This window comes from Bombus vosnesenskii, unplaced genomic scaffold, assembly GCF_011952255.1.
Source record: "Bombus vosnesenskii isolate JDL3184/JDL3185 unplaced genomic scaffold, Bvos_JDL3184-5_v1.1 scf7180000013293, whole genome shotgun sequence".
Lineage (NCBI taxonomy): Eukaryota > Metazoa > Arthropoda > Insecta > Hymenoptera > Apidae > Bombus > Bombus vosnesenskii.
In genome coordinates, this window is record NW_022882944.1 from 46,827 (window position 1) to 168,390 (window position 121,564).

The window sequence follows — 121,564 nt, forward strand, 5'->3', positions numbered from 1 at the left end:
GAAGCGAAGCTCCTCGTGGCTTTTTGCGTCTTGAGAAAGTTCGTTTGGCGTGCTGCCTGGTTGACTCGTTCCGCTCCTAACTGCGTCTTGCTATTCCTTAGAACGGCAGAAACACGAAGACTCACGGAAGCTTTTGCAAATGAAGATATTTGATGGGAGATTGAAACTGGTCGTCGGAGTCACGAGACGTTTGGAATGAAAATGGATGAAACGAGACGTGGACACGTTGAAACTAACGTACAGGGCGCATAAACGTTGTATCTTCGTTCGTACAAGTCGAAGCTAGGAAAGATCTTACCTCGCGCGTTTTAACGTAACTTCTCTTTACCTATAGCGAGTATTACGCGTTACAAATTATCGTGCTACATCGTACTCGAGATTTTACTTCGATCGATTTTAAACGTAAATCGTCTATCTGGTCCTCTTTGACGATCCTACGACGTTGCACATCCGGCTCGCGAACGATTCGTAAGAAGTACGACGAGAGAAGACACTCTCACCCTTCTATCTCGTTCTTATGGAGCGCTGTCAGAAGTTTTGGGAGATCGAATATTCCGATATGCGTTTATTTTTAGATACACGCTGCGATTCATTACTGTATAGAAGCCTTACGTTACTTACAACCAGAACGAAGCAATAGATCGTTGCAATTGCAAAAAAGATACACCCGTATCGCGATCCGCTGATTTATAAAAACGCTTTAATATCGAATTCGTAACAGTACTGTTCTTGTATCTATAATCGTTTCATTTCTGCTGCAAGACTATCTTCGTTTCGATATAATATTTCCATGGAAGAAACTGCTCTCCGGATCTACGAACGCTTCAATTTCAATGATCACGACAAAGTAGCACAGCCATCCAACTTTTTGTATTCCAAGTTTCTCCCTTTTATTACCTACACGTCGTGTTACGGTGTATGCACTCGATTTCCCGAAATCTTTCCAACCGTCGGAAAATCCGGAACATCGGAACGAAGAAACATAAAAGCAATCGCGTAAAACAATCGATGAACTCCGGTATCGAGGAAGCGAACTAAAGCGCAAAAAGCGGTCGATCGAACGCGGAATCTCTTGTACGTACGCATCATGACCTAGCGGCAGGGTGGTGTCGCCCCCTCCCCCGACAGCGGAGGCAGTCGAATCGAAAGCGGAAGATCGCACTTTCACCGGAAAGTTTCGAGGTTTTTTATGCGCCGCCGTGTCCCGAAGTTTTCCGCCCCCGCGGCAAACTGTTGCTTAGATCGTTATCGCGTGTACGGCCGCGGCCGATAAGCCTCCCCTCCGCCCCTATCGACGGAGGTCGGAAGAATTAGAAACAATCTCGCCACCGGCGTGGGGTCGCGGCTTTATTCCCCTCCCATTCGCTCCCGCGACTTTTCAATTCGCCGGTTAATGAGCGCCGTTTAAAAAGGGTACCGCAGACACGCTTTAATCTGATTACCGATATAAAGAGACGGGCCTCCGTTTCGTCGAGATCGTCGCGAATGAAATATGAACTCGCTAATAAAACGGTGGATGCCCTTTCGAAGCGGAACGGACAGCCCCATAGCGAAACGTCGGCCGATGTAACGCGTAAAAAGGGGCGTAAATCGAGCTTCGGACTCGATTGGTTTCATCGGTTGAAACGGAATGAAAGGAGTAATAATTTTTGCGGTTCGTTAGATTTTTGATCGGACGTAGGTGGCATCCATTCGACGCTTCTGCCTCTGTCCAGGTGGTGGGAGATTATAAAAATAACCGACGGTAAAACTTTTCGGTCAGGTGTGAATTCTCGATGAGAGTATGCCGAATAGATTATAGACCGTAAACATGCTTGACTGTAAGCGTAGAATCACAGAGATGTCACGTGTTGACAAGAAATATGTCAAGTTTCTATGAACTGCCACTCGCTATGCTACATATTTCACGCTGGTACTCCGATATGCTAGGATCTCGATAAGAGAAGTACGCGAGAGTAAAGAAAATTATACGTGTTACTGCAATCGAGGCTACTGCTACAAGCAGTTTGTTAGTAGTTTCTTAGTTTCTTTCTATGTTTGCAAAATTATTTCTAATATGTAGGTAAACCTACGAGGAGTAGAACTATCCACAGCCGCTTGATCGATACCGATTCAAGAGCTGGAAACATCGTAGCTGGAATAGGACGAGCTTATTTACGACGCTACGTAACGTTCCATCGAATCGTTTTTACGGCAATTCCTAATGAAAACGTGGTACACTCGTAAGGGACGGAACTATAGAATAGCTCGCAGTCTCTCTGGCGATTCTAAGAAGCATGCATTTTCTACATATTCCAGGCATCGAGACTCGAGACGAGGCACCGAGAACAAAGTCTCTGTTGTAAAACCGTTGGTTGGACGTTACCCGCGACCAATGTTCCTAGAGTCAAAGCAGGACACCCTCTCGATCGTATCCTCCCTTATCAACCCGCAGGTGGTCGACGAGGAGGCCGTTAGCTTGGCCGGCTAATAACTCGAAAAACGTACCATTAAAGAGCCGCGGTGGAACACGCACTCGAGACGCGCCTCTCGGATGACTCGTCATCATCAACGACGTGCGTGTAAGTCGCGGTGCGCGCACACACGAGGAGAGCGGAACCGCGCGCAACGATATCGCACACAACGGTGTGCCACGAGAGAGAAAGAGCGAGAGCGAGAGAAAGAGTGAGAGAGAGTGCGAGAGAGAGGGAGAGGACGGGAGACAGAGATGGACATACAGATAGACGGCTGGCAACGGAGAGCACAGATCCCGTGTACGGCCGTCCACGTATCCATACAGACGTATCCATACACGCGGGGACGTGTCCATACAGAGAGAGAGAGAGAGAGAGAGAGAGAGAGAGAGAGAGACAGAGAGAATGAGAGAGTGAGAGAGAAAGTGAGAGCGAGAGAGAGAGAGAGAGAGAGAGGCGAACAGCAGTGGCGTGCACATACCCTCCTAAGCACAAGCCTAACACACCCGTGGAAGCCCCTTCGGCCGATGAGTGCCGACGTCCCTTTCCCCTCGCGCGCAACACTCCTGCCAGTCCCCCTTTACCCCAACACCCAGAGCTAAAGGTACTCTCTCTCGATTCTCCCTTCCCCCGAAAGCCCTGTGTGGATGCTCGTGTGCGGCCCCTTGCGCCCCTTTCGATCCCTCCTTTCCCTCGGAGAGTTACCCGTCCACCGGCCCCTTCGGTGTTCTGATGGTGACAGACCCTACCTTACCGCCTCCGCTGCCGCCGCCGCCACCGCCGCCGCCGTGGGCCGGGGAGGGTCGAGGCGAACTGGCGAGGGCGCTGGAACGGTGGAAAGGAAGAACCGAGACGGACAGTTGGCTGAATAGAGAGAACGCGACGGACAGATAGAAGGAGAAAGAGACAGGAGAGGTATAGGGGAGCGAACGAGCGGAAGAGAGACGGAGGCAGAGACCAGAAAGGAATACCAGGGGTGAAGGAGAGAGGGTTGACGCGTTCGAGGAGGACCGCTCTGGGGAGTGAGAGCGGTACGGGTCATAGCAGGGCGCGGCATTAGGGAGTGACAGAGACGGAACGAGGGAATGGGAATAGGGGCCGGGGTATGGCGGGGAGGGGGTGTGACAGAGAGCGAGAAAGGGAGAGAGAGTACCGGCGCGCGAAGGAGAAAGAGAAGGGAAGAGAGAGTGGGTTATGGGTGAAACGTGGAGTGAGGTTGGCGTGGTTGGGGTGAGGAGACGTGGGGGAGTCGAGAGGAACAGGGGAGCGGCGCGGAGGCGGTGAGGAGAGTAGTGGAAAGGGTGAGGTAGACGAAGAGAGGGGGTCGCCGCCGCGTCGCCAGTCGCCAGTTTGCCGTGAGCGCTCGTGATGTGAGGACGTTCTATGATTTCGTTCAGGAGCGTGGCGCTCTCTTAGCACTGGCACTAGCAACGGGGAAGAACGCGTTTGTTTTCACGCAACTCGCGTTCCCTCTTCGCGTGTAACAGACAGACGTCGGTCGAGTCCAGTGGAATCGACGATTTTACCAGCAAGAGACGACCGTAGATCGTTGTGCGCCACGGTGCCCGGCCGATATTCGACAGTCAAAAAACCCGCGGCGTGCGCGACCACGCGACGCGTACACGAGGAATACGAGCGTCCCTCGTGCAACAAGGAGCGCCACATTTTCCTTCTTATTTACCTTTGTGTGTCGAGGCCTGTATGTCCTTGTAGTTCGCGGGCATTCTGTTCGTCAGTGTGTAACGTTTCTCGAGACTGCAAGCTACTGATTACCGTGCTCACTCACCAAAGACGATCTCTCTTGGAACGTTTACGCGGCGTAGCCAGATACTACGTCTGTGCGTGTCAGTGTCTGCGTGATGCGCGAACATTTCCATCGACCAGCTGATCGCGATTCTGGCAGTGTTGCATCGGCTCAATGGACTTTATAGAGGCAGCTCGTCCGTGGAGTATCGCGTACGTGAGCGAAAGGTTAGATCGTCTGTGGACGAGGGAACAGTTTTCGCGCGGGTACACAGCCCTTTTTTTGCTCGCGCCCGTCAACGTCAACACCTGCGGTAACCGCGGGAATTTTATCGCGGCGGTTCGCGGCGTCGCTGCTGCGTGGTGTTGTGCGCCAGCTTAAAGTTCGCGGACCGAGCGCGGGAGAAGGACAGCGCGCGTTCTATGTACGTGTCTAACTAGAAGGTGACAGAGTACGAGTGTTGGACAGAGACAGAACTAAACTAAGAACTCTGAGAAAGTTGAAGCGATACGTGCCACCGTGACATACACGAAACATCTCGTCTTTACTCCTTTTTTCAATACCACCTATCTATACGTACGTGTATACGATTCGTGTTATTGTTTCGTGATTGAATCAAGTACAAGGACAGGTCGGAAGATCGAGCAAAGGAAGTACGATAAATAAAGAACATCGGCCGATCTTTTGTATCGCGAGATCGTCCGTGCTTTGGTTGTTTGGAGCGCAGTTTGTCAGTGAGGGTAAAGCCGATAGCACGAGCGAGACAAAGAGCACTCGAGGAATAGCGACGCGGCAAGAAAGAGACAGAGATACGGTTGTCGCTCCACGAGGAAGAAGAAAGACACGCGCGCTGGAATTGAATATGTCCGCCAAGCGAAAGGCCACTGCCATCATGCAGCATCACAAGGTGAGTCGATCGAGATTGCCACCGTATCACCACGTGATCGGACTTTTTTCGCGACAGGACTCCGTAAAGCGAGTCGTCGATGCGTCGATCTAGTAAAAACTCGTTCGAGTCAAAGTTTAACTCATGGGCTATAACAGCTCGAGGTTCAAGGTTGTCATTTTCTTTGCTACGAGTCGTACGTACCGTGTCGTCGTGTGTAACTGTGTTGCGCGAACACGACGTTTGTCGTTGTTGAATCGCGATACGATAATATCGTAAAGTCGTAAAGAGTATGAACGGAGGGGATGTTTGTCGCGTAAGCGGAGCAAGGATGGGAAGGAGGCGGGGGGAGGGATGGGGGGGCATCTGACGGTACTGGGTGTTCGGAAAATTGGAGTTTTCTGCCGCCAGGTTGCGTTCCTTCCTCGTGCAACTCATTATTCCGTTGCAGTCTAATTTTTTCCCTCCATGTTTTTTGGAGTTGCGAACGAGGCAGTCGGTGCGAGAGTGGGCGGATGAGAGGGTAAGGGGGGGGGGAAGATGTACCGCGCGCGAAAGTTTTAATTGAAAGAGTTACACGAATTTCGTCGGAGGGGACGCAAGCGCGGAAAAGTTGCGAGGCTAACACTTAACGCGTATTGACTCATTAACCGTTGCTTGCGTCGTTATTCCCAATTTTTGTTTTTCGAACTACTGGAACCCGTACGCGGACGCGTACGAGTACCGGCTTCAACATTTTCCTGTTTTTTTCGATGTACATTGGTACTTTTGTATCGACCTGGAATTTAGTGGCAATCTGAATTTCATTTTTAATCTCGTTGCATATTGTAACGGATACTATGTACGTGTTTTCGTTTGTTTTTCTTCATTCATATTGAAATAAGGTTACGGCTATCGTAAAGAGAAAAGTGCGAATACATCGAAACTTTTTATCGAGAATAGCGCATGATTAGACGACGCTCCCGTGCCGTTTTTTCATTCTTATATCATCGGGAAAAGATTAGAAATAATTTATACGAACTGTTCGAAGACATTAATCTTTTTTCGAATAATCTATTAATATGTCTAATAAAATATGAAAATTCACGAATCTCGTGTGAATAAATTGTCGTTGTTTTATTTTATTTCCTTTAGAAAAGGTGGAATCAAATTTTGGAGTCGCATAAAAGCTCCTATTCGTTATAACTTATATGTACATATTATTAATAATTTCGCATGAATCGAGTAATAAATTAACGCAATTTAAATAACTTTGTGTAATTAACCATTTGTACTCTGATTGCATTTTACATTTCACTTGGTATAACCAAGTTTAACTCATACAGCTGTACAGCGATACAATGAACAACTACGCAGGAGAGCTTTGACAACTTTTAATACAGCGTGAAATATTTTACTAACAATTCTTCGCACTTTCCAATAGTCGTTGTACATTTTTAACGATCGTCTTCTTTTACTTTAGCACTTTAATGTTCGGAGAGTACGCCATTTTCTTATAAAACGAATACGTTAAAATTAGATTTTGTTGTCGCGGTACTTCGATAATTCGTAGATTGGGAAAACATCGCAGAATTCCCGGATGTTCACTCGACGACACGCAAATCGCAGAAATAAACGATACTCAATGACGAACTTGTCGGATCGGACTTATCGCCGAGCTTTTTCTTCTCCTTGGTTAGATTAGACCTGTGTATCTTGCACGAAAGATAATCCGTGGATCGCGTTTCTAGGGAGCTCGGTGAAGCACGTGCTCGATTCAAGAATCTCCGTGACTAGGCGCATCGACGCGACGTGGAATTATGTACCTACTCCGTTTCCTTCACTCGCGCGTTATTTAAATTTTAATATACGCTACGTCGTTTTATTCCTTGTAAGCGATCATTTTTAGCTTCTTCCTTGATGTAGAATAATTTAAATAAATACACGGTAATTTCCTACTTAATGAATTTAGAAAATGGAACTTAACCCCTTGGGAAGTAATATATTTATTATAATACATTTAACGCAATAACATAGTAGGACAGGCATACGCATGTACATTTTCTTCTAAATAAGACGGTTTGTAGTATTTCTCACGCGTTCTCTACGGCGAACATTATAATTTGTGTTGCTTCAAAACGATAGGATCTTGTTGGTTATTTTATAGCATATACGTATTATGTACAGAAAATCGAGAAAATAGAACTCGAGAATATTTTGAACAATGTATTCGTTTATTAGCACACAAACGTGTTAAGAAACTAGGAGCCTTTAATGATTCAGTTATTTGCGAATAATATCTTCCTCTTTATATTCTTGATCCAATTAAGAGGTAACGATTCTAAGATGTTAAGTATATATTCCGTTCTTGTTATTCATCCAGAAATGTTGTCAAACGGTCTCGTTATCTATAAAAGGAAACGTAACGTAGTCACGAAACGAATCGAATTCAGTTTTAATTCATTGTTTGTACTTCGAACTCATTACCATTCATATTTCCTGTAATTTCATTAATATTTGAGGTGTTTTAAGTTACGGAGGCGTTAAAGGGGTGTCGATCGTAACCGAGCGTTATTTTATTATTATATTTGCATATTTTCGATTCGTTCCCTGGATATCTATTCTAATTATTCGTGCCCGGGGTAATTGACGCGGAAATGTAATTTTGAGGGTGGCGTGCAGATAGGGTGACCGAAACATCGTTAAAATCCGCGATTAATTGCATATGTTGCGGCGATGGGGTTCAGGGGAATGTTTTGGGAGAAACGAAAGAAACGAGAAAATATCGAACCCCTCAAAAAAATATTGTTCTAGGGCGAAAAATGTTTTTTCCGATACTTTCTTGCTTTTGCTATTTTACAGTCTGCAATCTATTCTCACCCTCGACTGCAGTTCTTTGTTCCATCGATCATTTCGCTACCACGAATTTCTTTTCCAAAACGTGATCCTTTCGCTGGGCTAAAGATTGCTCTATATTTCGTTTCTTTCACCTTTAGTCCCTGCTCGATCGTTTATCTCTTTAAAGCACTTTGTAAATTTTGTATTAATCATTTCCATAATACGCGGAGCCATAATTGCGTTTATTCAAGATCCATTTCTTCCGCGATTAAGGGATGATACTTCGAACATTTTTAAAATTATCGATTCGAAAGAGTCAGTTCCTTTTATCCGTACTGTTCAACCGTGAATGAAATAAAATTCGTGGAAAACGATCGCGAGCCAGGCCTGTGGATATATTCAACCCTGTGAACTCCATTAGCCGATCGATCGTCCGGTTGCATAAATTAATCCTGGCTATGCCGACCGTATTTAGCTCCAAAAACCATATACCATCCTGTTAGCCTACGCAACGGTGTAACAATGATCGATTCGAAAAATGTACTCGTTTTGCCTTTGAATCTTTCGCGCGGCTGCAGTGCCCTTTTGTCCACGTTGAAACGCTGAATTTCCAACAATTCGCCAGTCAGGAAATTTTACTGGATAATTCAGAACAAAATCGAACACCAGCGTTTGTCAATCGGAACAAATGTTTTGGTTTTGCGTTACAATTAGAATTAACAGCGTCGCTGGTTTATTCGGTGCCCGGGTCTATTTTTACGTTCTTTTTAACACGGATAAGAGATTATAGAGAGGTCCGACGCACTTCGTATTTAGTTGAATTTCAGAGTACGATTTATCGAAAACGTCTGGACGGGAAGTGGCGTTTCGTTCGAAAGTAAAATTACCGGAATAATTATCCTAACTTTATTCGTGTTTTATCGTGGATGAAATACAGAATAAACGAGTTATTTGTATTCTTAAGAATCGAGTAATTTATTTTATTTACACAAGTGAAGCAACTTTGAAACTGTTTTATGATTTATTTTGATAAAACGGTGCATTCGGTATTCAGAAATTGGAGAAAAAATAAATTCCAGCTATTGGTTGGTCGATCAATTATGAACAGTCGGTGTGTGAAGCGTCGAGATTATCTGCTTCACGTTCGAAATACAAATTTTATACGATATTGGCTGGTATTCACTGCATTCTTAGGTATTTTTTAACAAAGAGATCGTATATGATAGATTTGATATTTTTAATATTTAATTAAATTTAAGCGCTTTTAACGTGGTGTTAAGTGCGTGGTTTAAGCGCGATGGTTAACGCTTAAAAACTTTGTTCGACAGATCTGTTACATACTTGTTTTTATAAACTTTTTTTTTTTTTTTTTGATAAAATTCTATGAGTTTTGTATCCTCGAATTAAAAACGTAAAATGTCTAGAACTTTTATTTCACCGAACACGTAACTCGCCGCTACACGTATCTCTTGCAGCTTCTGTAGAAACTTACAAACAGGATATATCTACAGTTGTAAAAAGTTTGGTAAATCTATTTCCGCCTTCACGGAGACATAGCGGTTTCGATGTAAAGAAAACACGATGTATCGTTCCAAGTGAAAAACAATTACAGAATTTTTTACTTCGCGCGATACTCCAATTACGTTCATTCGCAGACGAAAGCAAAGTTCCCAATAATATCTCTTACCATTTGAAAATCCCGTACTTTGTCCGTTCAAACGTACAGGGATGCGATCGAACAACCCACAAAATGCTACAGTTACGTATTCCCAATACCGTGCAGTTTCATTTTCAAGGAAACTACGAACAAAGCGATCCGCTATCGGCTCTCTAATTCTTGCAATCTCGTCCATCGCGGCGATGCGTCCATTCCGACCGAAAGCAAAACAACGAACAGGACGAAGGGTAGAAAAAGGAAAAGAAAAATGGCAAAAGGAAGGACAAATGGTCCCGGTTGAAGAACGATCGCGGCTCACGCCGGTCGAACGCGATGCAACACATGATAAACGGGCGGAGAAGGCGCGTGAGTACAGCGGCGAGCGCGCGCACGACGAAGAGAGCAACAGTAAATACCGGTGGCCGGTTTGCTTGCCGGCGCGCTAGTTAGATCGATCCGATCAGAATCGAACCGCGAAAGTCAAGTTGGAGTTGAGGCAGGTTCGGGACGTCTGTGTCCTTCTCTCTCCCCTCTATGCATAGCCGCTCCTTCTCTTTCTCTTTTCCTCCGCTAGCACTCGCTCCTCGAGTTCCCCTCTTCTTGAACTAACGAGGCTGTCTCGCTTTGCCGCCTCTCTTTTCTTCTCTTTCTCGCTGTCGTTCACTGAATCGCTCGTCCTATTCGCGCCTGCGCTTCTTCGCTCTCTCTCCCTCACGGTCCAACAGGTTATATTTTTCCAGCTCTCTCCCTCGACCCGTCTTCCTTCGCCCGTCTTTTTCTGCCCCTTTCCTCCACCTCCTCCTACTCTCCTACTCTCGTGTACTCTTGTTTCTCTCTTTCGGCCGCGTACTCGCTGTGGCCAATCAATCTTCCCTCTCGACTCCCTTTCGTTCGTTGTCGCCTCCACGACGACCCGACCGAGCTTTCTTCCCGCTACGTTCGAAAGTTTTTCACGCTTGCGCCCGCCGGATACGCAACTCACCCCACCGCGTTCGTTCGACCACCCTTTCAGCTACGTCGATCGCGCTCAGAACCAGGTAATTAGGAAGCTACGCGGAGCATCGCGCTATTTCTCATCGTCACGATTCCACATCCAACGATTCGTCGCGTAGCGTCGAATAACTCTGACTTTTTCCATTTCGCGGTATTCCGCGCTTGGAAGGATCGAACTTTCGGCAGAAGGTTGTTATTTCTGAATGGAATTCGGCAACGGTTGTCGAATCATCGCCGATTTAGAAGAATTATCGTTATTGAAACTTCACGATCGTACGCAAACGATATCACGCTCGTCTCGAACAGAATTAAGATATTTGTTGCACAAGAAACGAATCGTTGGACGTAACTGCAGAAACAGCTTAAACAGCTTAAACAGCTTAAACAGCTTCTGTATATTTTATACATTTACATGTGTTTATATAATAAAAACAGCGATGTCGTTTTCTACACAACAACAGATTAGATTAGATAGGCTCGTTGCAGGCGATTTCGATCTTAATAATACAATACCAGCTTTTCCGGCATTTTTTCATCGTGTATCGCGCTTCTTGCGTTCCGGACGCAAACTCATTACGTCCGATTCACGTTGTCCGTTTCCACTGACGTCAGACGATTGTTCTCTAACAAAATACACCGGTATCGAACGATTTTTGCGAAATCGAATGATCCCAGGTAAATGACGTATGGCTCGAACTTCACTGCGAAAATATGCTATTCTACGTAGCGTTGAAATTTATTCTACTTCGTCGCGGCAATTGACAATAACGTAGAACGTGCCGATAGTATGAAAAATGCAACAAAGACGTCAAAGACCCGGAGAATTGTGTTTTTCCTTGAAACTATAACTATGTTATACCTCAATATATAGATTTTTATGAATAATTGGATCTTCCCCCTCCCCCTAAATACTCTGTTTTATACACTGTACAGAAATTCGCGTTTTGTGATAATGATTTAATTTAGAATTTGTCAAAGTATTCGTTATAATTCAACCGTGTTACGTACGTACATGATTTGCTATAATGCGCCTTTTAACATTTCGCACTGTTAATCCCACCATCTGTTCTTTTAAATAATATAGAAGCACGTGCACGTTTTTCATTTAACACGAATTGGATTAGTATGGTAGATTCGCGGCGCGTATTAACCGCACCGGTCTCGGTGTTACTTAAAAAAATTATTACCCTTTATGTTCCCGTCTGACCGTTATCCACGGATATGGAATTTTTAAAAAACCAGAGGAGGCAGCTGAAAAACCGGGCTTTCGAAAAATTATCAGGGATGAGGTATAGAAGCGAATGGGCTGCGCGCACGGCTTGTGAAAGTTTGCCGCCCAAACGTGTGCGTACGCGCGTATTAGAAAGATGCTGGCGTATCTAAATTAACGATATTTATATTCATAAAAGCGTAACATTTCCGGGGGACACACGATAGTAATCACGCGCGCTGACAGAAACGCGTCATTAGCGATTATCCTTTATTAATATTTGTTGTTACGAACGGGCAATATCTAGAATCGTAAAATGGCCTATGTGTTATGAATGGAAGACAGCGTCAGCGTCCACGGAATAACAGAGATTGCCTAGACCCTAGAGATTACGAAATAGTATTTGCAGACACGCGTATTTCCAGCGTAAATTCGTGCGTGATTGCAGCACGGCGACTATTTTCCTACGTTTGGCATTGCCAGCCGTGTAAAGCAATTTCAGTTGCAACGTAACGCTACTCTTAAAAACATAGTTGCTAGGATTCGCGAAAAGCTCGCGGAGGGGAAAATAATATTTTCGGACGTTGGAACGTAATAATTTATTCCCTCTGATGTTAAACGAGGCTGAACCTGGTGGATCTATATTGCCCGCAATTATATCACACTCAACGTAGATAAAATAGCAGAAATGTTATTCTTACGTAAAAGAATGCGCAAAGAAATATCGTTGACGTTCGCGTATAACGAAGCGGGTATAATATCTTTCGAGTTGTTGCTCCTCTGTCTTTGAATAGAACGGCAAAGCACAAAAAATGATGGAAGCGGGTGTGCGTTCCTTTTAAATTTTCCCGATTGATCGACGGTCGGGAATTCCCCGACACGTCGACGTTGTTGCCAGCGATGCGGTGGCGCATCAAAATTTCTTATCGACGTCGTCCGCGGTTCGTCGACGATAATACGGACGTATTTGTCACGGAGATGCGAATTGAAAAATATTTAGCGCATGACCGAGCCAGCGACCATGTGAATCAGCCAGTTAAACGCGAAGGAACGGGACGCAAGATGAACGCGTAATTCGATACCGACGTATTCGTCGCGAATACATTATACGATCATCGTTTTCCCTTGTATTTCGGCCAAGTAATGTGGCAAGAGTTAAGCCGGATTAGCCGGGAATGGACGACGCGTTTAAAAGGAAACAGCAAGAAACGTTTGTAACTGGGACGCTTTTAGCGTATTATTGCCGCCTGTTCGCGATGTAATATTTACTCTGTGTCCTTGCTGCTCGCCTACTTGGACGATGGATGCTATTTATTTGCGTCGTTATTCTTTGGTTAAAAAAAGACAAAAGAGACAGGAGACGATGTGTTCCTGCCATGTGATATAATCTATGCGATGTGAGAGTGAAAAATATGGAGTTAAATTTTTTTATACGTGGGTGATGTAGCATGCAGGCGTTAAAGGTTGCTCGGAATTCTATCGATTTACCGTGATAAGCGTCCGATTCTCTTTACAACAGCGTTTCTCGATCTTTCTCTAAACGCACGATCCTTTTTTGTAATAGTCGAGCGCAGTTAGCGGTGAACGTGACGGCTTCTTGATATTTTCGAATATTCGCCGCGATATCGGTTAAGGGTTGATACACGCGCACGATCCTACGTACGCTTTTGATCAGCAAACGGCAATTTTCCTACAGGCTTGTACACGTATGAGTACGCCATTCGGAGCCAAGAGTTAATAAAGAATTACTTGAAGTATTTAAAAAGGGGTAGAGCTTATAGAAAAGGTGGACGAGTGGAAAAGTATATGTAAAATTATATTTGAAAGGCCGCCTTCACGAGTGTCTCTTTAAAGAAAGGTAAACACTCGAGGGTAATCTTGAAGTTGTCTTCCTGAAAGAAAGCGACTCGAGGTTTTATTAAAATTGGATGTAAAGCAGCATTTTTAGTCGCATTCGGTTTATTTTTGTACTAGTGGAAACGTAAGTAGCAGAATTTAGTTACATGGTCGCGAAATTTGCGTAAATTTACAAAACAAATTTACCCGATCACACATAAAGTATGTATGTGCAAAATTGATGTTTAAGTAAGTTTAAAGTTCGCCAAGTTAATTTGAATATAAAATTTACTTAATTACATGGAACACAGAGTGTGAAACTTACTCGATTACACGAAGTGCGAAATTTACTTAATTAGGCACGATCTAAAGTTTAATATAATCCAAAATGTGCTTTGTCGCATCAACGTTGACGCGCCGTACAAGGTGTGACACCTACGAAAGGAATTATTCGTTCGTTTCGTTCTTTATTTAGCAACTTTAAATATTATAATGTTGCGCAAAAAATTGATCTTTCGCGTTGTCTTTGTAAGATCAACGTACATACGTGCGTGTATGTATGAAAACAATCGTTGACTTGTTTTATTCTGGCGCATCGAAGGCGAAGTATTCGAAATTCAGTTCTCTCAGACAGTCGCTGGCAATATAAATTCTTGAAATCCTGCAGACAGAACTCTTAAAGGCTGCTTTGCAACGCTTCCCGTGCAGAATCCTGGGGCGCTAATGAGGCGTGCGATTCTCTCTTTAAAGGATTAAATTACTGAACGTGGAAAGTCGCGGCAAAAGGCTGAAGGTTTGGCATAAGAGGTTTCGTTCTTTAACAACGATCTCAAGGGCTTAATGGAGCTTGTAAATGACGGAAAATCGATTTGCGAGCAAAACGTTATTTTTCAATATGTCCGCTTTTTCTGTTCTTCTTTCTTTTCCTTTTGCCCCCAGCTCTCGTGCTTTCTATCGAAACACACATTTAGCATTTTGTTTTTAATTTTAGTATTAAGATCGATAAGGTTGGTGGCATAAATAAGGAAAAGCAGTGGATAGAAAGACCTCAATTATCAACTTGTTTTATTTTAAAACGAAAGAACAAATTTTTCAATAAATATTTATATGAAATGAAATTGCACCATTATCGGAAAATCGAACGTAGTTCATCTAGGAAGTGGTCTACATTTTTATTCCGATTTCGTGAAACATATTTCGTTGTGGAAATAACGCCCTTAATCGTGCCGTTGATACATCGCCGCTTCAGTTAGTCGGGGAAGGTACTTCTACCATCGACTTCGAAGTCTCCAGTTTATCATTCACACGATCGTTCCCATTCGTTCAGCCAATTAACTCACCTACACACGTGCCAGCCTAACACGCAACTGTTGACGGGTGTTCTCCGCCTTGCGAGAATTTTCGAGTAGCCTGATATATCGAGTTCGAGCAATCGATCGTATTAATTCTTTTAACTTTCACTCGCTTTCCAAAAAGTTCGAATTCGACAGAATTTCACACCGAATTTGAACGACTAGGTTAATAAATATAATAAAGCGAAAAATATTTTGACGCGTTGCATTTTCCGATTGGACAGTCTTCGCAGGGTGAGTTCATCAGCGACGAAAGGGGGCGTTAGCGGGGAGTTGTTCGTCCCACGACAGCCTTGCAAAAGAGGAGAAGGAAAGAGTTTGAGAGCGAGGGGTGTCTCGCACCCCTCGTATTCCCAGCGAGGTAAGGGCCAGTATGGATTTCCCATAAGATCAGGTATGCTGGTGCCTGGAACCGACAATAAGGGTGTGTCAGTGTGCTCGTTCGCTATACGCGGTGAAAGGGAACAGGCGCGAAGGGGTGAAACGGGAAGAACCGAGGCATCCCTTCTCTTGGCCCGTTTCGAGCGACCCCTGCGCTCTTTTCTAGCCCCCGTTTCATCATGTCGCGTGGTACGTTCCAAATATATACACATATATTCGCTCGCATATTTGCTATCTTTCCTTATATTTCGTGGACCAAGGGTTTGAGATAATCGTTTGACAAACGCTGATAACAGAAAGGGGAAGATATTTTCTTGTTTCGTAGAGCGGTACTTTCAACTGATTGCTTAACTCGCGTAGCAAGGGGAAGAGGATAAACCCCGTGCAATAATATTACGGATACTTTTACGGTATCGTGTAAGTATGCCGAAAAGATTTGCGAACAATATTTGATTCTTATCGCGTCGTCTGGGAAAATTGAATTTTAGTAAATGTGGAGAAAAAAAAGCGGCCTCGTCGCACCTACTTTACGTAAATAATAAATTGGAAAACGCGTTCCTTTGACCAATAAAAATTTTCCCTTTGGTATTCACGGAGGGCCATCGATGGCGCACGCGGCACAAAACGTGTTAACCGATTTCCCAAAAGCAACGATGCAATCGATGGATGCTTTTGTTCCTATCCATGACGCGAGCACCCGAAGTGGAGTACATAGAGAGAGGAGGCTATTTCCACCCCTCCGATAGCAAGCGCTACCCCAAAAGCGAGAGCAGCCGATGTTCCAAAAGTATACTCTCCGGTAATGCACTCGGGGTGGAACCACGCCCTCTCATCCTTCTTTCGTGAGCGAACCACGAGCCACGTTGTTCACGTTCCAAGATCGCCTCTAGCCCTGGCTCCTTGGCAGAGTTGCTTTGCGGTTACCTTTATAGTCTGTCGGAGCCGCGGTAAAGATTCTGGGTTTACGTACCGTGAATTCCGCGCGTGAAGTATTAATAGGCGGACCGATCTTGGGGGCCGTCGTTGGGCTGTGGCTTTTCTAAAATCTCTTCTCGACTCGTTTTACCGTCGTACTTGCCTCTTAGGGATTAAATTTCCAATAGAATTTTCGAGAAAGGAGGAAATCTTTTTAGAAAAATCGATGCCGATTCCTTTAATAACCGTTTCTTTTTTCAACGAAACCTGCCTTTCATATAAATACAAAGTGAACTAGCAGGTAATATGCAGTTTGCTACAAGTGCGTGCACAACGTGTAAACGATGCTTATTTGCACGCGTTGACGTTTAGTCTTATTAGAGTCGTACGTTATAGTTGCACTCTTGAAAGACGAATTTATCATATTCGTACTAGAAGTCGCAAGTTCGTTTTTACTTCTAAATTGAACGCCTCTATAAATAATACTGTCATATATATTCATGTACAAATGATTCTATATTAAGGCTATTTCTCTCGCATTCTTCATTTCGTGAGCAATATCTCAACGGATTTTGATGAAAGCTGCGATGCATAAAGTAGACCCATCATCCTGCTTCTCGATAAAGCTACGTCCAGCGATTCACCTCCGAACGAATCCTTGGTGGGCCGGTAATATCAGCGGTCCGGCTCACGGCTCGAGGAAATGGAATTTCCTACGGAGGCAACGGTGGTGGTGGTCGTGCTCATCGTCGTTGGCCAGCCTGATGACGAGCTTATCGGCACCGTTCGTCAACCGGCACACACGCACGCACACCGCTTGCCAGCGTGCATTGGTGATCGTGTACGGCCGGTAGGCGTGTGTGATAGCGAAGTGATGTTTGTTGCTAGCTGTCGGCTGATTCAGGGAGCCATCCGTGTCAAGGTACACCACATCGACGTCCACATGCAACGTCCTGTGTTCTTTTTGCACCAGTCACGTGCACACGTACCGACAGAACGATCGACTCTGTAGCTTGCATGGCGCTCGCCTCGCGGTGTACAGGGTGGATTGGAAATCGGGCTACAATTAGGGGTGGAACGGAGAATGGTGGACGTTCGAGCCTGATGGAAAATTATCGAACTAGAGTGGTTTGAAAGGAGTGGAACTGATTATTGGTACATTAATGAGATACATCGAGAAGTTGGGATTTAAAAGTCGCGAGTATCTTTGATGCGCGAACATTCACATTCGGATTTTCGTATTTTGAAAATAAACTTCTTAAGCGAAATCGAATCACGTAGGAAGAGTTAGAAAAATACAGTATTGTCCGTTATTATCTTAAATTATAGCTATTGTAGGAAGGTGTACCATTAACTCGTTACACTTCAGACGTCCGATTGAAACGTGTACATAATTACTTGGATCGAGCGCTTGTTTGCTTTTATCTGCAAGCAGATGCAAGCGTTCGAGAGTGAATATTTTATAAAGACACGTAATAAAATTGTTTTACGAGTATCGTTGCTTTGTCATCGAGTATCATTCATGATTTCTCTGCTCTCGCGTAATCCAACGCTCGTTCAGATATCGTTCTACTCGCAAAGGAAGAAAAAAATGACAAATGGCGATTAAATTCCATTAATGTTCCCTCTTTTCGAAATACAAAATGATCGTTATAAAGAGAAGAACGACAGATTCGAACAAACGATACACACTTGCTCCTCTTGGTTTTATCACAAACCATTTTTTCTTCGACTTTACCCTGTTCCCTGTTATCCCGAACTGGAGAAACGGGACGAAAATTCTGCAAAGTGGCAAGTGTTTCAAACGGCGAATGAATTACTCGCGAGATAATTTCGCTCGTAAGAAACACTGCTATACCGTCTTTTTAACCGACGATTCTATTAGCTGGAACACGCGATTCATCGATAAATTACGCGAAACGCGCCGCCGGAAGGAAATTACGAAGCGATGGAGAGCGCCGCAGGACAGGCCGGTTTTCTGTGTTGTTACGAAAACGTATCGACACTTGGAATGCAGCCGATCGATATAATCACGCGGCTGGTGACATTGTGAAATAAGGCTCGACCTGACGCGTAATTTTAGTCGCGCACTCGAGCAGATAATTAAGGCAACCGCGAGCCGATGAGTTATGTCGTTTCTGGATCGCGCGATGGCTCAACCCGACCGATTAGATCTTTCTTTTCGACTTCTGACCTGGTTCCGATACTTTTCGTGTTTCGTTCCTTCGGTTATTGAAACCGCGCGAGCAAAAGTTCGGTGCGCAGAAGTCGTGGAATTATCGCACGTACAAATTAAAGTTACCAGTAGTAAGAGTTGCGAATTTAAGAAAAATTATGCCAGTAGTTTCTCGTTTCTTTTTTTGAAGAAGAATGGAAATGGCTGAGCTTTAGTTCTACTTTCATTCTTTATTCACGTTTCGGTCGGTGTATCGTACATTTTACGCTCTTAAATTCTAAATATAGCAACTATCGGTCTACGCAACTTTTACACGCCATTATCATAACGTCGATGCCATCATCGACCTTAGTCGCGTAGATTCTAAGCAATTTCGTGGTCGAAACAGCGAAACCCGTTATAGGCTACGCCTTCGAGGAGAAATTCAAGCGATAACCGAATTACCGTCGGTTCGAAGGTCACCTACTGAGAATCTACCTGACCTGCCTCGTACATAATTCAACCATCTGCCCTCTCTCAGGCTCGTGAAATACCTGTTCGCTGACGACACTGTTTGTAATCCATGGAGAGCCGAAACTGGCTAGCGACTGCTGTTCGAACGGTTAGCTTGTTACCTGAACGCTATAAACAGCGCTTAAAAGATACGTCGTTCGAATTTATGGAACAATGCTCGTCCCACCTTTTGTAGAGGTCCCCAGGAACGTCCCGGGACTTTTACGGGCGCGTACTAGGAACACCATTATGCCAGAGGATTATTTGTGGTGTTCTCTCCGCGTAGTTGTTAACGACGTTGTCGAGGAACAACTCTAAGCGCGATCTAGAGGCTTTGTCTTTAGTTTCGGGGATAAATGATAGAGAGGTAACGTTGTTCGTTGACCGACTGAAATATTTAGAGTTTTAGATCGATATTTTGTAAATTTATGAACTTAGAGAATTGTGGATTTTAAGAATGAAATATCCTTTACGGACTATACGGTCTTACGGATATAAATCTTTACAGCGTTAACGATCGAAGTTATAGAATTTTATTGTACCAAATAAGTATTGCTATACGCAATACCTTTATTGGTCTGAGGATGTGCTACAAAATATAATCCGCCTGTACGGATGTAAAACTCAACGATCTTTAAATTCATTAGTTTCAAACACGCGAAAAACTCGTCACAGGCGAACGCGAAGACAAAAGAACCGGCTGTATGCGCCGCAGTAAATTCGTTTTGACATTCGAGGGAAGGATTCCCGTTTTACTTCAATTACCGTGCAACCTGAGAGGCATCTCCGGTGATATCGTTCACCCGATCCTCTTCCTCCCTTCCACCCTGTCGTCCTTTCTCCGTAGCCATTTGTTCCTCGTCCCGTGTCGCTTGTCAGTCAAGCAGAGCGGCGCGAATCGGCCGAAGCATGAAAGTTTTACTCGCGATTACTCCTGCAGTCAATTACGGGCGAGCGGATTCGATTATCGTCGAGTAATCCCGAACCTAGGGTAAGCAACGTGTCGTTGTCTCTGTCGGGAAATGATTCCGGTCGAACAGCGTAGTAGCTAGGTACACCAACGACTTTCGACCGCTTAATCCGATTCTCCAACTTTCTTCTCTCTGTCCCTCTCCTTCCGTCGCCTCGCTAAAAATAAGATTGGACGATACACAAATGGAATTTCAGCGCGGAACGAGCGATCTTTCAAAGCTCGCGCTTACGTTCAATGTTGCAAGGGTTAATTCACAAATCGGACGTAATTGGGAAACGATGCGCCGATGATCTTCACGCTCGATGAACGAAGATACGCCGAGAAATCGTTAACAACCCGACAGGAATGTTAAACTTTGTTGTTTCGTACTTAATTCTTTGGGATCGCGGTTAGTTACGGTTATGTGAAATCGAGACGGGGAATACACAGGCTGCCTCTGCACAGCGATGCCTACCTTTGTTCGTTCCGTGGCCGAAAACCGAAAAGCTCGACGACAACGATCGTCTAAATCGAGGCCGGATACGACGCTCCGCCGGTAATTATACCGAGTCTGTGAATTTTCATTATACATGCGCATAGGTAGGCGACCGAGCCTCGAGGTTGCCCTCCCACCTTTCGTTCCACGGGACAGAGAGGATCCAGGAAATTACCGATGAAACGGCCTGTCGGACAGGCTGGGACTTAGAGGGCCATCACCTACGGAAACGTTATTTCTTCGTGTATAGAACGACAGCGGCCGATAGAAGGCCCCGTTTGTCGAGCTTTCAATTTCTTTGACGGCTCGAGCGACCGCGGTGACTACATTTCTTGGCCGAAGACGCGACGTTTCGTGGAAACGAGTCGATATTATATCGCGCTCTTTTAAGGTTCTTCTCTAAGATAGATGTTACGGCTTTGTTTTTCGATCAGGCGAATAGGTGGACGAGAACCGGCGTAGAATTTTCTTTATACTTATTCGTAGATCAATATTTCTGTAAGGCAAACTCTGGCCTGGCAGAATATATTGGAACTTAGGTTTCTATCTGTTTTACGACATACTAGTTTCGATTCACATTCTTCGAGGATTCTTCATTCTTCAAAACGCAAAAAGCTGTATGCAGTCCTCCTGAAAAGAAGAACCACGTAGCCTGGTCGAACAATTTTAAGACTGCAACAAACGTTGCCATCGCAGCGTCTGTGATTTCGTGTTTCGAGCGAAGATTCGGTTTTCCACGGTGGAATAAAAACATCGGGAAAAATTTATTGGACGCGTTCGCGATACGAGCCCTACAGCGGTTTGTAGAACGCCACCCGGTACCCAGACGCATATATGTGCATATATCGCATATATACGTGTGCACATACCTGTCCGATTTCCAACAAGAGAGGACACAAAGGGGGTCGACGATGGCGGGCTACATTGGGGGTTGCGGTGTCAATAATACATCGTGCTGTTCGTATGTAGGTGACTCTTGGTAGCGAGTACTCGAGCCGCGTTCGTGCACGAACAAAAATCGCGAATATCGTCTTTTATTCTCACGAAGGAAGACATCCTCGGAGATCGTATCTTTGAGTTTGAGTCTCGATTATGCTCGTAGAATTCGAACGATAGAAGATTTTATGGCCTGTAAGAAGATCTCGAGTAGGAAATATGTATCGAGAGCTAGAGAATTCGATGTTCTTGCAGTCCCTTTTCAAGCTGAATTCCATTCTAATTGAATTTAAATAATCTTGCAGTAATTCGTGCAGATACAAAATACATAAATTACAATACGCTATGTCGACTCGATGCGGCTCAAACACCGTCGTACGCATTTACAAAATTTTATCGGACCGCTGGAATCACTAACTTTACGCGTTTCCTCGTTCGATCAGATATCCAAAAAGCTCCTGCAAACTGTGCGATGTATCTTTATAAAGGAATAACGCCGCGGCTCGTAGTATCCGATGATTCGATGTAACGATATTTATGAAGAAATAAGAACGCAATAACGATCGCAAGATATTGTCTGTTGGCTCTGAGTACGTTACAGTTTCCCGGTCTTCTGGAGCCACAAATTTCCCAGTTTGACCGAGCATCGTGCAATTGGCGAGATCGTCCATACGCGTTCGCCATTCGACATTTACATTTTCCGACGGTTTCGCAAAATACCGTGGTTATTTACACGGCATCGACACGTTCGACGGTTGCAGGGTGCGGCGGTCGGAAGGTGGCGGCGTCAAGCGCGCAATTTCCACGGCGGAATTTCGAGCGTGGACAGCGGCGCAGCAAAATTATTATTTTATTCGCGGAACTTTACTCATTTCCTCGGTCGTAGCCATCGTTGTATCTCCCTCGTGGCTGCTCTCTGGTCGAGTTTACGGCTCTCCCGCCTCCAACCCCGGCGTGGCCGCTTCCCATACACGGTGACGCTCTCACACATACGTATTCGCACATATACGAGCACACGTGAACATTCGTATGCACGGAGAGACGTATACGTGTATGGAACGCGGAGAGAAGGTGGAAGCTCGTGCAGCCGCGCCTGCGGTACATATATTAGCACGTTCGACGCACACAACGCCGTGAAACAGCGTCGCACGCGCGCACACGCCACACTCGTACGTGATATATGTCTGGCTGTACGTGGCGGTTGAGTGGAGTTGTGGTGGACGGGTGGGTGGCCGTGTGGGCGGGCGGACGATAGTTTATTCAGCGGATTATTGACGGGTGGTGTGTTCGGGTCCTACATGCCGTACGGCACACTCAAAATAGCCCCCGGTTAACCCCTGACGCTGGCATTTGAAATATCGACCTTTTCGAATTTAGTCGGGATATGCGGTTGCTGCGATCGACCGGCCATCGAACGGGGGACGCCGCTCGATCACCGCAGAGAGATCGTCGATCTCGTTCAGGTGTCTCTTATCTTCCCTCCTCTCACGAAATTATTCTATTTCGAGGAATCCTCGTTCTTGAACGTGCCTTCGTTTCAGGGCTGCCGTGACTGTTTTCGCTGTAACATTGTTTTACGTTTTACTTTACGGCGAATCAAAGTCGCGGAAAAGTTTCTTTCGCATTCTTTTACAACGACGATCTAGCCTGCTGCAATTTCGACTTGGTCGCTTTACTTTTGTTTATTCTCTTGTTCGTTATATTTTCTCATATCTGTATCCTCGAGACAAATGACGAAAAGTGATCGCGTTGATCTAGAGGCAAGTTAAATATTGCATATTTAGGAAGTAGAGAAAATATTCATTCGTCGACTGACGTTTGTTTCCGTGAAGAGCGCGAACCACTGCAAATTCTTGTTGTACAGCGTTGTTCTTTCATCGAAGCGATACTAGATTTTAAAAGTCCCGTTAAAGTTGACACGGGCATCGCCGATCCGAAAGAACATAACGACAATGTTTCACCATGATTCGTGGATTAGTTAATTTGGATAGTTAGGTAATTAACGAGATAATGGTAGTTAATTGCGATTAATTTGAAATATAAATCACGGGCAAGTACTAACTGAAATTTGTACGATTGAACGTCGTATCGATTCTCATGAAGTGCCGTGTACGCAATCAATTTTTAATGAAATTTTCACAGATTTCTATTGCGTTCTGGGCGAAATGAATTTTGCAACGGTACGAGTAGTAACAGCGCATTGGTTATTAAACTAAAAGCGTACAGCGATGTACTCCACATATATACGAGAGGTCGAATTTTTAATTTTTAAAAATTGTTTATACCATACATGCAATATTTCGTTGCGCAGGTTTTACTCGATTGTTTTGTTTCGATACGTTTAATAATTTCTCGAGTGAAATCCTCCTTTAGAACACTAAACACCTACGCAGACACGAATATTTCATACGTTGAGCATTGAAAAACGATATTTTTTTATAATTGTACAACATATTGTTTCAAACATTGTGCCTTTACGATTCTTAATCGTTGTATATTTCTTTCGATCCGAATTAACGACGAAAAATCACGAAATCACGATGAAATAATATTTCTCAACGATAGATTCTGCTTGTTCCCAGCATCTTTCCCCACGCTAAAAGCTCAAAGTACGAAACAACCGAATTGCAACATAAATTATCTTCCTTTTGGGGACCAAATTCCATTCCTATTCTACCAGTCCGATTCGGCGCATCAACGGCCAGTTGATGCGTTTTGCGCATTAACCGCCATACACGCCGAATCAACCGTCGGTGGAAAAGAGCGAAGGAAAATTTGAAAAACAGAAAATTTCGTGTCAACGATCGCTGTTGTAATATTTAATTTTCCTCGTAGGCCGCCATATTCGCGCGAACCACAGTGTTCAGTTACAGATACCCACTGGCCTCTTCTCTTGCCCCCTCCGCGGCTCTGCTATTTTTCCTTTTTTTCCTTTCCATATACACTCTCGTTTGTTGGTGTACTCGCGTGATATCTCGCATTATCAAGGTGAGCCGACCGCGCCGCGCCGACAGAAGAAGAAAAAAAGAACGGCGTGCTTTTTTCATCCGGTGAGCTGACCACGGGTTCGCGCTGCTAAAGCCGCGTTTACACCGCGGATCGTCAGCAACGCGTTGCCATGCCGGCCGCTTCCTATCGGCACTGCCAGTGGGTGTTATTGATAATTCGATCGCGTCGAACGCTATGATGCAATTGATACAGTTCTGCGTTCTGTTCGATGAAATTGCATAAGTTGCCGGTTCGTATTGCGTAAACTGGAGGATTAAGGTTCCGTGTTCCGTTGCATCCATCCAAGTACGATATAAAAGTGTTCGATCTCTCGTAACTGCAGTTTCATCTGCTTACGAAAGCAAGTAATCGTGATCGATTAGAATTCCTTGAAATCTAGGAAATTATCGACATAAACGAGCGATTGGTATCGCTGTAATAAAACGCCATACACATGTGTGATTTAAGAACGACTCAGACGTATATCAACATGCATAGAATACGTACATGCATATGGATATACATGTTTTATTCATTTTTGTTATTTCTTTGAATTGGAACTGGCTACGCCGATAGGTTTACGACGAATGCGTTTAAAAATTAGCGAACGTAAGGAGTCAAATTCGTACACCTTGAACCTGGAACGCCGTAGGAAAGTTAAATTAAATTTCTTCGTCGTATGTGAACAGGGCTTAAGGGAATACTCGAGGAGGAGTATAGCGTGTGTGCGCGCGTTAACACACACGTAGATTTTCCACACGGTCACGTGTGGACGAGCTGATAGGGATAGCCATGCAGGTCTGCGTAATTGCCGGCGCGGTGCTACCGACCACTTCCGGTCCACGTATCCGCTCCTGCAAGCACCTTCCTTTCGCCGGAAAGTAACACGCGCTTCCGCGAGAATGTAAAACGTTATGAAGGACTCTTATAGCTCCTTGCCTGTGTAAATCCCCTTTTACTAAAACAACGACATATTTTAACCGGTTACCCCGAGGACATCGAGGAAATTTTATTTTATTACTTCTGATACGCGACATTATAAATTTTGTATAATACTCGACATTCGGTTTTCCACGTTTCGAACGTCGTTAACGCATCAATCTGCTCGCACGTTTTCCCGAGATCTTCTACAGCAGGAAACAGGAGAAAATAGTGTTCATCTACGAAATATTTACGTGGGTACTGGTATGTCTAAGTTTGGCATTCGAGTTTTCTGGCAATGCGTCTGTCATTGAATTAATCTTGAAATTGAATAATCTGCACGATTCTTAGTACACGTTCCTACCTCTTGCCATGTATATACACGTATATATATTATATATTTATACATGTATATATGATATTTGCTACACGCGCGATCTGTTTCGTGTAAAGAGGTTATCACTGGCGGCAAAATTGATTCACGTATTTATATTTTGCTGTGTTCCGCTTATCAACGATACGACTTAGATGTGCAAAACACGTGTTCCGACTATATTCGCAAAAGAATATAACCGATCACCCTAACCGTGAAATTTCCTACGTACAATATAATTGAAATACGATAGACTTACTATATTATTTATTTATGCCTTGGTGAATTTTATATTTCTCTAATTGGGAAACATCAATTGTACGGACGATTGTATGAAAGTGACTTGAGTCGTATATTTCTTGTTTCGAGATATTTCGAGTTATAGGTTCGACGCATGAACCGTATTCCGTTTAATGACGCAACGATCAACTCGGTCCAACGGTTCAATTTCTACTACTTTGCGAAAACGCTGTCAGATTATTGTAGCGTAAATAGACGCAATGCAAAATAAGTGATAAACTCGTTCTTTTTTTAGATTCTTGACTTCGGCCACTTTCATAATCACCGGCACAATTAAAGAACAGACGGTGTTTACTACGAAGCCAGGAAAAACTCGCGAAGGTGAACTTTAGTTAAACGAGAACTAGTTTTTAAGAAAAAAGTTTCCAGCGGTTCGACTGATTCAGTGTTAAAACATTATATAACAGTAAAAGAAATTTTATAGATCGCGGCTTATATAAGTTTTTAAACGGGTATATTGCTCAATCCGTGTAGTATACTATCTTCATTTTGTATTTTAATATAGAAATCCAAAGCAATAACATGTTTACAAATTTGATAATCTACCATTAAATAGATAGAAAGCTGACGTTTCACCATTGGCAAGTTTTATTCAAGTCCGTATTACTAATAAAAGTACATTTGGTATCGATCAGGATCGCAAAGTATTCTTTATTAGCCCGTATCTACGTGGATTTCGTTATACGCGCGTGTCGTAAATCCGGAAGACTTGAACGCGTGTGTAGGAAGCCTCTAAACAGCAACGTGACGGTGTACGCGTGCGTCTATGTACACGGAAACCGAGAAGAGAGGTAACTAGAGAGAAACGAGGTTTCGCGCGAATCGATGGCTAATAGTCTCCCCGCTGTAATTAATGCAACAAGTTGATACCTAACACTTATCTTCGCTCACGCGGCTTTCACGGTTAACCCGCCACGAGTTTCGAAGCGAGCCGCGTGTACGTGTCTTCGTCGATCGAATCCGAACTTTTCAATTATCTGTCGTCTCGTTCGTTCGCTTCTTTATTCCCTGTTCTTTGAAAATCTTCCTTGCGAGATACTACACGGACTTTGCTCGCATCTTGATAATCTTCGATACGTTCGTTTCGTCACCGAATCCTCGAACATATGATACGGTCGCTTCCTCCAGCGATTGGCTAATTCCGTTAGCATTTGTTAGATATCCGAGATCGTTGACAGTAATTGAGAATGCATAGTGATGCGGGATTTAGAAAGTTTTGGCTTGGAAATGTGATATTATGAAAGTAGTACTAGAAAATAGAGAAACTGTGGAGAATAAAGGTATAATCACGAGGATCGTAAAAAATAAATAAAAGCGAGAAGAATATAGCAGCGATTCGACGGAGATGTTCGTTTGAGAAGATTTATGTTTTGGAAACCGAGCGTCTAAAGCGTTTGAGCTTCGAACATAGATAATTGTTTCAAAGAGGAATCAGGATGCCGTATCGCCGTATCGAGGAGCTTGCGATGTCAGCAAAGGGGGTTTAAAAGACGAATGTGCGTGACGATCGTTTAGAGTTGCGTTTACGATTCCGATGGAAGGATGTACGAGTTGTCATTAGGGGTGAGAACCCCTCTGATCTTCGTCCGAGTGTTTTATGATCCTGTTCAGTTTTATTAACCCCCCTCTTTACAGCTTCGGTTACAACGCGTCTCGGCAATTTAATCTTTTAATACTCTCTTCCACAAATCTCGTATTAAGCCTTAAACGTACTTGCTTTTCTGCCATGAGAAACCATTCGACGGGAAAATATAGCAGTTAATTGACACTGCTAATTTCATCGAACTTTTCTCGATGGAAACGAGACCGGCGTCGATCGTAGCTTTCGGTTTGGTTGGACTCGGTCGATTTTGCTTTACGACAACTCTTTGGTTACGATACGTATTGTACAGGTATTTCGGATAGCGTTAAAAAGCATTTGGATAGCGTTTGGAGGTTTAAAGTGTTATTTATGAGCGATTTGTCCCTTTTATCTCTCTTCTTTTTCTCCATTCTTCTCTGTTTAGAAATTCCGTTTTCGATGAATAGAGGATAGAGGTCGAGTCTTTTTTTTTCCATTGAACTCAAAAAATAAAGCGCGTTACTAAAAAAATTGTCAAAAAATCATTCGAGAGCCGGGACGCACTTGTTATTGCGACATAGAGTAAATAGGAATATAAATCTGGAAATTCTCGTATTTATTGCCGCTCTCGTATTTCACAAAATTTCGGAAACGTGTATCGTTACATGAAACAAAATGTGGAAAGGAGTATAAATTTCCAAATTTCATTAAGATCTGTCGTTGCTAAATTCCTGTTCGCTTTACGCTCCATTTTTTCCTAGTGCCGATAAACTTTAACGTTAACTTTAACGTTAAAAAAATACTATTGAAAAACAAAAAAATAGAGAAACGTTACGAGAAAAGAAAATATTCGATCCTTTCAAATGAACGTAACTAAACTAGAACATTAGATAAAAGATTCATCCGTTCGCCATCATCTATAATCTACGATACGTACGTATTTCTATTTTCTGTGATCATCGTTATATTTTACGTTTTATCTGTCGAAACGAGGCAAAGGATCGATCTCCGACAACGATAAGGTGGTACGTAAGGACAAAAGGAAGGGCAAACAGAAACGTGGCACGATCCTAGAATATTAGAATATCGCGATTGGCTGGTGGACCAGTGGCGGGAAACGAATGTGTTTTGTAAACGCGATGAAAAGGTATTCTGACGGTCGTTTCCCGCTTTTTCGATTACGCAGGATTGGTAAATATTCGACGAATTCCGGGCCGGCGACTGCTGGAACAGATATAGGCGGGCATAGTTATTGGTTACGCGTTTATAATTGATATTACACCCCCGCGCGCGCGGAAGAGAGCTCGCTCGTGAAATTTACTGACGATTGCCGGCCGTTGTTTCGGCCGTTCGTTCGTGTTTGCCCTGGCAAAAAATATTTCCGATTTTAAAAGCTCGATGCCGGTTAAATGAAAAATATCCGGCCGAGCTGTAGAAACTACGGCCGTTGTTAATCTGCCGTTTCGGCGGGCGTGGGCCAGTTAGGACATTTTTCCTTTTTTTCCTCTTTCACCTTTTTATTTTATTTTATTTATTTTATTTCACTCTTCAATTTTCGCGAAAGTAGTAGCGGTCGGATATCTGTTGAGTTTAAATAGCAATTTTTCTTCCCGTTCGTCGTATTTCTCTCTGATCTTCCTTTTGTATTTTATTTAATTCTGTTTTACTTTTTTTTTGCTATATATATACTTTATTAGTATTCCATAACATGTAATCGTAGAACAGGGTATAATAAATCTTTTGGTGTTTTCGATGGAAATATTTGAAATTACTGACGGTGGTGGCAAAACGTTATAATAATAAAAAAAAAAAATGATTTATCGTTAACCGCGTATCTTCGCTCGGAGACTCGCACAATTACAAAAGCAGCGATTAGAACTTTTTACGATTAATATCATCGTGTCCAGCTTATATCTCACGCAATGTAAATGAATAAATCAGCTTCTCGAATGCTCCTCGAGCGAAACAGTAAGCAAATCGCCGAAGATACCCGGAAGCTCCCCTAAAACCGCCAGTCAAAGCGGGCACACCCTTTAAACGTTTCATTCGTCGAATTCGAAAAAGATCAGCATCGTAGTACCCCGATTATAGGCAGATCTGCCCTTTGACCGATCAAAAACCCATCCCTAATTACGCAACGCGGCTGTAATTCACGGGCAGGGGAGAAGAGCTTTTATCGCGACGGGTAAAAAGAAGGTCCACCGGAGCAGGGCTTAAGATTCGGCGAGGTTGGCAGCCAGCCTGATGCAGCCTGGGGATAAAAGCGACCACCCCGCTCCGCAAACTCCGCGGACACACAATTAGGGGATCGTGCAGCCACGGATATTTCTGCCAATTCTTGAGAACCTTCCGCCAGTATTAAATGCAAACCCCTTTGCTCGAGGTGCTGGGACTGGTGGCTATGGCAGTGATGGTAGTGGTTGGCGGATAAAGAGAAAGCAAGGAAACGAAGGGATGGGAGCAAGAGGGTTGGAAAGAATAGAAAGAGGGAAAGAGGGACAGACGGGGGGGCTGTTGCCTAGTTTTAGCTTTCGAAATGGGACTTGGTAAGAAGTTTCTGGCAGCCAGTTTTCTCTGTGCGCACCGTGGATGCACCTGCGCGAAAGAGTTGAAAGGGGTTGGCAGAGGGTTGCAGGACCGATTGGTGAAAAGTAACGAGGGTTGGGTCGCTATATAATTACCGTTAATTGAATTCTCAGTGGCGACCGTCCAACGTACCACCTACGACGCGGCCAGGCCCTTCAGGGTCTTCTGCCTGTCAGAGGACACGATGCATGTGCGCGAACGTTTGAATACGCGTTTGTACGGGTGTGTACACGCTGGAACTCAGGAGTTGGCGTGTATTCGCGAACGCCTGTGACTCGGCGTGCCTTAATGGATCGGGAAATTATTGCGCGAGATCTCTCCGGAGGACGAGATCGTTTTGCTGCTTGTGTTTCTTTCACCTGAAACTGGGTGTGCGTCTCTTATACTGGGTGTCGCGTTTTAATCTGTAAATGGAAGCAGCTTGGCTCGGGGAAATTGAACGTATGGTCTCGTCGTCGAAGAAACGACCGGAGGAAAAGGCGTTTTTTTCGGGTTGTTGCTATATTTTTTAGTGTTTTGTGTTTCTTTTTCTTTTCTTTTTTCTTTCTTTTTTTTTTTTTTTTTTGCAACTCCGTGATACAGCTAGAGTAGTTTTTGATATTAAAATCCGAGATTGTACAACAACGGACGAAAGTAAGTTAAGCGTGTAAAGTCAATTTGGAATTGTATAAAAATTAATCAAAATACGCTGGAACAGAAACCCGTTAAAAAAGATGATCTTCCGTTTATATTCTGAATAAATCATATTTTACATCGACTTCTGTAAAACATCTACACTGGATGGTCGGAACTGTATGTATGGTAGAGCTGTATATCAGAGAGCGACCGTAATAGGTATAAAATCGAATGTACATAATTATCGCGTGCTGAGCAGCATTGCCAGAGCCAAAAATCAATCGTCATAAAATCGGGTCCGATGCGTTTCAATCGGCAGTCGGGGATGTTTAGCCAACGAATTCAATAACGAAGATTAAAACGCGGCCATCGGCCTTATTATGCCAAATTACACCGGCAACAAACGCTAATAGCCGGGATACGTTATTCCTCTTTCCCATTAACGAGCTGTCGCCGTGGCGAGGCAGCTTCGAGAGGGAATATCGTTCGCGGTGAACGCGACAGGGTGCCAGCCGAGCACTCGAACGTTTATTCATTAAGACGAGGCACATTTGTTTGGCGAGCATTAACGTTTAATTAGCAAATTACAACCAAAAATTGACGTTTTCCGGGTCGGGAAGGTGCGAACGAAGGTTCGAGCGACCGGCATCCCGACACTCGCGTGTAACTCAATTATCATTTCAATTAAACGAATTGTTTTAATTGATTTAATTTTTTGATGTGCCGACGCGATGATGCGCCCGAGTTTAAATCATCGGGTAACCGGGGACCGTGACCGCTTGTCGATGGAAAATGTAAAATATCGTTGCACTATCGACCGGTTTGCGAGGTAGGAAAATTTAATTTATTTGCCGATGCATCGGCGAAAACACGTTGACGTGTGCGTGAGCAGTGTATACGTTTCGTCTAGGGGATGATTTTTGAAATTGTACGCGCCGCTACTGGGCTGGCTCGATGATCGTTGTTCCGGCTGAGTTTTATGGCACGTGAACGTTTGTGAAAGTTAGAGGGGAACGGAAAGGAAAATCGAGAGGCAAATGCGATAGCTATAGAGTTTCCTTGATTTTTTTTTTTTTTCAGAAAAGCTTCAGTCAGAAAATCGGTGGAATTATTTGCGAACGAGAAACTAGAAATGTTAGCGATGCGATGATCGCTAAAAGTCGAAGCTATGATAAAAGACGCAACCTCATTTTTTGCAAGCGTCATTTAACATATACACCTATATCGTACTCATAAACGGTAAAATAAATCGAAAAATCCATATTCTCGGACACGGTATAAATTTCTTTATCGCTCCATTCTTCAAACGTTCATTTTCATTCGCGCTATCTAAAAAGTAATAAAGCAGAATCAATTAGCAGTTAAACAAGTCTTTGAAAAGAGACGAGTGTCTCCTCTTTCGCCGTGGTCCTTTTCCCCTCGTCTCCTTCTCGGCGATGCTTTCAACGGCTTTCATTCCGCCTCCGTCCGGCTCGTATCGCGTTCGGAGCATACTCGCAGCGAAAAACCGTCGGCGAGCACGGCACAACGTTACCTCTGACATTCGCCAAGCGAAATGTACGGCTCGGTTGTAACGTCGACAAAGAAATCGAGGTACGGTCTGGGATGGGATCGTAAACCGACTCTCGATGGAATTGCTCCGGGAAACAGTGAGAATTCGGTCGAACCTCCGCCATCGCGTTCTCCCTTGCTTCACCGCCGTGTACCAACGAATATGTGTTAAACGAACGTGTATGTACGTTAGAAAAGAAAATAAATAGTCGCATGGATTCTTTACGAGCAAATAACAAACAGTGAAATTTTGTAGAAAAAGTAACCGACGAAACAACGTAACGCTCGATTTTGAGATCGTGCAGTTACCTTTCGAATTTTTCACGCTTAACGTATTATTCAAAAATTGCTCGAACACTTTCACAAACTACTTTCTGATCACATACACCGCGTATAAAATCATCCGTCGTTATCAATTAAATCTATACACTGCAGCGGTTAATTTATACGATGCGTTTCTCGTAGGAAAAGGTTAAATAACGAGGGAATGCTTCTCCTCAAGGATCAATGATGCACGCGTCGATGTAATCGCGTTCCCCTGACTCAGTTCGTCGTAGATCTCGTAGATCAGGATCCCTGGCGGGCAGAACGTCGAGCATTATCGATCTTGTGCGATGAATTTAGCTCGATACACCTGACGACCTTTCCTGCCATCCACTCCGTTACCTTCGCCAAAGAATCCTCGCGATCCTCACCGTTACTTCTTCGAGCAGTCACGAACGGGCGCGAGCAGAACGAGCCAACGAAGCTGCGTCAAATCGCCTCGTTTGTCGAGCGCAATTTAGAACGTGGTTTCTGCACGCGTGTCGCCTCTTCGTTTTTATCCTTCGCTCTTCTTTTTTTCCCCTTCTCTTTCTTTTTTTTCCACGAGGAATTCACCGGGACGAAAGAAGGTTCGCTCGCGGGGATTTGACGACTCGGTTAAATTGACCGCGCAAATCCGACAACCATGCAAAAACGCGTGTTTGTATTTGGAATTTGTATTCTTACGGTTGAATGTTTCCTGCTTTTTTAACCTCTTCTTTCATACAGGATGTTACATTTAAATCGATTCCCGCGAATATCTTTGAAATTGTTCGCGTAGGACAAAATTCGTCCGATGAGTAAATTCTTAAACCTTTCTGCAACATCATGGGTATATAAAAGTGGAATCAAACTGGTTTTTAATTACATTTCATCGATGAATGAAAATGCTGTTCAAAGATAAACGTAATGTAATTGTGCTCGTTACGCTTGTAATTATATTTTGAGTAATTAAAAATTGTTCTCTATTTCTTTATAGGTGAGTTGTAATTACTGAGTTCGCCACTGTGTCCCACACGACTCTTTGGAGGGGAAACGAACAGAAACAGTTTGAAGGTAGTTCCAATCTTTCTTAAATTATATTATTTACGAATATTTGTTTCAATGCTTCGGTTTAATTTCGCTAGATAAATACGGAAAAATTACGTTCATTTACAATCTTACTCGCTTCGTATTGATTTTACGATATAAAGAGTTTGATATTGGGTTTTATTTATTTTTCGCAACTAAAAATGTATTCTTTCGAAGTAATTTTATACGCAGATAGAAATTTACAAAATTAAACGCGTAAGTTCGATTCGGTTTACACAAGAGCATATCGCTCTTGTAACGCAAACGGGTACGAATATTGGAAAAAAGTTGACAGACACGGGACGAAATATTAAAAATTCTAGAACGTCTCTGCTGAAAATTTGCTCTTGTAACTATAACTGGGATATTACCGATCCTTTTTACATCGATCAATTTTTTGCATCAATACGGTCGAAGAGAAAAGAAATTCTACCACTCTGTGATGTCCGTCGGATTTTTCTTTGGTTGGCATAGTAGCCGAGTCATTCGGAGTGGGGTCGATTGAGAGCGCGGCAAAATTGAAAATTGCCATAATCCAGCGGCAGTTACGGTAATACCCGGTAATATCTGCACGCGCGCTCATACGGCATCGTTTCAAGGAGATTTTTATGCTAAACTCACCACCCGATGATGCACGTAACACCTAAGTTTCGTGGCAGTCAAGCTGCTGCCCGAGAGAAAGTATAGTAATCAACCGGTCGATTGCTTTCTAGAGTAGGATGCCTGAAACGCTACTACTGCTGCCAGCTCTCGGTCGCCGTCAACCTCCGATTTTTCGTCTCCTACCATCGATCGAAGATCTCTTTACGTTTATACTCTTCGGCTGTTTTCCTGCCGATATCTCGAGCAACCATATACGATACGCATCATACGAAAAACTATACAATTGTGCGTTTAAACACTCACCGTAAACTCGTCTACTTTGTATCTTCCTCGCTATCTAAGCGTCTGATTGCTTCGCTTGTTATATCGTCGTAAAGTTACCCGCAAAGTTCATTGATAAAATCCTCCAGCGATTAAAGGAAAAAAAGCACGGCCATCGATCAGACCTCTTGGTTCGAAACTGCAGGCAATCTCGAGAAATCATGAACTCCGATCGAAAAGAGATTATCCGAAGCCCCAAAACCGATCGCTCAGCTTGTGCCATACTCTTTCTACGCGCAGAGTTAGGGGAACGATAACGAATTAGGGGTGACAGGCGCGATTAATTGCGCGGACCAGACACCAGTCTTATTCCGTGTACGACTGCATCAATCACGGTGCCGCGGAGGCCCGTTGCCCTTCCATTATCGCGACGAGTCGCAGATAAGCTATCACGACTAATATCATCGATCTGGCCGGTTTGCATTTCGATTATGAGCGGCGGCGCGTTCTGTCGCGGTCTCTCCCTCTCTTATTTCTCTCTCAGCCCGATGTGCTTCGTTGCACCGGTCAAGCTAATTGAAATCTACGACTTTGAACTTGCTCCTCGTCCTCGTCATGAAAGGGGGAGAAGAGTGATATTAACGAGCGAGCCACGATGCTCGGCCAAGCACCAATAACGGACGATTTGTCGCTCGATCGCTAATCACTGATTACAAGCGTCTCGGCTAACTATCACGCCAACACCTTCCCTTGATTTGTGTGCCGGATAATGGTCCGACGTAGAGATTTCCACCTTTACGTATCTCATTTCTGCACGTTATTTTATGTAATATCGTTCGCGCGTCGTAAGTTTCTTTGATATCGAAATGATTTAGACCAAATAAATTCTGAGAGTCTCTCAGATTTGTAGCAATTATTACATTTTATACAGAATACTGTCGTACGAACGAAAAGGAAGCGATTCCTCGTGTAAAAGTAAGTCGTAAATGTACAATGAAATTGTTTCGCATAGACTTGCGTTTACGTGAAAATCGAATTTCAATATTCGTTAAGTACTCGCGCATCCTCTTGCCGGTTGTTTAGTCGGTTTCGAAATGATCGTTCCGCGGTTATTTAAATCAGACATCCGAAACTCTGTATCCTATCCGATCCTCTACGTCCTACGTCTTACATCTCACGTCCTACGCGATGTATCCTGATACCGCATTTTCCATATATTCCATATTCTATACTTTATTTTCTTTTTCCCACATTCGCATTTGTTCGTGACTTTTGTCATTAGAAAAGCGATCGAACTTTACACGCTGACCTATCCTATTGCACTGGCTACTCGTAATATCGTTTCGAGCGTCATCGAAGCGAAAGTAATTATAAAAATCTTGGATGATTCGCCGAACGAACGAAACCGTTCGCCTTGAACAAATCGACGAAGAATCGCGACCAAGCCGCTTTCGATAGATCGATCGGTGCAGGCGTGTGATCACGGAAACGCAGTGTGGGTGCAACAGCATTCAGCTCGTATTCATGGGCCGGATCGTGACTGCACCCGATGATTGGACTGCCGAGGTGTACGCCGTATACGCAGCAAACTCGCAACAGACGGTGACGCAGGTCATCGCGCATTTTTCGAACACCGGGTACATCGACCTGGCCGTGCCAGACGACGCACCGGTCGAGTGCAATTTGCAGACAATCCGCGACGATACCACGGTGGGGGACGAAGAGTATTTTTTTACTTATCACCCTGCTGGATTTAGCGATGGGTTGAAAAGACCTCGGCCACCGCAACCGTGCGCCGGAAACCACGAATTGCCTCGGATTGTGCTGGAAATTGAGAGTTTTCGAAGAGTCTCGGTGATTTTTAAATCACTCCGTGTATCTTCAACTTGCTATTGAGAATATCGTCGTTAGAATGAAGAGGATAATCCTGATAATTGAAATTTCAATAATTTCCGCTTGTTCATCGACTGTACTTCAAGAATTACGCATGGTGTAAAGTTTGAAGGAATTTTAACTTTAAGTACGAGACAAGTACGTGATCCTTGTTTAATAAATGCGAATATTTACGTCACGAAGCGTAGTATTTGCAAGAACATAGGTTTTTGCTAGCGGTATGTATTCGGAAATGGAACATGTCTTGGACTTTGCATTCGATGACGCATGGCGGCGTTACGTCAGGTCGTTCGCTATGAATGCGGGTTCCGTGGACGACAGTATCTCGTAAAGTTCGCAAAAATCGTCGCGGTTGATTAAACATACAGTGGCGAAGTTCTTTCCTGATTACGGAGTGCCATTTGTCCAAGAAAGTTCCGTACAGTTTCAACGTTGGACGAATTCGTTCGAAAAGAATCTTGCTTTTCCGTTCGATGAATTTCAATCGCCATAAAAAAAAAAAAAAAAGAAAAAAAGAATAGACATCTAAATATTTTTCGCGTTGAAATCGTTTAGAAAAAACTGTTTAAACAATCGTAGAACGCGAACTGCCACGATCTCGCCAAGAGATGACAGAATCGCCTCTGCCAAATCGAGCGGGGCAGCGTTTCAACGTTGAAATGACGCAGGATGCGTCGATCTGGCGTGCATCTACGTAGGTAGTAGGTGTGCATCCGCTCGCATAAGGTGCGTGTGGTTACGTGTGAACCACGAGCATTGCACGCATATTCGCACGCGCATGTACGCACACATACACAGACAATACGTAGAGAGAAGCGACGAAACCATGAGCTACCGACAGACGTTCCATCGCTAGCGACGCCCACTCGCACGAGAGATGCCAAGACTTCTGACAATGAGTCCCGACCTCAGCAGTTCTCATCTGGCTGGCCGTGGCAATAGAAGGGGGTAGATATTTCGAAACGGGTAAATATTTGGGCGTCGCTGCGTTATGCACTCGCCCGACGAAAAATAGGATCGATATTCTGGCATCTATCGCGTTGTTCCGAATACGTGGAAAGAATTTCGTTGCAACGTGTTTTAAGGATAATTTTCTACTAAAACGAATTCAGGTTTTTAAAACGTGAGGATATAGAGAGAGAGAGAGAGGGAGAGGGGGGGGCGAAGGGAGATTAACGGAATTAGAATGGATTTGAAGCGATTAATGGATTAAAGAAGGAAACCAGTGATTCTTTCCTTTAGAAGATAAAAGACTTGAAAATGATAAAAATCAAAAGGACGTAGAAGTTGATATTCGTGTTACTAGGTATTATCGCTTAAACTAGTCTCATTGTCAATCTCAGTGGTAACGTGAATTTTTATCAGTTTACGTGGAACGTCTGATAATCGAACAACAACGATAAAGTGAAATAATCGCAAGATTTCTTTATCTGTAATTTCTTAATTGATTTACATCGTGCCAAAAGCTGAGCAAACTCGCAGCATACGTGCAGATACTTTTAAACGATAGTGTACGTAGATACGTGTTGCAGTCGAATTCTATCGAGCGATTCGGCATCGAACGCAAGGAGGAATCGAGATGGCCACTCGAAAACAGCTGGAACGTTCGGGGAACAGTCTATTTCCGAGTAAGTTTCGGCGCAACAGCGATCGTGCATCGCGGTAAAAGTCGTAGAAAGTGCGCGATTTCCCGTGCTTCTGGGGATCTTTTTAGCGATGACCGAGAGGTTTCTGCGAGCGACTTTCACACGTGGGCTTCCTGCAGTCGCAGCCGTCTACCCGTCTAATTATATCTTACTTTGTTTGAGTACAACGCACCTTTCGACACGCGGCCGCCACCTCTTCTCTTTCCTCGCCCGCTTCCAACTCTTCGTCTGCCTCCCCCGCGACTCGACTCTCCTCCTGGTCTCCCTTGCTCGGGGGAACGAATACAATTGGATGCGGGCCAAATCGAACGATCGCTCGTTAAGTCGAACCGCGAATTAGCCGGATTTCTCTCTGAAACGATGATTCTTGGTCATTCACGTGAGAAGTAGGTATTACGTTGGAGGCAAGGGGCAAACTAATAGAGGAAGTCCTGTTTCCTTTTCAGGTACGACTACGTTTGCTTGACTTTCTATTGAATTTTCCTTGATATACGATTATGGTACGCGTTAAGTGTATATACGCGTTAAGGTATAATATTTATAGTACGCGTTAGGAGCAAAAATTACTCGATATGTTCAATGGAAACTATAATTTCATGTATACGTCTTTTTACGAGTATACTTAGATGGCGAACGTAATTTATTCGTCCACAACGATCATTCAGCTGAATTGTAATAATCAATGAAAAATGTATGTACATGTTAAATAGTACAATGATAGGAATACTTGAAAATACATATATGTATTCGGACAGAAACAAGATACGAGAAATATCAATACGACCTCTATCGATGTTAGTGACAATTTTTATTCGCCAAATTTCATTAATTAACATATTGTACTAATCGCTAATTACATCGAGGAATCTGTATTCGAAGACATCCAGTTGGAGCGTCGAAGCAACATATGGTTGTAAAATGTAACAAGTGAAAGCCGTTGGTGATCCGTGATTCAACACCCCGGTTAATTGCTTGATTTATGCTTACCGTTCGCATAAATTTCATTTTAGAACATATCTACTATATGCGAGTGGTAATAAGTTTACGCATCTGCTATAAAAACTTCTATAAATCGTACCCGTCCCAGTTTCCAATTTACGACGAAATTACTTGGTCGGAAATGTGAAAAAGGTAGTAGCGCGTTTAATAATCGACAAGTTAAAGCGGTAAATGACGTAATTGTCGGAAGTAACATAAAATCCGGTTTGTTCATTTTGGCACTTGAACGCTATAAACTTGCAGCATTCACCTTCATCGATTCAATCAAAACTACTTGAATTTTGTTCGGTACACTCTACTTGGTACGCTATATATTTTTTCCCACTTACGTCGCCAATCATTTTCAAATCTGCAAAGAAACTCAATCCCAAACCCTAACCATCGTTCTACATCGTGGAACAAATGCACGCGATTCCGCTCACCGGCAGATCAGAACCGAGCACCGGGGCCCGTTATCCGGGCCCAGCTATTTAGAAAATCACGTTCTTACCGCAGCGCGTGCTGGTCAAGCTACCGAAGAGAGGAGCCTATGTAATAGCGGAGGACACCGTAAAGCATCCCGCGCGACCTGCTTTCTCCGTTTTGTCGTTTGGCGGGGAAAAAAAAGCCGCGCCGTGACCCACTACCCTCGTGACTCGGTTCTCTACCCCTGCGGGAAAAAAAAAACGCGAATGATGAGAAGCGACGACGGGACGGCCAGAGGCGAAGAGGGAAGGGGTCGGAGCGTTTAACGAGTCGGCCGCACGAACGCGAACGAGAAATAAAATGAGCAACTAATCGATAGCAGTTCATTGAGTTTTGGACGTGCACGCGTGTGTACCACCCTCGCCTACCCCTCCATTTTTCGCTCGCTTCCCCTCTTCGCTACTCTCTTTCTCGCTGCTGCTGAGTCTCCCCTGAAACGGTGGCGGCCCTTCGATCTGCCCTGTCGGCCGCGCGTCTCGCGGCGCCGACGAGCGCGGTCCGCGAACGCGTCAAGGAGTAACGGTGGAAAAAAGATCGCGCGAGTTGTGTTGGAGCTTCGCGCAAAACCAGTCGTTCGGTACATCGCCTTGGCAGATAGTTCGTCGCCTTTGCCTTTTTCCTAAGCGAAGTAAAATTCGTTGGAAAAAGGAAAGCAGCGGTAGCGGATAACTTTTGATCGAGTTAGAATCAATTAAGTTCCTTGGCCTCTTTAATTCGCGCGTACAGATTATATTTCAGCTACATCGTAAATCACGTTTTCGAGCAAAGTTTCTAATTTCTACATCGGCCTCGTCTACGCGCTACGTATCGTACGAAATGGCAGATCGTTTAGTATAATAGGTGTTAATCTAATTCTTTCCGTATCGAAACGATGAATTAGTCCATCCAGTAAGACGGTGGTCGTGTAACGAGTTACGCGAAACGATGATGTCTCGAGTGTACCGAACGATTTGACGAGTTCGCGTCAACCTCCAGGAGATCAGCGCGATTGATGAAAGGGACCTTGAATATGCCGAGACGGTTCGTTAAACCAGGAATGTGTGGGACTTCGTTACGGTGTTCTGGTTCCATTACTAACGGCTGCAGCCTCGTCAATGACTTAACGCCGGAAAGCTCGCGAAGTCTCTCCGTTGGAAACTTTCATCTGGTTCTCTCGACGGCTACTTAGCCTTGTTAATAAGTCAAGCTATGCTAATACTTCGCAGGTGTTCACAGCAATTTTAGCAGGCCATCGTCGCCTCCTCTTGTCGAAGAAGAATTCCATACCAGCTGTGAATTCGCTTGGCAACGGAAAAAGGTGCTTGATCGATCGGGACTCGGTGGCAGATTTCGAGGAAATCCTTTGGTTCGAAGTTTTCGGGCTCCTCGAGATGATCGGGTGATCGACGAAATTTTGGTTGAAAGTCTCGACGATTAGTTATTTAAAAATATAAAGAAACTTCGTGGTTTTTGCTCTGCCGTATCCGCGAACTCTGTGCCGAACTTGAGGATTTACCGTGGGATTCAAAAGTTTCAAGTTCAAGCTCGAGATTTGACACGTCAAAGTACCTACTATAGAATTAATAAAGTTTCAAGCTCGCAAGTTCTTGCATATTTTCAAACTCTCTAATTTGCATAATCTTAGATCTTTAGATCGCCGAGTTTCCAAGACTTCGAGCTTCGTAAGAAATTTCTAAATTTTCCAATTTCTGAACTTTCGACGAACAACGTTCGACATCCCTGCTATCGTTACGTTCGCAAAGAGAAATCTTAATCCTCGAATCTTCTCGGAAAGGTGAATCAGAGTCGCAGACGTTTAGCTGTGCAGTCTGAATCCACTTCAACGACGTCCTTTCATCTTTCCTGACATATCATCGTCCTAGAGGTCGTTCGATCTTGTCAGCACCCTTGTTCTACCGTAATTCCGGTTCCTTGGCATTTTCCACGTCCTCGTTGGCCATGGCTACGGCCAGAAATTCCCAACGACTTCGTTCCTATACAACACTCCCATCGCTGGAAGGATAAACTCCTATAAAGTCTCACTGCCGTTTTAAGGCTTGCCCAGCCTGGCCACCCCACGGACTAAAGCCCCAAGCCAATATCGTGCTCCATCGCGACGTATAACTCCCTTCTCAGACGATGCTTGGTGTTAGATGCGATACTGCTTCGTTTCTTATCCATTTCCCTGCGATTCTCGATGGCCTGTTAAAAAACTCCATGCCATACGTCTTGCTTTAACAAGATATCGTCTTTGTTGAACACTGTCGGTTCTCGTTTCTGAATTTCGTAAGCGAGACGTCGCGTTTATTTCGACTTTTCAACGCTAAAGTTTCTTGACTCATTGAAGTCGAAGCAGCGAAAGAGTTATACCGTATGGACAGCAGAAAAGAAAAACGAAAGAAGTTATTTCAATATGAATAATTATATTTTCGTACGTTATTCTCACAAATCAGAAGGAACTTGGCTAAAAATCATTAGAGAAGAATCGTGGTTTTCCGAGAACACTCGCGAAATCCGTAGTGAACGAATGAGAGACAATGCTGATTTAAAAAGCGTCGAACGAGCTGTATCACCGTTTCTCGTGAATCGCGGAACGAGCAAAAACAAGACCAGACGCTGACGCTTCTGCACCAGTAAAAGTTTAAGCCTTCGTCGTAACTTGGCGGCCCGTTATAGCGCCGCGACGCTGATCGTCCAGTGTGCAAACTGCCCCGCGATCGCGCTCCGCTTATACGACTCTTACCGCGTTCTGGCGTGAAGAGGTGCTTCAAAGACCTGTAACGAGTCGGCGTCACGGCGCGGCGGGGTACAATGCTTTCAAAGGAATACGGCGATTCTGTGCCACGCATCGCGGCTAAATGGCAGCATTTTTCACGCCTTCTCTCCATGACGAACTCTTGCTCGAGTAGCGAAGAGTCGAAGCTTTATACGACGCGTTCCGACTTTCTTGGTTTTTGATTCCAGAGGAGAAGATCGTAAGAGAGTCAGTTGACGAGGATGTGGGAGGAAAGCAAATGGAAAAGGGTATGGTGATGAAAGAAATGGCTGAAAGAGGGAAGAAATTAGTCAAAGATACGAGACAGTGGCAAGAAAATGTAATAGATAGTGAATTTTCACAGAGCGAAGCCGGTTTTCTGAAAAAACTTCTTTTCGCTTCTTTTATCATTTCGTAGTGAAAGCGGACTTAGAATTTTTTATAGTGTTGGAAAGAAATTTCGATGAAACGCTTCCTTGTTCGATCAATGACTACATTTAAGTAGAACGAGTACAGTGCTGTTACGGCCAGACTTCAACGATCGTTTTCTGCTTAATATCATACTATAGACATAATTTTATAGTTTTCTAAATCGAACAGTCTTCCAATTGTTTCGGCGTATTCTATAAACGCTCTATCGTCTATGTTGGTGTAATATAAAAAGAAAGAATCCTTTTGTACGGAATATTTAAAGAGCAATGAAAAAATTTCCGAGAATTTCCACGAGAAGTTAGAGGCTGCTCGACAAACGTTTTCAAACGCATAATGAAGTAGCGTGAAAGTCGCTTATTGAAATTTCACGCAGGAATGGGACGAACTGCCGCCGTCTTTTCAGGATTCGGTAAAACAGATAAAAACCTGCGCTCTCGCAAACACACGTTTATCCGTTTAAACCGCCGTTAAATGTCCACGGTTTTAACGATATTCCAGAGAACAGTTTGGTAAATTCCCGTGCTCCATTAACCAACACCGTCTCCCACGCACCTCGGTCTTTCGCTCGTCCTAAGCTATTTCGTGGAAAAAGGTTTTGACCGCGGTAGCCTCTTGAAAACAAAACCCGGTCGTTCGACCCCGGTCGCGTTACGAATTCTCTCCACCGCCGGTCGCTCTTCGTGGATTGGAACGAGGCAGGACCCTGTGACGTTCGCAGCAGAGGGACGAAAGTTGGAACGCGGAGGGCCTCTCGTCCCAGGCAATTTGGCGCCCGCATGGGCAAACTGGCGAACGTATTAGCCGGTTGATTGGTATTCCAAAGATCCCCGGTGTGGGAGAGTCGAGGCACTTTCCTCCTCCCATTCCCCGCTTCACGAGCCATAGGATCTTCATCACGGTGCCTGTTACGAATAAGCTCTTAATTCCTTGTAGGGTTCTTGACTCCCACTTCTGGCGTCTCTGGTTCTTTCTGCCTCTCTTCTTCCCGCCCCCTCCCTTCGACCCACGCCTCCGTCGCCCTATCTACTTCTCCTTTCTCAATCCGACTCCAACAGTTCTCTCCTACCGATTCTCCCTTGCTCTGTCTGCCTGTCTGTTTCTCTGTCTCTGTCTGCCTGTCTGTTTATCTCTCTTTCTCTCTCTCTCTCTCTCTGTCGTTTCGCCGACGCTAAAGCCAACGTCTCATAGCTTCTTCGTCTAACCCCTCGACCCAACCGCCCAACGACCCCCACCCCATACTTCGCCGCTACTTTCTTGGCTTCTCTTGCTGGCTTTGTAGCCTCTGACTACGTGTGTTCTTCTCTCGTCTCTCTTTTTCCCGCTCTTTTGCTCGTGTAAGTACGAAAGCCGACGTGGCTTGTGCACGGACGTGCAGATGTGCCTAGCATCGCTGGGCCCGGATGACTCGCAGATAAGCGTATTTCCCGGGGACGACACGTGGAACGCCGTCTCCCGAGCTGCTGGCGGTCGCTGTTCGAAATAGGTTGCCAGCATTGGAGCTAGGATGACCAACCAGGTTGCAACCGACTGGTAACGATGACTTTTACGTTGCTAACGAATTAGCACGACGACCGATACCGCGAACGAGCGGAACTTCCGACGTTGTATTCGGTCGGCGACTCGGATTTTGTTCCGATTCGATTCTTGGCTCGCTGTCAATCCGTTGTTGCTCCGGCGTTGGTTTCGACGACGTTAAAAATTTTCCTAGCGATCACTCAGAATCAGGTACACAGAGGTTTTTAAGTTACTCGCGTGTATACGCGTTTTATCGTTCGAGAGTATCCTGATTACAAATAGTTAAAACGGAATACAGAATTTATCTGAAAGAATGCGTGTTATTGAAATACTTTTCCAGCTCGTGGTACGTATGAAAGTTTTTTTTACTTTCCGTGAAATTTTTTAACGCATTTGCGGCCAGAATTTCCATTAACGTCGTCTAATAATTCGTGTGACGCGATAAAACATGGGACGAATAAAAGAATAAGTAGGAAGCGGAACGAAAAAGAGAAGGAGGAAAAGACAAAGCCTATAAAGATACAAATAAACGAAATATATTCAAAAATGCCACGAACTACTCTTACGCGGATACTTATTAGTAGTGTTTCTCAAGGTATCCTAACGATATTATTTAAAAATCAGAATTGTAAATATCGAAAGAGGTTTCCTCTATGTGACAAGATCAACTTAAAACTCGAAGCACGCAGAATGGATGGTATGAAACAGTTTCCGATACTTGAACTCCGCGGCAATTGAATTTGAAGCACAAGCAGCAGGCAGATAGTCCATGGTTGTTAGGCTCTTCAGCGTTGAGCACCGTTGTACGTACGTTACCGTAGAAAAATCGCTTCGACAGTCACGTGGAACGACGTTTCGCAACTAGGAGTGCCTTAAGATTCGTTGCAGCGTAGGCTATTCCGAAGCATTAAATTTACGTTTGTGAGAGTGACAAACTGTATGCACAACCAAACACAGTAATCCATCGAGTGGAATAGATCGATTCGGCGAGTTCGATTAATCGAAGGCTAAATAAGATTTCGTTTCGGTACGTCGAGCTTCGAACGCAAAGCCTACCAAGTTCGATAAAATATTAAATTCGACAGAAAACAACTATCCAATTTAGCCCATTAGACGGTCCGTGTACGACTCGTAAGTTAAAATCATACGTAATTCATCCGAAAGGCCTCGTCTTCCTGCTCCCGATAGCTCCATAAGCTGTTCTAAAGCGATCAAAATACCGTTCGCGCAGGCAATCGATGGAAACGGATCGATAAGCCAGACAAGATCGCGAGGAATAGCAGGCTCTCGAAGCTGTTCTCCTCGCGAAGGACTTATCTTATCTGTCGGCCTTGTCGCACCGGTTGTCAGTCGATTTCGGCGCGACGGCTGATTCTCGCGCGTATACATACACGCAAGGCTGTCTCGCTCTGTACGACGCGTCCTCCCAGGAGCGAGTAAAGCGGAGCGAAGCGAAGTGGAGGAGCGCGTGTATCGACCTCGACGACGAGGCCCCGTAGGTGTGTGGGTACGTACGTACGGCCGAGAACATTTGCCAGGCCGGCGACTACGAGTCGGCTTTCTCTCTCGCTCCGTTGGCCAAGCCCTCGAAAAAATCCCCCAATGCCAGGGGAAATGGGGGCAGGAGTGGTCCTGCGGGGCGGCAGAGGACCGAGTCTAGCTGAGAGAGGATGATGCCTGGTAAGAAGGAAGGAGAGTTACACCGTGGCTCCCCCATCGTGCAGCTCCTCCTCCTCTTCCTCCTTCTCCTCCTCCTCCTCCTTCTTTTCTTCTTCTTCTTCTGCTTCTTCTACTTCTTCGTCGTCGTCTTGGTCGTCGTCGTCGTCGTCGTCGTATTCCTCTTCTTCTGTTTCTTCTTCTTCTTGCACGCCGTTGGTGTTCCTCCTTTCTTGCACGGCCCTCCTCTTCCTCTCTCTCTCTCTTTCTTTCTTTCTCTTTCTCTCGCTCTCTCTCTCTCTCTCTCTCTCTCTCTCTCTCTGGCCAACCCGTCTCCGGTCGTATTCCATTTAGCAGGGGCGCCGTTGAAACCGACGAACCATCATAGAATACCTTATAGCGAGCGTGGCTGCCAGTGCTACGGGAGAAATAAAAAGGATCCTCCTCTCTCCTCGCGGCGTGCCAAAATAAAACGGGGACCGACCCTCCACCGTCTTCTTCCTCTTTCGCTCTTTTGCTCCGTCTGCCGCGTTTCTTTCAGCTTTTTCGCTCTGTCGGGAGATTCGCGATCAACTCGAGACCTCGGCAGCTGGTAAGAGCTGGCAAAAGAGTGGAGAAAGGGAGGAGGGGATGGGATTTCGTTCTCTTTCTTTCGTGGAGTGCGCGCGCGCCGCTCCTGTCGATGCGGACCAGGTAAAAGACGGACAGAGACAGCGGCTCTTTATTAGACTCTGGGAAACCGATTCCCCTCGAGGGCAATTAGCGAAGTACAAAACGGAGGTAGCTCTCGATTTATGGATTGGACGGCGAGAGACGATCGAGTTCCGCGCACAGTCGCGCTCATTGTACTCCCTGTCCAACCGAGTGTCCCCGATGGCTCAATCTTGACGATTCCGTTGCCCCGAAACTCGGCCCCGGCCGATCGATTATCGAAGACACGGGCCGCCTCGCTGTGTCTGATCGAGAGCTGTTCATCATTCAAGCGTGCCGGATGCGTGCTCGTGTCGACCTCTCGCTGACACGCTTCCTCCCAAGATAGTCTTGATGGACTGTCTTGCTGCTGGCTCGATCGACGTAATAAGGTGCAGCTTGTATCTGGAGCGTTGCACGAGATTCGAACGTCTTATAGAAACGTGTAATTAATATTTATGATCCTCGTGATGTACTTCCTGTCGTTTTATCGTTCAACTAGTTCTGGTTTGTTGTTTCGTAGAGTTAACTCGAAGATGGAGCGGGTTTTCACCTTTGCTTCGATTAAGATCAATGCCGTGTCTGTCTGTCTGTCTGTCTTTTAGAGAAGCAGAGGCCTTCGTTTCACACGTATCCAAACACACGTACGATACCAACGTTGGCAGAGTTTAGAAAACTTTCGACATCGTTGCTTTCGATTCGTTCGAGAACGAATTGTAATGCACTTTATTCGTCTCAATTGCCGTCATCTCGGTAGCGTTGTCGTTTACGTATTCCTCCGGCAGGTCGACGAAAGGTGCAGCCTAAAAGAAAAAGAAAGGAAATCCGATAATCGGGAAGACTGGAAGCGGGGCCCTTGAAGATCGTCGATGTTTGGCTATCAAACTTGGATTAACTTGTTGATCTTCTTCTTTTTTTTTTTAACGATTTCCTGCTTGGAATTGTTTCGAGGAGAAATACTGAATTCTGATGAAAGATATACAAATTGACTTGGTGCTGTTTATTCTACCTTAATCGTAGAACGGGCGCGATCAGACTGGATTTAATTCGATACCTATTGCGGAGTTCCATCGAGCAATATCGTCCCCGCTGAATTTAAGAAAAGATTCGTTCGAAATAAATGTTTCGTAACTGCGATTTAACTAGAAATTCGACGTTGCACGGTAATCATCGCTAACAACCGTGATGCGTGGTTGATGCAACGTAAATAAATCCATAAAGCAAAATTCAACGATCCAACGGTCCTTTCTAGCTAAGCGTGTACTTTCATTTTCTCCTAATTACATCTAATTACCACGTTCGATCGTTCTCGCTCGTATCTCTATCGATCACGAACCTCGATGGCATATCTCGACGCCGTGCAACCACACGCAAACATTCTCATACGCCCTCCACACGGTCTCCGCGCAACATTTGTCACTCGAAATCAGCTCCGTAGTCCGGCACACGGTATTTATATTCCCCTTGGCGAACGCTTCTCTCGGCAGCGCGTGCCTCGCGGCTCGCTGAAATTCATCTTCATCTGTGCGACGAGTACCGCTCGCTCAAAAGATCCGTGCGGCGATTTACGAGGCTGGTTCGCGACGCCTCGCGTTCCGTTATCGAGCACCGGCCGAGAGAAACACGAAGCAAAGGGCAAACGCTGATAAGCACAGGCAGAATTGACCTCTGGTAGCGTTCGCTTTCTCCTCTCCGCGAACGTTTCCAACCAGCAGCGGGACCGCAATCGTGTCGCGATCTCCCCGTTTTCGAGGTCCCTCGTGTCACCGGCCTGGCCGTGTTTGGTCATCCGGCTCAAGGACAGCTTGCTTCTCGGCTCGTCAAGCACCGGCACACAACACGTGGCCAATCCGGCCTAAAAATGCGTCCGGATGTCTCGTATGATCAGCTTTTGAGATTTCTGCGGCGGAGTCGTCTGACGGGACCGGGGTCAATGCAAGAGGGGACCCTCGCAATTACATACTCAGTGCGCCGGTATATACCGGGTGACACGCAGTTCTCGCGTAACTTTTAATTGCGCAATCTGTGGTTGCGATAAGGCGGGTCTGTATTAAAATGTTTTACCAACGCTTCGACGATCGTTTAAGATAATTTTGTTTTTTTTTTTTTTTTTTGTAATTTCATATCGCATCTTTCGAAGCGGAGTTTTAAGTGAAACGTGTTTAATTACTTCAGCCATTGCAAATCGCATACAAAACGATTTCGTTACTTTAACGAAAAATGATTAATTTATCACGAAAGTAATGGGAACGACTAATAAAGATATGACTCAACCAAACGCCATTTAAACAAACAACTGTTAAAATAACTGTGTTTATCGTACGATATTTATCTAAAATTTTACTCGTATTATATCGCGACGTCGACGTTGAACTTGACCGAATTGCTAGTCAAAATTCCCTAGATCCCAATGGCCATCGGTGCTAAAGCGCAGACATACCGGCATACCTATGTATATATCTTCAATCGTTCGAATCGATTAAAGCTACCCCGGAAGTCCTTGGCATACCTTGCTGCCAGCGATAAGCGACGGTGCGATTATCAACGGACACATTTTACTTTCTCGCCGTCGGATTTCTACCGGGAATTCTCCGATATCCCCGGGACCACCCGTGGATCTTGCTTGGACGTCGACTTTTAAGGGACATCGGTTCCGCTTTCAACTAGCGATTCCTTCGTTTGCTCGAATCTACGCGTACCGAAAAGATTGATGCGAATAGTCCCGTCTGATTAAATCTTTGCTACGTCTATCTCCTACTCTTTCTCTCTTTCTCTCTCACTTTCCCTCCCTGCTCATCTTTTCCCTGCATTTTTATCGTTTTTATCGTTTTTATCGTTGCAACATGGCTCGGCATTGAAGAAAAGAGTACGATAGATTTCTTCTCAACCGATCTCCGCGGAATCAAACGTTACATGTAATAAACTCTATTTTTTTCATTAGCTTGCGTCTTTTATTTCTATCTTAGAATTAAATTCTCAGATGCTCATTTATTTAATTGGAATTTTCTTTACGCTTTAGTTAATTAGTTTTCTTATCCGATCTCTGTGGAATCAAATATTATATGTAATAAACGCTATTTTTTTTCTTTTTTTTTTATTAGCTTTCATCTTTTATTCCCATCTTAGAATTAAATTCCGAGACGCTCATTTATTTAATTGGAATTTTCTTTATGTTTTAAGTCAGTTGGTTTTCTTATTCCACCTTTCGAATCTAACGATGAAAATAGAAAAAGGGGGAAAAAATATGACGGCGATCGATCAACATAGAGCTAAATAGGAAAGAATTCGCTTCCTAGATTTGAATTTTATCATGCTTGTACATTTCCTTCCTTAAATTCTATATTTTCCTTCCTGTCTCCACTCGTTCTTTTGTTCTACGCCCACACACGGTAACCACTTTTTCTACGTTATTATGTTCCGTGCTCTTGTTCCGTTTTTTTTTCTTCTTGATCCTTCAGTTTAACCGCGGGCTACCCTCCTCTCGCTTTGTTCCCTTTTAAGTTTTCTTGCATTTTGCTTAATTGCGCCAATTTTTCGCTCTGTTTGCCCCTTGTCTCTCCAACTGTTTTCGCATTCTCAATTTTCATTTCAATTTCTCATTTCCCAATCGTCCCCTCTCCCTCTTTCTCGCTCCACGGTCTCCTTGCTCTCTTCTTTTTGCCACCACTCCTCGGTCTCTTTAGCCTTCCTTCTTTTTACTCCCAAGCCCCGTTGCCCTCTCGGTTCGTCTCTCTTCCTCCTTTAAACTCTCAGACTCCTATTTTCCTCCCCTCTCTTATCCCTTTCCGCTCGTTTTGTCTCTGTCGAAAGCTCGCTATCTCCGTCTCTGTTCCTCTTCGCGGAGGTTCCTCTGCTCCGACGCGGAGGCGAGACAGGCCTCCTCCTCGCGGAGCGGAGCGTACGCGTCATCGTCAAGTATAATATTCCCTTGGCAGGCTTGGGCTCTGGCTTCTCTCGCATGCGAGTTCAGCTCGAGGGGCCCCTCGACGCTTGTGACGAGCGCGGAGAGAAGTTTCCCTGGATGGGCACGACGGATTTCGACGTCGCCGATGCTCCGAAAAGGGATTGCCGGTTGCCGACGACTAAGAACCAGGCCACTCGCCGTTTTATTCGCTCGCGTAGAAACTATCTTTGTGTTTCACGTCGAGACACGTTTCCAGTAAAAATTAATATAACGCTCGTAGTTTCTAGCACGTTGACAATTTGTTAAATCGAACGTTATTTGTCATTTAGATTTACGAAGCGATAGGCTTCGGCTTTTAGCGTAGACGAATATCTTTTAACAGACTATTTGTCATAAGAGAATAAAGAAAAAACCTCGAATGTCACGAGTTTTATTTCGTTTAAATGGCCACTCTTCGAAATCTAGGTACGCGGCAAAGTTTGGAATAATTTTCTCATCTGGAACTTCTCCGTTCGCACAACTCGAGCCTTCGTGAAACTATTCTATCGTCGAAGGGTTAGGGCAGATTACAGTTAAGAAGAAACCGAGATTCGTGGTTTCAGTTAATTCCAAAACATCTGTTACATCTTTCGCACGGCATTTCTATTTTATTTCGTCTGTTTTCTAGATAACGAACGAGTTACGATACAGACTATTTCTTTATTCGTCTAATTACTAGTAATTACTAGTTAAACACTGTTTTAACGTCGGTAAGGCACGAAAACAGGCGTGAAGCTCACACTGCGAAAGAAGAAGACGAAATAAAAGGCGACAGCAAATGGAACAAAATTCGATATACGGAAAACAGTCGAGCTATTTTAACGCTTAAACTATATTCACAATTAATTGAGAGTTAATTGAGAACCGAGAATTAATTGAGAATTATGTGTCAGAATTACAGCGAATCGTGTTTTATGTCCGATAGATGTTCACCGTTAACTTACCTACAACTATTGTATCTCATTTTCTTTTACTCGGATACATTGAAACGTTTAAGGTTGAAGATTGAAATTTTCTGTACTTTTTATGAATCATTTTATTTCACGCCTATTGAAACACGCAAAGTTATTTGCCATTTTATTCAATGAACGCGTTAGAAACTTGGCAGAAGAATTTATCTGATCGATGACTTTAGCACGCAACTGTGCAAATTTGATCATTAATTTCGTGCTTATTATTTTTAACTCTCCTTCAAAAACACGTATCTCTTCAATCGCATCACGCAACAATCTCACGTACTATCTATAGTTACTACATATACTATATACGGTTCTATATTCCTATCTGTTATATAAATTCTACTTTTAAATAAAATTTTATCGACACCTGCGATTTTAATGGTTTTTATTTAGTTTACTTCTCTGTTTATCGACGAAGAAAATCATTTCCTTCGTTTTGGTACATTTTGGGATAAAAAACGTGTTCTGTTCATCTTTTTCCATTGATACATCTTATTTCAACATCAATTTGTTTAGCCGAATTACTCGCTGCTTATCTTGTTCATATGCTTTATCGTTTATTCTATCCACTATCTTGTACAATTTGCACCTTCTTAATTACATCACGCCATTAATTCCACTATCTTTGTCAAAATACACACAACGCGATCTTATTTGTTATTCGACGAACGTACCTGAAATATGAACAAGCAATTATACACACGTTAATTAAATAGAAGAAAATTAAACAAATAAAACTTGCGTAGAAAGGTTGATCTTCGAAACGGCGTGTCCGCTTCTAGACGATGTCAATTAACGTAGCTGGATTAGATGTGCGAAACAACGGTGCCGACCAAGTGGTCGCGTAACGCGCGGTTGCGTTTAATAAGAATATTATACGTCTGGTTAGAAATTAGCATGAATGCGACGCGATGAGCCCGTCATCTGTGCGGTCGCGTTCCGTTGCATAGATGCGTCGTGATTAATTTATGGGAAGATTAAATTAGCCCATCCGTTTGTTCGCTAGGTTCCGCGCGGGGCGAAATGACGATTTTTGGCTGACTCGCTCTTCTGATCGACGAGGATCGGACGTTTCGATGACGCGACGTTTGTTCGTGCGGCACCGTTGCATATACGTTGTAAAAATTGATACGAAATCCTTGAAAGTCAGAGAAATAGGATAAAATAGAATGCCATTCGATTGGAGCCAAAGCAGCTAAGAACCGAGCTAGCGCTATAGCTACGGCATCCTTGGAAGTAAAAGCGTTTCCGGTGTGCGAATCGAGACAAGTTTTCTTGACACGAAAGAAACACGAACGCAAACATTGCACAATGAATAATTAATAAAGGCATAACGCGTGTAAAGGAAAGTAGAGATGCTTCTGTGCCACAGTGAATAAACATGTTAACTTTCCGCAAATTGTATGCATATCCTTCGTAGCAAATAGATAAACGAGTAGGAACGGAGCGAAGCACGCGTATGACACTTTTAATTAGCGGCGAAGCCTCGAAAATTGACGAAACGTTGCATTCAGACGGAAGACATTTTTTTATTTTCTGTAGCACGCCAGGCTGCGTACAACGCCAACTCGGAGTCAAGGAATTATTAAAATTTTCAACGGTTTCAAACGTGCATATTGAAGGTAATCTCGATGCTTGAAACGTAGCAGATTGATAAACACGTGGGAAAGATTGAATAAACATTGGTTCGTTAAGATGCTTGCTGGATGCATTTTAACGTTGGTTGCCAACTATTTTTAGTAATTTTAAGCGTCTATGTGTATGTATATTCGCTTCACAGGCACAACATGTAATATACGTTTCAGCTATGTGAATTTTCTGGGAAGAATTGTCAGAATTGAATGAAAACGTTGCTACTGCCTCTATATTGATTTAGCATTGAATAAGACTCGTTTGACAGCGCTGTATACGTTCAAACTGTTCTTTATTGCACAGATAAGACCGTTATTTGTTGAGTGACACGGTGCATCATTATTTATAAGTCTTGTATAAACGAATCTTTACGGGCGCAATTAACGGCAGGGTATAAAATATAATCAGCTTCACTTTGTTCGATGACTCAGAAAGCACTTGCTCCATGAGCCACCTCGATTGAAAAAAGTTGCACGATTGCCAATCCGCGTTATCACATTTATTTATATCTTTCCGAGCGAAAGAAATATTATAAGTATCGAAAAAAAAAAAAAAAAGAAAAGCAAATCTAGGCAAGACAAAGCCGACAACATTGTTTCCTTTGCTATTAAACTTGTTACTGTTGCACAAGACGACTTATTACTGGCGTTAACTTGCAACGTGTGCTTTGTAAAATTTCGCTAACGATATTAGTCGAATCGCGTGAGAAAGGATTCTCGAGTGTCTTTAATTAATAGCACTCGAAGAATTCTATCGGTTAGACGGAGAAAAGACGCTGAAATAAAAGTTCGAATAATACCGATCGAAACGAAGGATCCCAGCGATCGATATTACATAATCGATTTACCGCGTGCGTTTCAACGTTCCTACGTCGTTGGGACTTCTCGTTAACGTCAACGTTATCGAACCTCGAATCTTGATCATGTACTCGTTGACACGTCATGCAGAGTAGGATAGAAAGAGAAAAATGAAAAAGGAGGAAAATGTTAGAATGATCTAGCGACTGCTGAAGTTAGGATTCGGCGCTAGAATCTTAGGAATACCGAGATGATATCGCATTTTCTATCTTCCTGATCAATTATCTTTTTCTATCAAAAGGTGACATAATTAACGCGTTGTACTCAAGATTCTGTGCATAGTAAATCGCGATATCGAATTACAGAGACGATGTATCTTTGCAAGGTATTTAAACGAGACGTATATTTTATACCGCGGATCGACGAGTTCTGGAGAAAACCGGTGACGAGGAATGCACACTCCCTGCTCGTGGCGTGAGACGCGACTGAAGAGAACGAATCGAACGCGTCTACGCGGCGGAAGCGGATAGAGTAGGGCGCGTGCTCGAAACCGAGGTTCTATTCTCTTCCTCTTTTTCGTACGTTCGCCTCCCTCGTGTTCTCTTCCCTCGTGGCCAAATGCCGCGAATACTCGATCAGGTGATATGTACCTCACGCACGAGCATGCCAATACGGGCCTTGTCGATCGATGCTCGATACAAGGAGCGCTTCCGAAAAAACAGGAAGGAAGGTTCGAGTCACGTTGAACGTAAAAGCGAAGAACCTTGGACGAATCTACGGATGGTCTCTTTCTTTTCGTCGTCATTTTCGTGGATCCCTTTGAAACCATTTTTAATACGCGATTTCAAAGTTTTACCAACTTGCGAAACGAACAATTTTCCGTGCGATATACTGGGTGTCCCGGGAACCTGTGCCAAGTCGCAATTTCAAAGCGACAGAAGAGAGGAAATTTTTATTCGTGGACGGAACGAAGCGATTTCCAAAGGTCGATTTTTCCTTCGTCCGAAAGAAAGGAGATAAGAATAAGAAACGATATTCTAACGGAGTTCAAAAACGATCAAAGACAAGCGACGGTGAAAGAGAGAAAAGAGAAGGATCGAAAGAAAGAGATTGCACGCACACGTATCTACGTAAACGAGAACACGTTCGCAGACGCGACTGCACCGCGGGCATAATGGACGTGTTACACGGCCGTGGATTCAGAGAAACACGAACGGCCTGGATGGGACGAACAGCTCGTCGGATGGACGGACGGACAAACGAATGGGAGACTGTTACACCCAATTGTCCCTCGTTGTACGGGGGTCAAGTAAGGTAGCCAAGCGGCCACGCTGTGCACCGTTGTCATCCGTGACTGGTGCTGGATAAACTGCAGACCAGCTCGAAAATACAGCGACAGCCCGGTGGGAAAACAACGACGTTACTTTACGATATCGTCACGCCTGTCGCCTGATATAGTAACAGTCGACGTCGCCTCCGTGCCGTTTCAAGCCGGAGCAAGCCTGCCCCCGATGATTAGGCCATCAGCTCGAGATACTCGTGCCTGACTTAGCTTTCTGTCTCGTTCAAAACCTTCGTGGATTTTCCAAGCTTCTTCGGTGTTTGAAGTTTCAGACGATTTGACGGAATTTTCAGCTGAATAACAACGTGGTTCGTTCGAATTAGTTTTTTTTTTTTTTTTTCTTAAGAGGTATACGAATGGTCATATTTTTATTCTTATCTACTAGCGAAATAGCGAGTTAAACCAGTTTTTGCGCACTGTAGACGATTTAACTCGAAACGTTTCGATACTCTTTTAATCGTTGCACTTATGTCGCGAGTCGTTTGAAATATCATTCGATACTACGGATTTAATGATACCGCACGTTGCTATAAATTTTTCAACTCTCGGAAAAGAAGCAGTTCCACCTCGAGTTAATCAAGATGTCTCGGTTATTAACGCAAAACTGTTCCGTAGAACCTACAAACGTTTCGAAATGAATTACGAATTAAACGAAATAATTCCTACGGATCAACCATTATTCCAATCGTTTCAAGATAATCGCGATCCGTTAAGTTACACTTGAACAAGAATCGAGATAATTTACAACGTCTCTCTCTTTTTCTTTTTTTTCCTTTTTAAACCAACTACCAGACTTCGCGACTAGCTCGAAACCAGTTTTCTCTGGATACGAATGGAAAATTTTTCACGTCCGCAGTAGCCCGTCCCAGAACGTCGACGGAAACGGTCGTTATCACCTGGGTTGCGCGATTAACTGACGATCATCGACGCCGTGGCCGATAAGAAAACGAGGATCGGCCTCCGTTCGTGGCGAGTCGGTTATTTTTCCGCGGACCGTCCTCTTCTCTTCCCGTTCCTTCCCCATCGACGAGCTGGAGCTTCGCCTCCGGCGTCGCCGTCGTCTTTCCTTCTTGGCCTTTCTTTTTTCGGGCCGCACACGTGTGAGGTTATCCCGGCGACGGTGACCCCGTCGTCCTCTCCTCCTACTCCGCGACCGCTTACCAGATCAGAAGAGCTCCGACCATCATCACGGATCCCCCTGACGCAACCTGAACGACGCCGCTTCAGAGCATTCGTTCCCGATGACGTCAGGCCAGCGCCGCTCCTCCGTTCCTCCTCGTACTCGTCCTCCTGTCCCAGCTCTCTTGCAACGCGACGAATATGTTCCAAAACGGGCGTGCAAAGATCGGTATCCTTGGCCAATCGGAACGTCCACGGACAGATACACGCTACGCGAATGTAATTACGCGATAGTACGTGAGTTTGATTAAATTGTGAAAGCTAATCGTGAATTATGGAGTCGGTAGATCACTTTTAATTGGTAGGAGGTATAAGTTAGCTCTTTGTCGCGCGATAATATATTACGCTACGCGTAACGGTATTGATCGTAAGGAATTAAGATCGCTGGATCGTTTTGCATCTTTTTATAATTCTCGTTAAATCGTGTTTTCTCGAAGCGCGCGTTTGCGGATAGTTTCGAGCGTCGGTGTGTAGACTCGCGCGTTCTCGAGCGACGGAAACGTTGGAAACGGTCGCCTCTCTTTTTGCCTCGTGCGTAGCTGATGGCTTGCAGGTGTGTCCTGTTGGATTGGCTTCTTTCTTCTTTCTGGGTACAACACGGCACGGAATCCATCGGCGGAACGTTTCAATTCCTCGGTTTTCGAAATGGGCCGTGTTAGAGGATGCAGTCTTGGTTTTGTTTAGAGAAAGAAGCGACTCGTTGTATGATTCGTTCGTAGGCTGGCTACGTGTATACGTTGGAGGGAATTGAACGACGTCGTGTGAAATTGCTGTGGTAGCTTTGATGCCTGGGCCTCTCGATCGGTGGTCTGGCTCGCCTTCTTCGTTCCACGTACATAGGTTTTGTCGATTTATTTTTCGAGGTTAATGTATCAAGGGGAAATTATTCAATGAAGCCGACGTCCTGCGTTTGATAGGTAAGTGTCTCTAGATGTGTTGTATCGTACTCGCGATCAGTAATTTCTCTCATCGTGTCTCCGGTTAGTCTATTTCGTTATGGCACTCTTCGTAAAGGTAAAAAGATATGGACAATTATAAAAAAAATACCGCCTCTTTCTACGATCATCTATCGATACGATTAATATCTTTGTCTGAACGAAATTGATGCCAGAACAGAAAGGAAGCCGGTAACGCGAACCGTGAGAAGAAAACTCGAAGATTAAGCGCAACGAAAGGGAATTTAATAAAGGCCCGACCGAATACAGCGACAGGAACGATAAAAATCGAACGGAGCTTAAAAAAAGGCGAAAGAGAAACGTCCGTACAAGGGCGTAGCGTCGTTGGTGAGGTAATTACAGATGACCTTGAGACCCGGTTCACCGAAGGAGTAGCCGTGTATTTATAGGCCGGCGGATTTGGTAGGCAAATGAGCCGAAATTGAGAGGCGCTTACCCAAGAGGCAGAGTGACAGGGATGGGAAAATAGATAGAGCGAGAAAGAGCGGAATCGTCGATAGGTGCTTCGCTCCAGTCAAAACACACGGCCCTGAAATCACCGGCAGGCGACGATCATTTGCCCATTATCCAAAGAGCGGTCAAGCCACGGCAACCTAAATCAACCGGTGGACCGATTCCCCGGTTCTAATGGCCCAATCTCTTTTATTCCTCGGTCGGAGCCAGGACACGGTCGCTCGAGACGCTTGGCAAACCGTGCAACCTTTCGTCAACGATTTACGAGCGGACCTGCCGTACGCGCGAAACTTGTCCGCGCTGCAAACGTTTCTGCACATCGACTAAGCGTCTGGCTGCTGATTTCGCGCGGAAGAGCAAAGTCGAAGAGGATCGTCCTCCGTGTTTGAGAATGTCAGGAGATCGGTCGATCGATCGAAGTTAAAAAAAGTCTCGAGTTCACGTACGATAATCGTACGCGCGTACGAAGAACGAAGTAGATCCCACGAACGCAGCGCCAACCGTGGCAATCGATCGGCTGGCGCGGCGATCGGTCGAAGCGAATAAAAATTCAGAGCAGCCGGTCGGCGGGCACGGTCGGTCGCGTGACTTCGACGTACAATTCATCGACGTCCGTCTTACGAGCAGCCGAAGACAAAAGACAATCGTCCGAGTCGATCTCGCGAAGTGTCCGGCCGGTTGCCAGTCGCTGATTGGTTGGACACCGGCTACTGGACCCGGTTGACCTCTAACCCCGGCAACTCGCTCGGCTTTATCGTCTGGAATTGCGGTGTTGGTGGCGAGTTGGTACAACACAAGGCGCGCGCGGTACGCACACGCGTCCGCGCGCGCTTTATGACCGCGTATCCGCACGGTGGGAGCGGAATTCTGTGCTGAGCGACAAACAATTGCCGCCAAGTGGCTTAATTGCAGCCAACTAAACAAATGTTCCAACCGTATCTCCCTGGCCGTGTGTACCACCTCCCTCTCCCTCCAGACTCTCGACAATTTCTTCTCCCTTATAGGCCGGGTTCCAGGTCCATAGTCGAGGATAGTCCGGTCCTGCGTCAACCTCGTCCTTTTTCTTCTTCTCTGCCCCTTGGATATTTTCGATTTTTCTTACGCGTCTCGTGCCGTTTCGTCGCCGAGTATTCCCTCGTCGGCCGCTCTTACGTGACAATTGCGAGACAAAGTTGTTCAACCGAGCAGCCGGACAGCGTGACGCGTTTGTCACGCCGTTAATGTACACGACAAATACAGATCTCGGGATGAGAGCGTTGAAACCGCTATATTAGCCGTCGGTGTGAACGAAGCAGCCGCAAGGAGAGAGATGCTACGTGTCATCCTGTTGTAGGTATCTCTCATCAGCGCCGCTCTATTTTCAGCGGCTTGAGCGGATAATCGGTGAACTACTACCGGAAACAGCTGCCCTTTTTCCAAGAAACGCTTGTGATTTAAATGGGAGACGGGTCCAACGTCTCGCGTACCATCTCTACGACGTTATCTAGTCGGAGATAGAGCTTTCTCGGTGACGCGGCAATTGCTGCCAAAAGAGGTTCGACGACTGGGCAGCGTGAACTCGGCTTTCGTACCCCTCATTCCGGTGGAATTAATTTCGTCGTCACGAAGTAGACATCTGCCAATTCGTTTATTCTTAGCACTCTTTATTAGGGTGTGACAAAGTTGGAAATATTTAAGAAAGTCCCCGAAGAGCAGTAGGGCGTATATTTAACGTGTTTCGTTTCAGTGAAAAGTATACAGCGTTCGCACGATTGAAATTGATAGCAGTAATTTCACTTTCGAACTTGAAAGCTCGAATAAATGGAAATTAATTAAAGAAGCACGAGTTAACAGATCTCGATGTAAAACGTTCACTTTCGTATCAATTGGAAGTTTTACTCGCATTATCCGCTACTATCTAACTTGGGCAGTTCTTGAGGAGTTGAAATCATTTTTCATAACGCCGGGGAGAAACTAACATGCTGGAAATTTGTTGATCAACATTTTTATCGGAAATCTTCCAGAATATGGAAAAACTGAAAACTGTCGTTTCAGTACACGATCGCAATGTGTTAACTGGTCGCTTCCTTCTGGCTAGTCGTACGGCCCCATGGTGAGCTCGAGGGAGCTCGTCCCCTCGTTTTTCTCTTTCTGCCTCTTGTTGCCGGCCTCGAAGACGAGCACCGCTCCCGGCTCGTTTCTCATTCGGCGCGGTGCGCTATGTCGTAGGTGTATACGGCCGACTGGCCGCGCGCTCGCCGAGATTCCCATTTATCAGGGTACATCCGCCGGAAGTGGGGCGGCCCGTGCGTAGGTGAGACGGGGAGAAAGAGAGAAGATAGACGGTCACCAGAGAGAGAAAGCCAGAGGACATTGTTCATTACTACCTGCGACCTCAGGATACCTCGTCTCTGCTGTCGCGTGATTTACGAGTCGGTTTAGGTCCGACGATCGGCCACAGTTGCTACGAATCGTCCGATTTTTGCTCGCTCGTGTCCGCTGAACGATAAAAGTAAACGATGGCCCACGAACATACTCGGAAGTTGATCGAACATCTCGATTTTATAATCTTGTGTTTCACGAAGATGTAAATTTATCTTGATCGAACTTTAAGACGTCGAAATGGAAAGAAAGAAGCTAGAGTCGCGAAGTATTTAAAATTCCGCAATTCGAATCCGTGATCGAAGAATGGAAGCAAAAAGTGCTGTAAGCGCCATTTAAAAGAAAATTCCTTTTCCCTAAAGAGGGTCGTTTATGCGAAGTGCGGTGTCAGTAGGGAAGTGTTATCGCAACAATCGACACAGTTTTTGGCGTTTCATGCGCGATATAGAATGTATCCTACCACGATCAGGTTTTCAAATTAGGCTGTAATTGCCATGTGCCAGCGTGACCATTACCTCGTGCTCGAACATGCGCGTTCCGTCTTCGAAAAGACGTTTCCGAAAATTGTTATTTCCATCATTCGTCACTTTCTGCATTCTGACACTTGGCAACCTTTTTATGGAAACTACAGAACGAACTTACATCTTCTCTTAAATTATAAAATTCTTGTTATCGCTACAGATCGTCGAAACATTGCGATAAAAATATTGTAATGTAATGTAAAGCACACGTAACGGATATGTTTTGTTATAATCTGTCAATAAATAACATCGTTTTCCATAAAACTCTAGTTACAGCCTTCTTTACTTTCACGTTTTCTTCGATTATTCTATCGTTTGCGATTACGTAGCGTAAGTTCCAAGAAAATGCAACGTTTTACATTGTTTCTCTATACGCTGAAACAATTAACACAGCGATCCACGTCGATCGGAGATCCGTGTTTGTCTGTTCGAAGAAAATACTCTAACAAATCGATAGCGACGAATTGGTCGATTTTTTGGTGCGTCGGTATCGCGCGCCGACTCTAATTGAGTAAAAAGAAGCAATTCGGACTGGTGTGCCGGTTGTCTGCTAAAAATTTGCCCGACTCGTACTTCCCGGATGTCGGCGAATTTTAATTGCGACAACGATGGTGGAAGGCGGGACAGGTCGTAAGAGATTGAATTAATTAAAATTCTAAAATGAATTACTCGCGTTAAAGCTGTCCGATCGATCGATCGTCGTAACCGGTTATGTTTATCGCTGATAACGAACGGATCGCCTAAAAATTCGACACAGATCGCTACGGATTCTTTCGCTGACGATATTCGATCGATAGACTGTTTTCGAGAGGGGTGAAACAGCAATAGGATGATTATCGGCTTCTCCATTTCGAATACAATACGATGATTTCATCTTATTGATATTTCCACGTGCGATAATAGTATTTTTTACATTCTGTTCCTCGATAAATTATTTAAAGATATAAACAGGCGAACAATAGATAATTACTATCTCGTTTTGAAATCGATAAACTCGCAATTTCCTCGTGTTCATCATTTTTTCCCCTTTACGTTAACTAGATATGTAGGTCATTCTTTTTACAAACAGCTGTAGAATCTGTCGAAAAGCAGAAACACTGTCGCGAGATTCTCGTGATACGGATGAAGCGCGACGCGCAAACGGCAACAAGAGTGGCGCCTCGCGAGCGTGTACCAATGGTTAGCCGGAACAGAGTTATATTAAATTCTTAATGAAAGATTCTTAAAATAACCCGTGCCGTGCAAAGTCGAAACTGTAGTTGGAGAATGAAGATACGAGCTGTTAGCCAATAAATTCCACCGATTATTAAACGCAGAGGTCTCGGTAGCCGGCTATCGGATCGTTCGATCGTGCGATTACGAGAGGAATGCGCGGGAGGATTGTAACGGTAGACCCTCGAGAGGACGGTGTCTCGTTGTTCTCGGTGGAACGACGGGAGAAGCGATCGGTGGTGGGTGTCGCGATTTCTCAGGATCGGAGAAACGAGAATGGCAAATCACCGACCTGTCGTTTTTCAAAGGAAGCTATTCGTGTCAATGATCCTCTTTTTTCTTTTTTTCTTTACTTCTTCCGTTTTTCCCTTTTTTTTCCTCGAGCTCGAGAGGATTGCACAATTCACGCGATACCAGTAGGCGGAGAGATTTATCGCGGCGGGTATCCGGCAAATGGGTTAATGGATTCACCTTTTATTCGTGATCTGGACTATCAATTCGCCAGACGGCCGCGAGATTTCTATGGCCGCTTACGTGTGCCTTTTAATTGTTTCATTCGTTCTTCATTCGGCTCGTACGATCCCATCTACGTTTCGAGATTAATGAATTTGAAATATGACTGTATGCACACGAGACGTAAAGATCTTTTAAAGGATCTTGATAGATGACTGCGATCTTGGTCTCGATGTTTCTAAGGATATAGGTGTATCTTTACACCGGTAGTAAGGTAATATTCACAACATAATCAGCGGCACTTGTTGATTAATTAGAGGCTTATGTAATACATCTTTTCAAAGATCTCTGCTCGAGTGCCTTTGCCAATTACATATGATAGACGCGACATCTGACGAGGCGCTACGTAGTTTTCAATCGCTGGTTAATAAAACCGAGGAAACGAAACGCTCGAAAGTTGGAAAGTATCCCGGTAAAATAGCGAAGGAAACGATAGAAAACTTATACGGGGAGAGAAGAAAGTAAGAGAGGTAACATTAAAAGCAACGGTGGCTAACGCGTTTCGCTTCTTCCGCACGACGTTCCATTCGAGTCGCATGTACCACCGTTGGTGCATGTCATCGCTTGTTTTACTTACGTTGGAAACGTTCGCGTGCACCGAAAACGGTACACGTGGTACAGATCGTGTTAAAGCGGCTGGTCAAATGACGTTAGGAAGCTGCAGTTCGAACATCGCCAAGTTAAAATCGTGACTTCCTACTATGCTTCTCCGAGCATTCGCAATGGCTCTTTATGGTACCGATATAAAACGAGTTCTTTGCTTTTCCTCGTTATCTGTCATTTTTAGTTCGAATAATAGGACACCGCGTTCAGACGCGTAAATTACGAGCCATCCTGAGAAACGTAAAGACCGATGCACACGGTTCCATTCGCGCGACGCTTTTCATGTTCGCATCGCGTAAGATCAGGTCGGGGTAAAAGCTCGTTCGTAAGACGATATCTACCGGGTCGTGTTCCATTCTGCCACGGGTCGATTATCCGATAAAACTTGTAGTACCTGGCAGATTTTTTCGTAGCCGGATTCGATGGAGCGAATCGCCGAACGGTCTCGCGCACGGTACGGAATTTCTCGGTTACATCAGCGGCAGTTTTTGCGCCGGTACAGCGCGGTATGCCCGTGCCGGTCGTCCTACACCGCCGGACAAAATTGCGGCCGGTATCAATTGGCCGTGCTCTCCGCGTACACCGGTCGACCTTCTGCAGTTGCAACACGAGACCTGACACAGATAGGAGAGCCGCGCTCGGTCGGTGTGACAGACCAGCCGCGCGCACACTGTGCACACGCCTTGCGAAACCGAACGCCGTTCGTTTCAACGGGAAACCCTGGGTGACGAGAAAAGGACCAATGTTGCCACGCGGACTCGGCATGGGAGGATACCACGACCTCGTGATCCTAGAATCGATCGAAATGCCGCTTCGATCTAGAGTGTGCGAATGCGAACGGGAGTGTTTGAATGAACGCGTGAAGGACTTGGTCGAGGATTGGATAGCGCGAACGTTTATGGGATGTTCGTTGCGGAACATTTTTCGAAATTACCTAAACTGACGTATTCGTTCGTTAAAATCGTATTCGTTATTAATTTTTCGCGTTACGATTACTCGAGAAGAAAGGAAACGACGTGTGTGTCCTGTTCGTAACTCGTAACTTGTAACAACGATGAGACATCTGGCAATACTTACGCATTACGACGATGGTAGTCAGCTATTAAGGATCTTTAAAAGTGGTTAATTGGAAACCTTCCATTCTCGTTAAGTAACCAGGAAATTATCTGTACCTTTTAGTGTCCGTATATTCTGTTATTACAATAATTATATAGATATCACAGGGAATATGATTATTATTCGTAGAGAATGACATTTGAATCTTGATCGGGAGATTAAACGGCCGTGCAATGCTGCAGACAGAATCACGAAGAATCGAAGAATGAAAATACATTACGCAAGATTCTTTTTTATCGCAGCCGCGTCTAACGATACAGAATACATCAATGAACGTTCTTCGTTTTATATTTAATTACTTTATGCAGCATCTACAAGCGCGAATAACCGATACGTTTTACGTTGCGATGAAAAATCTTATCTGTGAAATTTCATTAAAATCGCTAGGGACCACGTCCGAAGCAGCCATAGTCAAACTTCGAAAAAGTACGTACGTTGAAAAACTTGTTCCCATCGGACGTAGGAACTTTGGTGATAAAAAGCTATGGCTATTCTTGGTGACATGAACGCCGGACAGTTGGGTGGCAGGCGGGTTTCGGTTTTCCCGCGGCTCGCCGTCTTACGCTATCGATCGGAGATTCTCGACGTGCCTCGATTCTGTCTCCCACGGCACGTAGCGTCGCCGAGCCTAGCCGAGGCGTAAGTAATTTGCGTTCGGACGAACCACAAGCCGCCACAGCCAGCTCTCGATCCGGGACAATAAAGTCCACGGCCGTTCCGTGGGTGTACGGAAAGCCTTGTGTTGGTGTGTTTCAACGTGGCGCAATCGCGGATGAAGACAATCGCGATTCCATGAAACGCGTCGGACACCAAGCGTGCACGTTCGACCGCGGAACCGTGAGGTTCGTCCGAGGTTGCGGCCTCTTAATTTTTCAATAATCGAGTTCCCGGGAAGTCGACCCACTTCGTCGGTTTCTATGGATTCGCGTTAGCCGCCTCGTGTTTTTCCGAGACGACGCGTTTTAGGTTCGAGCTTGATCTCTTCTAGTTTCAGTCGCAGGTATCGGCTTTTCCCCACGCGAAATTTATAACGCTGCGAGCCCTTCGATAAATTCAATTAAAAGTTATATGTGAAATATAATTAAAATCCTTTATAATTTTTCTAAATATTTATTTAACGAACTTCCCAAATCTCCCTTTTCTCTACAAATTCCATGGTAATCCTTCCTCCCGTTTCAGTAGCAGCTTGTCAATTTTCGATTAAATGACGATTAAATCGCTCCATTCGTTTAATGTTCGATCAATCATGTACCGCGTTTTGAAATATCTTTCGAAACGAACTGAAACAGCTTCTCTTCGCTCGCGCCTAACAAAACGTTGTGTATTACAATCTCTGATCAAATATATAATGCCATAAAGACACTGCATTTCGCATTACTCGAACGTCGTGACACGTACGATAAATACATGGCGATATCATTTTTCCTGCAAAGTAGCACGCGTCTCGTGCAATATTCAAAAGTAGCATAGCGCGTGTTTTCGTCGCGTCGTTTCTTATTAAGAATTACCGATAGCGAGAAAAGCACGTGGAAACTATTTGACAGCAAGTTGAAAAGCTCTTTTGCACCTCTCGCGCTCGCGCGAGAACATCGTTCGACTACGCGCGACAAGTGGCAATGTGCACGCTGCTAACGACGCGTTTGCATCTTGTTGCAGGAAAACATCTCGACCCCGGAGCCAGCCGACATATCCGAGGAGGATCACTACTCAAGTAAGCAAAACCTTTCATTACCCGTACACTCGTGGACCTTGTTGTTCTTCCATTCGTGTCAGAGGCGATCAAAACGCGAGACGAGGTTTTTACGTCACGCTCTTGCTATACACGTGTTCCCGAAGTCGTAAAAAAAATTATTTAACAGAGAAGAACGAACATTTTGTTCGTATTCTGTAATTATAATACGAATAGACGAATCGGAATAGAAGTTTGCAAGTTTCGAAAGTAATTATCGATCGCAAAGTAGCATTCGATACGTTCAAAGCGATTTCGTGATTCCATAAAATATCAGAATATACGTTTATCGTAACGTTATTCGAATTATACAGCGAACTTTAATGCATGTGTTTCATGTCCAATTAAATGTATTTTCCTCCTCCTATAACTCTACTGTTCATACACCCTTACGTAATTTTGTCTCCTTTTTTGTATATTAAATATGTATGGACCAATCTACAAACGATACGTAACCATCCTAAATCCAAGCACAATGATTCTTCGCTGTACGTAATATATCCGATCCATTTTTTTTTTTTCATTTTCGCACACATTTTCACCATTGACTAATTGCATTTCGAACGAAATTGTCCAAATGATCGCAACGTAATCGTGCAGACGAAATAGAAAAAACGCCCTAATATGCAACGATATAACAAATATTCATTTATTTCTGGTAAATCAGTTTGCTGCACAATTCCATTTTGGAAGAGTTCATACCTTTCTAAAAGAATGTACAACTCTTCCAAACTTCCATTCATCGAAGCATCCATACTCGCAAACCTTTGGAACATTCTCTACGACCATACTCGCACCTAGACCTTCGTGTAACTTTTCTGCGTGATCAAATGTTTTCCAAAAAAGACGCAAGACAGTTTTCTGGATTTTCTGGAAGCGAGCATCATCTGGACGCACGCATTTGACTCTTTCGACTAGATGCAATGTCGGTACGTTCGCGATAAAACCGGTCACGGTGCGTCAGGCTGAAGCAGTGTATCTTTGAATCGGAAGAATTCGGGAACAAAATTGTTCGATTTGACTGTCGTATCGTTCTATTTTGGAAATTCTTCGTGACAAATTTTAATTGATTAACTTCAAAATTAAATTTCTATCGAGATACGACCAAGTTTGAGATTCGATCGATGAAAATGTGATCAGCCCGAAGTTCCCGTTTTCTTTTCGTAACAGACGATGATTTTAGAAAATCCCCCTCTTCTGCTGAACGCATCCATGAAAACGCGTTCACTATTTCTGCGATCGGGCGTCCGCTCGGAGATCGACGAACTCCAGCAGGGGAATCGTTCAATTTTACGTTCGTTGTCCCCTGGACGGGGTCAGGTCGCGGCCGTTTCGAGAATCTGACCCAAATCCTACGGTGGTGGCGTCGCGTTTCTGCATTATTGAACGGACTGAATGATTTAGACGTCACACCGTCCCCGTCAGCCGCCAACTTTATCCGGCTGCTAATAAATCTCTCTCGCTCTCTCGCTCTCTCGCTCCGTATGCTTTCGTTCTGGCGCGACTCGAGTACCCTTCTACGTGTCACTGCTAATTCTCCCGCTTGAACGAATCGACGCTGCAACTGGAGGGAAATGTGGAGTGCAGCGAGCTACTCAGCCGATCATGGTTTCGTGGCAGAGACCGATCATGGGGTGCCAATATCGATTCTCATCGGGCGACGTGCTTCGATTTGCACTGCGACTTACTTTGTCTAGGTTTCGCTTGTCGTATTTTCGTTTTCTACTTCTTTTTCGTTTCGTCTCGGTTGGTTCCTTTTTATCGGTGGATGGGTTAATTAATCCTTAACTGCTGCCGTGCAATGGAAATATATTTAAATGTCGAGAATAAAATTAACTTCGAAGCAATAGTTAAGGATTAGAGAGAAAGTAGCGGGGGAGAGTTATTTCGATTATGTAGATCGATCGTCTTTGAATTTATATCGCTTCTGTGTGATTGATTCATCAACTTGAAAAAGTTTTAACGTTTAGAGTATGGTTTCTCAACGAGTCATTAGCAACGCGTTTTTCGAGTCGGCAGATCGTTTTTATATCGCGTATACATTTTATCATTGCGTATAAATACGATTTTGCGTTTAAGTAATTGTAAGTCATTAACGATTGAGTAATGATGTCTGGATAACAGCAATAGACTGTTTTTCTCTAGAATCGAATATCCATATTCTTTATTACCAATGGCAAAAACAGAGGTGATAATTGAAATTGTTTTTCAATCCTCGCTCTGCCAGGCAACGATGTGTCGTTCTTTAACAAATTACAACTTTTACCCTATAATATTTATGTTTTTGTATCGTATAGAAGAAATTCAGGTATCGAGTGTTACGAGCTCGTTAACGTGAAAGCAGGTGGACTTTGCTAACACGTTGTATTCTTGAGAGTTTAGTGCCTGTGGTTGGTCAAGGCGTCGGTTTCGTACAATCCGAGTAAATGATATTTCCAAGCTGTGCGATTGCGGTTTTAGGTAAAAGGGGCGTGACGAATATTTTTCGTCGCTAGGGCGAGGTGAATTAAAAATCTTGATACGTTAGTTTTACCATTGTTGTCGGCAGCTGTGAAACTTGTTACGCTAGGACCCAGTTGCCTACCATCGAAGATCTACTAAAGCGATACAGTGGAACCAAATTTCTTTTTAAAAGTTCACCATTCATAGGCGAAGAAACTTTTCGCAGGGCGCGAAAGAGATAATTTTAATCCAACCTAAAGGGATACACAGAAACGTATGCCAAGAATCATGTATGCAAATCTATACGTATCTTTGAAGTTCCCATTAATTCAAGCAATTTTTTCTCAACGTGTTCTTCAAAGGTTGCATGAATATACAGGATCCGGCAATAACGACAGCCCAATCTTGCATCGGCTGGTCTTTTTTCTGCGAAAACTAAGTCTAAACTTTGGAATAATCTCTCTTCGTACAGGGCTTCATTTTCGACCAGGTCGAGATTGGGTATTTAAAGCGGCAAAGGCGCGGACTAAATGAATTTTAAACAATTGAACATTGCAAACGAATTGGTCGAAATTCAAACGACCATAGCACGTTGGTAAGACTCGCTTTGAAATACGTTTTTCGTTTCTGCGTAAAGATCGCCAACGAATAGTATGAAAATAACCTTCGAAAGCAGATCTCCGACTATTCGATGATCTCCGCTGTTCTTCAATTCCGTTTGAAGTTTCTCGAAGAACCAACGATAGCGTAATTTTTATCGAAAGAAACACCGACTTCTTTGAATGCGCGCACGAGCGTTCATAATTATGCAGCAGTAGAATATTTTTCATCGCATATACATATGTCATCGTGGGTCAAGAGTATGAATTCTGCTCAGGGGCATACAGCCAGGTGTTCGTAGAATCGAAACGAGATTGATAATATTCTTTAAGACCGTGCATGGCCATGTTACAGTTCGTTACATTGGCAATGATATAAACTAAAATAGAAACATATTTCTACGAAGAACCGCGAAAGCTTGCACTTAAGTGCACGCGTACTTGTACAAATCTGAATCGATTTTCTCGAAAACGAAGCCTTATACGTGACCCGTGGCTGCACTGTCACTGTCGATGCATTCTCTATAGCGATTATCGCATTCGGTGTAAAATGTGTCTGACTATAGACTACAGGCAATCCACTGTCACTCGTTCGCCCCACTCTTCCGTTTCCCCTGCCTTCTGTTCATAGATCGAGTGCGTTCGCTCGTAGGTTCCTATATTTTTCAGTTTGTAAACCGTTCTGCGAATTATTTCTAACGAAGATTGCTCGATTTAATAGAATTTTTCAAGATGCGCGTCTACACGCCATTAATTGTAGTACGAATAGGTATACTTGAGTTTCATTCGTGTAAAAAATTCACATCATTTTGTGGAGAGCTTAAGCGACTGTTATTTTTTGCGTTTCAGTAATTTGTAATTCTTCTTCCAAGTATTCCTCTTCGAGAAAAACAATTTTTCATCCGCTCCTATTTTCCGATAAGGGTCTGTACTCGACGTCAATATCTGAAAACACGAAAAAAATGCATAATTTTACTATGCAAGTCGTTAATCAGTTTATAGACGTCATTGTAAACGCGTGTCTAACGATTTTATCGAAATAACGATCGATCCGAACGACGGAGGCTCGAGCGTGTAAAAGGAACCTTTTGGAAAACGCGTTGGTAAAAGCTAGCCGATTCATCCGCGTCACGAACGAGCTACGTATTTATTAGCATGTACCGACACTTCAACCTCGTAATCTCGTTACCGCGGCCTCTTACATAAAAGAACGGGATACACTCGCGTCTCACGCGCGATGACGCTGCCTCGCGGTTCCGAGAATCGACCGATTAATCAGACGAGGATCTTCGCACCGACACCGTGGCGTCCTCCTTCGATCACGATCCCGCGGCATTTCGATCAGATGAAATTGTACGTAGCACGTTCCCGATCTCCTAGGATCTTCGACTCGCGCTACGCGATGCTGTTGTACGCGATGCTACATGATAGATGTAACCGAGTGTTTACGTCTCGTATTTACTTTGGACGATTATGAAAGCGATTTGACGAGTAAAGAATCGAAATATAAAAGATTTACGTGGCCAATTTTCAATGTTCGTGTGCAAGTAGTCTCGCGATTAATCTTCCAATGTGGAGATGAAAAGTTTGCAGTCACAATTTTCAAACGATTCGTATCGAACGAATTCTTCCCAAAGCTTTTCGTCATTCTGTCGAGAGCGATCGTCGAATCTTACTGTTCGAGATTCGTGTTACGAGGCTCTCTTCGGGCTTCGTTAACCACATCCAAACTTTCCTCCGGTGTTCCAAGTTTGAACGCGACTCAAACCGACGCGACACACGCGGCAACCAAAAAGATGATCAAATTCCAAGTATTAGAACGTTATGCGAACTTGGCGTTTACGTTAATAAATTTTCAAAGTGATATCCATCGGCGGCGATAGACTTGTCCGAAACGATCTACCGTGAACTGTCACCGTGACGCTCTCCTTACAAAGATTACAGGAAAATGACAGTTCCGTGTAATTTAATTAAATTACACGGTGATAACGTAACGTTCCAAGTTTTACACGCTTCGAACGAAAGCTTGTCGATTGGTTGATTATAAGCAGTCGTTTTACGCGGTTGTATTCAATTTTGTTTCCATACACAATGATTTTTAGATAAATGAAACACGGTGAAATCTACAACGGCAGGCAGAATCGGATTAATTCTATTTAATCTGATTTCGGGCTGATTAATTAAACGGAATTACATTTGAAACATTTATATCATCACATTTTATTGTAATTACGAAGTATGATGTATATATTCAATACGCGAAATGTGGATCGTCGATTTAGTGAATTTCATAGTCCTCTCGAAGATTTAACGTGTTGGAACTTAATTCGTTTTAATATATTCGTATTGGCATCGACGTATCCATTTCAGTTAATTCTAAGTGTTTTAATTCTTATTTTACGGTCATTTCATTTTCCAAATGTGATTTCAGACTTGGGTAAAACGACCAGGTTGGCTGTGCCAAAAATGCTTCAACGAATGATTTCTCGTTGTAACTTGTTGCAGCGCGATCTGTCTTCGGGCGTAAGGGAATCTTTACTCGTACGAGACGACGAGAGATCGATAAGCGCGTGCACGATCGAGATGGGGCTCTTACTTATTGGGCATGAGATTTTAATTGACACTCGACGAACTCACTGTCGCCCTTCTGCGTCGTGTTTATCACGCTCCTGCTGTACTTTCTCCTCTATCTGTACCACTTACGTGACACTTTTTCTTCCAGAGTTTCGACACGGGATATTAAAAAGCAAGAGTTAAGCATTTTTAAGTCTTATCGCGACCTGTGAGAGAAAACTACCGATCAACAGTGACCGTTCTATATATCTGAAATTTCTTATCACAATTGCTCGTACGAAGTTTCTCATAAAAACTTTTCTATATTAAACTCTACAAGATTATCGACGACATTTACCGCGACTATCGACGATTTCACGAGTCACGAAACTCGAATTCCAAATCGGCGCTGCATCCAAATCCAATTAAAAAAAGGGAGGGCCAGGCGGAAAACAAAAAATGTCACGCATGAAATTGCTCGGAATGGTACGCATTGTTCCGGGAGTAAAAATATTCGACGAAACGCCTTCGCTGTTCGTCCAAACTGTATGCCCGTTCTTTGTTCGTGATCCGAAACGTTGTGCGTGTGTGTGTGTGTGTGTGCGCGCGCGCGCGTGCGTGTGTGTGCGTGCGTGTGTGTACCTGTTGACGCGATCGAACGAAAATCCTGAAAACCCGGCATCCATGCGCGATCGGTGACGAAACTGTTAACGTAGCTGCATTTTCGCGCGAATGAGCTCGGGAATTCGTCGAATGCCGGAGAATTTCGATGGTTGGACCTGTTGCATCGCAGAACCCGTTCGAAGGGATGGGAACGTCGATCGACCGAGAAACGAATCGACGTAGATGCCACTAAGGAATTCTCGCGCGAGAAAGACTTTGTTCGATGCTTAACACCTTCGCTGCTGATCGGATTTTCATTATTCACGGTGCTATACGCGTCGATTATTATACAAACAAAATAGTTCACCGAATTGTAAAATTTTATAATTGTTTTTTGGACCAGGAACATATCGTTGAGATCACTCTCGATGATAGCAGATCGAGTTCTTTTAATCACGAAGTTGGCAAAAATGATTATCGAAGATATTTCTGAAATATTTTTCATCTTAAATGTGAAATTAGCGTCCGATGTGTTTGGTTTCGCGTCCGAAGAAAGTGAGTTTGAAAGTCTGTTATGCGCATGTGCGTTCGGCGAATGACCAATTAGTAGTCTTCTATGTAGGATGAGAATACTAAGACTAAATACTTTTCGAGTATAAATATCTCGAGTCAAGCAATTTAATACATGCTCAAGTGGCAATGATCGTTATTAGCGCGAAGAAAGTTCATGTACGTGGTTCGTAATTTCCCATATTCTAAAGTATTTTAGAGAAACGTAGGGAATTACTTTAACGAGCATGGACGTAATTTAACTAACGTTTTGAATCGAGACTACTAACGCTGAAATATATTTGCCAAAGATCCAACGTTGTATTTATAAATAAGTAATTTGTGTAAACGATACGAAGTAATTTATGTTATTTGCATAAAGATTAGAAAACAAATGACATTTTTAACAAGAGTTACAAGCATGCGTGGACTGTCGATAAACGTTATCAGGAATATACGAAACGAAAGTGTTATCGATTACGCGATCATTAGCTCGTTTATCTTCATTGAAAGTAATTGATTGAAAATTTTCTCTGCTGTTAACTTTTTCGATCTTCGTTCAGTCGCTAGAAAAGAACGATGACTGCAGAACAATTTTTATTATCCGTTACAAAGTAAAGAAAAGTACAAGAGTCTTTAGATATTACGATTTTCACGAATATTCCTTTGCGAAAGACCAAAAAGGAAAGACAAAGCGAACTACATTTCCCAAAGGTTACCCAAATCAAACTGAATGTAAAACGCAAATCGAAGCATCGAATAAATCACCATGTCAAAATTCTCCGACAAGTATTAAACGATCATAGAAACTACAGTATCACGATCCTTAACGATCTCGATCGTTCAAGCACCACGTCACGATCTAACAATCCCACTATATTATGTATGTTATATGCAAGTCGCACTACCAGAAAGGTCCGGTCTCCGGTCTGGCCTCGGCCGGGCCGGAAGTGGGCGCGAAAAATCCGACTCTCACCCCTCCATCGGCACCATTCACCGTGTTAATCATGCCCTGAGACCAATTGGCACTTTTAATTTCGGCAGGCGCGCTCATGAAAGACGCGGATAAGCTGAAGCTGATGCTGCTCGCTTGGAATTATAATCTTCAACAGCAGGCTCAGGCTCAGGCCCAGGCCCAGGCACAGGCTCAGGCCGCCAACGCGGCCCTTTCGCCAAATAACTCCTCGACAACCACGGCCACCACCGTTGGCACACCTGTCACCAGCCAATCGGCCATTTCCACGGCAAACAACACCATTAACAACTCCACACTTACAGGTAACACCTTATTTCATCGATCGCGAACGACCGACCGCGCGAGCTTCCCGCTGTTTCCACGTTTTTTTTTTTTTTTTTTACAAAGAATTAAGATAATCGCTTCTTCCATGTGACCGTGGATCGCGAGTAACGAAACAGTACAGAGGTTTTTTTATTTGCTTGAAAGATCGTTTGCTGCGACGTCGGTAGACATTTGAAGTTTTTCAACCGTGGTTGATATATTTTTTTTTTCCTTTCGCTTTTCTTTCTCGATGGGAACACCAAAAAGGACTTCGAGAATTCGATAACGTGTGTTGTTTATTAGCATGAACATAGGAAGTTGGTATTTTCGTATAGTATATCTTGTTTGATTGGTAATATTGTTGCAATATTTCGTTGACGTTATTAGTTGTTATATGTACTTTGTCGTTGGTATGGAGTGTTTCTTCTTTCTTTTTTCTTTGTAATTTGGATATCTGTTTGAATCGTGTTGATTCGCTTGCGGCTGGGAGGGGGACGGGGGGAAAGGCAAGCGTTTAACGTAGTGTACTCATCGTACGGTTAAACAATTTTTAGTTCGAGGAATTTTCGTCAGAGCGATTCGCCTTAAAAAACGATGGGAACGATACAAGGATACCCTTTGAAATAACGTTACGCGGTATATAAAGGAAGAAAGGCTTAATTCCACTTTGATGACGAAATGCTGGACGCAGGCTGAAAAGGATCTCGCGGCAACGACGGCATAAACATGGAGACTTCAATGCTCGAGTTTCGCGTCCTTCTGCGGCGGCCAGTGAATTGCAGGTTTCGCGGGGCCAAGGTGTACCGGCTATTTAGCTCGCGCGAGTTTTGTCGTGCTGGCTGACGTGACTAATGGATTGTCGGGCCGTGACGTGCCGCGCAGGAAATTCAGACTGCGCCTTCTTTGGCCCGCGAAACAGAGCCGTTTCGAAGGCGACATACTTCTCTCTGTTAATCGACCGTGATTAACGCCACTAATTAACCGTGCTTCATTTCTCATGTCACCCACGCGTGGCCCGTTGTATCGTGCGGTACGTACTTACGCGATGAGGAAATTTTCTTCTGTCATTCGGTTTTCAACCTTGCATAGAATGCTCGCCGGAGACGAAGAACGACTATTTTGCGGTTTTAAATTGCGGAAGAAGATTTAGTACTTTTGCGAATATTAACATCGCTTTGGGTTGTGTTTCTTTATTTTACCCGCGATCACGCATCGAACGATAAATCATAGAGCGAAGGAAAATCTTCGAATATTAACGAAACGTAATAACAATTAGACTTTGCATCGACACGGTCGAACGATTCGCAGTGCTCGCAAATCCCCGTTCGTCGTTCGGCGAGCAGAAATAAATCGCGGATATTCGGGAACGCAGGAGTACTTAGAGATATAGAATACACGGGAACGTCGAAGAAAATGCGTCGATCAACCGTGGACGGGGATTGGAATCGTTCGTTGGAATATTTTCGCGCTGGCAATCGTCTCGGGCTCGTGTCGCTTTATCGTCTGACGGAATCGCTCGACTAATGCTGCAATGTTACGAAGATTCATGCATGGGATTACGCGGATCGATCGGTTGACGTTTTATGTTGGATTATTTCGGGAACTTTCGTTGTCTGGAAAATCGCGACAGAGACGAGAGAACGATGTTACGTTGCGACGTAAAAATGAAATTTAATTACAATTAAACGGTTTTACAGCCCGATAGATGGATTCTAGTTCTTCAATTTTTATTGTCATATTTTTCTCCGAGTTGATTAGATCGCGAGATTCTAAATTTTTGATTTTCCATCGTTAACAGCACGAAAACAGCGCTACGTTTAAAATCGGTTTCGATACAAGGTCGCGACAACTCACGTTTATTAATGGAACTAATTTTATCGCTATCCGAATGCACGGTACGGCACGTGTACGTATTTTTTGTAATAACACCTATTTAACGTATCAGTTATTTCAAACACTCGAGTACGTAAGCAACTATTTCTTATCTTCCATTCAAGGTGGTAAGAATCGATACAGGCGAACAAGCATTAAAGCCATTCGGATACACGAGTACATAGTGATCTTATCATATCAGACATCGGATACCCGGTTTCTTTCTCGCAAGAACGAATCGATTCAGATACGCGACTGCGTGCCGACGTTACTCTTTACCGTCGAATTAGACATTGAACTCCAAAGCAGTCCTTTCTCTTTCCTCGCTACATCGATTTGAATCAATGAATGCATTCAATTGAATGTTGATCGTCGAGATTAATATCGAAGGATCTCTTTCTCTTTCTCCGCGATTATTCATTTAGATAAGCGACTATACAATAAGGTTTAAATCTTCATAGTCGAATTAAGTATACATTAGGCGTCAAAGCGATGAATCAATTTCGTTCTGACAGCCGATTTGCAAGTATACATTGAGATTAATCGTACGATTAACAGCGACCTTACCATCGCAATCTCTGTCTCTCTCGATTCATAAAACTTTCGTCGTAACATTTTTTAATAAAATAAATTTCGGAATTCTGGAATCTTTTAAGCAGATCGCTTCGCTATGTAATTGGCGAACGACGAGACAACTCGTCATTCTGATTTATTAATCCAGGCTCGCAATTAAGGTTGTCGTAGAACGGTAGCATTTTTAGGGCAACTCGGCCGTAGCGAAAGAGTTAAATCACGATGACATGCACACCATCTCCTGTCGGAGACCGAGCAGCCTTCCCTTCTCCTTTTTCGCCGCTGACTCGATGCCGAAGCGGTTCAGTTAGGCGAGGTTGCGGAAGGATAATTCACCGTTGCCCTCTGTCCCCTCCTCCGGGATCCTGGTCGGCGGCGGCCGTTTCGCAAAACTGGTTTCGAACCGGGCCTCCGCATCTCGGACCTGGTCATTGCGTAATGAACCAGCCCGACGAAGACGCGATGGTACGCGCGCAAACCGGAGGATCGTTGCACGCCTCCCCTTCTGCCCCCCTGCGCTCCTTTACCGGCGGCGGTGACCAGCGCGCGGATTCTGCGTTTCACGCGGGACAGCTCGTCGTCGTTCTCCTGTCCCCGGACGCGCGTTTCGCAAATCGATTTCGCGATAAACACGCGCGGCCGCCGTTTTACGATCGCCGCGGAAAATTTGCTGGGAAAATGGCGGACGATATTTTATACCGGTTTACCGGTGTTTCGCCCCGTTCCAGCGTCCCTCCCATCCCGCTCGTCGTTCACGCCGGTTCCAGCTCTGCCTCCGCCTCGTCCCGTCTCGCCTGGCTGCGTGCACAGGGTGTGTTAATTGAAATGTTTATCACGCTTTGGGAATTCCGAGGATTTCGAGTTTGTCTGATTTTTGAATTTCGTTCCTGCAATCTTAGATTGTTTTCCACGAAAACGAGAAACGTATTCTAATCGCGTCTCTCTAGGTTTCTGCTTTTTGCAACGACGAAGTCTACGAATCTTGGATTTGTCCTTCTCCACAGATGTTTCTACCGTAGCGACGCTCGTAATATAAATACATTGACAAATCACTCAAGTACTCCGTTAGCGTCCGGTCCCTGTATAAGCTTCCAACTACCGATAAAGCCATTAACGGTGGATAGAATTTCGAAACGGTAGCCGGTAAGATAAATCGATTTTTTTCCCCGAATAAAAGTTCTCGTGGGCAACGATGTATCTTACGGATGAATTCTTCCGAGAAGGCTGCGCCTGTCGTCCGACGTCGACGGAACAGCTTCGAGAGAAGAACGAATAAATCTTCGTCCTATCATCGCGTGGTTATCACGATTTTTAATCAGTTAATATGCTCCTGCTCAAGTTGTGCCTTAACGGTAAAGAATCTTTCCTCGACGATGTTTGCCAAAGAGAACACGTACCTACTGCACGGTAGATGCCTGATGTCGTGCGATTAGCAAACCTGATTTTGCATAGCAAAAGTGATTTTCTCCTACGACTGTTTCGTTCCTTCGTTAAATTACCGTTTGACATTTGTGAGAGTTCCCTCGCGATATATGGAAAATAGGCGAAGAAATAAATTTTTAGACGAGCGCGCGTACGAAGTGGAATTTTTACCAAAGGTAACCAGACATGACTGAAGCTTTAGAAATACAAATACAAGCTTGAGAAATATTGTTTAACGAACCGTTCCTCGTAAATCGCCGAAAACTCTTACCACCAAAGACGTCGGCCATCCGCACGAAGCAATTCCACGTTCTTTCGCGTGCTACTCGGCCAAAGAATTTATTAATGTCCCAGGAAAATGAATTCTCGCGAAACGTTGGACTGCCAACGCGAACACGAGGTCGAGGGAAGAAAAAAGGAACAAAAGTGCCGGTGCGGTATCAGGAATCTCGTGGAGGTGTGGGGAGACGAGCGGATTGTTCCGTCATCCTCGCAAATGTCACTGACCATTAAGGGAAGGTTCGTCCTTTCTTTCCTCCTTCTTTCTTTCGCTCTCTCCCTTTCTTTTTTCCTTTTTATATTTTTGCAGAAAGGTGAATTCTCGTCGGATGATTCAAAAGGCAGATAGCAGCCGCGCTTGCGAAACGAAAGTTCGCTCGTTGTATATTTTCCCGGCGATCTTTTCAACGCGATCGCGGCGCGGAATGACGGGGCCTTTATCGGGAAATCGATTTTGCGAAATACTCGTAGGCGAATAGACGTTGGTCAGAAACACGGCCGCTCGTGACAAAGGATAGTCATGGCTGTTATGTAAATCTATTAATCGGTGAAAGAAATCTGCTTCCATGGTGTACGTTGTTTCTTTGGTTTTGTCTCCGTGGGAACAGAGATACGTCTGGTTACGAACGAAGGTAAAATTTCGAGTCGATAGATGCGAGCAACGCATTGTCATTTTAATTTGTACTTATACTACTTACGACTCGACAGTTCGTCAGCTTCGATGATACGATAAATATGACATTTAAAATCCAACTTGCGACTAAAATTTTCTGCCAACTGTCCTTAAATTATCTACGAATATCTCCGGCTCGTAATGAAATTACAAGATACGAATTTCTTTTATTCGGAGAAGAGCATACAGCTCTTACGCTCATACGCTCCGTACAGAATTCTCTCTTTGCCACGGAAAAACGTCTTTCCGCGATTTTTCATCTTTCCAGCGAATATCGAGATTTTAAATCTCGCCGTTTCGCAGAACCTGCGGTCGGCGACGCGATAAAGAATCTTCGCTTTAATGGCTGGTGACATTTACGAAAGCGACGCGAAGTAACGCCTGTTGCGAGGCGAATCGTGTCTCCGGTGATTTTCTCGTATGGTTATTAGCTCGGTTGCCACGGATACTTTCTTTCTCTCGTCACGGCCGTACGTGTCGTCAGGCGATTTTCGGATAACGCGAATCTTGATAAGACCCAGTGCCAGCGAATCTGTTCGTATTTGCGTTTACCACGGAATTACGTCGACGCTGCGAGTTTCAGAATGTATTATACTTGGTGATTCGGAGAATTTTAACGTGAAAATTGACGCGAAGAAGTCGTGAAAGTGTAGGGATAATCTCTTTCTTCTTCTTTTTCTTTTCTTTTTTCAAAAAATAGCAGTAGCTTCGACTCTCGATAGCGAAGAAGTTTCTAACAAGTTCGTAATTGAATTAGATTGCAAATAGCCTTATAATTGAAACAAGGGTATAATTCTGTCTAATTACGAAACGTCGCTAACTCGATCAATTGTATTCTCTCGTGCAGAAAATTATACTACAATCGTGTATCGAGATATAATATCGAGGGATAGTGAAAGTCATCAGGTTTCGTTAAACGTTCGTTAAAATATGTAACACCTATATAAGTTAAAATAGAATGAAACATCTATCTATGGGACGACAACTGGTGCGAACATATCGGCATGAGATATGAAAATGATATTACGATTATGTACCGTCAGAGAAAGTGTTGCCAGACTACTTTGTACGCGGTAGGATTCGATGCTTGACAGTTTATAAGATAGTTCTAAACGATCGTGCATTTACTCCGGTGTCGGGCGAATAGCATCGGATCGATCGAACTGGAAATTACTGAATTTCTGTAATCTAACACATATAGATATTTCATCCATCTGAGATATATTATCGAAACGAGCCAATCGTGGAAGTTAAATATTCAAGGAAAACAAGGATGGGCAAGCTGTTACTCGAAAATCATTGAAAGACAAAAATACTAATAGATTGGGAAAAGAGGCAGACGAACCACGCATTGGCATTACGTTGATATAAAATTTTCCATCGGCAGAACCATGTAAAGCGTAAAGTAAAAGGACGAAAGATCCTTATCCCTACCCTTAGCCGAACGAGCATCACACCAACGCAACAAAGTGCGAAGGAAACGCGTAAACGTCCGGCGGTTGGTGCGGTATCGCGGCAGCGACCATGCCGTTAAAATCCACGACATCCTCTCGGATTCGAGCCCCGGCGTGTTCCACGCTATATCCCAGGCAACATTCTAGCGTGTATCGTTGGCTGAACGAGATAAAACACACGCTGGCTCGGAGTCGGTTTGCCGGTATGTATTCATAGCTGGCCGGACGGGGCCGTGGGCGTGCGCCAGCTCGTCCGTGAATTTTGTTGCACGGCCACGCATGTAGCGGCTAGAAAAAGAGGAAGTCGCCTGGGCCGGGTATTAGTTTCCTTTTGCGGGAAGCGGTTGAAAGAATGAGGAGGACGAACTCTGCCGGGTGGGGTGGCGAGGCGACTGATTTCAGGTTCAGGACGGCCATTCGAGTTCAGGAACGGTGCTGCCTGGTGGGATTGGGATTGCTAACCGGCTTTCTAGCCGAGCCTAGGCCGGGTTCCCCTGGCCCCTCTGCTGCTTTTGCAACGCCGGCATCCGCTCGCCGCAGGCCAGAAACCCTCGATGCCTCGGTGTAAGCGTAGTACCGTACCCCGTATGCCGTATACCGTGCGTTGCTCCTATCTGCTGCACGTTGCGTGCGTATACCCGTACACGTACTAGTACCTATGTACATTCGGCTCAAACGACTCGCCAGCAGGACGAACACCGATGCCTCGATTCGTTTTGCGCGCTTTTTCACCGACGGCAGTCGAGTCATGGAAGGGGACGGGGGATGAAGCAATGGCTGGTTTTAGTAATTTTGTTTTGGGCCTGAAGCAGCTATCGACTATCGGAGAGGAGAGTTAATAAGAGGCAATGGGCGAGGGTAATATTATATTACGTTTTGTTTGAAATAAATATCAAAATGAAACGTTGCATGGCGAGAGAATCAGGAAGCGAGAGTGAAACGATATTAGATACGATATTATATTATTTACTACTTCTGTGCGTGTAATAGGAATATTCGTTCTCGGTAGAAATAAAACATTATTTGTCACTTTGTGTCGTAGCGTGCCAAAGCAGATAAAATATAAACAACACACCGAGAGGGTGCAGCGTAATTTTCTTGAGTTCACGGTATATAGGTTGGGTTCGAGTAGGTCTCTTACTAACCATAATTACAACCCTATTATGTTCTTGCTGAATGTGCGATTTCTTCGGTCGAAGAGTATCGTGGCGGATTTGTTATTCCTTTTCAAGATCATTAATAGCTTTATTCATTGTCCTCGACTCGCTGAGTCGTTAAAGTATGCCCTCATGAGATCATCTACGTTCACACGGACTTTTCTCCCACATCGGATAGCTATTTATCCTCGCTAGTTAATTCGCAGCCTGTAAATCGCATTTCTGATACTGCAAACTCATATTCCACTTGTTTAGACGTATTCGGTACTGGCATCTACAGCTTCGGAAATCCGATACGTGTATGCTTTCGTTCTACGTTAACATTCTACACTCGCGGTAACGTGAACTTACGTCCGCTTATCACCTCGATCAATAAAAATGATATATACATACACATGTATGTAAATGTAAAAAATATATCAAAGTAGCGTGGAATCGGACGTGACTCTTCGATATTCTTCCTTAAGTTATGAAACTTAAGGGAGTTCGCTCTACCCGAGCGATTTCCCTTCTCAAAATTATCTTCGATTTAATGGAACTTCAGCTTCGCCCTAAAACCGCTGCGAACTCGGTCGAAAAATCGAGCAACGGTCTTTGTATCACATCCGCCGCAAAATGTTTCTGCAACACAATCGAGCATGACCAAACTGGGAAATCGTTCCCTGACCCAGGACAAGGGGTGGGGAATAGGGAAGCCGTTCCGCTCAGCGCGTTCCTCGTGGCCACGAATTGTTTGAGCCGAGTGTACGGGCGCAAGAACCAAGGTGCAGCAACCTCGGGGCCGTTTCAGCCGTAGAGAAAGAAGGAAGGAGAGCCGATGTTGCGCCGCCTCCTGGACGAGGGTCCAGTTTCCTGGGTCGTCTACTCGCGCGTTCAGTTACTGGTTCTACCGGAATCTTCCTGGAAGCGGCATGCGTGGTTGCGTGCGCGCGATCGTTGAACGCGCGGCGCGGAATTAGAATCGGTAAGCGACTCGGGGTGGTCGACGAAGAGCGGCACGGCGCCCGGCTTTCTACCGACGACATCGCCTTACGACGTAGACGCCGCGCAAATCTCGAGTCGAACGGCTTCCGGGATGATGTCGCGTCCTGCAATTTGTCCCTCGGCTGAACGAGACTCAGACGGCATTGAAAACGCGATTATTTAGCCATTAATCTTGTTGTTTTCGACGCTCGTGGCAGCCAGTTTCATTGTGGAGCGACTGGTCAGACTACTCTGCTCGCACCGTCGAGCGCTGCTCTAACTGTGTAAGTTTAGTATTGTGGTGGATTTTTTCTCTCGGTACAAGAGGGTTGGACTTCCTGTCCGATGACTTCTGCTCACGTTGCGCTTCGTGGGAAACGCGGCAGAGAGTTTCTCGCCGATCGAAGCGTATGCGTTGTGCAAGTCGTTCGTGCATAGTAGCCGAGTCGTCGAACACGGAATTTGGTACGTGATTCATTTCCTCGAGAATAAAATTATCGACGAATAATAAGTAGCTTTCTACGCGGTTTACTATACGTTTGTTCTCCTCGCTACTTTAGCGAAATTGAAAAATCCATGCAATCTAAACACCGATTTCCTCCGAATCCTCGATTTTTGTTTTCCTAATTCAGAATCGATTACCGAGTAGGTAGAGTGGAAGAAGTGGACGAAGCCGAGGTAGCCTCTTTACGATTCCCCCGCGGCGCTCCCTACCCACGGATTGGCGTCGGTGTCGGTCGAGTTCGCGCGTGTAGCCTCTCTCACCGCGCCGAGCCGACTCGTACCTGTCCTCGGCAACATCCTCGTGAAAGCACCTTCGCCCGGTACGTTCTCTCCCGGGACCGCGGTGGCGTGCCTCTTTCTTACACCCGGTGGAAGGGATCTACTTAGACTTATTACGGGTTTTGGAAACAGGTCGGCCTTTTTGCACGGCGGAAAGGATACGTTCCTAAGAGACGCCTCGAGACAGGCCTGTAAATAGCGGTTGGTGCGGAGACAGAGGCCCGTATTCGGGACGCCGCGCTCCACGTTGCACGCGTACTCGCGCCGACTTGTCGACGATGTTCATTATTCGAACGAGCGCGGGTCGCGGACTGCAATTTTTCTCGGCGGAACCCGATCATTCGGAATAATACGGAGCCGTTAAAAGGCGAAGATGAGCCGTTTCGTTGCCTAAGAACGATTTTCTAATAGGCATCGCGACTTAACGCGGCTGCACGCTCGAACTTTGCCGAGCGAGTTTCTTCGGGAACCGTTAAGATATCCTGTTGTTAACGCGAGGACAGTGTTCCGTTCTGTTATGTTTTATTCCCGTGGCCGTTTCCTTGCCAATTGGTTGAACTCGGCCGAGGAGTGATTATACCAGGAGCTACGAACCGAGATGCGAGGTTCGGGGCAGCGAAGAACTTTAGAAGAGTAATTTTGGTGTGTGAAGAGCCGTTCGTTAAGTTTATGGTTTTCTAGGTGGAGGATTGTTAGAGAATGTGTGTTTTTAGTGGCGAGTTTACGAGGAACCGTCGAACGGGGTTAATTTTCGTGCTACGGTTAAAATTTTAAAGAATCGACTTATTCAATTAACAATATAAAACTTTGCTAAACATCGCTCTATATGTCGATCTGATAATCGTCCGTTGAAAGCAGAATTTACAAGTTCGTTCAACGATAAATACCGATACGACTTCAGATAGTATTCTTGTTTGATCGTGCTAGTACAACTGAAATTATCACATCTCCATCGTAAACTTGAATAACTGTAATGCTAACAGCTCCGTTCTCAGATACGATGCATACGGTAGAGCGAGACGGCTCGCTGTTCCTTCGATCGTCCTTAATCAGTGGCGTCACGCAATTCAAACGTAGCATCGTTATTATATTTATGCCATAAATACCACCCACATGCTCGTTGTCAGTTGGTTTATTTAACCGGTTAGTGTTTTCCAGTTTAACCGTGGGAAGAAAGGGGATCGTCCTTCTCTTCCGCGAACAGGAATTCAATTGAACAGGAACGCCCCATCGATCTTCCTCCAGTTAACAGCTTGTATTCCGCGTTTAAAGTCATCTGATATATCTTTGAGATTTTCAAGCGTGTTTTACTCTGCGCAACAAAATCGAAGAAAACAGAATTAGCATAGTTGAACAACTGTCAACCACATAGCGCGATTGCTTTTTTAAACGCAGTTTCAAACGTACATCCTTCCTAACTCCGAATGCAAATTACATTATTTGTATGCGAGCCTGATCTTTTTATTTGCAGGCTTGCAAAAAAATATGGAAAAGGTCTATGATATCGATCGCATCGGCGCTAATATTCTGTCCGAGTCAACACGCTATAAACGCGAAAGCTTTCCTCTCCGCTCGATATTTTGTCCTTAATAATTCTACTTGACGCAACAATATTTTCCCAATCGCGTGATTCCGAACGAACGTCGTCTCGGTGATCTATCGCTTCGCGAGATCCCGAGAAGCGGGAGAATCGAGGCTCGAAGGGAATTGCTAGATCGCCAGATGAGAACAAGTTCTACGGAAAACTGAGAGGTTATTTGAATTGTCTTCGCGGGTTGGCTAGGCGCAACAAGTTGACAGACGCCGTTCTAGATGCGGCGATAAAAACTTCACCGTTTAATGCCGAGCTACGCGACTGGTCGTTGATGTAAATGCGGAATTGGACGTTTCGTTTCACCGTTTCGCGTAATTCGCGAACGTCGGGGGAATTGTTTGATGGGAAGATTGACGACACAGGCATGGTTTTCGGCTTTTAGCACTTTAGTCGAACGTTTCGGGCCAATTACGTTCTTGCTTTTGAGCGCGATTATGGTCGGGGTCAATTGGAATGCCTTTTCTTCACAGAAGGATACGGCGGGCGAAGAATTCCTTCGTACTTAAAAACGAAACCAGAACGAAGACGAGCGCCTACGGCGGTGTTCTTTCTCCGTACGATCCGTGTGTTTGCTTTAAGTTTGATTTTCATTGTGAATAATTCCTGTTCCTTTCGAAGATCTCACCTAGAAGCGTTTCATTGCGGCGTAGCGAACATTCGGTGATTTACAGACAGGAACGTATCTCGGACTGCTTCAAACCCGTCATCAAACATCTATAGTACCGCCAAGATCGCGTGTTTCTCGAGTCACGTTCGAGGAGAAATTGACTCCTACTTTCCGAATTTCCTGCTTCTGCGACGATTTATGTGCTAAAATTCCGGAAGGTTCGAGACAGACGAATCTACGATAACGACCAACCATCGTTTGTTCGAAGTTGTCTTTCAGCGTAACGGCTATGACCAGCTAAAATTCGTGATATTTTCCACGCTAACCCCAGAGCCTAAATCCGCCGATCCACTTTTCTATTCTCAGCGGATCAATGACCGATATAACGACGAATAACCAGGCTGTTTTATCGATATTGCAGACTCGCGAAACGGGTCCTCGGATTTGGTGGATATGCCAGCCGGGACCGTTCCAAATTTGGGAGCGGTGGCAGGAGTCGGAGGCGAGGATATGGCATCCTTGTGGGCTTCCTACGCCATGGGACTAAAGAAGACACCGCCGCCAGCGTCCGCTGCCACGCCCTCGCGATCCGATCGCGATCGCGAGTCCAGTCCACCTGGAGAGGGGACGGGCAGCGCTCACGACGAAACGAGCAGCAGCGGTAATAAGGAGGACGAGGACGACGACGACGAGGATGCCGACGAGAGGTTGGATCCCAGACACCACGACCCAGAGCGCCAAAAGGCTTTCAACGTAAGTTCGCGATTTACGTAATTCCCTTCTGCCCGGTCGTTTTTCCTTTTCTTCTTATTTTGTTTCGGGGTGAGGACGAAACGCGGGGCCACCCTGCCGCGCCGTGGCGACGTGATTAATGACGCGAAACGGAGTCGAGAGTAGCTTTCGTGTCTGCTTTTTTTCCGAATCGAGGGTTGGCGAGAACGATGAATTTCAGCCGAAGCTTCGAGTCGAAGGGCGACCGAGTGTCTTTTGGCTACGTTTAGAGACGAAGAGCGACGCTGCGATTGGGATTTTGCGGATAAGAACGTAGTAACTGCGCCGAGATAAGTCACCTACCTTTCGAATTAACGTTTCCGCGCTTAATTTCTACCCATCTTTTTCGACGCAGCAAAGGCGTTCCATTCCAAAGAATATCTCTAGCTTTTCTAAACCTATAGTCGGAACGTTACATTCGTAAGAATATTCTTACGATTATGCAAAACACCATTACCGTAACACGCTGAAACCACCATTTTCCCAAGTCACTAGCACGATCGTACGATCGAAAGAGAAACTCTGTTGTTCGGTGCGCGGTGCATCACCGGCGAACGATCGTTTTCGCGTAATTATCCGCGCTAAACGTCCGTAGGAACACCTGAAACCGTAACCCCGGAGCAGCGTCTGCCGTTACTACCGTATGCTGGAGCAGCAGGCCGCATTAAACCGGAAACGGCGAGTTTATTGCGGCTGGTATTAGCCGGGGTGCTCCGTAACCGCGTAAAAAGATACGAAATTGTTGTTCGCGCGTTCGCAACGGAAGGGCTGAGGTGGCTGGGGGGTGGGGGGTGTTCGAAATGAAAGCTAAACCAGACCGGTATTGGACTTTTTCGCCCCGAAAAAGCCGCAATTATCGTAAAGTTTTACGAAGGCAACGTCGCGGCGGCACGCGGCCTCTCTTCTGCCCTCGCGGAACCTGAAATCCAAGCGGGGCCCGCAGATGGCCGTGAGTCGGTCGGCCAGCCAGCGTCTCCTTAATTAATTACAATTAGTTTAATAGAGGGCCGCGGTACACGCTCCCACCATCGCAGAAACCCTTAATTCCTACGCCGGCTAAGTTGTACGGGCTCGTTTAATTCATTCCGCGGCGGTCTGTCCGCGTCGCGTGTTTACAGATGTTCGTCAGGCTGTTCGTGGACGAAAACCTCGATCGTATAGTGCCGATCTCCAAGCAACCGAAGGAGAAGATACAAGCCATCATCGACAGTTGCACCAGGCAATTCCCAGAGTTCGCAGAGAGGGCCAGGAAGAGGATCAGAACGTACCTGAAAAGCTGTCGGAGAAACAAACGTGGCAGGGAAGGTGCACCCTGGGACGCGGTGAGTCGAAGTTTATTTTGTCGTGTGAGCTCAGTGAGAAACAATTTCGAGCAATATGGTGGGTGGTAGGTATCCGAAGATGTAGTATCGGTAATCGGAAGGAAGACGAATATCGCTTATTTTAGTAACTTGCTGTGTTTCGCTATCGTGAAAATGTATCAGCGTCGGTGTGTCCTCGACTGCGTCGAACGTACGAAAATTCCACGGGAAAAATTCTCGAGGAACGTTCTCGGCGCGGACCGCGGAAGATCGGCCGCGAAGGCTCGCGAATTCCGGAGGTCTGAGTCAAGTTCGAGCTTTTCGGTATGCGACGATCACGTGACCGTGGGATTTCTTTTTAGGCGAGGCCCACTCCGGCACACTTGACCTCCGTACAGGCCGAGCAGATTTTGGCAACGGCCTGCGAAAATGAGAGCGACAACGCGAAACGCATGAGACTCGGTCTGGAGCCCGTCTCACAGCCTATGCCAACTCTTCCGGCCGCAACGGTGAGTAAAATTAGAATGAAAAGAGCACGATCGCGCTCGTCCACGCGGTTTCAACCTCTCTGCTTCGTGTTCTGCCTGTCGCGGTTTACGGTTCGTTCTCTTGACCGCTAAATTTTTTATTTCAACCGAAACTGCCTCTTCGAAAATGAAGACTTTTCAAGGTTTCTGTTTTCCGTTTCAAATTATTAATTTAGCGACGAGGAAGGAAATAACGGCGCAACGACCACAGCGATAATATTACAGAGGATCGATTCTCTAAATATTCTATATCACCTTTTAATATGTTAACGTCAGCGTAATTACGGTTATTGCGTGTCAAAATCGAAAACTGGAAGAAACGATAACGCGTTTGCACTGTTGTTTTCTAATTCAATGCGCAAAGCCACCAACGTAACTCGATATTATTTCACGACGATACAGTATCGTTTCAGCATAGGAAATGGGAAATTATGTACATACGTATCATCGTCAGTTTCCTCTATTGATGCTGATAAAACAAAAATCATCGTGCGTTAGAAACGCTTGCCAAACCATCACGTGATTATTATATGATCCTAACGACACTTTGCACATGAATGGTATTGCAACAGCATCGGCACTCTATACTTTTTCCTCTAATTGATGCGTACGTTCCACTAAATTATCGAAGAAATATCAATCTCTTCTATGAAATATATCGATCGTATGACATCACCTGACGTAACTTTCTAGCTGCGTATCTAGCTTTTCGTTCTAGGAAAAGTAATAAATAATTTATATCGTTCGATACGTTTGTCGATAACCTCAAATGCTATTTTGTCATAATTTTGACGTACGAGCGATTGAAAGTGCGATGCAAACAAAACCCGACAATTCAAATACGATACGTCTGAAAGGCCAGACTTTCTTTTTTATTACGAACAGTTAACTACTCGCAGAGCGATGCACGATTTGTCAGATGCGACGTCTTACCATTTTTAAAAACGAAAATGTGCGATCGAATGTGCGGAGATATTTGACTAAAAGTGACCGAGTATAGGAGTCGAGATCGGTACGGTTCGCGACAGAGGATCCCGATCGCGTTGGTGACGCAACCGTGTACGATAAAGTTTTCCATGAAAGTAGCTCCGTCCATAAAATTATCGCGCGTCGAGATCCGAGAGAACGTCGCGCGGCTCCTGCGCAACGCTTCGGAGCGTGATACGTGAAACGAAGCTAGGATTGATATAGGTACACAGAGAGGCCGATGATAACCCCATGGGTCGCGCACCTCTCCCACTCTGATGCAACGCACACACGCTGACCACGTTCCACGCGTGGTCGTGTAACGACGGAAAAATCGAAATATTCTCTCTCTGTCTCTCACTGTCTCTTTCTCTCTGCCAGGCCAGGAGTCGTCAACAAGCTACGGATAGCTCGATCGAAATTTTCACCGAGATTCCAGCCGCGAATAGCTTTCCCATGGTATGTTCGAAGAGCGGACGAAATACCATGTTCGAAATCGAAATTAGTCTTCGCGTAGCAGAGTTTGTTTTTGCGGCAACAAAGCTCTGGCTACGATCGATAAGCCAGTGAGACAGACTTTTCGCGATACTTCGGCAAAATGAATTTTTTAATAGAGGACGCGACAATTCGAAACTGTCGCTTCTACGACCGTATAGCGTTCCACGATTTAAACAAAAATTATATCGTAGAGATGGTTGCGTTACCCAACACCGCGTATCGATGCTCTTTTCACAACGGAGAAATCACACGAGAAAAAGAGTTAACCTGTGCTTTGATTTTTGGTCGAAGCATCGCCACTTCTTCTGGCTCAGATATTGTCTCAGATAAAAATCGAACGATACACATGTGTCAAAGGTGGTGATAACGAGCCCGAATCACCATCAGTCTCAGCTTTTTTTGCGTTAGTCATCATCGCGCGTCCGTGACATCGTTTAAAAAGGGCCACGGCTGACTCGCTCCGCCTTCCGATCAAGAAAATCGCACATTCTCGTTCGTCCAACCGCCGTATTCCAGCATTTCAACGAATTACCTCGTCCCTTGGTCGTGTAACTGTATGACTGATGCTCTCCGCGGAGGCCGTCATCCGTTGGATCATGGCGGCGCAAAGCCAGCGACATCTATGCGGCGCTTACTCGGTAGTCGATGATGCCGCGAATCCAACACGAATTTCACAAGCTGCAAGGGTCTGCACAGCGAGTCGTTTTGCAACCGGTATCCTTGGCTACCCTGGCACTGTTCTGTTCGTTCGCCCTGCAACAAACGTAGAATCGCGCGACGTGTTCACCGTGTCGCGCGTCTAACGCGTGGGTGTCAGCAGCGTGTCACTGGCGCGCCTAATCCTCCCTTCTGCCCTCGTGAATATTACATACCTACTCTGGAGGATCCCTCCTCGGATCAGAAGCAAGAAGCTAGTAGAACCATCGGAGTTTCTCGTCTCGAGGCTTATCTACTTTGAAAATCCCTAGCGAGGAGGAGCAAGATAGCGTCGTGGCAGCTTGGCGAGGAGCAGAGAGGGAGCTCGGAGAGACCGATAACCTCTGCGGCGACCTAAACCTAACCCATTAAGGAGAAGACCGGGGTTCGTGTACGGACGCGGCTATCTGCCGTGGCCACCTATATAATTGACGTCAACGCACACTGCTCGCCTTTCATAAAAACACCTCCCTACATCCGTTCTCCTCTCTCTTGACGATTTCATTCCTCCGTGCACGCCTGTGTGATCACGTTCTTCTCCCTTACCCCTCCCGCGGTACGCGCCCCTCTGCTGTCTCTCTACGCTGCTCTTTCTTTCTTTCTTTCTTTCTTTCTTTCCTTTCCTCGGTTCTGTTTCTCCCCTTTCTTTCGCCACTAACACGCCTCTCTTTCCACGAATTAATTTCCTTGGCCACGAGAGAGAGCTTACTCACGCCTCGACGTCCCTGTCCGCCACATCTGGCCGCCTCTCGATCTCGCTGCTCCCGTCCCTCCGCGCCTTTTTTGCCACCGTTTTTCGCCGATCCGTCCGAACCGTTCTCGCGCCAGGTGACCCAACCCCGGGCTGGCTGCTCGACCAGAAGAATGATCGTGTCGCGGGTTCATCCGGTAGATTGTTCGTTCGACCGAGGATCGGTGGTCCGTTGATTCGGCCATCGCTGGCAACACGTGGTGTTTTGGTGACACGGTGTATCGTCGAGTTTCGAGGATAGTCCGGTTCGGGATACCATGGTGTGCTTGTCAGTGACGAGTTGCAAGTGACTTTGCGAACATCTTCCCGTCGAGAAACGACCAGTGTGCGTCCGTCACGATGCGTCGAAACGAGCAAGTGCAGGAAACATCGGCGAGTTGACGGTGACGACAAAGAAACGGACTAGAGAACGAGGGTCAAACATGAGGAAGAAGAACCTAAGAGTGATGCACAAGCAGGTGTACGATCGCGTGCAGGTCCAGCAGGTACGAAGGAAGTTTACGGCCACGTGCTTGCACGTTTTATTCTCGAAAGGAGACGTCGCGTCCGATCGATTTTCGCGTACTCTCCGCGCCAAACCGATTCTCAATCGTCACTGGCGAAAACTGGGTCAGAATGCTTAAAAATGTGGAGCGTCAGATAATGGTTTCTCATGCGTTGGGGGTGGAGGGGCGTCCAACAGAGGAGGGATCCAGCCAATCAGCAGAGGCAACAAAATGTAACGATTATGGTCCATTTATCGAGCGATCCAAAAGTCGTGCCCCGCGATCTCAGACGCGAATAGACTCGATCGCGATCAATTTACGTGCGAGTCGAGCTTGTTCGCTGAATTACGGATTCTCTACGACCGGCAACCTTTTACATTCTCCTTGTAAAGTTTGCTTACAAATCAGCTGCTTCGTGATACTCGAAATTATGTATATGACGATGTATCGTGTATCGTGCATCTTCAAAAGTAACTTGTCTAACTACGTCGGTTGTCGTTTAATCTCAGCTGAGAATCGGTGAACTGGCTGTCTCGAGTTGCTAATTATAGATGGTCGTTTGGAATACCATTTCTTGATACGGATACTCGTTGATACGGAGTTTTGTTAATTATACAGAATTACGTGAATTGGCTGTTTATCGATACGCGCGATAGTGTAGAGAAAACGTCGTTCAGAAGAGCTTCGAAGAAATTTCAAGCACGACGAGAATCCAAACTGTGGGATTGTCACTATTATTATTATTATTATTATTATTATTATTATTATTATTATTATTATTATTAGCTGACTTATAACACGATGTAACGATTGTAGTTATCGATATACAGAAATAAAATATCAAAGGATTAAACGATGAATTATAGGCACTCGTTTGTGAATTTTATAAACGTTTATGTTTTCATACCAATGAAAATGTTTGAAGATTGTTTCCAACAAAATCGTCATCCCTTCAGCCATCAGTTTTAAGATTCGAAACGTATGTTTCCAATCAAGTTCGTTCGTGTTACCGAATAACAGAGAGTAAACGGAAGTTCATTTTTCTGTAATTTATCCAAAAGTTTGAGATTCAACGATCTTTCGATTCTACTATCACTCGAACGAGAGCTAAGATGCACCGCTTGTTACAGCAAACGGATGTTCGGTCAAGTTTGGACCATTTCTCCAGTACACCGGTGAAATCGCTTCCTGGTAAGAGGGAGGACACACCACCGGCATCGCTAACGTCCCTGGCGCCTCTAACCAGTTTGGCGAACTTGCCGAGCAGCACCCTCTCTTCTACACCCCTGTCTCTCGCACCCGCGTCGAAATTGCTCGCGCCAGGGGACAACAAGGGTCTCATGAGGTCAGTATAAATTATTTAGTTTCGTCGGAGCGATTATTTTTGATAATTCGTACGATCAGTGAATACTACGGATTCACAATTCCAGATTACTTGTATTTACACAGTTATCAGTTTGTTCAGTAGCTGTAATTGAATTTATAATCGTTTAATTTCTAAAAAGCGTAATTTATTAAATCGTTGACTAATAAATAGAAGATACTAATATCATTTTTAGAACATACTGATAGAGCGAACTCTACCAAGGCTACGGAATCTTCGTTCACGCTACGAAGATATTTTCATCTTGACAAAAAATTCAAGCAGTTACGGTTTTGGAGAAATCTGTAGATTACGAATTGAAAGTTACTCTTCTCTTTGTAGCGTTTCTACCGAATCTTTATAAAATTATGCATCGAATTTTCGATACGTTACGTAATAGGAAATTTTCTCCCGAGAAATCGTGGTACCTTCAAACGTCAAATATATCACGTCGGATCAAATATGCTTCATTAATCGAAGTTAAATACGTTGAAAAATGAAATAAACGGGAAACTTCAAACGACTAAATCATATTATTTGGTCCGGTAATTCAACTTCGCGTCAATTACATCGCTACAAAGATAGACAATGGCTTTAAGTTTGCGAGAATACGTCTAAAGCGAACCGTGATGCTGGATTTTATAAAAATGAAGATAGCGTCTAGACGAGGTGACCGGATTTAGATCAGTGAGAAATTCGATTTCAAGTAAAAGGATTTCAGTAGACACAGTTATCCTTTCCTCTCGGCTAAAAATAGCTTAACTTAGTATAATTAGTTAAGTAAGTAAAATTTCAGTCCTGGCTTTCGTATTAAATTAGAAGAAAGGCGAATAAATATTTCTCTCCTCTGTAACGTCACATTTTCGGTTCGTCGTAGTAACAGAAATACGAATAGAAACCATAAGAGCAACGTGGATGTAAAATGTCTTCCACAACACTGGATCGTTACACGCCTCGAGCTCGCGCGTCGACACGACGTTCGATCGCTATGAAAAAAAGCACGTTCTCCTGTCGTAATCGGTGGCTCGACCGCCCATTCTCATTCCGCGATCGACGATCTCTCATTCACAGCGAGAGCCGAGTTAGCCGCGGCGAAGGAAGGAGCTCGCAGATAAAACGTCTCGTAGACGGTCAAAGATCATGGAACGAAACTAAAAGAGAGACCGGAGGCGGAATCGGGCGGAGCTAATCAATGCTACATGGCGTTATCGTTAACACGAATCTCGCTCGCGTTTTTCAGCCAGGCGACGATAGTCAGCTCGTCGACGGTTAACGGTGTTGCCAGCGGCGGTGCACCGACGGCGATGTACAGACCAAACTTCAGCCAAGCGTTCCAGCGAGCTGGACCGACCACAGTGCCGCCAACCTTGTCAGCAGGCCTCTACCCCACGCAGAGCTTCACGTCGGGTCTATTGAGCAACGGTACACAAAGTAATATTGCTTATCGGTGTTCTTATGAGTTTGCTTATGCTGCGCTTGTTCCATTTTATTTTCGTTCCGCTATATATTCCGCTGTTCGCGTATACGAGATTCGAGTAATCGCGAAGCATTCGTGACGAGATCGGGAAATCTCGTTCAGCTTCTACCGACAGAGAATTCGGTCACGTGCTGCACGAGTTTCATCAGCAGGCATCGCTCGTACAGAACAGATCGAACTTAATCTCGGAAAGATACGCGTTCTTTCGACAAGTTGTTTTAACGCGTTGCCTATTTCTCTCTGTTCGATGATCCGCAGAATGAATGGGATGTTTCTTTTTGCTTTCGTTTGTATATAATACGGTAGTAGATAATCCGGTCGGTGCAGATTTTCCAGTAGTAAATTCGAAAGATGTGTACGCGTAGCTTTCCAAATGATTACACGTCGAGATTATAATAGAAAAGGAAACGTTTATTTATTCGTTGCTTAGAACGAAACTGTGATATAGTAGAAAAAGGTCTGTTCTCTTTTCTCTTCACCAAATCGTTCATATATCATTACGTTATAACGTTTTAATTCGTTTGCCGCGTGGTCTGCATATATATATATGCTTTATAACGTAGATTAACAGAATGTATTAAGAAAAGCCGATTCTATGGTCTAAGTGTATATCGAGAACGCTTTCAATTCCGAAGATACCGTGGCGAAAGGATCAATTCGAATACCAGTCGATGTGTCGTAAATTGGACGATGTTCGCTTGAAAATACGCTTAAAGCCCACCGCGATAGAAACGATGAAACCTCTCTTCAAACCGTGATTACTTTTCCAGGACCGACGGATCTGAGCATGAAGAACACGAAGCCGCTTCTCAGTCACAAGTTAAACGCAACGGAGATGACCGCCGTCAGGCAATTGATCACTGGATATCGAGAATCGGCAGCGTTCCTCCTGAGATCTGCCGACGAACTGGAGCAGCTGTTGCTTCAACAACCATAGAGTTACATTTACGTAGCCAGTGGCCAACAGCTCGGCTCGTAAGTCTTTCCTAACGAGGAACCAGACTGCCATGCAACGCGAATACACCGACTAAACGGTCGATCCTCGAATCCGGAGACTCGAATGCCCGCATACGAACGAAGCCCGTTTACCTTGCTCTAAGTGGAAATTACCGACTGTTGGTAACGAGATTCCGTTATCCACCACTGGGAAACACGATTCCCGAGAACAGATCGCCCCGAGGAAGCAACGTACGATGCAACCCGGCGAAACTTACACCGGAGGACGTCGGATGATAGAATTTCCTATCGTTCGAGCATGACAGCGGTTAGCTTCTTCTGCAGACTGTAACGCCTCGAAAGAATAACGAGGGACGTCCATCTGGATCGATATGACGAAGCGGAAACGAATTTTATTCGTGGAAAAGAACAGAGTTCCAAGCGCGAAGCGAGGGGATCGCCGGAAAACACGCGGTTCTTCTAGGGCTAGGTTTAAGGGAACTATTCAAACAGGGTGTACATAGAGAGGATTTACAGATATTTACTTAACTATCGATAAGCTTAAGCTTAAGAGAATATGAGACGATGCGTGTTGCGTGCGTGCGTGCGTGCGAGAATGCATGGAAGAGGCTTTGAGACGAAGAGCGACCCGGCGGAAGAATCGATCGATCGTTACTCGAAAGTACTGGCGTATCTTTTTAGAGTAATTCCGCTAGCCACGCGAATCGATCCCCGATCGCAACTACCGCTTTTGTACGTTCGAAGTTGCCGTTTTTGTTCGATCGATCAAAGCTCGCTGCTTCGAACGTCTATCGTGTAACTTATCAAACGTCGCCACTGTCGTTTACCCGAGGACGTCGTTATGTACATACGAATGAACGTGAAAGAAACAGGATCACGTAGCATAATTACGGGAATGAAAGATGAGAAGTCGGGGAGACGCGAGTAGCCTGAAAACGAAGAAGAACGCTCCAGTCTTTACGTGTACATAGAGCCCAAGCGTAACTACATGTACGTCCGCGCGAGTAAACGTGTGTACTACATTAGGTCGCGGGACAAGATGCAGGCCATGCTTTGTTACGCGAGAAAACGGTCAGTGGATCGAGACGATTAATCGTACACAGGAATCGTGCACTGGCTGAAAGCATAGTACTTGAATCGTGCAGATTGGCTTGGGGATTTCTAAGAATTTTATTGGCAAAGTGACCAGTCTTGTTTGAAACTTGGCTTTCAAGGAAAAGATTTTCGAGGCTCTTTCGACTTCGCTTCGAACGCGGTAAACGTACTTCGCGATAGAAAATTTCGATGTATTTTTATTCCTTGCATTGGAAATACGATTGTATATATGATTTTTAGATAGTCGAAACATTCTACGACATTTGTAAACGGTTCGTCTCTGATCCATGAAAAAACGTGTTGAAATATTTGTATCTATTATGGAATTTTATTCGTACCTCTGAAACTTTTCCTTCAAAGATAGAAGCGCCTGCGAAAACAACAGGTACTTGGAGTTTAATGCGCTTTATCATAAAAAGATATTCAAAATTACGATCCTCGACCAACGCTGCATATATTTTTCGGGACCACCTTGTCACGATCGGACAATACGTTGAAATCGTATTCGTGGTCTCCGGACGCATCACTGTGTTACCAAAGAACACTGTTTATTATTATTATTATTATTATTATTATTATTATTATTATTATCATTATCATTATCATTATCATTATACGATGATACATGTAGGGCTATATAGACACGCGTTTATTCCTTCTTCTCTCTACTTTTTCTTTATTTTGTCTCCGTTTTACTTTCTTGTAAGGCAAAACCGTTGTTTTATCGTTGGGCCAACGAGTCGTTCTAATGTGTTTACGAGGAAATAAGAAGAAGAGAAAAGAAAAGAAAGATTCTGCGCCACATCCGATATCTTCCGCCACGTAAGCATTATTCTTAGCGATTCTATCGATTTCGTTGCGTCTGCCTATCGCTATTCGCTCACTATTACGTTTCATTATGTTCTACGTTATCATCATGATTACGATTTTCCATGGTTACCCTCGAACCGACGATTCGAAAGGGAAGCTTCTTTCTAGAAGAGTCTTTCTAGTTTATCGCTAACGGTCTTCGCGCGTTAATTCGATTCTGTCGTTATTTTTCTCTTTTTCTTTTTTTTTTTTTGTACATAGTTTATAAAAGTCGTATCGCGACGCGACGACGGAGAAATCGAGAGATGAAAGAAAATTTCGAAAATGTGAATTGCTTTTTAACGGGATACGAAGAGAGAATATATTATTATTAATTAATTAATTATTATTATACATATAAATCCATATATATATAAATGTATATGTACCATTGTAAAATATATTTTACGGATGATTGATGGCCGTGACGCCGTGAACTCGAGCTTGAGAATGACACGGAGAAACATTCCATCGGCAGGGATGAATGAACAATTGGAGGGAAGGAAAGGGTCGACGAACGACTCTCCGACTGTTTTACAATCAACCGACCCCTGTACACGATGTCGTACTTCCTTTTCCCTTCTCCGTTTCGACAACCACCGTTATCATTGAATTCGATCGCGCATTCAATTGCTTTCGTCTCTCGACAAACGAACGTATACTCGTTTTCAACTTGTCCCATCGGTCGGCGATCGCTCCGTTTGGAATATCTGTAGAAACAAGCGGGTTGCTAATTGTTCGAGTAATTCGATCAACCGTACACTGGAACCGAATCGAACGTTGCTGAAAATGGGAAGGCTTTAGAGAACCAGCGAGAAGTCGAATGGTTTGGAAGATTTGACGGTCTATTTGAAATTCTACTAATTTTCAGTCGAAGTACATGGAACTTCGAAAGTTCCTAAGGTACTAGGAATTGGAAAATATTTGAAATCTTGGAGGAGATCGAGATCTCATTTCGAAAGATTTGGAAAATTGGAACGAGAGTTTCAAAGAATCTGTAAATTTTGAATCGTTTAAATGTTACAAGTCTATGTAATAAATGAATTCGGTGTTGAAGAACTTTGTCTTATGATTTTATTCTTTTGCGTCTTGCAAAGATTGTTATCTAATGTGTATATAGTTTGATTAAACTTTATTTATTTCATATACATTTCGACGATAATTTGTATAGTGCAATATTATAAGCCATAAGCAAATAGATCGAGCACATAAACGCAATTTATATGCTGCTATCGAATAATTCAGTTGTTGGAAAAGACAAAGTAGCGGATATTTGAAAATTTATTGTTACCGAGAGGATAAGAGTAGTAGAAGTAACTCGAATATTACAAAATAAATACGAATCGACACCTTAACTCTTTCTTCTCTACATTTTATGATTGAACAAGACGAACGATCGGAAAAGTCACTTTACCGTGTACGACAACCTTCGGAAAATTCGTATAAAAATTCCAGTTGATCCCGAAAGCCGGCAGATTTCTATCGATAAATAAATAGTATTCTCCAAACTTTCCCGAATAATTTCCAAGCTACGTTTCGGCAACGTTTGAAACGATCGAAAACTTTCGTCACACGTTCGAAGTGATTCGAAACGCTACGAGAGCCCACCATCGAACGTGTCTCGTTTGTGGAATCTCGACGAAACGCTGCCGCTGCCTAGTTAATCGAGCAAGTATCGTGAATCTGTATAGTGCAATAGTTCTCTACAAACACACAAGTGCTACTCTTTTTCTCTGTCTCTGTCTGTCTGCCTGCCTGCCTGCCTGCCAGTCTGTCTGTCTGTCTGTCTGTCCGTCTGTCTGTCTCTTTCCGTGTGAGCATAAAGTAGACTTCGCTTCGCGGCACCGTGGAACGCCTCCTTTCATTCGAACGTCTCCTCTTCGAGAAATGTAATAATCGTTAGGATCGTCGTATCATACAGGATAGTTGTACCGCGTTAGATCCGTGTCTCTCAGACTTGTACACTTGTTCCGTGTGTAATGGGACCGCGTGCATCTACACGAACACGCCACGATAATTCCGTTTTGCATCACGGTTTCTACGGTTAGTCGCGCCACGATCGAATCGAATTTAATCGAAAAGGAGAATTAAAGAAACTTATTTACCTCGGTGCAGTTGAATTATAATAGATTCCGGACGATTTTTCGATCGAACATAGGAAGAAATGAAACGCTTTTATAGTTGTCGTAATACGTACGGTATTCTTTTTATCATCGTGATTAGAACGAGTTAGCTGGAAATTGTTCCGTTATATAGAATAAATGCAATTTTAAACGAAACTCGATGGAAACTAATTGTAATTACAGCTGAATTATATTTAATTTAAATAGATTTCCATCTTGTATGTGATTCAATTATCCTTTAATCAAAGAAATTGGATTGCGTTCGGTTAAGTTTGAATAACGATCGTTGTTCTTTCTACGTCGATCTACCGACACGAAAGTCTTATTTCTAGCCTCGAATACGACCGTTTCAAAATCATTGCTCGTCTTGTTTCGATTAAAATCGTCTATAATTAACACGGTACAGCGAGTTCGGTTCGATTTCCTCCGCGACTGACCAAACCCTCCGTAGTTCCACTCGACGAGGATCATCGAAAGGGAAACTGAAATCGATCGAAGTCTATTCGAAGACGGATCGCAACTACGATTCCATTAAAACGTAGTAGATCGAATCGTTCACGCAGGGAAAAGAGCATCGAGTCAACGATACGCCCGGCATGCGATCGAAAGGAAAAGGGAAAGACGAAGAAAGTAGCGAGAAACTTGGAAGGAAGAAACAATACAAACACACATTTACGGTTTCATTTATCTCTCATCTTCTTTTTCATTTTCGTATGCATACACGTACATATTCTATATATACATGTAACACGTATAATTTGTTTGTTCGTTCGATCGTCTACGAACGCGTGCAGGCACACTTCGAACAACGTGTCGAAATAATCTTATTTGCCTACACGGGGTGCAGTTCTAACACCGTTCAATGTAATCGCGAATTGATGTATATTGATTAAAGATTAAAGCAACAAAAAAAATGGTATATATATAAATATATAAATATATTGAAAAGAAAAAAAAGAATATGTATTTGTTCCTGAGAAAGAATTAATAAGAGTAGTACTACCTACCGTAATATTAATATCGATAGTAACGATAAAGATAATTTGATGGTACATACTTTCTTATAAGTAAACATTATACAATTATTACGATTATTGTAGAGTTGGTACGGTCTTTGATGATGCCTTGCCTGTAAATGTAACGTTAAATGAACAAAAAAAAAAAGTCTTATTACCTTGTAAATGTTTTACCAAATATAATCGATTATTCAACTTATAGTCCAGCCTGTCTTTCTTTCTCCGGTCCTGTTTAAGATTTCGAGGATCGAATTAGAAGCGCGACGCTTTTAAAACGAACGATCTCCGCGAAAAATCTCATCGTACGAGAAATATTTATCGAAACGCAAAGTGAAATTTGTTTCGTTGCTCGATAATTCCGACAATTTTAAATCAGATTCGAGCGAGGCTGAGAGAAAAAAAGAGGATCGGCGGCTCTCCGTGGCTCCGCGCCACGAAATCTCATAAATCTTTTGGTTGGTCGTCCTCAGCCGGGTGTGATTAACGTCGGACAAAAATAAAAATCGGCCGAAGTTCCCGCGGCACATAAATATCCGAACGCATGCATAATCAGCGCCTTAAAAGCGGCGAACAAGCAACAGGGTAATGTATTATGTGCGCGGTGTATCGAACGAAATGGAAAGTCGAATGAGAGCCGCGCGAGATCACGATCTTATAGTTCGATTGTGAAATAAGAGTTGCCCACGAGCGCGGCTCACAGCAACGAATGAAAGTAACATCGGGCCTTGTTCTTTTATTTGTCCCTTTGCCGTGTAACCGAGCCGAGTGCTTCAATCGTTCGATACCAACAACGAAAAACATTAATATTTCCGACAATGGACTTGGGTCTTACGCGGACTATTCCCGTTGCAGAAAGAATTTAGAGCAACTTTATTCCAAATCTGTAACCAGGTCGTTCCAGGTCCGTGGAAAATGTTATTCTCGGTGAATCTATTTTTATCCTGGTCGAAAGATTTTCGTCCGTGCCGCTACAGAATCAGCAGCTGCGAAATAAAATCTCGGGACAACGAAAATCCAGGAAAATTAGTCGCCGGGTTTACGAAACGAGCTGGGACTTGAAAGGCTAAAATTTCAGATAGGGGAACGCGACTGTTGTAACCCAGTTTCGAGGCTAAAGTGTCCCGGCGAGATCGATCAAAGCCGCGAAAATAATGGGACCGGACGCAACGAAGACCGAGCGCACCGATCGAATTTGGCGCAGCCAAAGGCGACGACCCTTGAAACGAGCAGCCCGGTCACCGATCGACCAACGCCAATTATACCAATTACGACGTGGAATCGGCGCGCGTATCGCGCCAACCGAAAGGCGAAACCGCTCATTAAATCCGGCTTTAATGCCCTTCCACCGCATCCCGTAATGGGATGGACTCATCGCAGGCGTCCGCGCCGCGAAATAGGGAACGTTGCCCGGCCCCCGCTGGGTCCGGTGCGCTTGTCAGGGTCATTCGATTCAAAGGAAGGTCACGTCAAGGTTATAGTATAGACTCACCAGCCAACGATTACGAGCCGCGATTTCGCTGGCATCGAACCTCCGGCTACCACTGCGTGCCATAGGTCTTTGCTTTTGTTGCATGAATATATTTTCGTATCTTGTTGTTGTTTGCCTGTTTATTTTAACTGCTTGACGATGACGAATGCGTAATGGAAATCCCAGCTGGGATGTCGGCTAGCATTTGACCGACTGTCTTATCGTACGCTAGTGGCTAAGAAGAATTGTCTTCGGCTTTTTGATACATTCTTTTATCTTCTCGCAATGGGCTTCCAAGTGACGAAGATAAATTAGAATAGGAAAATGAAGATACCTTGTGGCTAATATATCTCAAATCATTCTCAGGGTCCAGGTATGGCGAACAGACAAAGGACGGATAAATTTTGCTCTCGTCTAAGTAAAATTCCAATTATAGGGCCGAATTTGGCGTCGGTTCGACAACGCAGACTGCGTTTTATTAATTTCGAATTATAAATGGAAGATTCCGGAGGAAAAATGAAGACTTAGCGGATCGACGAGAGGCGTCTGAAAATTGTCTAGAAATGTCGAACGAAACAGAGAGGGCGGCGGAAGGGGAGAGGTTTCCGTTCTTTTATTTCCTTGCTGGTCGAATGATTTACACGACACCGTGGACGAACCTCGAACTTTCACCTTCGCTAAAGAATATTTCTTTCGAAATAAATCGACGCTTTTTACGGTGTATTTAAACGAATTAAAATCGAAGATTGCCGGACGTAGCTACAGATGCAAACTCGCAGTCAGCAGCGTCCATCCTTCCCGTAAATTTCTCGTCGATTTTCGCGGATCCTTGTTAAATTTAGGTTCTTGAGAAGACAACCCAAGTAAAAGCATTTAATACTTTAACGAGAAAGTAATTTAACGCGCGATTTTAGCCATATGCGAACTCTCCGGAGTTGAATCTGCGCGTATACTCGCTCGACGCGCAGCAGCAACAGAAACAATGTACGCTCGAAGCTCTGGAAAAGTTCCCTGCGATCCACCGATAAATCATCTTCCTACACTCGATCAAGCTGGCGCGATCGAGGAGCATCCGAAGCGTCTGAAAAAAAGCGGAGGGGCACGAAGAAAGAACGTCAAAGATACGAAGGATAAAAGAAAGAAAAGAAGGATAAATTCCACGGTTGATCGGCAACCGGCCCCGTGTTTCAGAATCTTCAGAAGCCTCGATCCCAGCCGGTGGCCGGCCTTCGGTGTGATTTAACGCGGTCAAGCCGATATTTATTAACCGCATTAATTAGCTTTATTAATCGCGACGGCGCTAAAAGTGTCTTTCTCGTCGTAAATATCGCGCGGAGACCGCGTGAGAAGCGTAGCTAGCTTAGACATTCACGGAATACAACGTGAACGCGAACGGGAACAGACTGGATGGCTACTCGCAAGTATAACTCGCGAGATCGTGCTCGGTACGCGCTGGTAGCCAACTTGCGCAGAAGATTAAGGGCTTATTACCGGCGCGACAGAGGATTAATGACGCGGACTGACTCGGTATATTGCGGCTACGTACCGAATAAATTCGTCCGCCTCTGATTGCGAGCGAAACGACGCGAGCGGCGCGGGGGCGTTCCTGACATTTATCAGCCCTAATTCGAGCACCCTCGTGCGCTCTAATTGCATCGTTAAGGGCCGACCGACCGCCATCTCTAACGACCCGGTGATTGGGGTTATTGATACTGGCTCGGCCACGATCTTCGATCACCGGTTCGATTGATTTCGTGTGCGTGCCACGCGTGATTTACGCCGTATTTGCGTTCACCTTCTCTTTCATTTCGGCCTCCGGCGTAGCCTGCCTCTCCGCTTCGCGCGTCCGACTGCTTGACTGCCTTTTGCTTCGCCTAGGTTAAGGCGAGCTCTGTTCCTCAGCCTTACGGATATGTTGCGCCGTGTTGCGGTCAAGGCGTGCACGCGTCAGTGAATCGATTCCAACGATCGTCGGACGTGACTCGAAAGCGAATCCGGTGGTGCGCGGTTTCCATCCCAAGGATTTATATTCGGCGAGGATTAGAGAAATCGATTCCTTTGCGACGAGGTTTAATCCGCGATAGTACATATCGTTCGATCGGTAAATACAACAGTTTAGGTAACATTTTTGTCGCGATACTTCTTCGACTTCTTTCGCTATCGACACGTGGCGATTAGACGTGATCGTATTCGCTTAATCGTTGAAAAATTTCTCTAACTTTCTATTGTGTTAAGCATAACGGTTACATTGTATGCAACCGAGATCATAAATAGGATATGTAAGACGGCTTATGTTAAAGATACGTTATTTTCGATTTTATTTCTGATAAAGTCGGCTGAGAATTTCAAATACTCGGAAGCATTAATTTCTTCGACCAGTTCCCTGCATTATTACACGCATGTATATGAAATTTCTGGAATTCGGTATCGAATATCTTTGTGATATTACAGATAATAAATAAATTCCTATGGACACGCGTGAAACGAGACATGTAATACCAGTGGAGTAACGGAGTAATTAATCCGACAAGGTCAATCTAAAGGGTACAAGAAATCGAAGTACACGTAGAGGTAACAAAGAGTGGGCCTGTATGGGTGGACTAGAACAAGTTACTTGCTACAAAAAACTACCTTATCGTTGCTGGAAGAAACTCTTGTTCCGAGCAGACTCTAGCGGACTAAGCGAAAAAAGGAGACTGGTTCTACGTTTTAAACATCAAGATCTTAAAATAGCTGTGTGTCGAGTGTACGCGGAACACGTATAAATAGTTGTAGCTAAGCTTTATCAAACAACTTATTGTTTTCTATTTCTCTATTATTATCACATAGAAACGTAAGGAACCTTTTTTCCCTCTTTTTTTTTTTTTAGAAAAAAGTTGAAGAGGTTTATCGCGAAACATGTCGTTAAAAAACCGCATTGTACAGCAGAGGTAAGGCTAATCGGACATTTAGATAAGGTAAAGTAAGCAGAGATTTTTAGCTGAATCCGATAAAGAAGAAAGGAACGGGCCGAAGCCGCTGTTAATTATCGATCAATCGCGATTATACGATAGGCGCTAGTTGGTAGAAGCACCTGGCTCTGTATCATCGCGACAAGGATATCAGGGATACTCTATCGGGTCTGTTGGGTTATACGATGCACTAGGAAGTGCGCCTTGTCCTGACAAATGTGATTAATCGACACCAAACACGGCGGCGGGTTGCTGCATTCGCAATTAAAGCCTGTTAATAAAGCACCAAGGCAAATCGTTTCGCGCTCGCTGGAATGTGAAAGTTAGATAAGTCGATGGGCTTTGCTTTGCCCTGTGTACATGTATACGTGAAGCTAGCGCGCTGACGCGCGCGCACGCCAACACTAAGCCACCTCATTATCGGATTCAGTCTTAATTGAGATTAGTTTCGTTAACGAGTTCGCGGCCGAACCAGTTCCGTAAACCGATACCGGGTCCTATGTAAATGTCATTATCACGATCAACGAGCTGGAATAGAGGTCCAATTAGGCGTTCGAGAGCGGAAGCTGGCTCCTTTTGGCGTCGATCGGTTCGAATCCACCGCGTGCCGCTCCAGTCTTGGCTAATATCGCTGTAGGTGTTGTTTTTTCCTCGCGTGATTGATTTTTTCCTTCGCTTTGGTTCCTTTACGCGAGCAAAAGGGGCCAAAGGTTGGAACGTTCTTACTTTTAAAACTGGATAAATCTCACGGGCCTCGCTACACCGGCGATTGACTTTTATTGCTCCACGATTACTACCGAAGTCGCAGAGTTTATTATCTTTTGCTACGCGCAATTAGCCGAGGTAGCCTTTCGTAATTCTGGTAGTTTAGCTTCGTTCTACGTCTCAGATCGATGGAGGTACAATGTTATTTCTCCGCAGGTTCAACCCATTGGACTAACGCTACCAATTACGTTATGTCCTATCGTCGACCATTATCAATCGTATGGAAGAAGCATATCGAGGTGCGAGTAGCGATCCGACCTCGTTCAACCGAAATTACGTCCACGACTAGCCCTTAAAACCTTCTATACGTCCCTTCATTTTCTCCTTTCGTTGCGCGTCAACGCACTCGCACACGATGCTAATATGAAAACGCGAAGCGTCCGAAGGACGCGGTGAAGCGGACCGATTTTTCCGAGTGCAGCAGCACCGGCCGGTAGACAGAACGAACAACCGTCGCAAGTGCACGAGTGCGTGAGGTATCTACGACCGCTTCCGACGTCGTAAATCAAGATGACCGATTCGAGAGGAGGCCCTTAGTAGCTCGGCGTGTCTGCGACCTTCTCGCACGCTGCCTCTCGGCTCGGCGAAATAATCGAGCACGTTCCTGCGTTCCACGTCCACACGGCAGCGTGTCGAGGATGCTGGCCCCTTGGGCGGGGTGAGTGCATTGTACAGTTAGGATTTCGAGCGGCCGCGGCCAGCATAATGAGAGAAACGTGCTGCCCCCTGGCCTGGCCGCCCCGGCCTCCACATATATTCTCCCATCGGGAACCTCGCGAAATCTCGTTATTCGCAGGCCTGGCGAACCGATCTCCATCGTAGGTACGAAAAATCGCTCGCGCTAATTGTTTCGAAAAACACCGCAAGGCCGCTGACCGGATCGACCAGTCCCCTGGATTTCGCTTCGCTTGGAAAACGTACGCGTTTCGTCGAGAATTCCTGTCTACCGTTCAAACCGGCATCGTGAGAACGAGGTCGAAGGATTTTCCAATAGCGATCTTTTCGTTCGCCACGTTATCGTTATTAGTCGGAAACCGGCTGCCAAGAACGCGGTTTTACGAGCTAGCGTGTGTCAGTTTTGTTTCGCCCGTATGCGCTTGTCTCTTTGGATTTATTTCGTTTAGAGCGGTTGATTGGACAGGCTGTTTGGCTTGGTGGTTCGATGGAAATTACCACGGAGAGGAGGCAGAGGGAGATTCGGCTTGTGGGAGGCGTTCTCGTATACGAAATAAGACGTTCGAAGGTCTGACGAATAAGGACGGGAAGGGTGATTTATTTTAGGAATGATATAAGTTCGATTAAAGATTCTTCTGAAATTGACTTTTCTCTCTTTCGAATCGAACGCGTACACTAATCGACGAGAAGTTAATTCGAGCCCTTTAATGGAAAAGCGATCGTTATCCGAGACGATAATGGCTCCTTTGTCTGAAAATAACAAATGTTTGAGATAGATGGAGGCTAGCGTACGCGAACAGAAATACGCGAGAGGGTATCCGAGATTAATTGAGAAATCGATTGTACTCGTCCGACACCTGTTGACGCGCAGGAACACCAGCAAATCGGGCAACTTAATTAATCCATCATTGAGAGAATAATCAAGTGTCGGATAGTCAACTAGAAAATAACGAGGGGCTCTCGATTACTTCCGAGAGAGGGTCGTCTTCCAGACGACGAAGGTCGTGGCAACGAGAAGAAGAGAGGCGATCGAGGTATCGAGAATCACGCGTCCAACATCGCGATAAAACTAGACGCGTTCGAAATGCAGCCATAAATGGATAACACGTACGGCGGTTCAATTAGTAACAAAAAGATTGCGAATTGGAATTTGATATTGAACGAACAACCTTGAAAAATGGTACTTATTAGATGATCTTCCGGCGCTTTCATCCAATAATTTCGAAGCATATTTTTCCACAAAAATTGTAAAAAATCTTTGTTGCATTCCAAAGCAAGATTCCTCGAATTCGCAAGATTCTCTCGAGGCGAAGGAGCAACGACGTTGCTCGCGGTTATAGCTATCAAAAGACGAAGCGTAGAAAATATTTAATTCTCGTCGCGAAACGTGTCGCTTTCGCCAGGCACCGCCCCGCGAGCAATTCTCGAAGAATAGCGTTCATTGTCAGTTTTGTCGTCGACAGGGCGAGGGCAATTTCTAAACGAAGCGGCGTGGGCTGGCTATGATTGCGTTGCGCGAAATGTCGCAAGGAATCGTCACGCCCGCGCAAGGACTCTCACCGGGGGCGGGCCGATCATGAGGATCCTCGCGGGAGAAGCTCTAACGAGCGTTGCGTAACCGCGGGCGCTCATTAGCACGTCGAGATCCAATCCCACGGCTGAGCGAGCCGACTGACTGACTGACTGACTTACTGACTCGGTCCGGAACGAGAAGACACGACGTACACGTTGCGAAACTATTCTTGCGCTTACCAATTATGCCAACGATTCATTGTTGGCCGCGCTTCCGCGTGGAAACGCATCGAAAATTTCCCACTGGATCGCGTTGCTGCATCGGAAGGCGAAAACACGCGAGCGAGCGAGTTCGCTGATGAAAGTTTCGACTTTTACAGAAGATCGCCGGTGAAGGGATTGCTTGTGCTTACGTCGTGCGTTTCCTCGAAACTTTTTGGAAAGTGCAGTATCGAGAAACTTTGAATAATTTTAACGACTTCGCAGAAACGAAGAAAGGGTCCTGTAGACGCGGTCAAGACACCTTTTAAATTTCAGCCATTCGCGGCGCATTGAATCGACCACGAACTCCTTCCTGTCATACACACACGTACACACACACACACACTCTGAGAGGACGGTTAAAACCGTTTTCCTACTTTTTTCTTTAAGGAAAATAGTTCTCGCAAACGCGAGATCGAGAAAGAAGATACGGATAGCCTTGGATGGATGTTCCTTGTTTAACGCGTGGAAAGTGGACAGGTGGGATGCGATAACAATAGTCAAGGACAAGTCAGAGTTGGTGGAGGTAATTTACATTCATGACAGGGACGACGTGACACGGAATTTGATGCGTAAGCTACAGGCTTGTGGGTCGAGGTTTGGGAACAGAGGACTTCTTTGTACACAGGATGAAAGAATTGCTTGTTACGCCGACACGTTGAATTCGACAATTTTTTAAATGAATAGCAGGTTTAACTTGCGAAAAGCGTGTCGACTTTCGAATCTGCGAAACACCTCCGCTAGCAAAAATATAACAAGCCTCGAGCAAGTCGAACAAAGATTTTGGACAGCTTCGTCTGAGCTATACCGTACGATGTAACGCGCATAGAAAGTCGATGACGGTGAACCACATTCGGAGGAGGATGAATCTAAATTGACGCGACACGTGGCCAAAGACACGAAGACAAGTGACTATGCGCAGCTGTGAATCGTCGGCTGGCTGGTTCGCGTGTTATCTAGCCATTCGATGAAACAGCACGCGGAATATGGAGCGCTTACCCTGATCAACGTAACGGCGGTCCACTTAGCCTGGGTAACGACCGACCCGGGGCATCATCAGACCGTCCGGCTAGGTTGGCGTGCATGGCGGTTGGCGACCTTTACGCCATGGGACCACTGTGTTCTATTTGCCGGCAGATTGAAATTCCGCTCGTGGCTTGGATCGCAGTGACGCTGGCTGGACGGTTTCTCGTAGCTCTCCTCTCGAACCCCGTGTCCGCGGCCTCTCTCGAAAGCATTCTGTCGAGGTTATTCGATGTGTAAACAGAGAAAACTCGTGGATAAATTGTAAGAAAAATGCAGAAAATATATTTAAGTAGAAGTGTAATTATAAGTAAGAATACAGTTTGAGCTGGTCCAGATCCGCGCGCCAGCTGTGTTACCCAATAACTGAAAAGCCCGAAGCCAACGTCGCCTGTCTACTGTTTATGGTCTGTCTTCGTCGCAGTCTTTCGTCTACGCGCTGTCGATGGCTTCGGTGCTTGAGAAAACTAAAAAGACCAGATGTAGAGTTTTCTTAGAAGTGGTGACCACTTCAACACATTCGAATGTAATGGCGAGCTAACGACTGTATTTGCAATTCATCGGACCGGCTTAATTGCGTATCGTGCGCGACGTCGACGTCCGCGGAATAATTCATACGCGTTTAAGCCACTCGCAGCCTTCCGAGTTTTCGTATTTTTCCGCGCGGCGCGGGTCACAAGATCATCCGGCCGCGAACGCTTTGTTTGCTTTGGCTCTGACTCAAAACGGCTTTCTACATTGCGGTATCACTCGAATTCGATCACGTAACCGTGTTTCGCGATCGTACGCGCCTGATTTCTTTCGTCGGAGTTCCATCCTCTCGGTACGACGAACGCGCGCGTGCCTTGTAGAACGTCCGAAAGGCGAAAAGTACAGAAGAGTTAAATAAAACGTCGGCGAACGACGTTCATTATGGCATGACGTAATATTACGATCGTCTGCACGAACACCGTATACACGGCTATCTGTAAAAGAAAGGATACAACAAATAATTAACATACTCTTAACGTACGTAAGTAATTTACCTGGCCTTTTAAGTTCGAACAAATTCCCTGTCATGTTTCTCCAGAGGATTACTCGTATCTCGAACCGCCCACGCCAATTACCGCGGCGGCCACGAAAATCTTTGCTCACGATCTCCGGGTCCATTTTTCGTCACGTGTCAATGCTGCACGCTCCCTTCGCATTAACGCTCGTGTCAGCCCAATGGAGATTAATTGCTCGCCCTTCTCAGCTGCAATTACAACCGATCGCTGACGTACTTTTTACCCTAACGGCCACGAGGCGCACGTGAAAACAGCCTTTCAAGGAACGCGATATGGTTCGGTGCGCGTACGAATTGCCAGCGAAATAATGGTGCCGTGAAACGAGCTACGCGTCGATCTGTGGCTGCCAGAAATCTCCTGTACGAATTAGTGATGGAATTCGATTACGCGAGCGTGCGGTTCGAGAGGGATACGACGATGAAGATTGATGAAAACGGCGATTGGATCGTTCCAAATACTTCACGCTTAGAATACATTGGAGTCGTTAGATCGTACCGATAATTCGATCCTCGTATTATACCGAACTCCTATTTCTAAATAAAGCGTGACTGAGCTTCTTTCTTTTTTATAGCATAGCCAGCGAGACTATTCGGCTACCTACCTTTGAAACCTACCTAATATGTATCTGTTCGTATCGCTATTACGTTTGGACCTGTTGTAAAATTCTTACCCATTAGAAGAGATATGTTTTCGATGTCGTAAGGATTGGAGCGAAGCGTGAAGCGCTGCATCACTTCTCAATTAGCGTCAGATAAAGCTACCGGGGAAAGCGAGATCGATCTTTTCCGCTAATGGACTTTTGAAATTTAGATATCATCTTTCGACGGATTGCTCGGAATACCAACTCTTACTGAAATACGAAATCTGACGCATAAATTACATTGAAACTAGTCGATCGTTGAACGTGACTGGTATCAATTTTCAGTGCTGTTCGACTCCGGTCTCGCTAAATTTCGCGCTTTTATCGATTTCTATTGTGCAACCTTTCGAAGACAGCACGATCCATCTTGCCAAGGATCGGCCCTTGTTTCCCTCGGCCGACCGATGACGGGTTACAATGTCGAGTTCGCGTTCAACGTTTCCGACGATAACTTTCACTTTCTTTCACCACTTCCCTTTGAAGTTCCCGGAGACCACTATTTCCTGTTATAGTTTCTTCGCAACGACCGGCGTTCTTGTACTCGAGAAGACCAAATATCGGCGTTGCGATCGAACAGAAGTCGGATTATCGCTGCGATCGCGATCGTCGGCGATGTCTGAGATCGCCGACTGTTAGAACAACGGCATTGCAAACGGATAAATCGCCGTGGAACCACGACTTCAAGTACCTTTTGTTCGTCTTTTCTCTACCAGTTGTAAAGCGAGTAAAACTGTGTCGAAGTTGTCGGATCGATATACATTCGTGTTATTATATAAATTCATTTCGCTGTTAATAACGCGTTATAGGTGGTGCACAGCTATTGTAATTATCTCGAACGTGAATCGCGCGTGTCATGAAAAATGTAGAAAGAAACGAAACAGTGTCGGAATCTTAATTAAGCCGTCGCTAGTGTGAAATAATTGGTAGGCGAATTTACTGTTCCTCCGATGTCAGATAACATAGATTTCTCCTAATTAAACATATGGCAGCGAGATTTGTCTATCGAGTCCTTAAAACCTGAAATTAGGCTGATACTTTTCAGCAGATACGACATGAAATCGATTCCACGTACTCGTAGATTTTTACGTAAAGTGTCGTTGTCGATAAAAACGTTGCCCGTAAATTATTCAAATTTCCTTACAAACTTTCCAAGCGATCCCGCGGTATCTTCCAGCGGATATTCTCGCGTTAGAAAATTCCGATGCGAGTCAACGATCGATCGAGGAAAACACGGAGGTCACCGTCCGTTCCGACCGAAAGGAGACCTCCAGGATCTCGAGGGGGACAGGCACGGCGACTTCGACAGGGAATGGAAGCGTCGTTGATAATTATCGACGAGGCTGATCGTGCGTGAGAGCGGAAAAATAGCGAGCAACGGGACAGGTCGGCAGCGGCGGGCAACTGCTAGACCGCGGCCTGCTGTCGATGTCGAATGAAGACGTCCTGGCTACGTTCCCTTGCCTACGTACCAGCGGGAATAAGTGTGGGTAATTTGCTCGACTGGCTAGACCACTTGTTTTGCGGAGAGCACCGATGCCGTTTAAGAGACCGTGCCAGCCAGCTAATGCACGCGGTTCGTCCCTGTGTTTGCACGCGACCACGCGTGTTACACGCGTGTGTGCGTCAGATTCTACGTTTGACCGCGTCTCAGCGATGGAGAAGGAAAACGTGGAAAGTTCGGAGGCTGAAGGTCGTACGAAACCTATAAGCAAGAAACGAAGCAAATCGTAGAGTTACAATAACTCTAGCTGAAATGTCGAATGGTGGAACGTGGATTTTTAGAGCGCAAGTCGTATCGTGCGGCCAGGATCGATTAAAATTCGCGATTTTCGAGAACCTCAAGGTGGTCTAGTTTGTCCAGACAGGCGAAAAACGTGGTTTTTAATCGAGCGCCGGAGTACTCGATAAAACGAGATTGAAATGCATTCTTTTTTTCGAAAAACGAATTAGCAGAGACCGTTGCGTGTCACACGCGAAGTAAGAAAGAAGAAAATAGGTGTCGAACATGGAATAAGGGCAACAAAATATCTAATTGAAATTCTTAGATCAGTCGGACACGATACCAAAGGCAATTGGCATGTAACGATTTCGTGTTTAATAGAGCACTGTGAGGCACAGCTGGTAGAAAATCATCGTTGAGATTATTTTAAGATAAAGGAATAATTATTTAAGGTCAGATCGCGTATATAAAGTCGTTCGTTTTGAGTAACGCGTACAACGCGTAATGCGAAAGTGAAATCGAAAAGAAACTATCGATACCGCGGTATAGCGTATTGGCAAACGCGAGCAAAGAAACGAGAGCGCGCGGTGTTCCTGTTCGACCTCTGGCGACTCCCTTCAAGCACACAGAGAGCCATGCGTCAGGAAGACCGGTTAATGGACACGGAGGATCTAGCGGCAGGTTTGCCTTCCCCTGTGCCGTGCATTTAAACAACAAGGGCCGCTGGATAGAATTAATGAGGCACCAGTTTCCAGTAATGTTAGCCATGATAGGATCAGCGGATCAAAATGCAGATTTGTACGAGCGAAGCGTCCGGTACCGGTTCGATCACCGCTGAAACCGCGTGTACGTTCTTGTGTTTAATGGCTCGGAAGCTGCTGGGTGTCACGAGGGTCAACCTGGATGCATTCAGAGCTCGCGATGGGGCGTTCGATCCTCCATTCCTCGATTCTTCGACCGATGCCGTTCCAAAGAAACAAGAATCGCTTTGGACGTTTGAAATTGCACGACGATTGAAATCAGAGTTCGAGAAACTTGCGTACCTGTGTATTTTTATATTGGAAATCCGATGCGTCCGATAAGGCTTTCAGCTTTGAAACTTAGGCAGCCCTATTTATTCGTATCGTTGGCAACGACCAAGAAAATCAAAATAATTGATATTAATTAAAGCAGCAATGGCAATTGTACGCGATGTGCATAGTATATAACATACGTAGGTGCGTGGTATCTAGCGGTGTAAGTACCGTACATAGAAAATTATACGATGTATTGTTGTCATTGAAAGACTTGCAGCACTATCTATTCAAACTTGTCAGATATGTATATGAAGTCTTTCTAAGATTATGACGAACCTACAGTTTCGAACGATGCTTCGAATGACTCGACGGTTTTGTACCGAGTAATCTGTGATGTGCCATTTCCATGAATTGAATCCTCTTTGTCAATGGAAATATTTAATGATTAATTAATGAGCGTCATCTCCGGTGTAATCTCTACTCGTAGTCATCTTTCTGCTCATCGTCTCTAGTCTGATTCATGTTGACTGTACCGCGTATATTAACTGGATACATTGTTGCACGTAGACAAGAGTCAACCGTTTAAAAAAATCTAATTCATCTAATCTAATACATGAAATGCAACCGCGATATACGAGTCCATGGTACAAGAAAGATTCTTCGAGCTAACCCTTCGACCCGTTTCGCTTCGACCAAAGGCCCTGTCCGCTCGTCACGCTGCATTTCAACCTCGGTCAGCTCGTGCGGCAAGGTTGTTGCATCAGGAAACTTTGTTCGGAGTACAGAGAGCTGCCGTTGACCCGTGAAATTGCCCGTTGAAAATTTCCCGAACGCTCGTCCGCGTTTTCCTTGTACGCGCACTATCACGCAGCGGCGCGCCGCAGCGATCAGCCGCTCCGTCTACGTGTATAATGATAGATATCACCGCATCATCTATTGTAACGCGTGTAATGAGAATCGCAAATAGGCGTGCAATTTGATAAGCTTGTCAACCACCGTTACGGTTCGTGCGTACGCAGAATTGAATAGGGACTACAGTTAGATCGAAGGGCAGCAACGCGCAGACAGACGGAGACACCAAGAGAAGCTTTTTCGTACGTTACCAGCCGTATGACAATGAAGACGGACTAAGAAGAAACGCGTTTGAATATAAAAGAGTAGAACAGAAACAGTTGCGATTTACAAGGCGTGGATGGATGGTAGGACCAAGGTGGAAGTAAAAGTGCGCCAGAAACGTAGAGAATAAAACAATTCCTATAGAAGAGAATTTCGAAAAAAATACAATAGAAGGGAGGAATGGAAGCGAGTTTTATAATTTTAAACGAAACTCGCTAGCGAGAATCGAGGAGATGTTGAAAGAACTTATCGAAGCAGAGTAGCCTTTCGCTGTTCGTGTTTTAACGCCGTTTTTTTCTTTCTTTCTATTCGCGAATAGCAATATCTCAATTAAACAAATATTTCATACGTTAAACGTTGACAAGAAAAATGTTCGTCGGAGAAAGTGATGTAAATACGTGGCGGTAGTAGTAGAACGGCTATCTTGTTCCAAACGTAATTGTATTCAACCTACTCGCGTACGCTTGGTACACGCATTATTGCATCTGTCCATTAAATAATGATTTTATAACGCTTTAAAAGGTTATCTAAAGATCGACGTATCATATTCAGGAAGAAAAAGAATCGACTTAGCTGTTCAGATCGTTGGACAGGTATCAAAGAACCCGGATCTTTCGTTTATTGGGTGATCGTAACAATTAACTGGTAGGTATAGACCGCTAATGAATTTCTATTTCTTTAACAATGATGAATTAATCGTTATATAACCAGCGTTTCATTGCTCGTTATAGCAAACCGATACGACAAACACCTCGAATGATTAAAAAATGAACACAAAAATGTGCATTACCTTCGAGAAAGGAGTACGACCTCGAACATAAACTCTAATCCATTGTAACAAAGCGGGCTGTCAATTTTACAGCCAAAGAAATTATTTAATCCGACGGACGTTCCTCGTAGAGTTCCCTTTGGCATTTGTTTACAAAAATATCTCTCGTTACCACGTTTCGCTATCGTTCGCAATTTGGAGCGATATCGATATAAACGCGCGATCAAAGATGGAAGAACGATGGAACTCCTCCGCGAGACAGCAATAATTTCCGCGCGAGCTTTTCAGGATCTTCGTTAAACGTTGCGAAGTGGCGTTCCCGTTAGAGGAATCCAGCCGCTATGAGGAAGCAATGTCCTTTGTCTTGTCAGACGCGTTTCCCCGCTGAAGGTTCGGACTTCTCGCGTCCCGGGGAATTCATAGGTTTGTTATGCGCGCGATTCCCTTCCGATGCAATCTCACCGCGTTTTATGTTCTTGCGCCGGCCACCGGAGAAAAACGAATCGCACGAAACGTGGCCTGTCCGACGCCTGTAAAAACGTGGAAACGTGAACGCGCTACCGTTTCCCTATTTCTTTTTCACGGCGTGCTTCGTTTTCCAGCGGTCTTCGATCGTACCGTGAACGATGCAGCGATTCTGCGGCTTCCGGAGTATCACGGAAACCTGGTGTGTAACGTCACGGGGAAGAACAATGGCGATCGCCGGTATACAGGGTGTGTACGCTGTTAGTTAGCAGCGTTTCTCTCGCCAGTAACAGATTTCTGAGAAAACGGATAGAAGACGAAGTTTTTTCTATTTCTCATATACAAAGCGATGGCCTGAATAGATTTCCTTGATTATTCGCCGCGCAATCACCACGCCATGAATGAATAACTTTACATTCATATATCTATACTATTCCTTATAAATAATAATATACGTATGCATTTAAAACAGGATGTACGTTCGTACGATGTTTTATGACTCCCTGAATAATCTTGCAAAGATTTTTTATACTCGTTCGAGAGATTGCGACGATACGATAAATATTAAATTCCCATTGTACCTATTATATTTCTCCATTTTCTCTTCCTGCGATTTAGAAATTAACATAAAAGCGTTATATCATCGATCGACGGAACAACTCTATAGGACAATCCGCAGTCGAATTAATTAACCTTTAAACGCGTTCGATAAATTAAGAATCTCATCGATCCGTACAAAGACGGAATTCACCGAACTGGTACCATATTTTACTCAACTTTCAACGGTATATTTTTTTGTTCCGGTAGCTGCAAAGAGTTAATCGAATCTCATACTCGAAGAATCGCGAAATATCGCAACCCAAAATCTTCGCTTTACCCGATCGACTCAAAAAAAAAAAAAAAAAAGACGATATCCTCGAGCACTTGGTCCCACAAATGCCATAAATATCATTCCTTTCAAGGCTCTCCTCTTTTTACTAAGCTACATCGAGCGACCTTTTCCTGCTGACTTATAGCTATTATCATGTTCGCCGAACAAGCGAAAATACGAAGCGATAAAAAAAGCAGGAAAACTCGGGAGAAACTCGTCGATCGTAGAACGTGCAAGAAAGAAATTCGTTCGAACGGCGATCTTACGTAAACTTCGGAACAAATCTGTTGCTCGATGGTATAGTACGCGTATGTATAGTCGACCGTCACTGTGTTTGCAGCGTCGATGTGAAAGCATAGAGCGCGTATAGTCAACGGGATGAGACAAATTTATGAAACGCCGGTATATTCATTGTACACGGATCAACTTGCAATGAAATTCCACCGAGTTGCATAAGGATTTCCTGGCTGGAGGATCGGTGAAAGCCGAGACAACGTTCTCATTATGACCTTTTAGCGTTATAGTGGATTATTTTTATAATAATTATCACCGTTCCTATTGCTACGAGATGCGAACGTTCGATGTATTTCAGACAAGTTATACGTGCAATTTGCAATTATACGTGCAAGTTAGTGGTACAGGCTACGAAGAATAATAGCAGCGGAATATGTGTTTCGATACTCAAGTTATTCAAAAGTATACAGCCATTGAATTTGCATCTTTCTATAGACGGATATAATTTAAATTACAAAAAGTTGTCGCGCACGAAACTTCTGTTCGATCGTGCGTATACGTTTCTTTTTTATAGGTGACGGTGTTTCGAAATTTATAGGCCCGTTTCCATTATCGAAATAAAATATCATACTTTTTAAGTACTCACAGATGAGTTGTTAAAAATAGAAAGAAGCAATAAACTTTCACTCTGTTATAATAATTCCGTTCTCTAAAAGTTTCCCAACTTTTACGCATAACGCTATCGCGAACTAGAACGATTAGTTTATCATCTAGCCAATTTATATTCTATTCGCAGCAGCGTACAATCATTTTATCGCCGTTTCCGTGTATTCGATGGAAAATATATAATGACGTTAAATGCCCCGATAAAATCCAATTGACATCGAATATTATCAGCTTAGGAAAAGAATTCTCCTACAGAGAATTTACAATCTCATAAAATTCTTTCGAATTTCGATGCCCCGGTCGTTTTGTACGAACGTTTACGACCAATTGTGTAACAGAATCCGTACAATCTAGCGAACGCCGGTATAAAATCTGATCTCTGCCGGTAGAGTTTCGTTCATCGCAATCGCAATCGAGTCAGAGCCGTACCTGTGTAGAGCAATTGAATCTCTGGCTACGTAACCGTTATATGGCGCCACTAATTGTCTCTGGAGCTGCAGAAACGCGAGGATCGCGCGCAAGAACCAGTTTCATAATCGAGGTGCCACTTTGAAATCAAAAGTGATTCAAGTACGCGTGACCGTGAATTGGATTCGAAACTGATTCCCTCTGGACGCTTATAAATCATAAAGCAAGAATCGCTACGCGATTATTTTCCCGTAAAATAGTCGCTGCTTTATTTGCTTAATTTTTACAAGAAAACGGTAAAACGAGTTATTCCCGGAATTTTATTATCACATTTCCAACGCGGTATTCCCTCATTGACAGAGTCCAGAAGTCCGTCTGGTTCGTGTCTAGTCCGCGTTGCATTATAAGAATTCCAATTTGTTCTACAGATAATAGATATTCTATCTATCTCTAATTATATGTACACAAGAACACCGCCGAAGAATCAGGATCTCAATTACAAGAGCAAAAACACGCGGATTCTATCTCGAATCAATCGCACATTGTATAGAAGCTATCCTTATTCCATCTATCATACAACGAACAACAAATATTTTAGCGGGTTAATTAAAGTCAAGAAAGATCATTGGAAGAACAGTGTCTAAACAGCAAAAAGAGAAGAATGCGATACCGGGGAGAGGGAACGGACACGAAGAAAGCAATTGGCGTGCCAGCAAAACTAACCGCGAGCGGATTCTAGCGCTAGTGGTACAAAGCGCGCGTTAATTACGCTGATTGATTTAAGCTTAGTCGAGCAGGATTTAAGAGGCTCACCAAGGCGCATAATACTCCAGGTATCCCGGTGTCTTACAGAGTGTATTTGCACGCGAGTGTGCAACGCTGCGCAAGCATAATTGCACCTTCTGTAGGAACGCGCGCAGGGCGTGCCTTTTGAATCATGTTCGGTTTATGCATGGAATTATTAAAATGTAATGTACAACAGTTCGACGTGATAAATCGAAGGTGTTTTATTTACAAGCCACCTGAGCTATGCATCGTCCCAATGTTACAAGAGGTCCGTGAATTTAGAGCGTTACAGCACGTAGAATGCGCGTAATAGGAAAATTGCCAAAGAAATATTTGCCCGAATCGACCTTGGCAAACCTTTGATTTTCTACGTGGCAGCTCTCATTTTAAGAAAGGCGAAATTCTCTTGCTTCGAACCTTTGGTATTATACAGGGTGTCTGGTCTAAGAGTATCTACCATTTTTGTGGCATTCCAACGAACTCCAACGAACAGAACGTCTCATATCTGGAGAACGTGCCATGCTAGCCAGAAAATCGGGCTACATGTCCGTATCCATCGATTTACGATTGCAAAATCGAGGTTGTGTCCGATTATTAAGACATTATGTATGAACCGGACGTTCATCTCGTTGGAAATACACGTCTATGAACGTTTCTAATTATCGAGCTGCAATTAACATCAGCTACGAGAGTATGCGATGAAAGATCCAGGCATTCGTTTAAAAATTTTAATGTCACCTTTATTAGCCTTTTCGGGGTCACCGTAAGGCCAAGTAAAAAAAGACACAGTATGTCTCCCTCGATAGCGTACGATGTTTGTGGCAAAGTTAGGCGAAACACCCGGCATATATATACGTTCGAACTCTTTATTATGCAAATACGTTTAGCAGGACTGTGATTGGGAGTGGCGATTAGGCCTGTTCCGATCCATGTTCTCTCAACAAGAATGCAACGAGTAGACCCGAAATTCCGTTAAGCGTATCCAATCGGTGACATCAAAGAGCAGCGAAGAGCATCCGACTGACCTAACGTGCTCGATCGAAAGGCTCACCCGTCAATTTGCATCGGTTGCGTTCGTCTGGTTTCCTGCGTGTTGTCTCCGCTTCGGCGAAGCCTCTGGATGGTCAGGACAGCGGCGGTACGGCGACGCAGCAAGATCGACGACATCCCTGAATTTTTAGATCAGCCCGATAAGCAACTCCGCCCAGTGAGAGATCCAGTTCGGATGGATCTCCCGCGAAGCTCGAAAAGACCGATCTCTTCCCGACCGATCGCTGGAGGCCACCGCTTGGATCGTTCCTCCGCGACGTAAACTTCAAGCCCTGGAATCGCGTTGATAGTAATTGAGATGTACGCGTCCTTGGGGTTGGGACGTGACGCCGCCGCGCTGCGCCGCGCCGCGCCGTGGGCATTATTCGCCACGGTGAAACGAGAACACACGGTCTTCTTAATTAAGATCTAATGGCGGCTTCGGCCGCTGTTATCTCGCACCGCCGATCTCAGGAATTGATTTCCCCGTAGAGGCCGGACCAGCTGCTATCGCCTCTATCACTGTTAAATCTTGCTTCTTTTCGAGGCAGATATACGTACCTGCGGAACGTTGTACCTGTAATTGGTCTCGCTGGCTCGTGGATACTTCTTCGGCGTCAAGCGACTTCGGTGTCACGCTGCGAAAAACGTTCCGTCGAATCTTGATTTCTGATCATAGTTTGCGTAGTTGCGTTCACGTGTCTATGGCTTCCATGGCAGAACTTGCGTTTACGCACTTCGCACGCAGTTTGCAAAGTCTTGGTGCAAGGAGCATAACGCGTTCTCTGTACGTACAAACCCGATTCGCTGTTTTTTGCTGCATACGTTCTTTAGCCTCGACCGCGTTTGCCTCGGAACTTGGCTCATTTCAATCCATTTGAAACTTAAACGATCTTCATCGATAACGCGTAAAAATTATTACTCCGACTGATGCTCGTTACACATACGTTTCTTCGTGATAATTGCGAGGCCCACGGAACGAAACCAGCAGGCCGAACCAAGGCGAACTGGAAGCAACCAGTTCTACCTCGTCAGGCAAAGTTTTCAGTGCAAGTGACGCGGCACGATTTACGATCAACAATATCGCGTCCGCCCTTGTATTTATGATTTACAGGTGGTTCACTTGGAATACCTGTAAATCCGCACCGGGTTCAATAGCTATCACCCTCGTGAGAAGGAGAAGAGGAAACGCGAGAACCTCGAGCGTCGCGGAATCACGTTCGATGAAAATTCACTCGCCAGATTATTTGTTATTCTCTGTATTTCATCGCTATACTCGTAGCAACGCTGAGCTTCCTGCCACGCTCCATCGTTGGGGAAGGAGAACGATATCTTTTACCTTTGACGATGAAGACGTAATCCGCGATGCAGAGGTATCGTATAAATGCAAATTCCAGCCGACTGTTTCGATGACGCGGTATCCTTGACAGAAACACTGGGTTCCTCAGATCGGTACTATCCAACCTTTCTCGAGCTTTCGTCTTTTGCGTAAAAGTGTCTTTAATCGGCATCTAAGCGACCTAAGTTTCAAAATTAGCGATCGGTCGTTCTGAAAAAATTTCATTTTCACCGCGATCTCTCGTGCAACCCAACAAGAAACAGAGGAGGAGAGAAAAAAATGTAATGAAATTTATCCAGCGGGGCAAAAGCTCACAGAACGCTTCTAACAAAGAAAGGAACGGGCGAGCAGCTACGAGTACGCGAGCTGAAAATGCACGGCGAAAGATCGTACTTTTTCCCGGTCGACACACACGCGCGCGGCTTGTTGCGCCGGTTATTTACGACCGAGCGGTTTATTGAAAGTGAGAATACGATTGTTACCGTGAAAACGTTTGGTTGGTGCGGCTCAAATGGCCGGACGTCCGCGTGTAAAGCCGCGTTATTGTTTTATGGGTACCTGGATTTCTCGCCCTCGAAACCAGGCATAATGGAACCAGTCACCATCAGTGACAGATCTATGAGCCTGCCGGGACATTCGCGAGTTTTCGATGACCTTTCGTCCCGAAGGGGAAATTCTGATTACGCGAGTACCGTTTCACGCTCCCGCTGGCCAAGTCTTTCACGACGATCGAGCGTACAGAATCTACTTTT

At 44.6% G+C, this 121,564-nt stretch overlaps 1 protein-coding gene across 3 annotated transcripts; it reads left to right on the plus strand.

Annotated features, from left to right (window-relative positions):
• Nucleotides 1–3,787: 3,787 nt before the first annotated feature.
• On the plus strand, nt 3,788–100,253 carry LOC117232698 (nucleolar protein 4-like). 3 transcript variants are annotated; one of them, XM_033492244.1, is made up of 9 exons: nt 3,789–5,104; nt 65,703–65,757; nt 73,566–73,799; nt 85,599–85,930; nt 87,067–87,270; nt 87,612–87,758; nt 92,303–92,517; nt 93,776–93,966; nt 94,783–100,253. In XM_033492244.1, exons 1-9 carry the CDS (start codon nt 5,060–5,062, stop codon nt 94,947–94,949), a joined length of 1,590 nt encoding a protein of 529 aa, XP_033348135.1. In that variant the 5' UTR covers nt 3,789–5,059; the 3' UTR covers nt 94,950–100,253. The 3 variants fall into 3 exon arrangements, with proteins under 3 accessions (XP_033348137.1, XP_033348135.1, XP_033348136.1); XM_033492245.1 differs by having other exon boundaries at nt 93,776–93,957; XM_033492246.1 differs by lacking the exon at nt 73,566–73,799 and having other exon boundaries at nt 3,788–5,104.
• The last annotated feature ends 21,311 nt before the right edge of the window (nt 100,254–121,564 follow it).

Bases quoted from the DNA above. Each gene is read 5' to 3' on its own strand.
- LOC117232698 (XM_033492244.1), top strand. From the start codon at position 5,060: ATGTCCGCCAAGCGAAAGGCCACTGCCATCATGCAGCATCACAAG. The intron at 5,105-65,702 runs GTGAGTCGATCG...ATCTTGTTGCAG, and splicing joins CCATCATGCAGCATCACAAG to GAAAACATCTCGACCCCGGA. The intron at 87,759-92,302 runs GTGAGTAAAATT...CGCTTGTTACAG, and splicing joins CAACTCTTCCGGCCGCAACG to CAAACGGATGTTCGGTCAAG.